The sequence below is a fragment of the Trachurus japonicus genome, chromosome 1 (genome assembly GCF_045865225.1).
Source record: "Trachurus japonicus isolate A0001 chromosome 1, Traja_1.0".
Lineage (NCBI taxonomy): Eukaryota > Metazoa > Chordata > Actinopteri > Carangiformes > Carangidae > Trachurus > Trachurus japonicus.
Genome location: NC_140907.1, coordinates 13,824,885 through 13,963,727, shown reverse-complemented (window position 1 = coordinate 13,963,727; position 138,843 = coordinate 13,824,885). Strand labels below are relative to the sequence as shown.

Here is a 138,843-nt window from a genome sequence, read left to right as displayed (position 1 = left end):
GATTCGCTAGGTGACACCAGGTTTCCTCTGCAGTTATGTAATTTGTGTGCCGAAGCTGGTATCTGGTGTGTTGATCTTTCTCCTTTTTCACTTCCTCTCCAGGGCAGCGCAGTGTTGTCTCATGTGAGTTCATCGCTCTGACTCCATAAGCATGCTGCCTTGACTGTTTGTTTGTGCACATGCACTACTTCTACTAACAGGAAACATAGTCTTGTCTGTGTCTGGGTATTGAAGGAAATGCATCAAATCACTTGAACATAAGTGATGGCTTTAAAGGAGCAGTTCAACATTTTCATGAAATGAGCATATTAGCATTTAGAGATTTAGATTAGAAGACTGAAAGCAGTCTCATGTTTGTGCAGTAAACATGACTCTATAGCCAGCAGCCAGTTATCTTGGTATACAGACCGGAAACAGAAGGATACGGCGAGCCTGAGTCCACCTACCAGCACCTGATGTTCACTCATTAACTTTTTTTTAATCCATACAAATGAGGAAACTCCCTGTAAAACCAGTCTTACTTTTACCTTGCACAAGACCAAACTAACTCTACTACTGACCTGAGCCTCATATTTCATGTGAATGCATGAGTTGTATATCTCTGCTCTCTGCAAGTGAATGGGTGCTTTTTTCTACTAAGAAAGTGCTACAATAGGAAAAGTGTTTTTGTTTGTTTTAATTCTTTGTCAGTTTTCTATTTATTGTAAAGAATCTGACATGAGATCAGAGATTATTTTCGTTGTGTGAGTGAACTGCTCAGAAAAACAGTCGATTTTTCTGAGGTTTGACTCGGATGTTGAACAACACCTTGGTGTTGGTGCTTAATGTAAAACAGTATCAGGTGAAAGTGTCCCACCCCACCCAGCAGCTATCCTTTTTCCCACTCTAGTCAGGCTCAGCTCATGGCATTGTTATGTAGCAGTGTGTATAGGTCTGGGGTGTTGCAGCGCACTCCTGCATTTGCTTTGGGTGATCTTGCCTAACCTGCCTGTGTGCTTCTTGTTTGTGTCTGCATGGACAGGGATGGTCTTACAGGGGTTTTGTTGCCCTGTGGGTTTGCCGTGCTGTGGGAGTGTGTGTTGGGATGTGCAGGCTGCAGTTTGTGTGTGTGGAGGGGGAGGGACAGGGGGGTGTTTGTATCTGCTGATAAGACATGCAGCGCTGCAAGAAAATGCATGATTTTCAAAAGTTGTGCTTGCTTGCTGCCAACGCCCAGCACAGAGTTATGATAAAGCACTGTTGGTCTCCACACCTTGCTCTGATACCATCTCCTCTCCATCAGGGGGAACTGGAGAAACAGCTGCTACAAGCAAACCCCATCCTGGAGGCCTTTGGTAACGCCAAGACCGTCAAGAATGATAACTCCTCAAGATTTGTAAGAATAAACTAAAATCTATTTTTTCAGTTCTTTTTTTTTTCCTAAATAATTATACATGAAAGTTCATCTCGCATAAACAGCAATTAAAATTAGAGTGTATCAAACATTATGTATTTACCTGCACTGCTTATGAAAAAACACTGAGAAGGGCAGAGAGAAACAAATAACCAAGGTTGTTCAAGTTTAGCAGATGTAGGAAACACACTCGCTGTAAAAGGCTGAAGAATTACTACTTAATGAAACATAATTCTTAGTTTCAGTGCTGTAAATCAAAATGTTTTTATCTTTTTTTTTTTTTTCTTTAGGGAAAATTTATCAGGATCAACTTTGACGTAAATGGATACATCGTTGGAGCCAACATTGAAACTTGCATCCTTTTTAAACAAAAGAATATTCCTGTTACACTCTCAGGTCTTCTGTATGCGGGCTGCAAATCGGCCCTGGCACAAAAATGTAGCTTTTCCCAACGTTTTGTGCTTAGAAAGACTGAGAATAGTTGGTAGCCTACTGTTGAGCTGTAATAGTCCCCAACCCCACACCACCATTTATCCAACCTAGCACAAGGCCGTTCTGTGACAGACGGGTGTTCACATAAGTTGAAGATTTGGGGTCCTTACAATTTTAGATGTGTTGTGAAAATTTCACATTATAACAGTGAACAGTCTGGCAACTTTGTCCCAATCGGTCTTGGCTTTCTGCATTGCATGGTGATCGTTGCTGCTGAGTTTGCATTTGTATGTCCTTGACGGAAATGCTGTCAGATCTGCTGGAAAAGTCTCGAGCCGTCAGACAAGCTAAAGAGGAAAGAAGCTTCCACATCTTCTATTACATGCTGACAGGAGCAGGGGACAAGCTGCGCTGTGAGCACTGAAAACATTTTATTCCAACATGGATGCACTGAACTGGGCCTCAGGAAAGGCCTGACTTTGAATGTTGCAAATGTGGTTGTATTGATGACTGAACGTGATTTATAGTTCAAGAGTTAAGACACTTATGAAATGGAAAACTTCTATAAACTTATTGAAGTGCATGTGAAATGCCTGCTGTAGGCCTCTAAAGACTGAGGTTCCTTTTTCTCAGTTCAGTTATTATAGCATCTGAGTAGAGCTGGAGTGTTTGTGCAGAGTCATGAGAATACAAAGCCCAAATCTCCTCCACTTACAGAAATACTGTTCATGATAAATTCTCAAAGAGCTCTCTCCTCTTTCTAGCCGAGTTATGTCTGGAGGATTACAGCAAGTACCAATTCCTGTCAAATGGAAACGTGACGATTCCCGGCCAGCAGGACACGGACATGTTCACTGAGACAATGGACGCCTTTGAGATCATGGGCATCCCAGAAGAGGAAAGAATTGGTATTTATCCTCTTTTATTTGCTTTTTTATTAGGCTGTGAATAACAATTTATTTTTTTAGTGTTTTCATGTTATTCAGTCATGTAACACTGAATGTAAAGCTAGCAGAAGTGGAGCAGAAGACTCTTGCATAGTAACCACAGATTTAACAATGCAGAATTTAAATGATTAAATAAATCCGCTTTGCAGATGTTTTATGACGAAGAAATGCATTCAACATGTTTATTAGAGCACAAAGATGAGCTCAATGTATTTTGCTTGTTAAACCATTCAAAAACCCGATATTTAGCCAGACAAAATAATAGGTAAAAGAAAATGTACAATAATTACTGTTTCCTGTGATGACTACAATCTGACAAAACCTCACATGTGAGAAGCTGGAACCAGCAAAAGTCTGTTCACTACTGATTAACCTGCTAATAGTTGAAGAGCTGTTTACAATAAATTTGGATGTTTAAAATTTGAATAAGTTTATTTTCTTTAAAGGAGTGTGTTTATTACACACAATTCCTAATCTGACTTCCTCTTGAGCAGACACTGACCTCCTCTGTTTGTTGCTCAGGTCTGTTGAAGGTGGTGTCGGCTGTGCTGCAGTTGGGGAACATGAGCTTCAAGAAGGAGCGTCACTCTGACCAGGCCTCCATGCCTGACGACACTGGTACGCAGTTAAATACACACACTCCCTCATCATCATTTCCTCTGCATGTGGTCTGTCTCATTCCATTTGCTTAAGCCCTCCTAATTCATCATAATCCATCATCTTCCATTGTGACCACCATGTTTCACCTCCAGCTGCCCAGAAAGTGTGCCACCTGCTGAGCATCAATGTCACTGACTTCACACGAGCCATCCTGTCTCCCAGAATCAAGGTCTGCATAGCTATTGATACATGAAGGTTCACATCGGTCATCGCGTTTAATCCATTTCTTCCACTTTTGATTCCACCTGGTGTTTAGGTTTCCATTTCTTAATCCAATTTAAATGAAGATTTACTAAGTGAGATGATTTCCATGTGATAATGACCTGAGTCTCACAGTATGTCGTTGGATTATTTTCTGTGTCCAGGTTGGCAGGGACTATGTGCAGAAGGCCCAGACTCAGGAGCAGGCTGAGTTTGCAGTCCAAGCTCTGGCCAAAGCCTCTTACGAGAGGATGTTCCGCTGGCTGGTGCTGAGAATCAATAAAGCTCTGGACAAGACCAAGAGACAGGGAGCCTCCTTCATTGGCATCCTGGACATTGCTGGATTTGAGATCTTTGAAGTAAGCTGTTCAGGAGCTTGACAGATTGATGGTGTTGATTGTAATTGTGGTGCTGTGATTACAGACGGAGTCCCCTGGTGTTTGTGTCAACAGTTTAACTCTACTTTCACCATCACCCAACATTTATTTAAGCTTTTCCAGGTCTTCTGACCCTTATGTACTGTGCATTGCCTTTTTTGAATGGTGTCTGTCAACATTAGTATACTAATTAGTCGCCACTCTCCTGTGTAAGGACACGACAGCTTAGAATAAGTGTGTGATGTGGAGTTATGTTGCACTGTGAGTACCCCCAGCACATGCAGCTGGTAAAACCTGATGAACAGGTACGTAGGTGTCGTGACGCAAGAGTCTGCAGCCCCACTGTTGTTGCATCATTGGTCATAACAAGCTTCTATAATAATGATCTGACAACGGTGTGTCGTCATCTCAGCGGCAGGTTAAAAAGTGGATGAGGAGCGATATGAGATAAACCCAAAAATTTCAATTTTTTTAATATGCAATCGATAGCGCAGAGACACTGAGGGAGGATTGACAATCACAAAGTAGGCCTATTGTGTGTTGTGATATTTTTTTAGTAACTATGTTTAATTGCAAATATAATTCATTAACAGTTTATCATCTCAAATAGTGGTTTTGCCTATAAGCTGTTAGAAATGGTTTAAAGTTGTCAAATCATGCCAACTTGGTGTATTATTGATGTATTGTTATTTTGATATAACGGTGCAAAACTTTTTGTGTTTCTCTCCTCTAGTTGAACTCCTTTGAGCAGCTGTGTATCAACTACACCAATGAGAAGCTGCAGCAGCTCTTCAACCACACCATGTTCATCCTGGAGCAGGAGGAGTACCAGAGGGAGGGCATCGAGTGGAGCTTCATCGACTTTGGCCTGGACCTGCAGCCCTGCATTGAGCTCATTGAAAAACCTGTAGGTTATTATGTATTCTTAAACAAATAACGCCAAAGGCATCTATCTTGACTTCTCATCACGCTTCAGATAAAGCTGACATTGAGTTACAAGCTCTCTGCAGAATTTACCGCTTGTGTTCAGATTTCTGCTTTACAAGCTGAGACATGTTACTGCACAGGGATTATTAAAACTGCAAATGTCATGTGTTCACCTGTTTGTCTTTCCACTGTCCACCCAAGGCCGGTCCACCAGGAATCCTGGCTCTGCTGGATGAAGAGTGCTGGTTCCCCAAAGCCACAGACAAGAGCTTCGTGGAGAAGGTGGTCCAGGAGCAGGGGACACACCCCAAGTTCCAAAAACCAAAGAAACTCAAGGATGATGTTGATTTCTGCATCATGCACTACGCTGGAAAGGTCAATGGCAATAACTGTGTTTTCATTTGAATATCAAGACATCTGAACATTTTGCACTTAGACACAGGCATCCTCCGAGTCCTACCTAAATGTTGACAAAAAAATTCAACATCAGGGCTAAAAATGGAAAAAAGGGGAACAGATTTACCTGCATCCTTTACTTTTAGGTAGTTTGCAGCCATCTAGTGGTGGCTCTTATTCAGCTCGTAAAATTATTCATACAGCCCAAGTACCAATATTCACCTCTGAAAAAACACAAAAAGCAACATCTTCACCGATTGCTGATCCATACAGTGACACACACATAACAATGGTTCGATGCTAACATTACATTAACTCAACATTACAGTTTGTCATCATTAACTTAGCTGTGCTCTGGTGCAGGTGGACTACAAAGCAGACGAGTGGCTGTTGAAAAACATGGATCCTCTGAACGAGTGTGTCGCCACTTTGCTCAACCAGTCTACAGACAAATTTACTGCTGACCTGTGGAGAGACAGTAAGTGGTTCAGCTGAACTCATACAAAATGTCATATAGCTGTAAACGGTGTACACATGGCCATATACCACAGTTACCATATACCATGTCACATACATGTGACATAATGGTATAGTGTTATTTTGAGAAATTGTCTGACAACCTTTTTTTGTAGGAACCCCTGCACACTGTCTTCACTTGCAATTTATTTACGTTTCAGTACTAGGCCTTCATCGCCACCACGTAAAAAAAAAAAAAAAGTTGTCGGACAATTTGTCCTCCTACGCACCTGTCTGTGTATTTTTCATTTTGAGAAATTAAAAATGACCTTTGTCTATAAAACAATTAATTTCCCCCCTTTTCTACGTCCTCTCAGTGGACCGTATTGTCGGCCTGGATAAGGTGGCAGGAATGTCAGACTCCATGCATGGTGCGTTCAAAACCCGTAAAGGCATGTTTCGCACTGTGGGCCAGCTATACAAGGAGCAGCTGAGTAACCTCATGACCACACTCAGGAACACCAACCCAAACTTTGTCCGCTGCATCATCCCCAACCACGAGAAGAAGGTACAGCACAGAGAGACAACACTTCACTGCAGCTTCTTAAGAGATTAAATATCTTTTTGTTTTTTCGGAGAAGAACAGATGAACAAGTCTCTAAATGTAGTCTCTGTATTGGTTCCTTCCTTCAGGCTGGTAAATTAGAGTCTCACCTGGTCCTGGACCAGCTGAGGTGTAACGGAGTCCTGGAGGGAATTCGCATTTGTAGACAGGGTTTCCCCAACCGCATCGTCTTCCAGGAGTTCAGACAGAGGTAACATGTGGCAGCAGAAGTGTCAGGATGTTGTTTTTCTTCTCTTTATAACCCTAACACTCCTAGAACATTTTCAGAACAAACCTACTTGACATCTAACCCATCCAAACATCATTATAACACAAGATAATAAACACACATTAAACACATAATGGATGAGATCCATCAGTTATAGAGACTGCAGATTTATAACCACAATAAAGAATGTGCCCATAACTACAAAATCCAATCGGATATGAGCAGCTGCTGTTCATGATGTCATTTGTTAGAAGTTGTTTTTCTGTCTCTCAGGTATGAAATTCTCACTCCAAATGCTATTCCAAAGGGCTTCATGGATGGAAAACAAGCCTGTGTGCTCATGGTAATAACAATAAATCAGTTCATTAGAGGAGGAAGAAAATGGCTCCATGTTTATTCAAGTGTCAGGACTTGTGACTGACTCCCTTTTCCCCTCAGATCAAAGCTCTCGAGCTGGACCCCAATCTGTACCGCATCGGTCAGAGTAAAGTGTTCTTCAGAGCTGGAGTCCTGGCTCACCTGGAGGAGGAGAGGGACATAAAGATCACTGATGTCATCATCAGCTTCCAGGCCTGGTGCAGAGGATATGTGGCGCGCAAGTACGAAGAATAAAGTCATTTAACATATTAGTTTAATTTTTTTTTTTCACTTTCACTCAACATCTATAGATATGGGAAACATCTTTGCATCTTGTGTCTTTTTTCACACAGCTTCTTTCAAGTTTTGACAAAAAGACTTTGTACTCAATATTATTTGTTTGTACTGTTTCTTACTTTTTTTTCTTAGAGCTTTTGCCAAGAGACAGCAGCAGCTGACAGCCATGAAAGTTATCCAGAGAAACTGTGCAGCTTACCTCAAACTCAGGAACTGGCAGTGGTGGAGGCTTTTCACCAAGGTAAGAGATTAATGAAGGTAAAGCTGACTTTCACTAAAGGTTTACTCAACACACTAACAGGACAGCAGCGCATTTCACCTTCTAGTGTCATGGTCACTCTTGTAACTATCAAAATATAGTAATGCATAATTTTCAACGAAGCCTAAAAGAAGCTTAACAATGTAACATGCTACATAAATTAGAACTTAAACCTAAGACTTATTCTTAAAGCTGTAGGCAAAATGTTGATGTTAAAAGATATTTGATGTAATATGAAGAATATTTAATTTATCTGTGCATCTGTAGAGCACTCTCTACAGATGCTTTAGGATATTGCACTCTTCAACAGCTGGAGCAATGAAGCAAAAGAAAATAGGTTTTCCTTTTGAAAACTAAAAAACAAATGTTTGGTTGGCTTTTTTAACCTATTTATTTTTTCCTATAGGTGAAGCCACTGCTGCAAGTGACTCGGCAGGAAGAGGAGATGCTGGCCAAAGACGAGGAACTGGTCAAAGTGAAGGAAAGACAAGTGCAGGCTGAAGTGCAGCTCAAAGAATATGAATCCAAGCAACAGCAGGTAGGAACCTCTGCAATAATGGAGTCAGTTTAACGGTGTCATCTATTATAATAATATCTGTGAACTAGCAGGGGTCCAGCCAACACAAGAAAGCTTGGTAGAAGTACTTTGTGGGCCACCTATTATTTTTTCCAGTGTTATTGTGAGAAAGTATTACCGTTAAGTAATGGCACAGAAAACTCACCACTTGGCAGACAATCCCCATCACAACCAACAGAATAAGGACCGACCAGACGAGACCAGAGTCAGAATGGTGCTGATGGATATTTAACAGAAATAAAATAGATGTCTGAGATGGCCTCATATTAATCTGTCACTAAGTCATCATCACTCTTATGTGATGCACCTGTCATCATCCAGCCTCTCTCTGACTTTGCCTCCCTTCCCTCTTCTAGTTGAATGCTGAGAAGTTGGCCCTTCAAGAGCAGCTCCAGGCCGAGACGGAGCTGTGCGCTGAGGCTGAGGAGATGAGAGCTCGTCTGTCCACCAGGAAGCAGGAGTTGGAGGAGATCCTGCACGACCTGGAGTCTCGCCTGGAGGAGGAGGAGGAGCGAGTCACTCAGATGCAGACTGAGAGAAAAAAGATGCAGCAGAACATCACAGTCAGTAAAGTCCAGAATCCAAACTGTGATTAAATGTTTTAATACATGAATGTGGCATAATTTTGTTGTTGTTTATCCAGAACCTGGAGCAGCAGCTTGACGAGGAGGAAGCTGCCAGACAGAAGCTTCAGATGGAGAAGGTCACCACGGACGCCAAACTGAAGAAAATGGAGGAGGACGTCATGGTGCTGGACGACCAGAACTGCAAACTCAACAAGGTCTCAAAGAGATACTCTTTGGATACTGAATTGATCTTTCTAACCATTACTGAAATAATCAGGAACAAGAACATTATAAACAAAATGTTTGCACCTGTGAAAATTTGTACAACTGTTCCTTGGTTTGTATTGAACCTCAGGAGAAGAAATTATTGGAGGAGAGAATCTCTGAATGCACCACCAACTTGACCGAGGAGGAGGAGAAGTCTAAAAGTTTGCAGAAACTCAAGAATAAACACGAAGCCATGATCACAGATTTGGAAGGCGAGTATCTGTTTACCTTACCTTATTTTTTTTTATTTTTCAAGCTTTTTGATGTTCTGTATTTCTAAATTACAACTTAAGTTTGACCTTTCACCTACAGATCGTCTAAGAAAGGAGGAGAAAGTGCGTCAGGAGTTGGAAAAGAACCGTCGTAAACTCGAGGGAGACTCCACTGAGCTCAACGACCAGATTGCAGACCTGCAGGCACAGATAGCTGAACTCCGAGCTCAGCTGGCCAAGAAGGAGGAGGAACTCCTCAGTGCACTGGCCAGGTCTGGGTCATACTTTGCAACTTTTGCATTTTGCTCCAAAATGTTATTAAAAGCAATGATCGGCCATTTTTCCCAACATGATAAAAGTTAACTTGGTCATTTGCAAGTTTGCGAGTTAATATGGAGTAACCTGTCTGTCAGACTCATGTCTCTGTTCCCTCTCCTCACCTACAGGATTGAGGAGGAGGCTGCAGCTAAAAACACAGCCCAGAAGAAGATCAGGGAGCTGGAGGCCCAGATCTCTGAGCTGCAGGAGGATCTGGAGCTGGAGAGGCAGGCGCGCTCCAAGGCTGAGAAACAACGCAGGGACCTGGGAGAAGAACTGGAGGCCCTCAAGACGGAGCTGGAGGACACACTGGACTCCACTGCAGCACAGCAGGAGCTCAGGTAACTGTCTGCAGCAAGATGTCTGAATTTCTGCCACAGTTTCTGAAAAACATGATAATGATGGCCTGAATGGTCAGTTGACAAAATCCTCAGAATATTTCAATCTCAAATCATCACGCAACATTTCACCAACTGACATTGTATGAATCTGGTTCTACTGGAAACTGGGGGACATCCACATGATAAGGGAAGACCCCACATTGTACCCAATATCAGTTTCTCCTCTGTCCTCTTCTCACACCTCTTTGTTTCCAGGACGAAGCGTGAGACTGAGGTTGCCCATCTGAAAAAGACACTTGAGGATGAGGCCAAGACCCATGAGCAGCAGATGGCTGATATGAGACATAAGCACGGTCAGGCATTCGATGAGCTTAACGAACAGCTGGAACTGGCCAAAAGGGTAACTGTCACATTTTTTTTCTTCTGACCACAATGGTAGTTTAACTCCACCACCGTGTGATCGGTAACATGTCTTGTGTGCTGCTCCTGCAGAACAAGGCATCCGTGGAGAAAGGCAAGCAGGCCTTGGAGAGTGAGTGGAACGAGCTGCAGATCGAGTTGAAGACTCTGGTACAAGGCAAATCAGATTCTGAACATCGTCGCAAAAAAGCAGAATCCCAGGTTCAAGAACTGCAGGTCAAACATGGAGAGAGTGAGCGTCAGAGGCAGGAGATGTCCGACAAGATCACCAAGATGCAGGTATGGATGGAGAGAGTCTCTCAGATGGTTTACAGGGTGGAGCAGCGCTAAAAGAAGATGAACTCTTGGAGTGGCTGATGAAAAAATGTTTATGACCACTGCTTCTTTCTCTCTGGTGTCTAGTCGGAGCTGGACAACGTAAACAGCCTCTTGAGTGAAGCAGAGGGCAAGAACATCAAATCTAGCAAAGACTTTTCTTCTGTAGAGTCTCAGCTGCAGGATGCACAGGTACGAACACTCTGACATTAAGCAGCTTGAAATAAATGCAACTATGTTTTTAAAAAATACCTGTTCTGTTCATTAGCCTGTAGCTAATCTGGTCTGATTTTTCATGGTTCAAAATTGTTTTGTTTTTTCCTTATCTGAACTCAGGAGCTGCTGCAGGAGGAAACTCGTCAGAAGCTCTCGCTCTCCACGCGGCTGAGGCAGATGGAGGACGAGCAGAACAGCCTGCGAGAGATGCTGGAGGAAGAGGAAGAGGGCAAGAAGAACGTGGAGAGGCAGGTTTCCACTCTGCAGGCTCAGGTTGGTCCACTGTGTTGTTCTGTAACAAAGTAAATGTCATTGAATGTCTATAGGACTTGTGATTCATTCATCAAAAAGAAGACATTAATGCTGCTCAGCTTTCTCTGATTCGCTCTGTGTTCCTCTATGTCTTCAGCTGGCAGATATGAAGAAGAAGCTGGAGCAGGAGGCCTCGTCCTTGGAGGGAGCAGAGGAGGGCCGCAAGAAAATCCAGCGAGAAGTGGACAGTTTAACGCAGCAGCTGGAGGAGAAGACGGCAGCTTACGACAAACTGGACAAGACAAAAACCCGTTTACAGCAGGAGCTGGACGACCTCTTGGTGGACCAGGATCACTTGAGGCAGATTGTCTCCAACTTGGAGAGGAAGCAGAAGAAGTTTGACCAGGTATCATCTTGTTGCTGCTATATTTAATTTAACCATGTAAGACCCATTGAGCCCCAGAAACCATTTGAAAAGATTGATCTTCAAGTGTTTGCAGTAAATGTCACAGGTTAAAGGGGAGGAGCTGGCAACAGTAGATGTGTTCTTGTTGCACAAATGAAATGATGCATGCACATCAGTAGAAAAACATTTTCAGTTATGAATAGTGTAAAGACATAATCCCATCTGCCTACCTTGGTATGAGATGGGAACAAATGAAGAGACAAAACCAGGTAATGTCTCATGGATTTCCTGAGATCTGATGGTGTGGCTACTGTAATCTTTGTCACAGGCCCATGCATTTAGAAAAGAATAAACCTTCAGTGGTAAACTTTCTAGTGTTAAGCCCAGATTTAGTTTGTTGCTCTGAGGCCACAAATATGGGGATCTTATTTTTGTTGTGCCTTTTTTTTTCTGGATTAAGAAAATGTTTTTATATGGATTATTGAAAAAAAGCAAAAAGCTGAAAATATGGCTGTTTTTCCTACATCAAAAAGTTACATTTTGGACATTATTTTCAAAAGGTCAGTGGTGTGTAAATCTTTTACTGCCCTGTCTGATCTGAACCTCTCCTTTCCTTAGATGCTGGCAGAGGAGAAGACTATTTCTACTCAGTATGCTGATGAGCGCGACAAGGCCGAGGCTGAGGCCAGGGAGAAGGAAACACGAGCACTGACACTGGCCCGCGAGCTGGAAACCATGACGGACCTGAAGGACGAGTTGGACCGGGCCAATAAGATGCTCAAAGCTGAGATGGAAGATTTGGTCTCCTCCAAGGATGATGTTGGCAAGAGTGTAAGAGAAATCAGCGGCTTTTGTTGTTGCTTGCAGAACTATAGTAAGATTAACTGTTTCTAATTGGGTCGAGAGAGTAGGTTGCTGCTTTGTCATTGGCAGCATTTGTCCTCTTCATTGCAGGGAAAAACACTTATTAATATGTAAAATGCAACCTCCTTGTCCACAGGTTCATGAGCTGGAGAGGTCAAAGCGTGCCATGGAGCAGCAGCTGGAGGAAATGAAGACTCAGCTGGAGGAGCTGGAGGACGAGCTGCAGGCCACAGAAGATGCCAAACTGCGTCTGGAGGTCAACATGCAGGCCATGAAGGCCCAGTTTGACCGAGACCTGCAGGCCAGAGATGAACAGGGAGAGGAGAGGAGGAAACAGCTGGTTAAACAGGTACGAGGGAGGAACCTAAAATGTCTGGCTCACACACTTGGTTTCATTTTAGTTTCTTCACCATCTGCTCCAGGGTTGTAAAATGCTGAGTTTATGGTTTGTCTCTTTTAGGTGCGTGAGATGGAGATTGAGCTGGAAGATGAACGCAAGCAGAGAAGTCAGGCTCTTTCATCAAAGAAGAAGCTGGAGATGGACCTGGCAGAACTTGAAGTCCAGATCGATGCTGCCAACAAGGGCCGTGATGACGCCCTCAAACAGCTGAAGAAACTGCAGGTAAAACAAAACACATGCACCAAAACATCAAACTCTTCAACTGTAATACTGATACTGGACAAGTATCTTCAGCTTGTTTCTGTCTGTGACCAGTCCAAGTAAGCAGACTTGCTGACTATGCTTTTGTGGTCACTTAAACTGACTGAATGCTCCTCATGGTGTCTAACCTCCGCCCTGCTGTGTGTGTCCACTCTCCAGGCCCTCATGAAAGAGCAGATGAGGGAGCTGGAGGAGCTGCGTATGTCCAGAGATGAAGCCGTCAACGGGGCCAAGGAGACTGAGAAGAAGCTCAAGGGCATGGAGGCAGACGTCCTGCACTTCCAGGAGGTAAAACTTGAGTGGATGACAGGGTGTGGATAAAGTAGCTGGTGTGGGCATTTTCTTTTGTCATAAATGTATAAATGTTAAGCAGAATATTTTAGGATGGCATGATTATGTAAACATGACAATGTCTTGTGAACCATCAGTACAAATAACATGTAGGTCATGACTTAGAAGGAAATGCCTTTAGAGCTCTCCCACTTCATTTTCAACATGAAACTGATAACTTGGCCATGATGCTCTCAGTGACCTCTAGTCATACTGAGTGTTAGCAGTGGAGTAGGTAAAAGTATAGAAATGTTCAGAAAAAACATTTTCTCTCCTCTTTGGGCACTTTCAAGTCAGAAACTTGGCAGTGGTTTTTACCATTTACTGTTTGATTCATGTCAATAAATGCACATCATTTTCTTTGGATGTGATCAGTATATCATTTATTACTCTCTACTATGGTTATCCACTGCCATCAAGGGTCAAACTTCAAAGTGAGAACAATATATAACACAACAGACAAAAGATACTGAATGACTGAAATAGACATATTATAGAAAGGGACTAGAACAAGGCTCAATTCAAAAACAACCATCTGTGTGTTTTTTGGTTAATTGCATACAGTGAATATTATCTAAATTTGTAAGAAACTGCCACATTTTTACAGGTAACTGCCAACGGCCTCCAAAAACTTAATATACTTGTACCCTCCACTTCCTCCAGGATCTGGCCAATGCAGAGAGACTGAAGAGACAGGCCCAGACCGAGAGAGATGAGCTCCAGGACGAGATTAACAGCAGCAACTCCAAAAAGTATGAAACAATGAATTATATCTGGAGAGTGTGGTTGTAGTTCATGTATTAATTGACAACTGGGTATTTATTTATTTAAATTTTCAACTATTAGTTGAAAGTTACATAAACGTGGTTTCAGTGTACATACAGTACATGGATGTTCATTTTGTTGAGTTAAAGTAAATATTAACCATCAGTCCTGCTTGTCGTCTCTTGCTGTTGCTAGTTCTCTGCTTGCCGACGAGAAGAGGAGGCTCGAAGCTCGTATCACACAGCTGGAGGAGGAGCTGGATGAGGAGCAGCTCAACACCGAGATGGTCAATGACCGTCTGAGGAGAACCACACTGCAGGTACGGATGCACGTTACCCCAGATATGTTGAATCACTAAACGGATAAGAGAATACCTGTAGAGATGTAACAAGAGAATACAGAACAGGAGGAAAAAATCTTTAGGAAAGAGCCACAATGAGGACCACAGGAGAGGAAAATGTGCAGCACTTTACTTTAACATGGGCTCTCTCCTGCGTGTCCCTCGTCAGACTGAGCAGTTGAGCACAGAGCTGGCTGGAGAGCGCAGCAACTCCCAGCGGCTGGAGGGGGCTCGCTCTCAGCTGGATCGCCAGAACAAGGAGCTGAAGTTGAAACTGCAGGAGCTTGAAGGAACCATCAAGTCCAAGTACAAGTCCTCCATCGCCACCCTGGAGGCCAAGATCGCTCAGCTGGAGGAACAGCTCGACACCGAGTCCAAGTGAGTGATGGTGTTTTCTGTCTGTAAACCAAGCAAACTCATTTCAAATGAACACTTTTGTGTTTGCCTTGTCCGCTCCATTTTTGAATGATCCTCTTTGATAGTGGCTGTAAATGTTGTTGCTTATTTTTTAGATAATCCCTAGAACTTGATGTGTTTCACAGCTGCACATTTGCTTTTTCTACTTGTTTCAGGGAGCGCCAACAGGCCTCCCGGTTAGCCAGACGGACAGAGAAGAAGCTGAAAGAAGCTTTACTACAGGTGGATGACGAGAGGCGCAACACGGATCAATACAAGGACCAGGTAAGCTTCATGACTGCTGAAAAGGAAAGAGGTGTTAGTTGTGTAGTTTGATTTGGATGTGAATCCCTGCTGATTGTGGTTACCTCTGTCTCTCTCTGCAGGTGGAGAAGACGAACAGCCGAATGCGTCAGCTGAAGCGCCAGCTGGAGGAGGCCGAGGAGGAGGTGACTCGAGCCAACGCCTACCGTAGGAAGCTTCAGAGGGAGCTTGACGATGCCACGGAGTCAGCAGACTCTATGAACCGTGAAGTCAGCTCTCTGAAGAGCAAGCTCAGGTAAGGTCTCTGCAGAAGCTCAGGATCCTGAATGCTGACAGCATGTGGTCTCTCATCTCGTCCCCTGCTGCTTTGACTTTGACCACTTTGACCAATCATCATGTGCACTTGAAAAATGTTTTGTTCTTGGATTGTGATTTTACACTCAATTTTAGTCTTTAATTAAAATATCTAATATCCAATCTCTTTTCTACTTGTGTGCAGTGTTTGTGCAATGCTTGATTTGTGCTTAAATTATTTGTTTTTTAAAGACGGGGAGATTTCAATCTGCGCCGTATCACCAATCGCTCCGGCATTGAAAGCGATGAGGATGTGGACATCCAGACTGAGACAACTCAGGAGGAGGAGCCAGCTGAGTGAGCAGAGGAGCGCCATGAGGAAGAATATTATAATGACCAGTCAACATGGAGAAACAGTAAAATATTAGTCATGCAAGCTATGGTGTGAGACTGAGGATTTAGCCTTTTATTCAACTTGACAATCGACAACTAGCCTTATTGTTGCTTCCCATATGATACATTTACATTTGGCCAAATCTTATTCATCTCGGCAAATGTGAGCAATGTTTTTCTACAACACTTGGTCTATTTTTCTACTTAATGGGTATAATATGAAAATTGCTCCTCTAACAAGCCATTGCAGTTTCATTTTATCTGTACTTAAGGGTTATTTGCTGTCACTGCTTATGGAGACACACTGGTTATTTTATGCTTGTTTTGCACACAAATATGGGTCTTTTTTAAGTTCAGGTGCAGTTACTAGTCAGTTAAAAATCTGTATCTGTACTGTATGCTTTTCCTCTTCACTGTGTTATCCTCTTAATGTTATTACCTCAACCAAAACACACACTGCCAACACGGATGAAAAGAACACGAGTTTGGAAAATGTTGACATGGTTGAATTATACTAAGTTGGTGAACAATGTTGGTACAAATCACTTGGTTGATGTATCATTTCTCACTGGATTTACACCAAGTGATTATTGGTGGTGGGTTATCATGTAGCAGCTATGTGCTATGCTTTGAGCAGCAGAGTGGTTTCTATTGGCTCCGTAGCCCCTGAATGTTGAATCCTGCATATTTTAGGTCCATTATGATCCCTGTATTATCAAAGAAATCACATTTCATATTGATGCCAATATTTTAAGGCTATGCAATATTTTATATAATGCCTTAATGCAATAAATTGACAAAATATTAAATGTATTTCACTTCATCTTTTATGAGTAAAGTCAATTTGGGGATGTATATTTTTCCAAAAAAAAAATCAATACTCACATGTACACTGAAATAGTTGTTGGTCACTGTACTGTAATTGTCCCTCCTGTCTAGGCTGTCTGTGAAAATGTTTCCCTCCCTTCCTCAGTGACTGATAGTGGACACACTTCAGCAGCAACACAAACCATGTGTTTTTTCAGAGTGAGATTTGTTGGAGCAGAAAAATCCTTCTTTGTTTCATTTTATAACCATTTTTATGACATTTAATGACCTTGAGAGGGACTATTTTCCACAATGGTTGAACAGAAATACTACACCTACTGTCTATTTGTGTCACAGCATGTAAAGAGTCTTAAACTTCTGTCCTGCTGTCCTCTACACAGGACAATGATACAAAACAGACCCAAGAGTCCACCGTGCAAGAAACACAAGCAGTTTTTGGAACAGTTAAATGTGTAACTTTGAAACTGTACCACAGATGTTATACTGTCTTAACATTATACTATGCACAGTATAAAGCAAATGAGCTCAAAGCACCTGGAAAGACACAAATAGCCTATGTCTGCAAATAAAGAATACACCATAGAAAGACTAGGCTAAGCAGAAGTTAACACCACATGTGATAAATACTTTATGATAAACGAAAAGAAAGGCCCCTATTGGACATATGACACAGAGAGAGAGAGAGTCGGTATTTGTGTCCCCGGAAACACTTTGTTGTTATTTGTATTGTGTGCGTTTTCTGGTTGCAGTGCGTTGAAATGGTGTGTACCACCCATAGACTGTAAAAAAAAAGAAAAAAAAAAGAGCTTTTACACCTTTTACAGCCTGAATGACTGACTCGCGGGGAAACAGCGACACGGTGAGGTCAATGATAAAACTGCACGGACTCTGTTGAACACGTTTTCATTTAATATAAATAATAATAATAATACAATATAAAGTGAAGTTTAAATTCTTATTTGAGATTTAATCGCACCGAGTGATGCAGAAACACAACCCACACATGGACCCAATCCTTATTACCGATGTTTGACAACCCGTGATGTTTCTCTCTGTGTGTGTGTGTGTGTGTGTGTGTGTGTGTGTGATAGATATTTATCTACCGGTATGTGTGTGTGCGCGTGTCACCGCTGCTGGAGGTGAACCGTGCTAGCCCAGTGCTAAGTTGCTATCAGAGTCGTAACAGCCACGTTAGGGAGTGAAAGGACAGATATTAACGCGTTTTAAGACTTCCGACTGAAGAGAAAACCGGACGGCCAGGTCAGGAAATAGTCCATGCGCGGGCAGGACGTGCGTTAATATCGAGGAGAGCCAGTGTGAAGTTCAGTAACTTGACAGATGCTAACCTTGTAGCTAACTAGCTTCTCCAGAAACTTCTGCGTTGAGCCTGACAGCAGCGGGGTTTGTTTACTGGCTGTTCGTTCACACCGTCGGGGGCCATTTGCAGTAAAATTGTCCCGAGTAAATGCAAAACATGGTGTTTGCGGAGCCTACCGGGGTGGACATCACCTCCACCGACACATAACAGACCTCACAGTCCGGTAAGTGGAGCTAACATGCTAAGTCAGCAGCTAGCTGGTCAGGTAACACGTGTGTGCTCGGCTAGAGGCTGTTTTCAGAGGGAAATCTGCTCCCAAGGTTAACAAGTATGGTGTTAGTAACTATACACTGAGAGATGGACTGGTTCGTGTCCTGTCCTGAGAGACTGATGTCTGCATCTGCACATCCTCTGACAGCCAGCTAACTGGAGCCAGCCTGTTTACACCCTGCTGCTGCTGTGTTTATGTTGTAATGTGTTGAAATGTGTCTGTGGTCTGACTTCCTCTCTGTCTGTAGCAGCGTTGGCTGAAATCAACCACCGTCAAAACGGCAGTAGCAGGGGAGACACGGGATTCATCCAGCTCGACAGCACAGTCAAAGATGGAGTTAGCCGCGGTGAGTGTGCAGCTGCCGGCTGCTGCGTGCTGAGGTCACCGTGATCATCACCCAGACCACCGGAGACCGTCAGTCTGTGGATGCACCCATACTTCATTCACAACTAATTATTGATTATTGATAGAGCATCCAGTCCAAGTTGGTGGCTCAGCTGCTGAAAATAACCAATAACAAAGCTGCATGCAGACATGTTAGATGATTTCTACCACAGCTGCGACTATTTCAGAAATTGTGTTGGAAAGAAATTATGAAAAGTGTGTTTGTATAATTACAATCCTCTGATTAAACACCACGCAGATAAAAAAAAAAACACAAAGTCATCATGTCAAAAATAATTCTAAAATCCAATATTACCATCCAGCACAGTGACCTAACAGCCTGAGGGCTTCATGGGCAGGTAGTTCTTCACTGTGTTGTTTGCTCTTGAACAGCAGCTGACCTGCAGCCACAGTCTGACACGGTCTCTTCTTGTTTCATGACAGACCGATCTTGATCACAGCTGGGACAGAAATAATGTTGAAGGCATTATGGAAACATGGCATGGATATTTTTGTATGCTTCTTAATAACTTATGCAAATTGCCTCCTACTTCATATATTTTCTGTGACCCATATTTAAAGCCCCCTACTCAACATGTACACACACACACACAAATAGAAACACGCAGCCACTGTATGACTCATGTTGTTTGACAAAGATGCAATTTAGCAGTGAGCTTTGCAGGGAGGGGGCTGCACTGAAATACAGATGTGTGAGTGTGTCTCTGGAAGATAAAGATAGAAACCCACAGAAAAGCGCAGGCTGGATTAAGCTTCTGCTTTGGCTGTGAAATATCGGGGTGGGGGAGGACCAGGAGAAGGAGAAGGAGAAAGCCATTGTGGGTTGGAGGGAGAGGTTGAGAGACACAGTCAGAGAGAGAGAGAGAGAGGGAGAGAGGGGAAGGTATGAGAGAGATGGAGGTTTATTTTATAACATGCTCTTTGTAAAAGCAGCATCACAGAGTGAGGCAGGGGGAAGAGGGCAAAATGCAGGAGAAGCAGGATGCTCAGACCCGAGCCCCAGGCAGCCTGGGGAAGGTAGGAGAGCGTGTTTGTATGTTATGTGCACGCATGTGTATGGTAGCGACATATATGCTTTATGTTTATGAGAGGTGTGTAGTATATTTGTTTGCTGTACATGTGTTTCTTGTTGTCTTCAGATAAACATTTTCCTCTACATACATATTTCTCTTTAGCGTCCTCCTGTCTGTCTGAATCTGTGTCCTACCGTCTCTGCCTGTTTGTCCATAAGGCATGTAAACACAGATAATGTTGAGTCTCAGTATAATTCAACCCAGCAGCCTGTGTGTGTGTGTGTGTGTGTGTGTGCGTGTGTGTGCGTGTCACTGTGTGTGTGTGGGGACTGTCTCTACACATCTCCATCATCCACTGTGTGTGTGGGAACCTGGCCTTTGCAGCTTTGTTTTTTTTGTTATGTTGGAAATGTCACTCAAGCATTATGCAGATTCACATTAATGTGCAGTTTGTGTGTGTTTATTATTTTGGAGCTCATCCCTATTGAGTCACCATTTTGGATTCAGATACATGTTGGGGTAATGTTTCCCTGGCGTTCATCTAGAAGAGATCCATACAGAGAGTGACGTTGAATGATGCATGTTAATATAATATCTTTAACACTGTATCTAATCCTTTTTATGTCTCTGTGCCTTATCCTCCTCCTCTTCTGTCTCTCTCCTCTCTTTCCATAATTCCTCTTCCTCTCTGCATTTGCCCTCCTCTCCCTCTGTCCCTACCATTTCTTCCTCCTGTCACTTCTCTCTCCTCTTGTGTCCTCTTTTGCTATCCCCCATCCCCTCTTTCCTTCCACCCCTCTCTTGTCTATTCCTCCCTCCCTCCTCGTTCTCTCTCTGACATTGTCCTCAGGCTCACCCAGCTCTCAAAGCCTTTATGTGTGGTTCTCTCAGCGGCACCTGCTCTACGCTGCTCTTCCAGCCTTTGGATCTGGTCAAGACACGGCTGCAGACCCTCCAGAACAACGCCAAGCCGGGGTGTGTGTGTGCACATCTTAACATGTGTGTGTGAACATGCAAACACATTCTACCTAAATGTCACAAGACTCACACTCACTAGTAGGATAACAAACATGCACAAACATGCACGCATTCGCTCACAGCATGGCAGGACAAAATGTGAAGGCAGTGTCGGCCTGAATCAGCTGTTATGACCCATATAGAGCAATTAGTCACACCAGCAGCACCATGTAATCATACTGTCAGGCTGCGAGGTCGCTTTCCCCTCCACTAGGGACAAGACGAGGAAATGTTAGTGGATACAAGTGGATATTTATTTGAAATGATGATCCACAGGTGGTGGATATTCACTGGCTCCAATTTCCAGTGGATAGTTATTGTGATGAACGATCAAATGTGTTTTGCTCCCATTATAAAAATAAGAACTACGGTACTTATCATCTCTCTGTCTGTAGTTGTAACATGTTTCTATTTTTGACTGTGTTTGTAACCGTCCCTGTTAACTTCATCCTGCAGCGCACCCAAGGTGGGGATGTTTACCGTCCTCGTCAATGTCGTCAGGACAGAGAATTTCTTCAGTCTTTGGAAGGGAGTTTCACCAGTGAGTGTCTGACCTTGTTTATTACCTTCATCATTTACTCTCTGTAAGTTGTGTTGGTGCCTGTAGGCAGGAGGCACAGACCTGCTGACAGTGTCTGTCACCTTACATTCACGTCACCTCTGTCTCTGTCTCTGAGAATCAGACGGACACTCTAATCTTCATCTAAAATAAGTCACCTTTTCATTTTAGATGCCACACAACTGTGTTTTTATGTGGGTTTTGAAAACAACACACATGTAGTACCATGGTTCTGAACACTTAACTTAACCAGATCTCTTTGGCTTTAATTAGTAAGTCAGACAAAATTAAACATGACTATTTTATACAAAGGTTTTAGATGTGGTAGTACATATTACACACTAGGCTGGCATTTTCTAACTGCACCTTTTTAACTTGTTTGTTTTTCTCTCTGTCAGTCATTTGTGCGCTGCATCCCCGGGGTCGGCATCTACTTCAGCACCTTCTACTCCCTGAAGCAGCACTTCTTCCTGGACCGGGCGCCCAACGCTGGTGAGGCTGTTCTTCTTGGAGCGGGGGCAAGAGCTGTGGCTGGCGTCTGCATGCTGCCGTTCACTGTCATCAAGACACGCTTCGAGGTGAGTCGCAGGAGTTGTGGACTTAAATCATTCATTTAAAATCAATCATTTAAGATCGGTTCAAATGGAAGAATGACACTTCTTTCATTCCCACTGTGTGCCTCGAAAGCCTGTTTTTGTAATCATTTTGAGTGGGATGTTAATTGTTCAGAATTTTTCAGTCAGTCACATTAGCTGAATGCTGACTTGACATGAGTGGACAACGTGATAACTGGTTTGTACTAAGTTTGTACTGTTTATTTTTCAGTTTGGCAACATTAAAACTACTATTTTCATAATAATCATATTCAAAATTATCAGATAGGTGGTTGAATAAAGCAACATTTTTCACCCTGGCACAGGTAGTTGATGGCTCTCTTCATAATCAGAGTTACTTTCAACTGTGAGGGAAAACGGAGGAAGATAACTCGCATCCATTTCAATTTCTCTGTCATATTCATAAACTGTGGCTTTTGAACTGTAAATGTGACACTGTTCCAGCTGGCTTCCGTAAATTAATAACCACAATTTACAACCATAGAGGAAGTGTCTAGAATGACGGAAGTATCTGTACGTGACAGGGTAGTTCTCTGTAATAACACAATTAACACACTAACAGTCAAAAATGTCATAAAATTAGATTAGATAACGAAACTTGATTGATCCCAAAAGGGCAACTTGTTTACTTCCACAACAGACAAACGTAGACATACAGACATGGCACGCACACAGCCTTTGAGACAAGATTATAAAAGCCTATAGGACACGATTAAAGCCTAAAAGAGCAATAAAAAAATACAGTAAATATAGATAATAAAGTGCGAATAATCATATTCTATGGTCATATTTTGTTTCAGAGCGGCTGTTATAACTATGTGAGTGTGCCGGGGGCTCTAAGGAGTGTGTATGAGACAGAGGGAGTCCGGGCTCTGTTCTCCGGGCTGACCGCCACGCTGCTCCGAGACGCTCCCTTCTCTGGCATCTACGTCATGTTCTACAGCCAGGCCAAGAAGGCTCTGCCCCCAGGTGAGACCCACACGCAGGCCGGCTACCTAGTGTTGTTTTCTAATTTTATTTTTTAAAATATACTTGCCAAAAATATCTATATTATGCGTGTAGAAAGCAAACTGCTGTACTCAGCAGTGCAGCTTACTCGGGCCCTTTCTCCTGACACCTGGTCTCTCTGTCAGAGGTGACTTCGTCGGCCTACGTCCCACTGGTGAACTTCGGCTGTGGGGTGGTGGCCGGTGTCATGGCGTCGCTGGTAACGCAGCCTGCAGACGTGGTGAAGACTCACATTCAAGTCAGCCCGTCCCACTGGAGCACCGCAGATGCTGTTCGCTACATCTACATGGTGTGTGCTCGTTGCATCACAGCAGGCAGATATCTGTCATTTTCACTGAAAAGGATGTGGCACTGTTACCTCACCAGTATCATACTAAACTGTCCTGCTCTGCTCTCTCCCTCAGGAGCACGGCATGGCCGGGTTTTTTCGCGGGGCTGTACCCAGGTCTCTTCGCCGCACTCTGATGGCTGCTATGGCTTGGACTGTTTACGAACAGCTGATGGCTCGAATGGGCCTCAAATCCTGAAAAGCAACAGTACTGAGAAAGAGAAGATGAAATACGAGGGTATGATGATCTTTGTTCTCACTAAAAGCCGCCTGCGAGAAGAAAAAGGAGCTGAAGAGTTTCTAGAGAGTGAGCCAGCACTACCAGAGGAACCGGGTGGAGAGGGTGCGCGTGTGTGCGTGCGTGTGCGTACGAGTGTGTGTGATTCTTATTTTAATGTTTGTGAAAATGTGCCTGTGTCTGTGGGTGTGTACGTTTCAGATCGTGATGTTACACCTGACACACTTACTGTATGTCAGTCTTGGACTGGAGTGACTCTCCCTGACGTGAACTTCTTCCTCCTCTTACTATTTATGTCTGGACACCCTGAGCTATGGCTACCACTCACCACATGCCCTTGACCGAGGGCCCGTATATCTGCTGGGCAGCTCGGTTGCCTTTGACAAGCTGTTTGGAAACGCTGCCAAGACAAACAGGACAGAGTACCTCTGCTGAGGTAACCCAACAATAAAGCACTGCAGAGAAGAGGGGCAGCAGCTTCTGCCACATTTATGACACTTAAGGTTGATCAATGTTTCTAACTTGTCAACTGATTAAATAGTCTGAATTAACAAGCAGACTTAGAGGAGATTTATTTGTTTCAAGCTCAGACAATCACAGATACTTATAGAGCTACATAACTATAAGAAAGATAATAAGAAAATATCTGGGTTAACTTCAATAATCTCAATAAAGCCTTTGTTGCCATACCTCTGAAAACTATGCTAACTTAAACTTAATATACAACTGTGGGGCATTTTTGCATCATGAAACCAGATGTGCTTTTCAAAGTAATGATGAGTCACATCTATATTATAAAATGCATTCAGACCAGTGATGGCATCTCAGATCAGGATTTTGTGGATTTTTATGAGTTTTGTAGTTAATTGCTTAATTGTTTTGAGGGGTTAAAGGCATCCTGTGGAGTTTCTGCCCACTAGCAGCAGCAGCAGCAGCACTGTGGAGCAGTGTTTTTTGAGTGTGTCCCCTCTTTTGCTCCTATTGTGCACATGAGAGCAACACGATAGTCAAAGCATCTTCTGTTAAAGTTAGATGGCAAACATGGAAATAATCTGCACACAATTTAAAAATATTCAAAAGATTGCCTGAGCAAATGTTTAACAAGGAGGGGAATTAATTTAAGAGCTTTGTCAGACTTAAAGGAGACACTTTCAGAAAAACTGAATGTAGACATAACATTTGTTTGATTACAAGAAAATTCCACAGGCTGCCTTTAGTCAAAATGAGCAATGGCATTTGCATCTTTTTCTGAGTTTAATAAGCACTTTTGTAAGTAGTTTTTTTTTTTTTATTAAATTATTTTAATGACAGGATGAAGTGGGGGTGAGATCTTATAAGTGTTACAAGTAATGTTACTTCCTGTTTGCATTTCCCAAGAACTTTAAGCTTGCAAGTGAAGCATTGCTTAATCATTGTGCTACTATGTCGAAAAAGATTGCACAGAATATCAGTGCTGGAGAAACCATGGAGACTGCGGTAACACTTTATAATAAGTACACACTTTTAAGCATTAGTTAAAGCAGAAGTAAGCGGAATGTTTGTGTTAACAATTTGTGTTAATATAAGTCTTAAATAGTCATATCTTCCGACGGGAATCACTTACATAGAGTGTTTGGTCCGAAACACGGGTCTGTCAGTCACTCTGCTCTGCTGTAAGCCGAGGAGAAAACTTTCCTTGTATCCTACAACCTTTATCCAATGAGGAGAGAGAACGGCATAAAGGGGCGGTCCTCTCTGTGTGTGCAGCCAAGGGATGCACGTGAATGTGGTGACGTAGGGACGAGAGCGAGGACTGCTAACTCCATCCGCTGACAGAAAGTTAGCCAAAACGACCGGATCGCTTACTTCTGCTTTAAGCATTAAATACTAAATTCATCATTTATAACACATGAATACTCATTAGTATGTAGTTTATAAAGCAGTTAAAATGTTTTGCTCATCATTGATAAGCACTAACTGTATTTATAATGCTAATCAGTATTCATGCGTTATAAATGAAGAATTCAGTATTTATTAATGCTTAACTAATGCTTAATACTTATTATCAAGTGTTACCGACTGTCCAGCGTCTCACAGGCTCTATGACTACTTGACTCGGCAGAGAGTTATTGGTTGTAAAAGATGAAGACCATATTTTTATGTTGCGTGTACAGTGTACCCTTTCTCATAGATATTATTTATTAGTGTTGGTGTAAAAACAGATGTAATATATTGAAAATATGTGTTTATAGATATGCCAAATGGAAGGTCTAATTGGTGGAGGGCTGAAAGATTTAATTGTCTGAACAAAATGGATCATTAACAGCATGTTATCTGACTGAAAACTTTTGTTAACCTTGCTAACACGACAGAGATCTCAGTTATGGCTAGTGTGATCTGTGATACGAGTTTGTGCAGCAGAAAATGAATAAAAAATAAAAATGCTGGGGGGAAAAAAGAACAATGGAAAAGGATCAGCAAAGCACAGTGCAGGCTGAGAACAAACTAGAGATGTGTCTGTGAAGTTAAACTTGACAAACAGATATTAGTGTTTTTTACATGGTGAACGTAAGTGGCTTGTGACAGGAGTTGATGTCTAAATGCCTCCATGTTTGCTGTGTATCTGTCATACATGTGCCATAACTCACACCTGGAAGTTTGACTCCTGTAGTCTTCTGTTGTGACTGTATTGTATATGGTCATTGTTATTGTAGCTACTTGTTTCCTGAGACAGACACTGTGCCGGCCTGGTTTTTAATGTCAATAAATTCTCTTATGTTTTTTTCTTTCAAATGAATTATGACTTTTTCTTATTAGAAATCAAGAGGGTATTGATTTTACTTTGTTTAGTTGTTTTATTTATGAATAGCAGATCTAGTATTTCCAGGTACACATTTCCCAAGATGTTTACACATGAAGAACCAAAACCAACCATTATAATGACAAAGTATTGGATACAATATACAATATACCTATATAGGTGGATGGGCCATGTGCTTCTTTGGCTTCCTCTATCTTCTTCCCCCTGCTAACAACATGAATAGTTTCTTACTACTTCTCTATCTCTAAATAGCAGGCACAGCTTCAGGACCAAACACATGCTATATAAGGTGGACTGCCCCAAGCCGAGCAGTACATCTATTAGCGAAGGTTAGACAATTATGTCTGAGGATACGTCTGAGGATACGTACGCAAAGATAGACCCTACCAAGAAAGTCAGATTTCAGACAGAGAAGACAGACGCAGATGCAGAGAGGACAGAAAATGTGCTTATTTATGAAAACTGCTCTGCAGAGAGTCCGCCACCGCAATTGCAGGACACTACTGAGGACCAGCAGAAAAGTAATGAATGTGACTGTATGTGTCGATTTGCCTTGTGTAAATATTCTCAATGCATTTTGTTTTTTAAATGTGCAATTTATGTAACATCAGTCATTTATTTCTGCTTTCAGCCATTTCAGTCAATGCACCTTCTGCAAAGAGGGACCTCATCAGACCTGCTATAGTGTTGCTGGTGCTGCTGTATCTTCTCCTCATGGCTCTAGTCATTGCTGTGACTGTCCTATGTAAGTTTTTCAAATCAACTGACTCAACTCAAATTACTCAGGTATATAAAAGTGATGTTTGATCATTTACATATTTGACACTGTGGCAGGGTTTCAAGACCGAAGCCTCAATATCAACCTGACCAGAGAGAGGAACCAACTAAAGACCAGTTACAGGGACGTGAAAAGCCTCAATGAAAATCTGACCAGTGAGAGAGACCAACTACAGACAGATTACAGTGATGTGAAAAACCTCACAATCCAGCTACAGAATAACATTTCTGTAGTCACCAAAGAGAGAGACGATTTTAAAAAACAGCTTGGTGAGTGTACAGGTTTTGTTGTACAAATATATTGTGCATGCAAGTTTTTTGTTATCTTACATTTTACCAAGACATTTTTGAATGGTCAAATTGAATCAATTCAAGACGACATTACCAACCCTTAAAATTCAGACCAGAACTAACGTTCTTTCTAGATTTTTCTTAACAAATGAAACAAACTAAAACTAATCAGTGGTATTCGGTCACTTTGACTAGAACTAGCTGCACTGTGTCTAATGTTCACTACTGTGTCTAATATTGATGTTAAACTAAGCTAACCAGCTGTCGGCCTACTGGATTACGTAAACAGGGAGTGGTATCTCTCCCCTTTTTCCGTGTTTAAATAAATTAACATGTTTTCTTGAGTAGAGCAGCTGAGAGCTGCATCTCTTCTTGATGCTCTGTATAGTGTTTTGTCTTTTGCCTTGTCATGGGGTTTGCATACAGTAATGTACTAAACCATATGTTGTGTTGTTTAACAGAGACACCCTGCCCTCCCAATTGGTTAAAGGTGGAGAGCTCTTGTTATTTAATTACCTCCTTAAAAAAAAACTGGCGTGAGAGCAAACAGTACTGTGAAAGTGAAGGTGGACACCTGCCAATCATATCCAGCGAGGAGGACCAGGTGAGTCTTTGTTTCTCTTAAAGCCACTGTTGTTGACTGAATATTTTTATTTTGTTCTCTGTACACATGTATTGCAACATGTTTGAAAACTAAATCATATCCAAAACCCTTTCGAACTTAACTGATTTAATGCGGTATATGATTTAAAAAAAAATATATATATAGCCATATAGGCCTAGGTGGAAGACGAAAAAGATCAGTGAGGTAAAGCAGGTAAAGAGGTCCACAATATCTTCTGCTTAGTTGTGAAAACACAAAAAAGATAAATGATATCAAGCCATAGTTCTTTTTTTTCTTTTTTCCGAATTCATCATTTTAATCAAAAAGAGGATTGAAACGAACTATACTGACAGTGATCTAAATGTCTCTCCCAACTCTACGTAGGTGTTTCTAAACTTAATTAATCCTAGCTGGATTGGTCTCACAGATCTGGAGGAGGAAAACGTCTGGAAATGGGTTGATGGAACGATGGTCAACAAAACGTAAGACATTTTTTCCAGTTTCTTCTTTACTGATGGCCATGTATTGATTGTATTACCGGTAAACATACTGACAATGAAGACATCATGTGCATTTAAGTTCTGCAATTCATAATCATAATTTATAATCATGTTTGACCTCAAAATTAACCCACTTAGGATGTATTCATAGATGTCAATATTTTGAATTTCAAATTCTTTTTAACAATGGTTTTAAACTGTGTCTAAAATGTTGTTTTGTTTTGTTTTTCTATCTCCAGGTACTGGGCAGATAAACAGCCAGACAATCATTGGGGAAATGAAGACTGTGTTCAGATTAGATATCCTGGCCTTAATAGCTGGAATGATATGAATTGTGATGATAAATTACCTGTCGTCTGTCAGAATAATCGTGTTTACTCTCTTTAATTGACTCTCCATAATGTACAGTTATATGTATTTTATGTGTAAGTAAATGTCGTAACCCTGCAGCAATGTCTAAATTTCGATCATTTCTTTTTGAAATAACTTCTTTCTTTTTTTTTATCTTCTGATGACTTCATTATTTGTATGACTGGGTGGATGTGGTAGATATAGATATAGATTCCCGTCGGAAGATATAACTATTTAAGACTTATATTAACACAAATATTCCTCTTACTTCTGCTTTAAACTTGACAAACAGATAGTGTTTTTTACATGGTGAACGTAAGTGGCTTGTGACAGGAGTTGATGTCTAAATGCCTCCATGTTTGCTGTGTATCTGTCATACATGTGCCATAACTCACACCTGGAAGTTTGACTCCTGTAGTCTTCTGTTGTGACTGTATTGTATATGCAGTGGCGGCCTTAGACATCTGGGGGCCCGTTTCAATATTTCATATGAGGCCCGACCCTGTTAAACATAAAATTATTTGCCAGCTATGTGCCCATGTGTCGCTGATGCTTTCAACCCTGAAAGGACGCAGTAAACGCACTATCCATGCATCCCAGGTACGCACAACACATTAAGTGTTAAAATCACTATCAGGGCAAGAAACCAAAAACGAGGACTGAAGTTGGTTTTCATCAAAAAGCAAAATCATTATGTACATTTTCAGACAAACTACAGGCTTTAACTGAATTTAAATTGGCAACAAAAGTAATGAGAGCAAAGTGCTCCGCGTTATTTCAGCACCACGGACAAGGAAAGGACGAGACATGCGGACAGACAGACGTCTACAGGTGCTGCGGTGCTGGAGCAGTAGACAGACAGCTGTCTCCTTCATTATTAAAATCTGTAAATAAGCTGCCAATAATATCACATTTTAGTTGTGCTCTCGCTGTGCTCATAGTGTACTCATAGATCGCCTGTTTGGAGGCATTTTAACCCGAGGAAAAAAAAGAAAAGAGGAGGAAAGTGATTGACAGACGTCAATCATCAGGTTACGCAACTGGGCGCACGTCAGGAGAAAAGCAGGAAAAACACAAGGACATTAGAAACGCTAAGAGAAAAGGAATAATACTGGGAGAAGGAAAACGAGGGTCTATTGATAGTTTGCGGGCCGTTTTCAAAGGTAAGCCTACGTTGTTATTAATATTTCCTGCCGTATTATTAATTAGGAGCGACTAGTAGGCTACCGTCGCGGTGTGGCATTATACGCGCATCAGTGGTTGTAGAGCGGATCAGGGGTCGAGTGTGTGACCGCACGGTGGACAGAGCTGTTTGTTGTGTGGTGGATGTAGGCCTGTGTGTGTGTGTGTGTGTATGATAAGGTGAAACCTATGAATTATTGTTCTGTCTTTTACTTGGTGGCTGGCAGCTGGGGGCCCCCCTGGTGGCTGGGGCCCGTTTCAATTGAAACGGTTGAAACATAGGTAAGGCCGCCTATGTGTATATGGTCATTGTTATTGTAGCTACTTGTTTCCTGAGACAGACACTGTGCCGGCCTGGTTTTTAATGTCAATAAATTCTCTTATGTTTTTTTCTTTCTTTCTTTTTTTTGTATGAATAGCAGATCTTGTATTTCCAGGTACACATTTCCCTAGATGTTTACACACGAAGAACCAAAACCAACCATTATAATGACAAAGTATTGGATACAATATACTCAACACTCAGGTGATTTTGTTAAGCATTCATTAGCAAATAGATCAGTTTCATGCAGCAGCTATTGAGACCTAAAATATGTTGTGAAAAAAAAGAAAGATTTTTAACTCCTGGCATTCACTCTAGTCATTCAGAAAACCTTCAACGTGTGGTGAAATATTCACCTTGTATGTAACAAAGTAATGTTGGCGAATTATTAGACACTGATATTTACTGCTCCACTTATGTGTCTTCCAAGTCAATTTAGTTTCTAAACTAATATGAAAGACACACAGCTACATACAAAGGTTAAAAATCACAAGACCGTGGCAGTAATAGTAGAAAATCCCCAAACTTTTCAATAATATCAGGACAAAGTATTTTAAAGCAAACTCCAACATTTTACCTTTCCAGCACAAAAACAAAGCCATGTGATGTGCACATGGTAGATAGGAAGTTCCTTGGGTATGTAGGTAGATAGCAAGGACGGGAGGTTGGTAGGTACATACAGATGGAAAAGTAGGAGGGTACAGTTAGGTCATGTGCTTCTTTGGCTTCCTCTATCTTCTTCCCCCTGCTAACAACATGAATAGTTTCTTACTACTTCTCTATCTCTAAATAGCAGGCACAGCTTCAGGACCAAACACATGCTATATAACAGGTGGACTGGTCCAAGCCGAGCAGAGTAGCCACATCTATTAGCGAAGGTTAGACAATTATGTCTGAGGATACGTCTGAGGATACGTACGCAAAAATAGACCCTACCAAGAAAGTCAGATTTCAGACAGAGAAGACAGACGCAGATGCAGAGAGGACAGAAAATGTGCTTATTTATGAAAACTGCTCTGCAGAGAGTCCGCCACCGCAATTGCAGGACACTACTGAGGACCAACAGAAAAGTAATGAATGTGACTGTATGTGTCGATTTGCCTTGTGTAAATATTCTCAATGCATTTTGTTTTTTAAATGTGCAATTTATTATATATATAACATCAGTCATTTATTTCTGCTTTCAGCCATTTCAGTCAATGCACCTTCTGCAAAGAGGAACCTCATCAGACCTGCTATAGTGTTGCTGGTGCTGCTGTATCTTCTCCTCATGGCTCTAGTCATTGCTGTGACTGTCCTATGTAAGTTTTTCAAATCAACTGACTCAACTCAAATTACTCAGGTATATAAAAGTGATGTTTGATCATTTACATATTTGACACTTTCTGTGGCAGGGTTTCAAGACCGAAGCCTCAATATCAACCTGACCAGAGAGAGAAACCAACTACAGACAGATTACAGTGATGTGAAAAACCTCACAATCCAGCTACAGAATAACATTTCTGTAGTCACCAAAGAGAGAGAGGATTTTAAAAAACAGCTTGGTGAGTGTACAGGTTTTGTTGTACAAATATATTGTGCATGCAAGTTTTTTGTTATCTTACATTTTACCAAGACATTTTTTGAATGGTCAAATTGAATCAATTCAAGACGACATTACCAACCCTTAAAATTCAGACCAGAACTAACGTTCTTTCTAGATTAACAAATGAAACAAACTAAAACTAATCAGTGATATTCTGTCACTTTGACTAGAACTAGCTGCACTGTGTCTAATGTTCACTACTGTGTCTAATATTGATGTTAAACTAAGCTAACCAGCTGTAGGCTTATATTTACTAGATTACGTAAACAGGGAGTGGTAGGGGAGACTGGGGACTTTTGCAACAGGGGACAGTTATTTCTCCAATCAGAAACATGCTAGAGTGATGACACTCACACTGCACATTCACAGTTAGACCCTCTACCCACCAATAATAGAAAAGACATATTCAGCATCTGCTCCTGCTTGTACTGAGACAAAGTTGTTTTAAGGGTATGAAAGTGGCTTTTTTCATGAGCTGTATTTTTGTCATACTGTCCTGACCTTTTATATGAATGAATCCAAACCTACCTAGTTTGAATCACTGTTTTGTTGGCTATCAAATGACATGGTTAGCATGTGTTCTACGCAAAACAAAACTGTTCTCTGATAAATATTACTAAATAACTAAATAATATTATTGTAAGACAATGCATATTTTAGGAATACTATGCTTATTTTTTTTTTTTTTAAGTATATTTTTTTGGCTTTTTGGCCTTTTATTTGATAGCACAATGAGATAGACAGGAAAGGGGGAGGCAGAGAGAGGGGGAATGACATGCAGGAAAGGTCTGCCTGATGCGGGACTCGAACCGGGGACGTCTGCGTTGAGGACTGTAGCCTCTACATGGGGCGGCCGCTTTAACCACTGCGCCACGCACCGCCCCCAAACACTATGCTTATTGAGACAAAAATCAAAAGTTAATTAGTGAAATTTAATGTATGTTTAATATGTTGCAACCGTCCCTGATCCGTGTTGCAACTGTCCCCACGTTTGGGGTCAGTTGCAACGTCTGGATTCTTCCATTCAAATGAATATTGTGATTGATGTGTCATATGTAACCATCTTTAAATGGTATGACTAATTAGCTGACAAATTTAATCTGTAAAAGTTTGGTGAGCCTAGTCCAAATAGTCTCTGAGTAACTGAGAAAAATGTAAAAAGTGTTTCAACTGTCCCCAGTCTCCCCTATCTCTCCCCTTTTTCCGTGTTTAAATAAATTAACATGTTTTCTTGAGTAGAGCAGCTGAGAGCTGCATCTCTTCTTGATGCTCTGTATAGTGTTTTGTCTTTTGCCTTGTCATGGGGTTTGCATACAGTAATGTACTAAACCATATGTTGTGTTGTTTAACAGAGACACCCTGCCCTCCCAATTGGTTAAAGGTGGAGAGCTCTTGTTATTTAATTACCTCCTTAAATAAAAACTGGCAGGAGAGCAAACAGTACTGTGAAAGTGAAGGTGGACACCTGCCAATCATATCCAGCAAGGAGGACCAGGTGATTCTTTGTTTCTCTTAACCCATAAGGACCCACGGTGACACGGGTGTCACACTGCCTTCAAGTGTCCTGGAAAGCCCCTTACACATATTTATGTTGAACTTTTAACTCATAAAGTCCCTAAGTGACATCTACTCAACATCCTGGTGCAGTCACATGACTCTCTGTGAATCTCTCTATCCATGACAACATTTCCAAGATGGTGGCCAGCAGAGTTGGCACATTTCACAGAGGCAGCTACTTTTAAAAAGCTTGCTTTCTGTCAATAAAATAAGCCACCACCCATTTCACAATGCAAATCCTTTTATAACATGTCCCTTGTTGTATTTAACCTGTTCTGACCTCATTTTTTGAAGAAACTCATATAAAACAACTTAAGAAAATATTGCTGTGACATATACGTCACATCGGGCCTTAGCCTTAAAAAAGTCAGGAAAAATACCATGTGACGCCTATGTCACAATGAGGAAAATGGGAAAGAACTGCTCAATTAAATTAGGTGATTCAGGTATTTTGAATTAATATACTCTATATTGTTCAATTTAAAACATAATTTAAAAATGTTAACATAAAAATAATGTCAAATTCAATCAATATTTAATAAAATGATATATCAGTCCGGAAATTGAACCACAGATTTAGCAGAGACACTCTTCTCAGTAAATGAACAAGATTTTAGTATCCTATGCTGGTCCCATATTAATGTAATTATGCTTTTTTGCTGTATTTTCTGTAACAAAATAGGATACAGTGTTCAGGATGTACTGACGACCATCAGACGTGCAATAGATGTTGTATACAGAACAACAAATACAGCAAAGAAGAATGAGAGTTTACATAAGAAAATATTAGGAAACAAATAAGAAAAGTTAACTCAGTCAAACAGTCATGAACCAGGTTTGAGACAAGGGTTCTGGACTGCTGCACTGATGGGAGAGAGGGTCCCATGTGGTGCATTGTGAGAGAAGGACGTTTTACCCAGCTCAGTTCTGACGAATGGAATATGACCCAACTATCAGTTCTGTGAGTGGGTACCAATGTTTTGTGATTTCATAGTTAACAGAGATGATAAATAAAGAGACAATAACTGTGACAGGGCTTTAAAAATGGATAAAAACCAATGCTGTTGTCCCCTTACTGTCAGAAATGACCAGCCGACATTTTGATAAAGAGTGCCGTGATGAGTATTATATGAATCATTGGAAATGAAATGTAAAGCTGAGTGGTAAACAGCATCCAGGGGAATCAAAGTGGAACTAGCAGCTCTTCCATAGATGTCATCTCCATAGTCTAAAACAGAGAAAAAATAGTGTCTCCAATTTTTTTCCTGTGGTGAGTAGGGAAACGGTACTTATTTCTGTATAGAAAGCCAAGTATTGTTCTTAGTTTAGCAATGAGGGTGGTGATATGGTGCTTAAAATTAAGACAACTGTCCATCCAGATGCCAAGGTATTTGTAGTTGGAAAGAAAATTGTGGTTGCACAGCTTTTAAGGCTTCAGTAACTGGTTAAAGCCTTCAATATGAGGCAATATTCGCATTTCTATAGTGTTTGCCCTTTTTTGTTGTGAAACTTGTCTTAAAAAGGTGTTAATAGTAACCAGCAAATTTGTAATTTTGATATATGTTATGGAAATGCAAATAAAAGGTCAAATTTGTGTTACAGAGCAAAAGAAAATGTTAAGCCCATTTATTTTCAAGTGAAAATTTAAGATACCAAAAACGCCCGATGTGACATATATGCAACATTCCAGATCTCTGACAATAGGTGGCGCTATTTAAAAAAAAACTTCAAAAATGTGTTCCATGCATTCCACTTGGTCTGTGTTTCACCCCACTTAATTTTCCTTCAAGGATAAATGGGTCTGGGTTCTTATGGGTTAAAGCCACTGTTGTTGACTGAATATTTTTTTATTTTGTTCTCTGTACACATGTATTGCAACATATTTGAAAACTAATTCATATCTAAAACCCTTTCAAACATAATTGATATATATATATATATATATATATATATATAGGCCTAGGTATTTGGCCTTTAAAGGTAGAAGAGGAAAAAGATCAGCGAGGTAAAGCAGGTTCAGTCTTCCTCAACTGTCTGAAAAGGGGAACAGAGGTCCACAATGACTTCTGCTTAGTGAAAACACAAAAAACAACAGACATTCAATCCTGTTAATATCACGATAGACACAGTTGACTGTATTGTATTTATCTTCTACCTAAACAATCACTGTTTACACTTTGTACACTCACAGCAAACACTTTAACAGAATTAGATAAATGATATCAAGCCATACTTCTTTTTTTTCTTTTTTCCAAATTCATCATTTTAATCAAAAAGAGGATTGAAACGAACTATACTGACAGTGATCTAAATGTCTCTCCCAACTCTACGTAGGTGTTTCTAAACTTAATTAATCCTAGCTGGATTGGTCTCACAGATCTGGAGGAGGAAAACGTCTGGAAATGGGTTGATGGAACGATGGTCAACAAAACGTAAGACATTTTTTCCAGTTTCTTCTTTACTGATGGCCATGTATTGATTGTATTACCGGTAAACATACTGACAATGAAGACATCATGTGCATTTAAGTTCTGCAATTCATAATCATAATTTATAATCATGTTTGACCTCAAAATGAACCCACTTAGGATGTATTCATAGATGTCAATATTTTGAATTTCAAATTCTTTTTAGCAATGGTTTTAAACTGTGTCTAAAATGTTGTTTTGTTTTTGTTTTTTCTATCTCTAGGTACTGGGCAGATAAACAGCCAGACAATTATCAGAATAATGAAGACTGTGTTCAGATTAGATATCCTGGCCTTAATAGCTGGAATGATATGCGTTGTGATTATAAATTACCTGTCGTCTGTCAGAATAATAGTGTCTACTCTCTTTAATTGACTCTCCATAATGTACAGTTATATGTATTTTATGTGTACTGTAAGTAAATGTCGTAACCCTGCAGCAATGTCTAAATTTCGATCATTTCTTTTCTTTTCTTTCTTTTCTGATGACTTCATTATTTGTATGACTGGGTGGATGTGGTAGATATACAAACTGACTGAAGGGAGTTACAATGCTGATACATGACACGCTCTGGACACAAACAATAATTTAGAAAATAAAATCATTGTGATTAATTATACAAGCAAAAAACAAAACAAAAAAACACCACAAATAGTTACAGTAATTATTTCACAGAACTTTACAATAGGGTTTATTGTGAAGTAGCCTAAAATGTGTATTAATTTATATCAGACAACGTCTGAATCAATATGTTGATCATTGAGTTGGAACAGAAAGCAGTAAATATATCAGCTTTTATATATATAGGCTACAGTATAAAAGTGGTTATTTTCCCTTCACCTCTAAATGGGGCATCATTTCAAATATCTTTTGTTTTTGAATGTTTTCAGTTACAACAAGCAAATAGTAGTGAACATCTTGCAATTCTAAAGTAAAAACGCACATAAAACTCTAAATCTCAAACTTTTACTTCAGCAGTAATATACTATAAAGTTACATCGGTGAAATTGAGAATGTTATTATAAATCCTCCTTATATTAAAAGCTTTACATTGTTATATCCCAAAGGATATGATTTGTAAGTTCATAATTATTAGTCTTCTACAGTCTGAATAGGAATGTACAACAATAATGCTTCAGAGATATTTACAGACAGATATTTGAAACCTATATTGTTTATGAGTTAGGGTTAGTGACACACTCAGCCACAACAGCAGACGCCCCACTCACTCTTTCCCATCCCTGTTTTGGCTAATTTCCTGTATGTTTACCTCCCCCTGGTCACCAATAGCCTTTAAATGTCAGAGGCCGTTGTGACCAGGTGGACCCAGGAGGGAACAAACCAACAGATGCCCAAACAGAACTATAGCATTGACTTCCCGTCATTCTCCTCTTCTTCTTCTTTTTTTAATGCTGTCATCAGTTGGAGTGTCAGCCACTTTCAGAAAACAGACAGCTATCAGAGAGGAATTCAACACTATCTTCATTGAGCCTATTTGCACTGGGTGTTTGACTTATGATAGCTGTGAGACATGTCAGAGCATATTTACGACGAGGCAGGCACCAACAGGAAGGTTCAGTGTGACCAGAACAACAAGGAGAAAATAGCGGACATCTATCTCAGTGCAGAAAGCCTGAGAGTGTATGAAAATCCCTGGGTGGAGGGCGCGACACCTAATATACCAACACCTGCAGAGGCTCAGCGTCCAGGTATGAACAAAACAACAATGTACAACAAGTGTGTGTCTGTGTGTGTGCGCAGCCACATCAGGAATGACACGGATTATGATTTCAATTTGGTTGTTTTCTCAGTTTCAATTCAAATGTCTGTATTTAGTTTTCTATGTGGGTCAGTTTGATATCATAGCCTCTGATTTGATTTTGTGTTTTCAATTAAATCTTCTTTTATCCTATGGCTTGTAGTTTCCATTAATGAAGAGCTACACATAATATTTCAAGTTTTTGATGTAGGAATTTTAATAGGTTACAATATCCTAATAAGTCCCATCATGATGTTTTGTTTTGTTTTATAGTGTATGTGGTCAGAGAAAGGAGGACGAGTGTCAGAGCCTCAGTGATCCTGGGTGTAGTGTGCCTTCTCCTCCTGGCTGCAATCATTTCCCTTGGAGTTGAAAGTGAGTTTTGTGTTTAAGAGTATTAAGAAGTACGAAGGTAGGCTATATTTCTCATGTTGTTGGTTATATTAATGATAGAAGATAGAATGATATTACAACATTGTGTTTTTTGTTTTGTTTGTTTATGTTGCTACAATAGTGAAAAAAGATAACAGTAAACTCAGCCATGAAAGAGATCTCTGTATGAGGGAGTTTTGTCGTAAGTATGATTTTTTCATCTCATAATTCATCATCTTTTTCCTCATTTGTTAAAATATGTGTGTTGTGGACATTGATTATGAATTGAACATATCTTCTGTGTGTAAATGCAACATTTTGCATTTACAGTTGGAGTTTCAGGAAGTGGAACTCTTGGTAAAAGGTTAATTCCTTGCTTTTTGTCTTGCAGTAGTAAAGCCTCGCAAATGTAAGAAGCTGTTTGGGTCGATTAATCCAGATAAAGACCGGGGTTGAACTGATGAGAGTAAGAACTGAGACTGTGAATGTGGAAAAATGTTCGGAGTATGCAGTTTTGATTAAATTACCCAATGAACTAATGTAATTAATATTTTCACAATAAAGAATGCAGATTAATGACCTGATAACTTAAATGCAACTACAAATCTAGGATTGGTTTTTACTTTAGATGAAGTTACAATCACATAGGGTGAATTCGCCTAATGTGGGACGTTTTTTTGCAATTTAGACTTCTGGTGTATTCTAAACACAACATTTTTCATGAACATTATCAAAAAAGACAAGATTTAGAAACAAGAAAGAAAAAATCAGAGCCATTTACCCCTTTAACAGTATTATGACCACGTGTTTTTTTTAATTAATTATATTATTTTTGTCCAAACCCTAAGTACCTAGCATTTTGGTGGTCTTCACACAGGGTGCCTCCGGTTTGAAGGCTCTCCCTCCCAAATCTATGATTGGACATTTGAGATGTCATGTGATTTTGATCATGCAATATCACAGCTTGTGTGAGACCACATTTACATTAACTTTCTTTTGCTATAGGAAGACCTACACCCATTTAAGCTTAAGTGTCCCACATTAGGCAGTGTCCCACATTAGGCGAATCCACCCTACATTTTGCAAAAAGATTGCATATTTTGAATGTAGAAAAAAAAAGAATGTACTATTTGTTTTACGATTTTAAAATGTCTGAAGTTTGGTCTTTACTGAGTTTTTTTTCTTTTTTTTCTGTTTTGTGTCCGCAGGTAGGCTATCAGTTTCACCAAATGAAAAATCTGGTATGAAGTTCACAAGATGAAGATGGAGATCAGCTGGATATGTTAATATTCTTTGACACAATTGTCTGAATACAGTTTCTACATTCAAGTACTGTTGTAATCAAATGTTATATAAACATATTTTTCTTCAATAAATAAATGTTATATCTGGTCATCTGACTGGTTGACACTGGACCGTTTTGTTGTGTTGCTTTGCCCGCACATCTCTGAAATTAAATATGCTAGCAATGCCAGAGTAACAATAGATCCCTATGTTCAAGACCTTAATGCTGTCAAACATCACAGACTGCCTCCTGCATCACATGATTTAAATCTACTTTTGCTTATAGGCTATTATATGTTCAGCAGCAACATCTTGCTTCATTAAGGACCAAACAAATACTCCCAGTTCAAATGCTGCTAAAACAAACACTATTGAACTTTAATAAATGCTGACCCTTTTTCTCCCTAAATTATGCATAGGTCCAGTAGCCTATTTCAGGACCCCAGTGGTGGGTTTTCTATTTATGCTTGCTTGTATATTTAAATTTAAATTTCTTTCAAATTTTTAAATGTATAAAGATACCTTTGACTTTTGACTTTGACTGTTAAATTGGCAGGTGTTTCTATTATTTTGTCCACATTATCAAGGCCTATCAAGTTGAAGGGAGGATTTACTGAGACTGTTGTATTTGGCCCAACAAGACACCAAGTCCAGTTGAATATTCCCGTTAAACATTTCATTTTAATGTAAAGCACTTTGGCTTCCCCTCTGGTTTTTTAAATGTGCTATATAAATAAAGTTGATTGATTGATTAAACACCGAGGCGTTTGACTGCTCGGTACAGCTTCTTACCTTTACATTGCTTTACTTTAACAGGTGCACGGAAATAAAGTAGTACCAGAGTGGACGACGACGCGCATTGATACAATGTTATCCGCCTCGTCTGACCTCACATCCGTCTCTCCAGACAGATTTTTGTCTGCCGGCATTTTCTTTTTATTTTCCCTGTGCTGGTTTTTTTTTCTTGCTCTTACATATTACTCTTCTGTTTTGTTAGCCGGCTGAAAGGGAAGTCCGTTTCCTCCCCACGGTGTTCTGCTACACGATGCCTGGGTTTTCCGACAGAGACCGTGGCAGAGACAGAGGGTGAGTCCGCTGTCAGCTGCGGGTTTCTGAGCGCTGTGAGCCGGGATGAGCAGGTTAGCTCGCCGCTGTCACCGCGGAGCTCGCCGCCCACCGCACTTCACTCAGTCGTAGTTTGTGTTTATGTTGCCGTAGGCGGTTGTTCAGACATGTTAGCGTATTGGCAGTGAAAACAAGCACAGTTTTTATGTAGTGCTGGGTTTCTTCCCTGACTTGACGTGTTTTTAGTGTGCTCAGATCTCCTGCCGATTAGAGTTAAAATGGCAGCGAGCGGCTACTCCGTCAGTGTCGGTTGCTGAGCCGTTGGCACCGCGAGCCTCTTTCAAACTGCCGGTGTGACGCAGTGACGTCTCCTCTATTTGAGGTTTTTCGGTCTCGGTGGTTTATTTTTACCAGCCCGTTTTCAGTCGGTCCTGTCGCCCACAGTGTGAGGGACCGAAGAGCCTCACAACGCCCCCGCTCCGGGTCTGTCTGAAGCTGTCATGTCAAAGTCCGCTCGGTTTGTTGTTGCTGCTGCTGCTCTGTGTGTGCGTGTGCGTGTCACTAAATCGATGGTACAAACGCCAGACATTTAAACCACGGTGCTTTCATGACATTGTATGCAGTGTTGCATTTGTCAAGTTGTGCAGGAAACCATCAGTAGTAGCCTAATACTTGTGATAAATGCCACAGATGCGTAGTGTTTATTTTTCAGATACTCAGTTCCAAGTTTTGCCTCTAGGGTATCAAATATCTCTCTGTGTGTTGAGTTACTTGTTTACACCTTGACATCTCATCACCCTGTTGTGTAATTTGTGTGAATGTGACGCTAGAGCTGCAGTGAGACCACAGGAATGTAATCCAGGACAGTGTCTGTGTCAGGTGTGGGCAACTTTTCCACAAAGGGCCGGTGTGGCTACAGGTTTTTGTTCCAGCCAGTCAACAGCACACCGTCAGCTGTCTGTAGACTGAACTGAAGTCAGTTGATTAAATGAGTCAGTCTGTTGTGCAGCTGCTTCGTTGGACAAAAACCTGCAGCCACACCGGTTCTTCAGGGAATAGTCGCCCACGCCAGGTTTATGTAGTAAAGTTAGTGCTGGAGTGACTGACTGCACAGTTGGGTTGGGGAATCACAAAATCCTGGTGCTGAGACTGGGATGTTGTGGCTTATAACCCCCAGTAGTGTCCCTAACAATTCAAACAAACAGCCAAACACCATAGCTGCTGAAACCTGTTGCTGACTAAGGATCATCGGGGGTATTTTTTCTGTCTGACCGTCCTTTATGTCGTGTGTCACTCTATCTTTTACACAAGGTATGGTGGAGGACCCCCTCGTTTTGGTGGTGGTGGCGGAGGCAATAGGGGAGGACCCCCTCCAGGAAAGTTTGGCAACCCTGGCGAGAGGCTGCGAAAGAAGCACTGGAACCTCGACGAGCTTCCCAAGTTTCAGAAGAACTTCTACCAGGAGCATCCAGATGCCACCCGCAGACCACTTGTAAGAACGCAGACCCACTGTTCCCTTTGTCATGCTTATGTTTTGTTTTGTTTTGTTTTTTTGGGGGGGGGATTACTTATTTGATTCTAAAGTTAAAAAAGGAGAATACCTGCACATTGTCTGCACTTGCAATAAAAGTCTTGTTTGCCAGACCTATGCACCTGTTAAAAACAGGACCTTTTTGACTTATTTGATTCTCACAGAGATAAGCACTAACAGATGATGTGAAGTTAAAGCGTCTACTCTGTGGCTATTGTTGCTGTTATGTTAAGATTTGTGTGTATTGACATTGTGGTTTTCAGCAAGAGGTTGAGCAGTACAGGAGAAGCAAAGAAGTCACAGTCAAAGGCAGAGATTGCCCCAAACCAATTATAAAATTCCATGAAGCTGCATTTCCAAGTAAGTGGAAATTCATGCTCTGCCATGCATGTAATTTTGAGAAGTCCCCTGCCTGTCTTTGCCAGAAATGTTGAATTTCAATATCTTCCAAACCATATTTCTTTAGGCTATGTCATGGATGTCATAGTCAAACAGAACTGGACTGAACCGACTCCGATTCAGGCTCAGGGTTGGCCCGTTGCCCTCAGTGGCAAAGACATGGTTGGCATCGCTCAAACTGGGTCCGGGAAAACCCTTGCAGTAAGTGAAATAGTTACAAATTACTTTACATGCTGAAGGTTATCCTGGCAGTGTTCTGTGGGCTAAGCACTGTTTTTTTGTTTTGTATATTTATTCAGTATTGTATCTTATCTGTAGTCCAGTTTAGTCATTCTGCATTTTTGCAGAAGTAACCTTTCTGTACCACTCAGTTTGTGGACTTGGCAGTGCACTGTTGTCATTTTAAAGGAGCTGTATGCAAGAAATGTACAGCAAGTATGTAATCATAAAATCACTCAATATGTGGGTATGCGAGGGTATGCGTTTACGTCACGTTGCCCTCGGCAACGCCCCATTCGTTCGGACTGAGTGGCAAAACAAACCTCCCTCAACGTGCTGGCGGATAGCGGTAGACTCAAACAGCAAACTGATGTCAAAAGGAATCGACAACCAGCTCCCCAAAAGCTCCACTGACACTTCCTGTAACACAGTGTGACCGCGGTACCTGCAGAGTGACTGACAGGCTGCTGTTACTGTGCAGAGGGACGAGATTACAGCTGTTACTGTCGTCCTGACAGTGACTCCCGACGCTTAAACACGAGCTGCTATTCTGAAAAACTCAAAGTCAAACTGTAGGATGTGTTAGAGGACTAATTTATCTGTCTAACCATCATAACTATGACACCTGAAACTGTAAACACAGCTGATCGATCGAAAACAATTACCGCTCCAGGTTCTTGAATGTAACTCGGTCAAAGTACCGTAAGACGTATCATCAAGATTTTTAGCAGCTCTGTTAGGTCATGCATGCTTTACATGCTGGTAAAGCTAGACATGTCAGACTTGTGTGGGCTCAGAGAAAATTGCTTCGTTACTTGATCGTTTTTAAACTTTGGTGGCTCTGCCACTCGTCTTTTTGCCACTCAGTGGACGTTCCACAGTGACTTCCAAGTACCGTGACGTCATGTGCATACCCTCTATATGTCACCAGAAATTAGGGAATCATGTTAATTTTAAATACTGATTTAACTGACAACAATAGTACAGCCAGAACATTTGCAGCCTGCAAATCATGTTTATGTTTTGATTTTTGTGTTTTGACCTGTTGCGCCATCCAGCGCAATCACAGAGTCGGTGGCATTTCGGCCTCCAGGTTGCCAGTTAAGCTACCACTGAGCTGCAGCTACGGCTGGGAGATAAAACGAGCTCCGATTGAGATTGCAACAAACAACAAGAACAACAAGATTTCTAATAACAGCTATGGTCATATTTCCTTGATATCACACGGGAGAAATAAGCAGCTTGTCACTCTGTCGTCTGATACACTGCCTCTTGTTGTGAGCACAGAGCCTAGTTAGTTGGAGCAGCTGCAGCTAAAGCTAAAGGGAAGAATTACAAAGTGAAAGTTGGAAAAGACGGAGGAAATGTGGTTACTTTGAGACCGTGTGAGTGAGCCTCGCTCTGCTCTCAGCCACAAAGCTGGAGCAGGGCAGAGGTTAGCGTGTGGTTATCTGGCAACCTCGAGTCTGGGGGCTAGGGGAGGGGAAACAATGCGCTGCAGTGTTTTGTATTTGACTGCAGCAACAGTTTTGGCCACAGTCTTATTACGTACAGCTCCTTTAAATATCTCAGATGTGAATAGAACCACATGACCATTAAATACAAGCTTTTTCAACTGGAAACAATATTAACACCTATCAGCTGTTACAAGAAATACACTCTGCTGATGTTGTGGAAATAAATGCCTCCTCGGCAGACAAATGTTGCTTTTTAGAAACATTGATCCAATTTTGTACTGTCTGTATTTTATAGTACCTTCTGCCTGCGATTGTGCACATCCAACATCAGCCTTTCTTGGAACACGGAGATGGACCGATTGTAAGTACACTTCAACACACACTGTTGTCTCTATCAGCATAGGAAACAGTCTTTGCAGTTTTTTACTTGAATGCCCAGACAATGGTTAGCATGCTGATGAAGCCAATGTACTGCTCTGTATAGTGTACAGCTGAATTATGATATGATGTGTCAAACAAATCAGAAACCAGTGAAGCTGCTATCATTTGTGCACATTTAGCATTTCACTTGGCTGCAAGAAGAATGGCCCTCTAGGGAACAAAGTTTTTCAAGCAGTACCATAACATTATGATGTCAGTAGGCAGGGTTTGCTCCCATTTGGGAGGGAACTGCTAAATTGCAGCTGTCTAATGCTGCATGCCGTGGCAGGCAGCGTGTCATATCTTCGTGCAGCTTAAAACAGGCAGCACTCAGCCAGTTGAAATGGGTCCTGGCCTGCAGGAATCATTCTTGGCTGTTGTTGTCCATGAATTGTTGAACACAAATGCTGTTGTATATGTCCAACAACTATGTATGTTGTAAAGATTTGATTAATTTTACCTTTTGATATTCTTTTTTAGTGCTTAGTGTTGGCACCAACTCGTGAGCTGGCTCAGCAGGTGCAACAAGTGGCTGCTGAATATGGCAGGGCCTCCCGGCTCAAGAGCACCTGCATCTACGGGGGCGCGCCTAAAGGCCCTCAGATCAGGGACCTTGAGAGGGGTACGCTTACTTTGATCTTTCACGTGCATGACACTAAATTAGCTAGACATTTCTATGTTATTGTGTCTTTGCCTTGATGACATTTGAAGAGCATTGAAGACAAGTTTACTACAGTTTACTAGTACCAAAGTTGACTGGGTTTCTCTTGTTTTTGTTTAAGGTGTCGAGATCTGCATCGCTACCCCGGGTCGTCTCATTGACTTCCTGGAGTGTGGTAAGACTAATTTGCGCCGTTGCACCTACCTGGTGCTGGATGAAGCTGACCGCATGCTTGATATGGGATTTGAACCACAAATTCGCAAGATAGTTGAACAAATCCGGGTACGTTGTTTCCTTTCCCTTGACAGACATTCATATGTTTGATATCGTGTCCAAGAAAAATGTTACACCCCAATTATTACTGCACAACTGTTCAGTGTATGAGAAGAAGAGTATAAATGCACCAGAGGGAGAATGTAAAGACATATTGATAGAAATGCAAAATAAACAACTTGAGACTACTCAAATGAACTGTTACTGACACTTTTATATCCAACTGGTCCTATCTTCAGTAAGTGTTAAATTTACAAGCTGTCAGGCGGTTGAAAAGTCTTTACTCTCGTCCTTATCAGCCAGACCGTCAGACTCTGATGTGGAGCGCCACCTGGCCTAAGGAAGTTCGCCAGCTGGCTGAGGACTTCCTGAAGGACTACGTCCAGATCAACATTGGAGCGCTGCAGCTCAGTGCCAATCACAACATCCTACAGATAGTTGACGTCTGCAGTGACATGGAGAAAGAGGACAAGTCAGTAAAATGTTTCCATTGCTCTCTTTTCATTTTCATTTGACCTTGTGATGAGAAGAGTTTGTCTCAACCGACTTCTATCTCCTCTCTTAGACTGATTCGTTTGCTGGAGGAGATAATGAGCGAAAAAGAGAACAAGACCATTATCTTTGTGGAGACCAAAAGGCGTTGTGATGAGCTCACCAGGAGGATGAGACGAGATGGGTAAAGACCTGACATGAATTCATCTGTCAGTACTGTGGTTGTGTCAGATGATAACTGCTTTTTGCTCTTTGCTTGTCAGACAGACACCCACTGAATTTTGTTTAAACTCCACTGGGAATTTTTAATGCTCACTGTGTCTGTCACAGGTGGCCAGCCATGGGAATTCATGGAGACAAGAGCCAGCAGGAGAGGGACTGGGTCCTTAATGGTGAGATTTAATGAACTGCATTGCCGGCAAAGGCTTGCAAACTGATTTAATAATCACTGTGTCAGACTTCCCTGTGATATGATTAAATACTGGCTTTCTCCCATAAGAATTCCGATATGGCAAGGCACCAATCCTCATCGCTACAGATGTGGCCTCCCGTGGCTTAGGTCAGTATGGTATTGATTAGCACCACTCTCTTATCAGTGTTACACTTATTTTAAAGAAAGTGGTTTTGCTTTCTTTAACTTTCCTATGCATTTTCTGAGTTTTTCTCACCTTAAGGTGGAGTCTTTGTGGCAGGCGCTAGGCATGACAGTCCCAGGCCTCGAGAGGGAGAAGGATGACATATTGGAAGTGCTCAACTGGCTTGCCACCCAGTGGGCCTAGAGAGGTGAAAGCTCTTGTGTGCCAGTGATCTACAAAAGGCTGTGTGGCTAAGCCTTTGTCTCTGATATGTTGTTGAAATACACACACATCTGTTCTCTGTCCATGGATTTCACCTGACAAATGCCATCCAGCTGTTTCCAACTCAAACATAAAAAAAGAAAAAGATATGCTTGATGCTGATGTGACTTTTGCCTTGCATGCTGTTGTGTTAGAGAGCGCTGTATTGCAAGTCACTGGTTTGAGATTTGGAACAATTGTTACCTTTCGGAGCTTGTATCACATAGCATGGGTGCTTGTGAGCCTGTCTAAGCTTTCAGTTGTTTTCCTTTCCCGTCAAAGTGCTGGATTTCTTGAAATGGAGAGAGCAGTTTGAAATATTTTGTCTCTGAAAATTGATGAGACCTGGCACATGTGTGTAGGGGGGTAGTGGGAACACCTAGTGAGAGGAGAAAGAGAGACAGCTCAAACCAAAGTTCCTCCCTCGCCTGCGTTTTATAGTCATGTCGAGACCTGCCAACGAGAGACATTTTCTCAAGTGAACACTGGCTTCTTGGAAGATCTTGCCTTGATGAGACTGATGAAGGGTGTGGGGGCAATTGTTCTTTGTGCGCAGAGGGGTCCCACAGGGTTCAATGCTTGGGCCTTTTTCACTTTTTTTGAAGGGGCCCCTGCTCAAATTAGTACTTGGTCTATTTTGTCTTGGCAAGACGTGCAGTGCGGCCTTTAATATCAGGCTTCTTTTGAGAGTGTACTGGGAAAAACGGACCTGCAAAAATGTACCAGTCAATGGTCCCATATTGGCACATGAGGACGCCCCAGTGCATATCGTGGCCCAACTGCGTAGAAGCTCCTGGATGTCACTTGACAATTTGTGGGGGATTTCGCTGCATTGGGAAAGGACTAGTGAATGCATACTCCTTTATGGTAAGACCTAAATCCATTTTTTTTGTCTCCCTTGGTAACAAAAGGGAGCCTGAATGTCTTTTGGATCTTTTTGATTATGGTAAGCAATTGGAGTGTGCATCGTTTCTCTCTTCCCACAGTAGTATTCCCATGGAATAGTTGTGTACACGATACGATGTTGTTTTAACACCTTCCCTCCGCAGCCTAATGACCGATTCCTTTCCTCAGCCTTTAGAGTTGCTAACTTTTCCCTTTGATCTGGCTGTTGTGGTGTGCAAAATCCTGTGTGGCCTCCTTGTTTTGTTTTGCCACACTGCAACACTTTCACAGATGTGGAGGATGTGAAATTTGTCATCAATTATGACTACCCTAACTCCTCCGAGGATTATATCCACCGCATTGGACGCACAGCCCGAAGTCAAAAAACGGGCACAGCCTACACCTTCTTCACCCCCAACAACATGAAACAGGCCAGTGACCTGATCTCTGTGCTGCGTGAGGCCAACCAGGCCATTAACCCCAAGCTGATCCAGATGGCAGAGGACAGAGGAGGTAAAACCTGATACATGCTGGCATTATTACCATAGAAAATGATTTCCTTTTTATTATGTACAACAAAGGCTTTTTTTTTTTTATCGCAACAAATTTTCACTACAAAATGTGTATGTGAAGCCTGAGCAAATAAAAATGTAACGGTCCAGGAGGATTATTTATCTAATCAGTACCTCCCTGTTTTGCTGCCATGTTGTTCAGTATAATACTAGTCTGAACCCTAACCCCGCTTCTTTTGTCTCTCTCCTGTCTTCATCTCACCAGGTCGTGGAAGGGGGGGAAGAGGTGGCTACAAGGACGACCGTCGCGATAGGTATTCTGGGGGTGGGAGGAGCGGTTTCGGTGGTAGTAGCTACAGGGACAGGGAAGGTGACAGAGGGTTTGGCGGTGGGCCCAAGAGTGCCTTCGGTGGCAGCAAGGCCCAAAATGGTGGCAGCTATGGCGGCAACAGTGCTAACTCGGGTGGTAGCTATGGCAACAACAGTTATGGCAACAGCAACGGACAGGGTAATTTTGGTGCTCCAGCAAACCAGGTGGGTGCCTTTGGTAACCAAAGCTTTCAGGGCCCCCCTCAGTTCGGGGCCATGCAGAGGGCCGCTCAGAATGGCATGAACCACCCGCCGTTCCCGTTCAACTCTCAGCCGCCGCCACCACAGGCCCAACAGCCACCACCCCCTCCACCGATGGTGCCCTACCCCATGCCACCGCCCTTCCCACAGTAGATATGATATACGCACAATTCATGGGAACCAACATGATTTTTGTTTAGTCTTGCAATCTTACAGTATGATGATTATTATTGTTATTATTATTATCCTTTGTACTGTTTAACTTTGTTTTGCTTACAGCAGGGTTGGAATTATTCAGTAAACCCAGAGCATTAAATGGAGTCATAGACGTGTCTCCTATAGTGCAACTATGATTGCTGCACTTTTCCTTGACTGTTTTTTGTTACATTCCTCAGTAATTTATTTTTACTAGGTAATGCAGTGTTTTCAGTTTGTGGTATGTTTAAAGTGATGTTAATGAAGATCATATAAAAGGGTTTGTGTAGCCCTTTTAAATAAAAAGGAGAAAATGGTAAACCTTGTGTTGTCTGTTTTGTATACAAGGTTGTCTGTCTGTCTGTCTCTGTCTGTCTGTCTGTCTATCTATCTATCTATCTATCTATCTATCTGTGATTAAACCATAGGAGTTAACTCACAGGGATAGCTCAACACACTCACTTTTGTTGTTGATTATAATCCTAACTGTGAACAGCCATACCAAGGCTGGTTGATATTTTTTAATGGACATAGTATACACGTAGTATACAGATGTGAAAATGTTTTATCGAAGCTTATTTTGAAAGACCCACCTGACATGCGCACTAACCCGGAAGTAAACGTTCGATTTCCGGGACATGTATCACGTGTGTCTCCTGTGAACCATAATACATCCATGCTGTGAACCTGTGAAGTTTACCCACTGGTCATTGAACAGTAAGCCAACAACTATCCTGTCAGTGCATATCTCTGCGTTACGAACATTACACATGCTGAGGACGACACAGACACCTGTTTCCACTGAGTAGTTACTTCTGGGACAGAAACAGTGTCACTACATGAGAGTTTATGTGCTAGATGTCGATACCGTACTGATAATGTTTTATTGAAGTTAAAATGTCTATCCTGGAGGATTTAAAGTGTGTTTGGACGGCGAGGAGAGACCGGTGTTTTCGTTTTGACTTGTGGTGATGCATAAGTTTGAACAGACAATCTTTGGACAAACCTCACATCTCTGAAACTCCTCGCCATGTTAAGTCGCTTCATCAGAGCCGCCGTCACATTACAAAGCTCACAGAGGAGTGCAGCAGCCGGACTGACGCTCAGCAGACGACGCTGCAGCGCATCGGGGGCTGAGGATGTGGACCAGGTCCGGACTCTGCTGCAGCTCTGCCAGGACAGACACTACATCTCCCCCGGTCAGACCAGCGCAGAGCTGTTTCAGCGAGGGCTGAGCTGCAGCTACGGCCCCCTGGGCATGGAGCTGAGGAGGAACCTGCTGGAGCAGTGGTGGCTCTCTGTGACCCGGTCCAGAGCCCAGGTGTTTGGGATCAACACCCTGAGCAGCTGCACGGACGGAGCAGGACGACTGGCGGTGGTTGAGACTGAACACTTGAAACAAATACTGAGCAAGAAACAAGAGCTGAGCAAGGAGCAGATCATCCAGGAGGTGCAGAAGATGCTCTTTCAGAGGTCCAAATCTGTGAGAACAAACTTACTGCAAGGTAAAACTGCTGCATGAGAAAGTTTTCAATTGGTCTGATTTGACAGGTAATGATTGAACTATAATATACTGGATAAAAAAACGTGTTTTGGCAAACTATTGCTTTGAGCACAGCTGGTGCATAAACTGACAGATGTAAGAGACTTTTCTCACAGTTCACAGTTTCACAGTTCAAGCTTCTGTAAAACAGCAATATGTTCAGGTCCATGACTTGGTTGGAGTTTGTGCTCACGAAAGAAATAGTGTATCAGATGATATGATGCATGGGAGCGTAATGGTGACACATCCTTAAAACCATGTTCCAGCCTGATTCTGAAATTTGGAACAGTTGAATTGAAAACATGAATTGAATCTGCATCTCCTCTCAGGTGCCTTGGAGCAGTTCGTCCCCTCGATGGAGCTGGTGAACAGGAAGCTGCCCTTTGGTCTGGCTGAGACTGGTCTGTGTTTTCAGTCATCAGATGGTTCTGGTTGGTGAGGCTTCATCTGCTGTCTGTTTGTCTCCCTGTCTGCACATGCTTGATGCTTGTGAAAACTGATTGACAATGTAATATAGGGATGAGTGGGGGTTTAGTACTCTTTATTTAAACCTCAATATGTCCTAATAAATCGAATTACCGTAAACATAATAGGGTGACTGCTGAATGCTTGTTCTATAAATACAGGACTATTAAATATGTGCATCAGTAGATTATGATGTGACAATGATTGTTTGCATTTAGCAGACTATTCCTTATTTAACCACTAGATGGCAAACTGACTCTAATTTTCTCAGGTAATACACATTTGGCCAAGTTTCACTTACAGAATAGCCCCATTTGACAACAGTCATCATCTTAAAATATCTTATGGTAGTATCATTTAGTTTTCTGATTATACTAAAATGCACAATAATAGGCTAATGGATTGTTTCTGTGGCAGCCCTGCTGAGATCACTCAGACGTCTCTGGTGTGGTTCTGCTCTGCTCGCACCTCCTCCCAGTGGCTGGATCACTGGACACGGCAGCGGCTGAAGTGGTGGAGGAAAGTGAGTATTTAAAGCAGTGTCCCCCAGAAACAGGAGAAGTGTGTGTGTTTCTGGGTCAAGGCCTCCACAAAGACTTTGTTTTTTAGACCCATGTGGATTTGACTTTTTTGGTGCATGGTACAAGCAAGTAAAGTGAGTTCTTGACAAAGAAAAACACGGACATTTACATCTGTGTGGTGGAATTTATTGGTAAATTAGCTTTTAGATTTAAAATGAACATTACAGGAAATGCTTCATTGCCATGGATTTTTTACAGAAATTATAGCCAGATTTGTAGCTTTACTGTTCTTACTGATCACAAGATCATGAGGTTATTGACTAAAGTTTTGCCGTTTCAGCTGAAGCACAGGAAGCGTTGTTGAGTTGATTTTGGCTTCTCACACAAAATACGTGGAATTAGACTAATGATAAAATCATGTGAGCTCTCACCTTCCCTTTTGTTTCGTCTTTCCATCTGTCCTTTTCCAGTTTGCCTTGTCTCCCTCCAATTTCAGCAGCAGTGAAGTCTCAGAGGACGAACTCGTGGTGCCGACGTCTCGCAGCGTGAGGATCGTGTACAACTTCCCGTGGGGACAGGAGCCTCTGGAGACCCTGTGCAGCCGAGGAGATGCTGAGTTGCTGCAGACTCACAAAGTAGCTCGAGTCAAACTACAGGTCAGTCTGCTTGTTTTATGTACTATGTCTTAATGCGGACACCACAGCTTTCTCACATGAGCACTTTTTGTCAAGTCTGCCTTCATTTGCTTCATTTCAGATCTGCCAACGCTTGATAACGAGCACATCATCTCTGTTGATGCCTGTTGATTCATGTTTTATATTGTTAGTCCAACAACATTTGTTACAAGCTTAAAGGGATAGTTCAATATTTTGGCAAATGTGCCTATTGCCATAATCCCAATAGTCATAGGGGTAGGTTCATTTCTTTTAATTATTGGTGCATGTTGTTTTGAGATCTGTGGGGCAGAGATGCGAGCTGCTCAGCGAACACAATGGAGGTGAATGGTACAGGTCCCCTGTCCCTCATTAAACTCATCAAATACATAATCCAACAACTCCAAAACGCTCTTGTGGACAAGTTGTGACCTGTACATTCGTCACGCTATGAAATAATCATGTAACATCATGTAACATTACGACACACAAAGCAAATATTTGGAACTACTTGAGCTTTTAAAGTCACTCCGCCCAGCAGCCGTGTCTGTAATGTAATGTAATGTTACATAATATCTCATAGCGTGGTGAATGAGCAGGTCACAACTTCTCCACAAGAGCGTTTTGGAGTTGTTGGCTTGTTTGTTTGATGAATTTTGAGGGACAGGGGAGCTGTACCATTCACCTCCATTGTGTTCACTGAGCAGGTTTTTTTTTCTTTTTTTTTTTTTCGATTCTTTATTGAACATGTCATAGGCTAATAAAAACAAAAACAAATCAAATAACAAAAATAAAAAAAATCAGATAAGTGCATATTGGCAATCATCATCTCTAAAAGAGAATTGCCTGCCATGTTCAAAAGGGGTAAGAAGAAGTTAAAAACTTTTCTGGTCCTACCCCCTCTATTTATATACTGTTAATCAAAATAATAATGACAATAATAAGGTTGCGTCTCTGCCCAGCGGATCTCAAAACAACATGCACTGATAATTAAAAGTAATGAACCTACCCCGATGAATATAAGGGTAATGGAAATAGGCGAATTTGCCAAAATGTTGAGCTATCCCTTTAAATGGCTGTAGTGAAAAAGTCAAGACTTTATAATGTTTTTGAGACTCAACTTTTGACTAAACTCTGTTATTTTCGAGGTTGTGGTGGTTTAGACTGATCAGTGTTGAATGATCAGTCTGTGAGAACTGTCTGACCGACCATAACCAACACAATCAGATATTTATGCACTGTTAATTGTTGCAGAGTCAAAAAGGGCGCAAGACAGTCCCACACGTCGTCTCTGTAACGGGGAACATGGACCGTGGGTTGATGGCGTTCCTGTCCAACTCACTGCAGCTGCTGAGGAGAGAAGACGGCAAGCGGAGGCTGCAGCAGAGAAATGTAAGGATGACATTTTGTCGCCTTTTCAACATTATAATTATTCACTCTTTTGTGATGTGACTCAATTGCCAACTTAAATTTCTCGGTTAATTTTAGGTGCTGAAGTTGCACCCAGCGTTGGCTCCAGTCAAAGTGGCTCTAGACATCAGCAGGGGACCCACTATGGAGCTGAGACAGGTTCGGAAAACATTTATTAATCGAAGATTGGAATTATCATTTTTCTAGTGCTAGGTGATGATGATCTCCAAGTTAAAGGGTCAGCACAAAATTGTTTAATGGAACTTGTTCATTGTGCGTCTGTCAGTCAAAGTGAACTGATGAACTATTTTGCAGGTCTGTGAGGGCCTTCTTCAAGAGTTTCTGGAGGCCAAGATCCCTACGTGGCCTGGGTATCTGGAGACAATGCCAACATCAATGGAGCAGCTGAATGCCAAGTAAAGTGTTACTAAGTGCAGTGATGGATGCAGAATTGCTCACTAGGGGCAAATTAGTGGTGTTTCTCTTGCTGTGGACTCATGTTTGTCTCTTGTCTCATTGCATTTTAGGTACGATGAGATGGGAGTGCTTTTCACCGTGGTGATCGGTGACAACACCTTGGAGAGTGGTCTCCTTCAGGTCCGCAGCAGAGACACCACCATCAAAGAAACTATGCACATCTCTGAGATTAAGAACTTTGTCTTCAGATACATTTCTGCTGCTGACAAAATCTGAATGGACTCTGAATACTGTGCTGCCTCAGTTCTGCATCACTTCTATACTCATAAAACGATTGTACATCTGCAAGTCAGGGACATCATTGTGAGGAATATTTGTGCAGAGCAGCAGTGAAAATGAATCCTTGGCGCAGTGTGACCCAGTCGGGAAGTTATGTGTTACTGTTTAACTCTGGTTAGCAGTAACGCAAGTCATTATGTATTTGTTCCCCATCTGTGTATAAATAACTTATTTACCTGTTCCATGTCATTTAAACTTTTTACACAAAAAAAGCAACATTGGACCTTCTTTTGTTCATCACCATCATCATCATGAGGCATTATCCCCTCCGTGGTGGAGAAGCAGAGGTTCACTAGGCTGCTCAGAGACGGTGTGCTTGTGAATGAGTCCAGATGTTTCTGAGCACATCGCTCCACCAGCAGCTGGATCTCTGTTGATCACCTCAAGGTCATTTGCAAACTGGATAGTGACTCTGGGAAACCTGTGTCAACAGGCTCCTGAGACAAAAATGTTCACTCATAGGAACACAGAGAAACGCCAGTGATTCAGCATTTTATCAGACAAATTTGTTCACAATCTCACATCATCATAGTTTGTATTTGGAAATTCAGAGTATATTTCATCCTCAGAGTCATTAAGGTCATTGGAGCTGTCAATATGGGTCTTACTGGACAAAGACTCACTAACTCACTGGTAAAGCACAGATGTTACAGACTAGAACATATTCCCACATTCATGGTTTCTCAGCTATAGACTGCAGGATAAGTGTTGCTATTAAACAAACACAAGCTCGATAAAGACCTCAGAACAAAAACTTCTGAGGAGGTCTCAATCGCATCATGTTGATGACACTGGCACGATAATCACATTACCATTGAGCGCATTGGCCTGGCCAGTTGAGTGGCCCATCAGTGAAGTCTCGCGAGATTTTGATGTAGCTCCGCCCGTCCCCGACGCTACTTCTGACTGGGCATGTGTGTCGGTGTCGCTTAGCTGTTAGCATCCAGAGATGGCCGCAGACAAGCAAAACGAAGCTAAACTTTCTTCCATGGACGAAAACAAAGAAAATTCACTGGGACTGGAGAGTATCCTTGTCAGCACCAGATGTGTGGCGATGTTTTTGTTGAATCAATCTGCCGCAGCGAGTCTGAGTGAAGGCTCCGAGGCTAAGGTTAGCTTCCCAGCTAGCTCGCCCAGAGGATAACGTTGTTAGACGACGTGTCACTGGGGCTGCAGGCTGGAGAAGCCGATTTATACACCGTGTCGTGTAATGTTTTGACAGCTCCGTGGACAGCAGGTAAACTGTGAGTGCTAGTTTGCGTCAGGTGTTGTAAACATGTTGATTTTTTTCCTTTGAGCTGTTGTAACCTCTGAGTTTTAGCAGCAGCAGCAGCGCCGGTCTTACATCTGTACAGTCGGTGCTAACACCGCTGTGACACTCAGCGCTGCTGCTGCTGCTGCTGCTGCTGCTGCTAGAGGAAGTTAGGTTTTCCCTTAACCCTGAATTTCAGTCTTGCAAATCATCAAGGAGTCCCAACAGCAGCATGGCCTCAGGCACGGAGACTACCAGAGATACAGGTGAGCTGAGTCCTGTCACAATACATCTTAAAGGACACCTCTAGACCTAACACATTCAGGCTTTTCTGTAATAAGAGATTGATGTCTGTCACTGTCATTCCCATACCAGACAACAATCCATCTAGACATACACCATTTATGTTGAGACTGACCTCTTTGTTTTACAAACTGAGACAAAGCTGTATACATCAACACTTCTGCTGCCGTATGGTTCACTGGACACTTTGCCTGCCAGTTTACACACGTCTCATCAGTCCCTATGGCTAGGCCTGTTAACTAATTCATCAAATCAAGTCCCACTGTCATCATTGGTTGGTTCAATAGGCTTAAATAGTTTTTTTTTTTGAAAAACCAGCTGTCCTTATTAGAAAATAACCCCAAATTAATCTTGTCTGTAACAGTTATCTGACTGTGTCACCACAATGGTTTCTTTGTCCATATTGAGAAACTATGAAACTGTGTATGACTAGCTTACTGTGATATTAACCTCATTATTTTTACTAATTCCAGGGGCTACTGTTCTCGCAGACTACGTCGCCTTCGCAAGACTCTTGGTTTCAAGATGGGAAACCGACACAAGTTCATTGGCAAGAAAATAACAGTGGAAATGCTTTCTGACAGCAGGTGGGGAAGGAAAGAGTCTCATGCAGATACCACTTTGACACACAAAATGTGTGTCTGATGCAGGATTATATATGCATATCAGTCTGTAGACATTAATATTCAAGCATAAGGGATGGTTGTGATAAACCACAGGATAGAACAACACATGTACACATCCTTAGGGTATACATTGTAATTGCATTTCTCATCAGTAGGCATCAGTCTAAGTCAAGTCTGATTCATTCACTCTCTTCCACATGGCAAGGTGTAAAGTTTATTAATAATTCAACAGTGGTATCTGATCGTAATCAGCGATACACTAAGCCCAGGTATCGGTATTGGCATTGGAACTGGAAAAGCCAGATCGGTGCATCCTTAAAAAATAAATACAGGATGGTGCTGAAGAACCGATGTAGCCTCATCTCCTCCCTTCAGGTATCTGTTGCTGGTTTTGATGGAAGCAGAGCGAGCATGGAGCTATGCCATGCAGCTGAAACAGGAGGCGAATACAGAGCCACGCAAACGCTTCCACCTGCTGGCCCGTCTACGAAAAGCTGCCAAGCACAGCGAGAAGCTGGAGAAGCTCTGTGAAAGTCCCCGTGTCGACGCCAAGACCAAACTGGAGGCACAGGTAGGTATCACTGTGGACGTTGACATAAAGATTTATTAATTTGAAGTCGTTATCAGCAGCAAACACCAAGTAATGTTTTTAATTTCAGGCCTACACTGCATACCTCGGTGGCATGGTGGAGTTTGAACTGCAGGAGTGGAAGCGTGCCATGGAGGCTTTCAATAAGTGCAAGTACGTTTTGACATCGCTACAGCCTCTACAAATAGACTGGTGTTCAGTAGCTGTGGATTGTTTTTATTACAGTCGTAAAATCGTCATTTCTGTCTTGTCAGAACCATCTATGAGAAACTGGCCAGTGCGTTCACAGAGGAGCTGGCAGTCCTGTACCGCCAGCGTGTGGACGAGATATCGCCCAACATTCGCTACTGTGCTTACAACATTGGTGAGTAACACACACTTGAATGTATGCGTACTGACACACACACACTCACAGACACACACTATAACTCGGATGTTTTCCCTCTTTAATGCAGGTGACCAGAACGCCATCAACGACTTGATGCAGATGAGACTGACTGGTGGCGGAGGAGGCATGATGGCTGAGAAACTGGAGGTAAACATAAAGAAGATTAAATGAGTTCACAAAAAAAAACATGTGTTACTGGAATGGTTGATCATGGATTATCATGGATGAAATCCAAAAACGATAATGTACTTTTATCTCTTCAGGCTCTGATCACTCAGGCAAGAACCAAGCAGGCCGCCACCATGAGCGAGGTGGAGTGGCGAGGTCGGACGGTGCCGGTCAAGATCGACAAGGCCCGCATCTTCCTGTTGGGTCTTGCCGACAATGAGGCCGCCATCGCTCAGGCAAGTAGCTCCTCTTCTGTGGGTCCAAGTCCACCATCAAGCTGAAAATCTTGTGCATAACACTTCACAGTATTATAACACATGGCCAGGTGGACCCAAGCCTAAATCATACTTTCCACACCAGTGTGGAAACAGGGTCTGAACAAACAGACACCCACTGCAGTAGAAGAGTACCAGACCGACGGTTCTCGAGGACCCCTTTAATTCTTTTTCACAATTAGTACACGGGTCAGTTTAAGATCTTTCAGTGCTCGGTCTAAAGATGTGCCGTCTTAAATGTTGGATGTGGACATCCACTATTGAAAAAGTGTGAGGGAAGGAGCGTTCCAACACCATCCGTTCATCCGACATGCTCCACAGGAAGAGAATAAATCTCAGAAACGGAACCATACAAACGTATTCTGTGATCATGTAATGGCAACCTCTGTGGTTTGTTTCCATTGGGGGGCAGTAGTTGCATGTTGGTCCTGCTGTCTCTCTGCTTTGTCTCTAATAATCTATATTATTGTCTCAAAAATGAGTCATTCTTTGAATGGCCAGTTGATGCTGCATCAGAAAGCAAACCAGCCTACGAATCAGTGCCACCATGTTACATTTGCATTCTCACATGTATTGAGGTAATCAGAATGGCAGTTGTATTATGTTATATTACGGAAGTTTATTGTTGTACCAAATCTTAAAAATCATCCTCAGACCTAAATATCCAGTTTAAACTTGTTCTGTTGTTGTCTTCACACTCTTCAGTTTGTCATACCTACATGTGTGACATGTGTAGCCAGCGGCCACAGTGTCACAGGAGGAATTAGAAATGCGCTTAAGGCCAGTTTTCCCAGTGAAGGTCCAGTTCTTTAAACTTTCAGGAGGTGGCACTCTCCTCTTCACATTCTCACAGTCCCCCCCTCCCCTCCTACCCCCTCTCTCTCCACCCTCCACCCTATGGACACACCTGCCACACCCTCAGTCACTCAGGTCTCTGGCATGCTGCCTCTCTCATTGCACAACTGCATTCTGTGCATTTCAGCCCACACATGAATACAGGACTACACCCAGCAGGTCTCTGTGGAGAGATTAGTATTATCATCCCTAAGCACCTGTCATTCTCCAGTAGACCCTCTCAGGGCTCAACTGTAGCAGTACATGTCATTGTTACAGTGATATTTATAGCTCAGAGCATGGGAAAACACATTGAAACTGGAATAAACAATTGTTATCATAGTTGTTATCAAAGCCTGGTGCTACTTCTCTAAGTGACTTGGTGGAAACCAGGAAAGTCAAATCAACACTTTTAGGTTCCCTGTGTGTTGCACCTGATCCTGCGTTGCCCTCTTAGTATCTCTGTCGACACCATCCTCCTCTAATCAGTTTATCCAGTCGTACCTCCCTCTGAACAACGGAAGACGCTCAACAGGTCGAGCTTGTCCAGCGAGGCTTTGCCAGGGTGTTGGCACGAGCGTGTGGCACCACAATAACAGCAGCTTTCTGGGTGGTTGAGGGCAGCTTCATAACAGATTTATTATCGGCTCTCGCTACAATGTATTTTCTTCTAACAGTCGCTTCCCGAGGGATTCCTGCCACTTTCAGGTCAAGCTGTGCCAATAACGCCGCCCAGAGAAGTGTGAACATACTTTTACCCAGAGGTTGAAACTACAATAGTACTGTATCAGCACTTCCTCCGTCGTCAATCACTGACATTTTACTCTAATCCCACATAACCTCATCTCAACACAGACATAATATGTCCTGCAGACTCCTGAACATATCGTAGAATAACACAGGCCTATTGTGTGAGTGTGTTGATGAAAGAAAGGCGAGGTGAAGAACAATCCTGTCATTCACAAAGATCTGAACCCTGAAACTCCACAGTGTCTCATTACTGATGAGCTGTGTGCAGGAATGTGTCGGCAGCCTGCCCAGCCACATACCTGCAGTTTGCCACAGTGGCATTCCTGCTCAACTGTTGTTCTCCGTATCAACTACTACGACTTCTATACGCAGGAAATACTTGAGTTTGCATGATTGACCTTTTTTTTTTTGTTACTGTCAGGTGGATGGTTGTTGTGGATGTGTGCCACAGCATCCAGCCGATGCACTTCTCAATCATTTAGGTATTTTTGATGTAGGCCAGAGTTTTCTAGAGGCAGAACAGTCCAGCGTCAGTCAGTTAGTCCAGAAGGTGCATGGACTTCACAATACATGCATCTAAGGTGAAACAAGTAATAATCTACACAGTGAAAACATGATATTCATGGTTGGCAAACATCACTAAAGAATTATTTATTTATAAGTGTTTTTAATCTCGTGGTTAGTGTGATGCTGCATTACTTTGACAACACTGTAGAAGAGAAGACCCTAGAATATTTTGTTTTCAAACTTAACATCATTGATGTCTGAATCTTAAAGCAGAAGTAAGTGGTCCGGTCGTTTTCGCTAATGCTGCGTTCCAGGCAGGCTTTTGAAATTGTAAATTACAGCTTCAAGTCACAACTTACGACTTTGTAGCGTTCCAGGCAACCCACTCATGTTTTCCCCACCTGTTTTACCGGTGAAAGTCACTATAACGGCCACTCGTAACTTCCGACCGGTGAACTCGTACCAGATTGAACTGGTACCACTTCACGGTCGGAAAAATACGAGTTTCCTTGAACGCACCATAACAGTCCTCGTCCCTACGTCGCCACATTCACGGCGTCCCTTGGCTGCACACACAGCCCTGCATGCCGTTCTCTCTCCTCATTGGATAAAAACTGTAGGATACGATAAATGTTTTCTCTTCGGCTCAGAGCAGAGCAGAGTGACTGACAGACCCGTGTTTCAGTCCAAACACTCTATGTAAGTGATTGCTGTCGGAAGATATAACTATTTAAGACTTATATTAACACAAATATATCACTTACTTCTGCTTTAACATCAGTTAAGCTTTCCCCTCTCTCTTTACTTTCTGTCATCTAAGAAAGTTGACAAACACCCCAAAAATGAACACCTCCACCCACAGAAGTTCATATTTTATATCTTGCAGTTGAATACATTCTCTGAAATATATTGTAGATGTTAAATGTAGATGTGTTTGTGTTGTGCAGACAGCTAATGAGGAGACCAAAGAGCATCTGTATGAGACCCTGCTGGCCGAGTGCAGAGACACCATCCAGGCTGTGAGAGAGGAACTCAAGAGCGAGGCGGTAAGATGCACCAGGCTGAGAGTGAACATATTTAAGTGAAGTGGATGAATGTGAGGTCTTGTTTTTATTGTCAGGAGGTGTCTGCTAACAGGTCAGAGGAATGAGTCTGATTTACAGCCACACAGCTCTGATATGTGCCACTGGAGCAGGAATGTGTGAGGAGCTGTAACTTAAAGAAAATGTTGCTTGTCCTTGCAGAAGCAGCGAGAGAGGAGCACCGATGGCGACAGCGGCAAAGTGTCCAACCTGCAGTTCCTGCACAGGTAAAAGATCCAGTTGCTCTTGAAACACGGACTTCATTTAAGACTGTGCCGTTATCTGCGCTTGTCCTCTGACATTTGGTGAAAAACAAACGTGCTGCCGTCTCCTCCCTCAGCTACCTGACCTACATCAAGCTGTGTACTCTGGTCAAGAGGAACGAGAGCATGGCCCACACTCTCCAGGACAAACTGAAGGAGCCCGAGACCGACGAGAGCAAGAGGGGTCCCCGCCCACAGGACCTCATCCGCCTCTATGACATCATCCTGCAGGTAAATGACTGGATGTTGGGTATGTCATGGTTGTTTTGATCATTTAGTCTTGGCTGAATGTATGTTTTTTTAGAAGACCACTGCCTCTGTGGTCTTTAGATTATCTTTTGTAACTGTACTATAGATATTGTAGTTCGTCTTGTGTTGTATGTTTGCAACTAATCATCTGCAGGGACAAAGACGATCTGCTTCCTATTCACATTGGCTCACACAATTGCACTGATTGCACGTGTACGTATGGGTAAACAAGTGTGCATGTCTGGGCGGTGGTAGATTTTGTTTGAAAAGGTTTTAAATAAAAACGTAGCAGTGTGGATGTGTATCCGGTATCCGTCAGATGTGATGAGCTGATTTAATCCGTGTCATCAGCCTTGAACTGATGTGTATTTCATTTCTTGCACCATCTTTCTCCACACGTCTCTTAACATCTGCTCTGTCCATGCTTTTCTCCAGAGTCTGGCTGAGCTCTCCACCCTGCAGGGTCTGGAGGACGACCACACCTTCCAGAAGGAGGTGTCTCTCAAGATGCTGGTCTACAAGGCTTACAGGTCAGAAAACTCTGAGTTGAAATACTTGAGCTGCACCTTTTTACTCATAAAGATCCTGTGAGATCAATAAATCTCCCACAGTCGAGTGTTTGTGAGTTAATATTCTGTGCTGCCAGATGTTAACTACACCCACTATGTATTTCTCTATCAGTTGCTGTCATTTTCTATTTATGCCTTCAAACTTTTTTCAGAAGTGGCCAGATATTCTTTTAACATAAGCTGCAAACTTCATGTCTAATTTTGGAAAAATACATTCTTTATTGACAATTTGACACACACAACTTTTCAACAATGAATAGTCACATTACTGTTGTCGTTGCTCTTGCAGGTGTTTCTTCATAGCCCAGTCCTATGTGCTGGTGAAGAAGTGGAGCGAGGCGCTGGTCCTGTATGAGAGGGTGCTGAAATATGCCAAGGAGGTCCAGTCCAAGGCCAAGAGCCTCAACAACAGTCTCAAGGTTGTTCATACACCTGGACACACACACGCACATTGTAGCAGTGTCAACCTCACATTTAGAAAGTAAATTCAAGAATGATGACTGATGTCGATCATGAATCTGTGCAGGATCTTCCTGACGTCCAGGAGCTCATTGCCAAGGTCAACGCTGAGAAGTACTCACTTCAAGCTGCTGCCATTTTAGGTGAGGGCACTTGTCAGTTCATGTAACTTTCATGAGAACCCATTTGTGTTCTGTGTGTAACCCTGAGGAACCGATTGTGTTTCAGACACTGATGAGACCGCTGAAGTCCCCTCTCAGCAGCAGGTGAAAGACAACACGGTAAGAGAGGAAAAAATCATGCAAATATCTTTTTCCCGGTTAGAAAGAGATCAGAGTAGACGGTTGATGTTCACTCTCTCACCCCTCCTCCACGCAGCCCCTCTGCAAACGCCTGGAAACCTTCCGCCTGGACCCGGCCCTCGTTGGAAAGCAGCCCAATCTGGTGCAGTTCCCCCCCGACTTCCAGCCAATCCCCTGCAAGCCCCTGTTCTTCGACCTTGCTCTCAACCACGTGGCCTTCCCACCGCTGGATGACAAGGTGGAGCAGAAGGGCAAGGGCGGTCTGACCGGCTACATCAAGGGCATCTTCGGCTTCGGCAGCTAAATCCGACTCCCAGGCTTCGGCCTCCACACGAGAGGCACCAGGCCCAGAGTTAACCACAAGCAACCAGACTTGGGTCAGTTATTAATTAGGATCATTTCAGTTCATTTTAATGTTTAATTTGTGATGCCTAAGTGCAAGATGAGTGACGTGAGCAGTTCTGAAGAAGGCAGAGTGCGTCTAATCTTTGAAGAAAGATTATAGGAAAGTTATCAAATTAATTTCAAATAGCAATATGACCCAAGTCCACCTGCCACCTTTAGTAATAACACGAGGTTGCATGGGGTTCCTGAGTAAATCTTAATCTGAGCTATGGGGGTGTCTGTGACGTTAAGGTTTTACAGGTAACCATGCCGTGGTCTTGACACCTACAGCCAAGTCGTTAATCTCACAATCTCATCAGAGGCATCACTGGTCCTTTTTTTTTCTTTTCAGTGTTACATAAGCGCCTTCATTTAATTGTCTCAAATATATTCTTTTTGTGTGTGTGTTTCAGCATTGTCTCTTAAACCTAAAAACATACAAAGTGCAGTCTTATCTCAGCACCTGTTGTGCTCAGTCAATACCAGAAACGACCATGTGACCTGTCGGCTTCACCAACCGAAGCCGGTGCAGTTATCAAGCGTCTTGAGCTGCATCCCATTTCTTCCCTTCACTTTTACCGTGACCTCTCCTCCTTTTGGTTGCATATTGATGCAACGTTGCAGCTTCCCTGCATACATTTATTTTTAGGTAGGAAACACTACAGGCCAGTAATGCAACATTAACCTGGATATGAAGAAGCACAAAAAAGACAGACATGTAAGTTTGTCTTGTGTTCATCTTGTGTTTGACACGTACGAGTCATGTGTGCAGTTACGTTACCTCTTCATACAGAAGAAGACTGGATTATGAGAGTTGTGGGAAGAAGTGGGAAAAGCTAAAAAAAAAAGTTTGAAGTGCATCAACAGGATGATGGAAGACGAAGCCATGAATCAAAGCGTGAAATGTCTTCAAAGATAAAAAAAGAAAAGAAAAGATGAATGGTTCATTGTTTTAATTTATTACTATAACCTGATCATACTGTTTATGTTGTACTGTGTGACATTTGGTACTGAATTTACTATAATGTCAGACAAGGGTCCAACTGCTACAACTCATCCGGATGGAAAAGCAGTTTGTCACCACTCGTATTTTCAAGGTCAATTCTTTCCTGGAGAAGAAGCTGCTGGCAGACGACGGTGAGGGTCGTAGTCAGACTGTAATGGTTTCCAGCTATGCTTTTATTTTGACATTTACATTTTAGCAAACTGGCTGTGGTGGAGCAGCAGTAGACATTCAGGACATGAGGGAGTTTTTAGCAGTCGTCTCATTCATCACAGCACCACGCCTCTTCGTCCATTGTCAGTAGGACTGCATTGTTTTCATCACCACTTATACAGTATGTCGAAGCTGTAGCATTAGAACAATGTGTTGTCATCTGTCGTCAAAATATGGATTCATGACTTCTTGCTACACCAAAGCCACACATTTCCTCTGATCCGTACGGGACCTGTTTTACCTGGGATAACTGGTGAAACCATAGCTAGAGGACTGTTTCCCACTCACATGTAGTAACTGTTCTGCTGACTAATTTGTTCTTATTTTTTATCAGTCTTGTTTTTCTTGTTTTGTTTTGTTTTCTCCCCTTCAGTGTTTTATGTTAATGAGTTAAGATGGAGGTGCTGGGCGTAGTTCCAGCACTCTACCTCGAACAACCTGGGGGAAATGATTAGTCACGATCAATAAGTAAAATGATGAGGAATGTACGATTTGATTTAGTTTTCAGGCCTGTAATTAAAATGGCTTTGCACCAAACACTGTTTTTTCTCGATGCTTTTCATTCAAGGCTTGTATGGACAATTCAGTGGTATTGACTGAAAACCAGGCTCCTTGTCGTTCAGACATAGAGCTGAAAATAAAGGTTTAACTGAGGCATCATCTTTGATTTTTTTCAGAAACACCGTTTATAACCATATATAAATCTATATACTCATGCATAACGTTGTGTGGCTGCTCACTTACACCTCTGTTGTGTTGTGGGTGTGTTCCTGGGATTGTGTACTGTAGCATGCCTCAGGTGGGTGTGAATGTGTTTATATTGCGAGTATGCATTTTCATAGGTATGAAAAGATGTTCGTCAATCAAACAAAACCTGATGTACAACTTGCTTTTCTCTGCCTTTTGTAGCACCCAATTAGACATAATTGAATCCCTCCTTGAAACCCCTGCCACCCCTCGTACACACACACACACACACACACACAGACGGCATCTCCACCCGACTCCTTATCTGCCGACTGTCATCACTGTCTTCCACACACACACACACACGTCACATACCTCAGTCACTCTAGGAAGACAGAAATGTGCTCTGCCCGGATGGACGTATTTGTGCCTCGATGAGGTCGAGATAAAAGTTTTACCTGCAAAAAGAAATCAAGTCTCGTTGCTGATGAGAGAATCATCATCGATCACGGAAGTTGACAATTAGGAACAGGAAATAGCTGAATACATATTATTGACTGTCGCTGCATATTGTGTTATTGACCGTCACAAATTCTGATCGAATCTTTGTAATTCATATAAATTTGTTTACCAAACCACCACATCAGGTTAACCTGCTAAGTGAAACAGACTGGCACACCCTCACGTATTTCCTCTTGGCTCAGATGTTTGGTATTTAATGTGTGTATGAATGTCATGTTTATAGTGTCCTGAACACTGTGACATTTTGATTGAGAATGTGTGTGCCAGCCTCACAGCTACAAGTCTGGCTGTAGGTGAAGTTCAGCTTTGATTTTATGAATCAGAAAACGTGTGTGAATCAACAGTCTTGTCTGTCGGGGGGGGGGGGGGGGCAGTCCAGGCTTTTGGCCCTGATGTCAGACATTTGAACCCAGGATTAATCCAGACTTTTAGCTACAGCAGAAAAAAACCCACTGAAGAAGATACATCACTGTGTGTCACCATTTAACCCTTCACCTTTAAGTGCAAGCTGATGAAACACAATATAGGTTCATTTAGTAGCTTTTTGTGGGGCTTTTGAACATCTATGAGTTTGCCAAGTTGTGGGCTAATTGTAAATTGTGAGATTTCATATTTTTCTGAACTCACTTGAATTGTATGTTGCATCTGCGTTATTAAAAGTTTTGTTTGAGCAGAAGATCATGGATCTAATGTGGTCCATTTAGTTAACTGGAACGTTCAACACATCCAGATTTGTCTAAGCCAACATGGGAAGACCTTAAAGTGCATCTACGGGTGTATGACAAGTGGGCACATTACATTTATGAAGGAAGGGTTGTGTGATGTGCTTGAAAGCTTCAGCGCTGCTAATGAAATGATCTTGTGATTGTTTCTGGAGTTATAAAATTGTATTCTATTACCTCTCTGCAAAATAAAGAGTTTCTGTTTTCCAGACAGGTGGACCCACCCAGAGAGAGAAACTGTATGACTGGACACATCAAACATGTGATCTCTCTATGCTGTTCCCCACTCCACTGCAAATAAAGTCGTCCAGCTGCATTCCTGGCCATGTTTCCCTATTGTTGATGTGCCACAGAGAGCCGCCCTGGTCCTCGATCACTGGCAGGTGTGTGGAGGCTACACATACTGTAGCACTTAGTGTTGTGACGTTCACGAACGAACCGATTCTATTGAACGGCTCGTTAACATGAACGATGGGAACCGAGTCACAGCTGGGAACCGTTCTTTTTTTTTTTTTTTAAACATCTCTGTGTGTTCATAACAGTCAACTGAAGCTGCTCCATTGTCTACGTAAGTGGCGTGCAAACTCAGATATTAGTGGGATATCTAATTTTGTATTATTTTGTTCCAAATCTCACCCCAGTATTTCCAAGATAAAATGAGTTACCACCAGGCTGGCTTCTTAAAACTTAATAAATATTTAAAAAATCAGTCAAATGAGCCAGTTTTTTGAACGGCTCTTTGAAAGGAACGGCTCACCAAGATCCGGCTCCCCTCAAAGAGCCATAAATCCCATCTCTAGTAGCACGGTGCGGTGTATTTAATCATTAGCATGATGGCTTGTATAGGCCTGAGGTAACAGACTTCCTGTCGGCCCCACACTTTTCCACTGTTGACTGTACATACACAGATCTGTGTTAGCAACATCAAGATGATCTCATCCTTTATTGAGTGTTCAAGCAGTGTAGCGTCATGTGGTGAAGAGAGGGGGTGAGCAGGGCAGGTCAAAGACCCCGTTACCAACTACACTTTTGTCTTAAGGGCTATAAATGATAACAGGAAGAAGAAGTCAGAGGGAAGAGAGGAAACATCTTCAAGAACCTGTAAACTAAACTAGAGAGTACTGTCAAACGTGCGCTCATAACTATCACTTAAGTTCATTTAACTCTATGCTGCTGGAAAAGTGGTTTACAGAAGACTAGTTTTAGTGCTGCGACTGATCAGTGTATTTTTTTTTGGACTTAGTGAAGCCATGTGAAATAAAATAAAAAAAGAATAATGATTCAGAATGAACTCCTAAAAATGGACCAATTTGTGTATGTAGGCTACTGTATGTATATAGGCAAACAGTTGCACTGAATTATTAAGTGAACAGGGTTCTACAGATTTGCAGCTATAATGCAAATCTATAATGAATCATTGTTCAAGGGACACGGTCCATGAGCCAAAAAAATAAAAAATAAAATAAAAAGACATAGACCTCGCTTGGAGTTAGTAAGAGAAACGTTTGTCAAGTAGCCTATGACATCTTAGAGACAAGTTTATTTGTGCCAGGGGGCTAGCATCACATCAGAAACTGAAGAAGACTATCCTCTCTGACAGTTGCAAGGAAATAACAGAGATCACAAATACAAACACCTGTCAAATGTGAAATAATACAGGAAACTCAATTATGCTGCTTTTGGTTGATGGCAAAAACTTCCGCAGTGTTCACAGCATGAATCCCATGTGCCTCCCAGTCCCTACCACCCCCCCTCTGGGTTAGGGTGAGATTTTTTTTTTTTCTATAATTGCAGGACTGTGGTCAGCCTCTGTAATTATATCGGCCAAAAGCATAATTCATGATTGTGTGTATGTGACAGTCTTATGTTCAGATATGTAAATGTTTAAACCTCTTTTTGTTTGTCTGACACAAAGCGGACCACAGGAACATTTCAACAGGCAGGTAACATGTGTGCCGCTGCAGTTTTTCATTATGTGGATGTGTGAAGTATTTGTTGTTTGATGAGTTTGAACTCTGTTCACAGTGGCAAACAGCTGTAGGTCAGCCATCAGACGGCCTGCTGTGGTTTTCTGCTATCAGAGTGAACCGGCCTGTTTGTTACGGAGCACAGCAACATGTAAATGCGACCAGGAGAGAGAGCTGGTATGACATAGAGATGGTTCGGTATACTGTAGGACCTATCACGGCATTCCAGTGTTCAACCATCAGTGGTTCAGCTCAGTAGAGACAATCATGTATGAGGAAGTAGTGGCTGCTCTCGAGCAGGGATTCCCTCTGTGTAGGTATGTAGGGCCTCTGATAGGCTGCGGAAGTATGCTACTGTCAATATTAGTGAGAGTAGACACATAACAAGGAGACAGATGGGGAGCAACATCTAACAAAAGCTACAACGCTTCTCCTCTGCACTTTATCAGCCAGACGTGGCATCAATCAACTGTGCTCACTTGTAGTTCATTATGTCTACAAATTGCAATAGTTATGTTTTGTGTAAGAAGACAAGAGGTATGGAAAGAATAACCTCTTGTCTTATACATAAGAAAGCCTAGCCATGTACTCCGTCCTGAATGCCACTTCTACAGATAATAAGTATTTTTGTTCCACCTCTCCCTGCAGGAATTCAGTGCCACTCCATGGATAATGGGTCCATGGTGATCAAAGGGCCCCTGCAGCTGCCTGGATGAGATTCGAGAGTGTGTCAGGGCCCCGATGAAAAGGAAGGGCTGGACCAAAGGTGGGAGGAAGGGAGAGTGCGGGGAACAGGTCGGTCCAGTCTTCCTCTGTAAGGTGGATGTCTAGGCAGTGACACACCTGTTAACCTGTCTGGGAGGAGCTGCCAGTGCCAAACACTGCTGACGTGACGTGAGTGTTTGTGAGAGGAGCCAAAGGGAGAGGAGAGACAGAGTGGGAGCCACAGGGTGAGGAAGACGGAGACGGAGAAGGAGTAAGAGAGAGACGACGTAAGATTTCAGTGGGATCTCTGCTCGACCCACCTCAACCTCCAGGATGTTTAAGAAAAAGGAAGGCTCGGTCACGAGCTCGGGCTCGAGCAAGGTCAAAAAGTGAGTTTTTCCCCAAAGACTTTGTGAATGCATGTACGAGTGTATAGAAGTGTGTGTGGTGACACTGTATCTCGGTTATGTCCCCCCTCCTCCTGTTCTTCCTGGGCTGAGGACTGTGTCATGTTTCCTGTGCGTGCTGCTGTCCTGGTTCTCTCTGAGTTTTTATTGTTTATAATGTGGCTGGGCTGAGGAAAGTTTCTCTCCCAGTTTGATTCTTCACTGATTTCAAGTGCTGAGTTATGTCAGGGTTAATCCTCAGGATGGGTGAAGGCCTTCGAGAGAGTGTTAACAGAGCCTGAGGTCAGGTTTACTTTGTAAACATTAGGTGGGACGATGTGCTTTCAAACAACAGGTGAAACCAGTGAAAATATGTTTATGAGTTCAAGTGAAAGTCACACAAGAGGAAGTTATTATCAGATCTTTTCCACCTGATTCTCAATTGCTAAAACCTGCAAACTAAAACAAAAAAGACTCATGTGCCAATTCTCGGCTGGTATTATTCTCTCTGTGCTGTTTAAATGCACATATTGGACTGAAAAGAGATTTGTAGAGCTAGAGGTGTAGAGCTGTTTGCAATCACGTTCAAATGCTAAATGAGATGTAAAACGTCCTGGATCTGTTTTACACATAGGAGCTGATGACAGGACAGATGCCTTACAGTTCCTACTGAGGGTAAAGAGCAATGACGATGATGATGATGAACCCTCGCCTTTAAGACACACTCATGTTGAGGAGGTTTCATGGTAGTAATGAAGCTGTTAAACTGCAGCCTGTGAACCTCTGTCTCTTCAGAGGAAGTGGCTCCGCAGGTCGGTGCTGACCGGCCTGTGGTTCCACCTTGTCCCATCGTCTGCGTGCTGAGGTGTGACAGGGCATGGCGGCCCGCACCGCTCAGCTGGTTTCTTTCTGTGATGTGGGCGTTGGTTCCAAACCATCGTTCATGAAGCGACATGAGACCTGTCACTCAGCTCATTTGGCCGTTAGGAAGTTTCCATCAGCCAGTTACAGTATAACACAGGGCTGATAATTACCTACTATTCTCATGATCAGTTAATCATAGATCAATCTTCCTGAGCTAGAGGTGATAATTGAAATTTCTTGTCAAGACCTCAAATATATTCAGCTCAAACATGAAGGTTTAACACTGATTAATGACTTGAATGATTAATTGATCATCAGAATTGTTATCAAATTAGTTTTGGTTTTAATTTGAGATGGTAGATTAATTCATACTAAGTTCTGTGTTGTGATACGTGGAGTGTGTGAATTCATTTCCCAGGGTGAATGGCACAAGACAGGAAGAAAATGTAGGTGGGTGTTGGTGCGAATGCCCTGATGGCCATGAGCACTGATGTCTGAGGGTGATGTCACAAACGGCCAGGGCCGTTGCTAGGAATTCTGGGGCCCCTGAAAGAATACTAAAGTGGGCCCCTCCCCCCTGACTTTTCCACTTTTTTCTTAGACTACGTATGTATTATCATTTTTTATTTAGCCTACTTTGTTTTGATGCTAATGCAGCATTACTATGAGTATTAGTCGGGGTTGTATGCAGAATAATTCAGTCATACAAAGATTAGACTACTGGGGTTTTTTGTGGGCCCCACTGGGCGCTGGGCCCCTAGAATTATCATCACCTTTCTCCCCTATACAACGGCCCTGCAAACGGCCATCTTGTTCTGCTGATGTGATCTGTGGCTCACATCACAGTGACGATGAAGCATCAATACTGATACCGTCACAGGCGATATGATTTTCCTCACTGAGTCCAACACAATTGAATTTCATAACACCGTGAGCTGGGAGGAAACGTGAGACCACACCAGGGAGTGTTTCTGTTTCATGTTTTGTCATCTCATAAATTACTACACCAAAAAAAATGTTGACAAGCCCTTCTGAATTATGTGGGTTATCCAGTTGTCCTGCTTTCAAGCCAGTTCAGCTGTGACTACTATCTGTTTGACTGTCCTGCCCTGGTCATTCATAGATGAAAACTCACTTTTAATGCATTATATTGTTGTTATATTGTAATCCCTTTGATCAGAGCGCAGTTTTACCGAACGCAGAAACTGACATACACCTAAAAGGAATGAGCTTTCACTGTTTACAGACGTGCTCACTTTGATCAGTCTTTTAAAAACAGTCAGACTTATTAAAGACAAACAGCTGCTGTTTAATCAGGAGTTCAAACTCGCTACAGATCAAATATCCCTGATCAGTGGAAACACAATATTACAAAAAACAGATACCTGATGCAGATGCGCATGTGATCACACACCCAGGACGTCGTCACGGTGACATGTGGGTGTGACCTCTCCTCCAGCTTCTTCACCACACCCACGCTTCAAAAGTGAGAAGGTGTAAAAAAGAAGAAACTAAACTTTAACCTGATTTTTCTGATTTTGAAAGTTGAGTAATTTCAAAGCTTTTGACTTATTTGCTTTATTTAAAATACGATATAATAAGATATTTCTAAAACTGCAACATATTAGACTTATTCAAGAGAGAATGAAGAAGTCTTGGACTTATCTCTATCATTGTCCTTGGTGTTTACACAGTCCAACAATTTACAGAACCAGGAAAGTAAAATATAGGAACAAATAACTGATCTTTCTTCTTTCTTTTCCTTTGAGACTAAAGACCATAAAACGAACAAAAGATGAGACGAAAAAAGGGAATCCAACTCCTAAAAGACAAGGTCAAGATAGGTCAGGTGCTAAAAGCATGCAGATAATATTGTATTTGTTGTACTAACCCATGATTTGCAGACTCATATGATGGGTTAGGGTTAGGGTCTTCCCATGTGTCAGCAGAGTGAGCGACGACCCCTCACTTCCAGTCATTAACTCACTTGCTGTGTCAGAGCAAAAATAACAACTACCTGAATGCACTGCTCTTCTTAAGTAACCACGGAGATTCACGTAGTTTAATTGTTGAAAATGGGGGGAAATTGAAATATTGCTTGTGTGTATTACAGTATCTATCTATTATGTGTATTGTGTGTGTGTGTGTGTGTATTGTGTGTGTGTGCATGTGGCCCATACCTGTCTCTCCTGCTGAGTGAGCAGGAAGAGGGAGGCCATTGTCAGAGCAGAACCAGCTCAGCTCACACCTCAGTGAGTCAGTGCAGGAGCCCGTTCACATTCCTCAGTTGCACAGTGATTACAGAGTCGAGTACACTGAATGTCCCTTTAGGTTGTAAATCTTTCCTATACAGATTTTGCCAGCTTTCACCCTGAGGAGACGTGACTTTGTACGCGGCGGTAGTCCTGGTATGTGGACAGATGAACAAGCTGTTTGCCAGCATTCTTCAGTCCGCTGTTCTACACCAGTGTCAGATCAGGGGATGTGTGAATGAAGTCTTCTGTCAACCCTCTGGTTTAGGAGTTTTGCTGTTTTCTGTGCACAAAAACACAGATAGGAAAAAAACTCTCTCCTTTTCACACAGCTGTGACTTCATTTCACTTTCCCAGCTGATTTTCGGGGGTAAACACTGCATGATGTGAGGATGCTTCCCCAGGACTGAGTAATTTTCCATCTGTGGTGTTTAGAGCGACTCGTCAAAAACGTGATATGTGCAAAACCTGTGCAGTAATCAGATTTTCATGAAAAAACAAAAACATTAGTATATACTGTATATAGTAAGGTTCCAAGAAAAAAACTGAACCCCAGGAAACATAAAGTATAAGATTCAGGTTTCAGTGTCTCTTTATATAGGTTGTTGTAATACAGCCATTAAAGAAAAAAAAAAAGTTCATCACAATTCACCACAAAAAATTGACCTTGATCATAACTCCCCAAAGCCTTATTGTCCTCCTTGGTTTAAATGCACCCTCTTCCATGTTTGCGAATTATTTTACTGTAATTCATACCCACTATAATTGATCACCAACTCTTTATTTACTCAGACGATCTTATAAAAAATCTGTCAAACTGTATCATCCTGTTTTATTTTCAGTCAAATCATTTTATTTTTGACCTGTTAACTGCAAATGAGCTCTTCTTCAGCTTTGTGGGTGTAGTTTATCAGCCTCCAGAGTTTCCTCCGTTCTCTGTTGTCTGGGTATTGCTTAACCTCTCTGAGCGGCAGAGAGCAGCACCGACAGTGACAGGGAGGAACGGTCACAGTGGAATTTTTTTAGCATTTAAGGAGCGGTGCAGGTGTGGCTCCATCTAAAGCTTTCCTACTATATAAACCTCACACTGACGCCTGACAAGGCACACTTAAATATATAGCATATTATTATATAGCTCCATTTAGAATAAAGGATTTAAAACTTGCAATTTGCATTCACTTTGAAGCTAAGTTGATACCTATCATTTGACACCCAGTGCAGTGATTTATGAGGATGTTCTCCACTCTCTTGGTGTTAGTGAGCGGCGTAGTTGATGAGCTGGTTGAGTTTTTACAAAAATCTGTGAACACACCATTACGATACTCTTGCCTGGTGAAAATAAAAGTGTGGCCAGGTTTGGCGACCCTTTGCCATCCCAGCAGCCCTCGAGACAGTGTTTGCTTTACCACGTTGTTTGATCTTGATGCTCTTGATAATTGGCAAGATAATGCAGTCAAAAGGATACACTGTGATGTAAAAATGATCCCAAAATTTGAGTTGTCCTTAGGCGTCATTAAGTTTTCAAGTTCATGTTTCGTTTGTGTGTTGTCTTGTGTGATGTTTACAAGTTTAGGAAGTGTTTATGTCATAATCAAGATAACTATTTATCTTTGAAAGCTCCTAGAAGGAAGCAAACCTGTATTTAAAAAAAGATGCAAATAGTAAATCCCATGTCTATGGGTGGATGTTGGTACTCAGATACAGAGAATTTGGTACTGTGAGAGGAGACAGATGTGGAAGATGAGATGGGAAAACTGAATTGATTCATAATAAAACACCATCTGATCAGTGCGTGTGGTTTAATCTGCAACCTTTTCTGCCTTTTCCCCTCACCCTTGCAGGCCCCAGGCCAGCAGCTTGGCCTTGTTGATCGCGCATATGCAGAAGAATGCCGACCAGGTGGAGAAAGACATCCTCCGGGCGGAAGAGCTGCTGGTTGTGGTGAGCACACCCTTCTGGTGCTGACGATGCCATCGCCTCACATCTATTCACAGGGACCCTTAAAAAAAATCTCATGTTATCTGTTGTCTGCTTCCACCAGGATGCCGAAAATGACAAGAAAGAGCAGCCCCTTCAGCATCAGACGGAGATCTCAGACAAGCTGGGTGAGGCGGAGGGTCTGCTGAGGGACCTCTTCCTCGATGTGGACAGAGCCAAGAAACTCAAACACCCACAAGCCAAAGAGATAGAGAACGAGTGAGTTGATATCAGTATAGCTGACACTTGTAGAACCTCAGTGGCAATACCATTTAAATGATATAACAACACATATGTTGTACATAGTGCGACATATTGTTTGATTGTAGATGTGCTTGAATGTTGAGTGTTTGTGTCTCTGTCAACCCCAGTGTTATCCACCTCCATGAGCGCTGGCTGAAGGACTGTGGCATCTACAGAGACATCTTTGAGCAGATTGATGATGTGTCACTGATGCCAAGAATTGACTGGGGACCTGTTTTCAACGAGAAGCAAGTACGTACAATATCTGTCTGGACATTCAGGGCAGCCTGCTTAAAATATGTTTGAATATTCAGTATTATATAAGTAAATGATAAGGCAGGCCATATCCCATAGTTTTCTTATTGTTAGCAAATTATCTTTCTCAAAAATGTTCTCCCATCTATTGCTTTTCATTTATTTACTTATTCGTAGGACACCTTTGTTACTTATATTACAACATATTGAAGCATTGCATAAACCAAAGATGGATGTATTTTTGATATACTGTCTGCTTCACAATAAAAATATTTGTTAGCAAATTATCAACAAAACCAATTTATCCTACTAATTAAAATGCTGTATGTGTATTTATCTCATTCCTCTGTGACAGAACACCACTGCTGTCCATTAAAACATGTACTGGATGGCATGCTCCTTTATTATAATTATCTTGACTCGTACACCATTGAATAGTCCCCAAAAAAGGCACTATTACAGTAGTTGTAACGTTTGTCAAAAAAAAACTACAGTACAGCTCCCTGTTGTTTTATCAAAATAAAATAAAAAGATATAAACATATATTGCTATAGATGGATATCAGGAACAAATGTGATAGAGAAGATTAAAGTATTCAGAGGTGACAGGTTATTAGTCAGTCAGCTCAGTCGGAGCTTTGTAGGCTCTCACTCACACATTAGCCACAGTGAGTAACTTAACAGCACAACTAATTACAGAGCACCTCATCCTGTCGCACACGCCCTTTGGTGGTTATTTTCATACCATTAGTGATGTTCTCCTGGTTGCCGTGTCTACAGAAACAGGTGAATTCGGAGGAGTACGGCCCTGCCATGGAAGATCTGAAGAAGCAGATTGCTGCTCACAACATCACACACAAGGAGATCGAGGCCTACAACTCACAGCTGTGTGTCAGCTCGGCTGGCAGCAAGGTGAAGACGTCACATATCACATAGATCTCAGTGATCTGTTTGTCTTTATTACTTATTTTGCATTAGTCGCTATCAGCCTTGTAAAACATGTTGTTATCTGTCTTTTAGGAGAACTACACAGCCCTGAAGAAACAGTACAACAATCTGCTGGTGAGTTGAGTTGTTCACATGTGATAATAATGTTTTATCGTTAGAACATCTATAAGAATTTCTCGTCACTTTCTGTTTACGGATGAATATTTGCTCAGGGTCAGTGTTTGACAACTGTCATGTGTTATTGATTGTTTAACATTGCACTTATCTTCTGTTTATGTGTAAGGAAATGTTTGCACTTTGAGAACTTGACAGACGTGGAATTTTCATTGTCTTTTTTGGTCTATTTCCTCAGGACAACTCCAAGTGGCGTCGTCACTACCTGAACAGCTTGTATGAATACATGCAGGGATGTAACAAGGAACTGGCTTTCCTTGGAGAAGAACAAGATAAAATCAAGAACCAGGACTGGAGCGACCGCATGGTTGACCCACCCGACGTCCGCAGGCAATATGAGGTTAGGACCGATGGTTGTAAAGTTAGAGCAGTGAAACATGCGAATACTATTAAACAATTGCTCGTCCAGACTGGCGCGGTATGTTTGTTCTACACTGTTATCACGATAAGTAAGTCCACTTTGATTTGATGTCAATCAGCACTTCAAGAACAACAGTCTGCTGGCCCACGAGAGCGAGGTGAACAAAGTCCAAGATGAAGGAGACAGACTCGTTGAACTGAAGCACCCAGCCAGTGCCACAATACAGGTACATGTCGTCACCCAGAAGCGTCATCGCCATCAGCTTTAACCTGTATAACCAAGGCTGATTAACCTCACGTTACATTTCCAGGCTCAGAGAGATGCTGTACGAAATGAGTGGCAGAAGTTCCTCAACCTCTGCATTTGTCAAGAGACACACCTGGATAATGTGGAGGAATTCAAAAAGGTAAATTAAAATGTCGCTTTTTTTTTTTTAAAGTACCGTATGTCTGGGGACAAGAGCAAAAAAGTTTGTTAAACAATGCTTTTGTGGTGTGTTGCAGTACCAAATGGACACTGATCAACTGTCAGAGACACTGACCAAACTAAACAACAACCTGGACCCCAAGGTCGTCAGCAAGAAGAGCAACTCAGAGACACTGCTGCAGCTTGAGGTAGAGTTGACTTAGTTTAGAGATTGAACCAGTGGAGGGAGGAGGAGGAAACTAGGGGATGGAAGTTGAACATATGAGGAGAGAGAAGAAAGTATAGAAGAAAAGAGAGGAAGCAGAAATGGGGAGAGAGTGGACAGAAAGATTGAAATGTCTTTTTTTAAGCTTGTTTGTTTACTTTCTTTTTATCTGCCCAGTTGATTTGCTGTGGGTTACACTCACAGATCACACTAACATTGTGTTAATAAGGTATCTCAGAGGTGAGACACATGGGGAAACAGATAGGCCTACACATTAAAATGTAGATGTTATTATGACACATACATTTCAAGATAATGACGCCTTGTATTTGCCCATTATGATGAGTGTTTCTGAGGTCTACTCTCCTCTCTGTCTGTTTCTCACCAGGGAGAGGAGAAGACTGTGCAGAACAGCGAACAACTGCTGGCCGACCTGAGGAGACGCAGCACCAGCATCGCCCCTCTGAAGCTGCGACGCAACGCCCCCAGCAGACCCATCACAGTGGAGTCCCTGTGTGACTGGGAGACAGATAAGGTGAAGCTTCATTTCTTTTTCAGACATTCAGTCAGATATCTGCAGCTGAGAAGCTCATCGAAACTGTCTAAACTCTTGTGTATGTGTTTTATTCATCATTATTATCTAGGCCTCTCTGTCAAGGGGGGAGAAGTTCACCTTGAAATCCAACTCGGGTGAGAACTGGGATGTTATCGGCACTGATGGTGTAACCAAAAGCTTCCCAGGAGTTTGCTTCCAGATCCCACCACCTGACTCAGATGCTATTGACAACGTGGACCTGTGAGTATCCATGGCAATATAATCAAGGCAACCATGTACAATGTAAGAACATGTCACTCATATTGTTTCTGTTTCTACCTCTCTCTGTTTGGAATTCATCAGTTTGGGTGGAGAACTTGGAGACATCAAGAAAAGACGAGCTGCTCTGGCCGCATCGCTGAAGAATCACAAATCAGATATCTCCAAGTCCCAAAAATCTGGTAATTGTCTATAAATGTAAACCTTTAAATATCATAATCGTATTGAATCATTGGTTTTATAATCACTAACTATTCTCCACCAATTGCACATAGAAGCCCAAATCAGACCAGTCATTAAATTAACTTCTCTATCTCTTCATTCAGCCCCAGTGTCCTCTTCCCCGCTGGACCCCAAAGTCACAGCCTTGGAAGAGCAGCTGGACAAGCTGGACAGTGACCTGGCCAGCACTGAGGAGAACATGCTGAGCCGCCTGCGAGCTCCACTGAGCCGCACAGACACAGCTGGAGACCTGACCAAAAGGCTGAAGGAGCAGGAGGTGAGAAAAATAATACATTCGAACCAGCACTGGCTGTTCTTGGTTGTTCTCTGCAGTTGCTCTGTCTCACAGCTCCTTAGATTTAGGGGAGTGTGTATCATTGTTTTTATTGAGCAGTCTTTTTTCTGTTTGTTTTTACCTGTGTGTGTTCACTCTACATATACTACTGCATTTCTGGTTCTTCACTCCCTCGGGCTACTTGCATGAGCAGAGGTATTGTGTTGTCAGATGTGATATTGTAGAAACTGTGGAAAAGCTGCTGAGAAAACATATGGGCCATCAGGTGAATCTTTACAGGTTGATCCAAGAGGAACTCTGGATGATGTGATTAATGGAAGTATCTATGTTTGTACCTCATAGGAAGCTGCCAAGGCCCTGAAGGCTCTGGAGCAACAGACGCTGGCAGCGCAGACCGACCTGCAGCCTCTACTGTCCAAAGATCCCAGCGGCACCTCCTCTGCACTCCCACTCAAACTGACTGCTGCCAACAACAAGCACGATAGCATTGCTGAACTTGCGGACCTCTACACCAAGAAGTGAGCAGATATTTTGTCTACAAAGTTGCACTGGCTTGGTGGAAGGTTTTGTCTCCAATGAAAATATCTGTTTTTACTTTTTTTTTTTTGCTCCGCTACTGAACTAAATCCTTTTTTTTCTCCCTCAGAGCAAATGCATCTCTCAACCTGGAGAATCAGATTGAGAAGGTGGATGGTCTTGTCTCTGGGTTTGAGAAGAAGCTAAGTGAAGATGGTCCGATCCCTAATGTGCCATATGCAATTGAAGACCGTGTTAGCGACATCCAGGTGAGGAAATCTACTCAAAATCTTACCTCTACCACATAAAAACCACATTTACTTAGAAACACAGTCGGTATGTGTTTTAAATTCCATGTCTTCTTTGTTGATATCAGAACCAGCGTAAGTCTGTGGAAGTAGCTCAGGGTGACATGAAGAAGCTGAGTCAAGATCTGGAGACCACAGAGCAGCTGTGCAGCTCCCTGCAGCAGGGCTTCCAAGAGTACTGCCCTGACATCCAGCTCCAGAGAACAGAAACCAAGCAGCTGCAGACCCGCTATGCAAATGTTGCCAACCAGCTCAAGGAGAGGTGAGAATTAAACTGATGACACATTAATCAAAACACTTCAGTTAAAAAAGTCAGACTGCAGTTGGTAGTCGATACAACTTAATACTTATGCCTGGACTGGAATGCATTATGTATTATTTGAAATACTTTTCTTGTTTGAAATATAAATTTGAAATTGAACTACTGTTGTAAATGAAAACATTATCAATTATAAAAGGCCTTTTTTTATTACAAAGAGGTGCCTAAAAAAAACAGAAATGATTTCAAGTTGTAAAGTGATTTGAATTTCAAAAGTATCACGGTGCAGAGCTTTTACACGTCTCAATGTATCAATCCTTTCAGAGAAAATATCTTACAAGAAGCTGCAACCAAGAACCAGGAGCTCCAGAACACAAGCAAATCCCTCAACTCCTTCCTGGACAACCTGCCGACAAACCAGATAAACCCCAACGATGATGTCTCTCAGGTCACCGCAAAGCAGGCATCCCAAGAGGTGAGACCATCTCATGACCAAACATACCAAGTGTCATGATGAGAGTAGTAGATCGTACTTGTAAGAAATATTAAGTTACAGTAAATAGTAAGGAGTGAGGGTAAAACAAGATGAATGTTTAATCATTAACTAACCCTAATCCTAACATTTCACTACAGAGGGTGATGGAGGACCTGAAAAGGAAGGGAGATGACGTGGACAGAGTGTCTGACCTGTCTCAAGACCTGCAGAATCTATTAAGTGTAAGAATCTATTGGATCCTAATCCAGTATTATATTCATGAGAGACTGGTGTTTCGGCACTTGATGTTACCATCAGAGATGAATAATTCTATTACCTTTCTTCACATTTATGCAGGAGTACGATGCCAACGTAAACAAATACAACGGTACACTTGAGGATGCTGGTGTCACTGTTCCCAAAAAACCTCAAGTACTCACGCTCTCTGATGCTGTTCAGAATGAGGTAATACTTCGGCTCATATTGAAATGATCGACGTTTGGTCAGTATAAGTGGCTCATCTTTAATGTTTTAACTGTTTTATTACAGGAGAAGGATCTGGTGAACCGTTACGCTACAGCAACAGCTGAAAACACCCAACTCCAAAAACAGATGGGTTTGACTAAGAATCTCCTTTTGCAAGTAAGATAACAGAATGAACCTGAATTAATGAGAAAAAAAGAGTTATTGCTTTTGTCATGCACTCTTGTGCAAAAATATAATCAGTTTGAAACTAACTAAAACTATGTCACTTTCATTTATGTTTTTCCACCACAGAATGAGGAGAAGGTAGCACAGCAACAAGTGCAGGTTCAAAACCTGCAAAAGAGTTCTCTTGAGCTAGACACTCTGGCAAAAGAGCTTGAGGAAGAGAAGGAGAGAACAACTCATGCTGAGAAAGAACTGAGAACCTTTAAAGATAGGATGATGTCGCTGAAGAGTCGCAGAGGAGTGGAGCGCATTCAGGAGAAAGAAGTGCTGCAGTACTACCGCGACCCAAAGCTAGAAACTGATTTGGCTGATCTGCAGAATAAACTACATGAGGAGGCTCTAAAGCATAGCGCCGCTCAGAGTGAGGTTGAGGTAATAAACAAAAAAATTACCACCCTGGAAGACACTTTGAAAAACACCCCCCCCAAACTGGCGACCAAAGAGGTGACAGAGTTTGAAAAAGATCCCCAGCTTGACGTAGAAGTCAGTAAGCTGAAAGATGAAATAGCAAGGATGAAAGATGAAATTCGAGTGAGAGATGGGGAACAGGTTCACGTGCAGACAGAGGTCTCGATTCTCCAGCAAAAGCGACCAACAATCAAAGAGAAGGTGGTTAAGAAGGAGGTAGTGAAAGTAGAAAAGGATCCTGAGATGATGAAAGCAGTCCAACAGTTTGACGTGGAAATTTCTGATGAGAAAAACAAGAGCAAGCTCATCAATGATGAAATCTTCCAGACAAGAAGTCAGATTAATGCACTCGAGAGAATGATTCCTAATATCCAGCCTAAGGTTATCACGAAGGAAGTTAAACAGATTGAACAAGACCCTGAACTCATCGGTGAATCTAAGAAGATTAGAACGAGCCTGGAGGATGAGAGGATTGAAAACAACTCCCTGTCCAGAGACTTGACGGAGCTCAACAGCCGCTACAGAGAAGTTCAAGACTGGAGACCAAAAGTCGAGGTGAAGGAAATTGTTAATGAAATCTACCGGATTGACCCAAACACAGAGATGGAGATAGTGCGGCTCAAGAAAGACATACAAGACTCCGACAGGCACCGCTCTGATGTAGACAGGGAGCTCACCGAAGTAACATCTGAGCTGAATGTCCTTCGTTCTCAGAAGCCCCAGGTGGAGTTGAAGGAAGTTCTCCAAGAGGTGGTTAAAGAGGAGAGGAGCCCTGAAAATGAGAGAGAGATCCAGAGGCTAAATAGTCAGGTGAACCATTTGCACACCACTTATAACTCCCTCCAGGACCAGGTGAGTCTACTCAGGAAAGAGAGGGACGAATGGAAGGCTGAAAAGTCCAAGATAGAAACCCGACTTGTCAACAGAGAGGTTGTGAAATATGAACCTGATCCACTATTGGAGAAAGAAGCTGACCGCTTGAGAAGGGAGGTGCGTGAGGAGGCACAGCTGCGGCGCAGCATTGAGGAGATGGTGTTTGACCTGCAGAACAAATATATCCTGTTGGAGAGACAGAAACCTGAGGAAAAAGTGGTTGTGCAGGAGGTTTTGCGTGTTCAGAAGGACCCAAGGCAGGTAGTCGAGCATGAGCGGCTCAGCAGGAACCTGGATGACGAAGTCAAGAGTCGTCGTCAGCTGGAGTTAGAGCTCCAGCAGCTAAGAACAAAGGTGGAAGACAAAGAGAGAATCCTGAGGGAGAGTGATGAGCACCAAAAGAGGATTCAAGCAGAGTCTGAGGTCAGAGAGATCCGACAGCGCATTAAACAGCTGGAAAATGCTCCACCTCCAGTTGAAGAAAGTATTGTGGTTGAAGAGGTGCTGAAGGTAGAGAGGGACCCAAAACTTGAGAGGATGACAAATGGTCTTCGGTCAGATATGGACAAGGAAACCACCGATATACTGCGTCTCCAGAGAGACATTCGTAACATCACTCCAAGGCTTGAGCTCTTGCAAAAAGAGAAGTCTGGTGAGAAGACGGTGTACAAAGAGGTTATCCGTGTTGAGAAAGACCAGGCTATCGAAAGTGAGAGGGATCGCCTGAGGGAGCAGGTGAATGAGCAGAAATATGCCAGACAGGACCTTGAGGATGAAATCAGACGGATCAATGACAAAATCAACCTTCTACGGGACAACAAGTCAAGCGCTTCTAGAGAGGAGACTACCCTGATTGTGAACAGGGATGCCCGACAGAGGGAGAAGGACGACCTCCTTCGGGAGCTCAAGACACTCGAAGCCCAGAAACACGACACAAGTCTGTCTTTCCAGCAGCAGACTCGAATGATAAGTGAAAGAACACAGAAGAGTAGGCAGAGGAGCATTAAGATGGAGTCTGACATACAGCGTGCGGAGAGGGAGATTCTGGATGAAAAAGACAAGATCCATCTTCGAGACAGCACCATCCGAGAGCTCCTGGCGAATCTGCAAAAAGAAGAGCAGTCAGAGACAAGGACCAGAGAAACCAACGTCTCCACCAAAATCACAATTTTGGATCCAGATACAGGCAAAGACATGTCTCCTTATGAAGCCTTACTACAGGGCCTGATTGATCGTGATCAGTACATTCATCTGCAGGAGCTGGAGTGTGACTGGGAGGAGATTACCTCCCTGGGACCTGATGGAGAGACATCTGTACTACAGGATCGCAAGAGTGGCAAGCAGTACTCCATCAAAGAGGCCCTGAAGGAAGGCAGGCTAACAGAGTATGATCTTAAACGCTACAAAGAAGGCAAGCTGCCCATCTCAGAGTTTGCCTTGCTGGTCGCAGGTGACAACAAAAAGCATCACAACTACGAGCCAGTCATCCCAAAGTCCACCACACCAGTGAAATCAGAGCCCTTGCCCATCTCTGCTTCCAAAGAAATCCCCCCAATTGCTGGAGTGATAGATACAAACACTGACACCTGCTTTACAATACGCAGCGCCACCCAGCGCAAACTGATTGACCCCATCACTGCCCAAAAGCTTCTAGAGGCTCAAGCAGCAACCGGCGGCATTATCGACATCACCAACCAGGGAAAATACACAGTTCACAAGGCTGCAACCAGAGGCCTCATTGAGGATAGTCAACAACAGAGGCTACTCAATGCCCAGAAGGCTTTCACTGGTGTTGAAGACCCCATGACCAGAGAGCGTTTGTCTGTGGGAGAGGCTGTTCAAAAAGGCTGGATGCCAAAGGACAGTGCCATTCGCTACATGGAGGCACAGCATCTGACTGGGGGGCTTGTTGATCCTACAACTGGTGGCAGAGTAAGCATCATGGACGCCATTGGATGCAAAATGATTGACAGCACAATGTTGAGGGAGCTGCAGGCTGAGTCAACCTATATCAAGGATATTGTTGACCCAATCACAAAGGAGAAGATCAACTACAAACAAGCTCTGGAACGCTGTAAGCGAGACCCAATGTCAGGCTTACCAATGTTGCCTGCCTCCTCCAAAGATTCTGGTTATACTCCAGCGTACAAGCCTCATAGATATGCAAGATTCTAGATGTGTTTACAACATACTTGTAGTTACCTAGTCTCTGATGTTAGGTGATAAAAATGTGCTATTAGATATGGGAAATCCATATGAAATCCATTATTGTTAATTGCAATGTACATTTGGACTCAGGAAAAGTCTTCTACTGCAAAGCTTTCTATCTAGCCAAAATAAGTGCTGCTGATGCTTTTGTTTACCAAACATGTCTGACATGGGCAGATGTTTTTATCTTGTTTGTTTCTGTTGTTTTTTTAATTTAATTTAAAAAAAACGGAAGATATAAATGCAATCTTTGATGTCATTGTGTTATAGGGATATTGGGACCAGGTGCAATGCTATTTACCATGATTGATTTGATTCTGTATTATTCATGGGCTATCCTTGACACTGTTCACTTCAAACTCAATCTTGTTTGATATTTTATGAAGAAACAAACATCAATAAATTTAAATTATAATGGTTAAAGAGCATGGATTCTCTCACTTTCAATGCTGTGTAGTCTTTTAAATAAAACACATTCAACCTTCAACCTTTACATATTTTACCAGATAAAATCTGGCTGACCTTTACTAACCTTTAATAAGTCCTACAGGAAAAGAGCGTGTGTTCCCCAGTTGCTATCACATGACAAATAATTGTCAGTGGAATCACTCCACCCAGTGTACATAAACATGCTGGTTGCAAATATCCAGACTGGTCAGTCTGGGTCAGCAGATGATTGCATTGATGAGAAAATAAAACAATACTGTGCAATCTTGTTATTTAGCATTGTTGTGTGTTACTCAGGAATTTACCCTCTTCAGACTCTCTAAAAAAACAACACTCCATTTGAACTTTGTCGTACTGTACTCAATGTTTTTTTTATTTTTACCACATGTCCAAAGGTTTTTATTTTATCATCTGCCAGCTATTTGTTTTTTTTCAAATGCTCAATTACAAAAAATAAATAAATCACCATTTAATTTCTTGTCTGCATAAAGCCATAACCTGTTATAAAGGGTTACAAACCAAAAAGGCTGGGTCCCCTGTTTTAGCATACAGTCTGAAACCTGAATGGTTCATTAGTCAGACTATGCAGTAACCTACATAATGTTCATGATTACAAATTCAAACATTGCATTTAGTTTGTAATAACAAAATAACATAAAGAAGACAATACACACAAACATACATACTGTATATACTGTACATAAAATGCTTTATTTTTTCAGTTTCTTTTTAAATCAATGTCAGGTGCAAGTCCTAGTCCATATAATGGACCAGAGCATTTTAAACTGCCAGTGCAAATTGGAGTGTTTCAGATTTAGCTGCATAAAGTTTTAAATTGCTGCCATTTCCCCTCAGTGAATATACGTTGTATGGATTCCATCTTGACCATGCATGGCATATTGGCATATCCACTGTAATAAGTTATTTAAGTATTTGTGAATGAAATCAGACAGAGAGCTACACAAGGGATGTCATGACTGGTGACTCTCACCAAACAAAAAAGGCTGCATTGAAAAACCACTAGGCTATTGTAGTTAGATGCATGAACACTGAGAGACATGAATACTACATTTGCTGTATTCATGAGTGAAAGACCCAAAACATCTGCTCAGCTCTTCATTGACCAAAAATATACTAGTTCACTGCTGTGGGTGAGCCCTGTTAAAGCACACATCCCTGTTAATGACAAGATCTCAGCATTTACTGTTCAAAGTGAACATGGAATTTATAGGAAGGTTCATTGGAGCTCACATAGCAGCACTCCAGCTTGTGAGCCAGTACTGTGGCCCAGTCCATGAACAAGCACCCAGGGAACCTCCATGAATGAAGACCATGCCATGATCAGGTTGCATCTGTAGGCTGTGCAGCTCCATCTTGCTTACACTCCCTCTCCCTGAAGAAGCTTCTTTGGTCATTAATGGCTTTCTGAAGAAGGGCGTTGTTTACACCATCAACACAGTTCAGCACACGGGCATGCACCATCATACCAACCCCTGTGAAACAAGAAGATACAGTACAGTTAAAGGCAGGTGACTGAGGCAGTACGCTCTAGATGTCTTTTTTGCTTTAGGTGCCTTGAAATAACTTCTGTTGTGTAGAATAAATAAAACTGATTTGTTGAGCAGGCTATATGAAATCAGAAAGTTTTCCCTTACCCTCAACATCTTCTGTTTCACCCAGAACTACATACTGGGCCCCAACTATTGGATTAAAAGGTTCCACAAACAATGTATCGACAACCACGTGATGCTCTTTTGAAGCATGATGGGCTGATAGTGTAGCCCTGGACTCCACTGGCTGATAACAGACAAGTCTGAAAAATACAACACATTTTGAAAAGGAAAAATGTTAAACTGGCAATATAATTTACACTTTTATTTTCAAGGTGCATTTTGTGTTATAGTCCTGGACAGGACAAACAAAAAGGCACTGAAGACTGTTTAAAACCCAGTTTTAGCTTTGTGAAACATAATTTGAAACCAGGAATAAGGGAAATTGCATTCAAATACACAAATAAAAATGTGCACATAGTGCATTCTCTCCATTCAGATTGTGTGTTTTGACTCGTCAAACTTGGACCTTTTGAATTGTCTGTGTTTATGTTGACAATGATCAACGACTCCCTCACAAAATAGGCCCCTATGTTGTTTATTATCAAACCTACCTGCCAAATGTTCTCACTGATTCTCCTTCTCTCACTGATCCAGAGTTTACTTCCCAGGGGAAATGATAAACTGCAGTTGCAGGAAGCATTGTGGTAAACTAAAAAAAACAAAAACACACTGCCCAATGAGACAGTGTTTGAAACACTTGTTTGCCGAGGAGGGCTACAGCAGTGTTTCATACCCCTGTGTGCCAGTGTTTCTGCCCCGGTAGGAGAACTACCGGGTATTGGGCTGCAGGTCATGTGACTCTCGGTCTCCGCCCCTCCGCCTCTCTGCGGCTGCGCCACAGGACGGTCCTTGAAGCCTGTCAACTCGTCAGGTTGTGCTATAGGGACGTTATACAACAATATTCACAATCCCCCCCCCCCCCAGCTATAAGTATTGTTCTTAACCTGATACACAGCCATGAATCCTGATATCATGAAAGAGCGGCAAAATGCCTCTTTTGACGTGGATAAACTGACCAACATTTTGGACGGAGGCCCAGAAAAGACCAAAAGAAGACGAGAAATAGGTGAGTCTGAATCGTCGACCATGACAATAGAGTTGTTGTTGTTTCTACTACCGACACTCAAAACTTAACTTGATGGCAGTGATGATGGCTTGTTATGAAAACAGTTTTGTTGGTGGAGGGTGAGCCAACCCAACAACACTTTAAAGGCTGCTAGCTGCACAGGTGCTAACACCGTAGCTTTTCACCGGCCGCTACGCAACTTTCTAGTTGTCCTGAAACACACCAAACTCTTTGGTTATCTGAAACCATCACCTCAAGCACACGTTAATGCGCTATTTCTATAGTTAGTTATGGGTGACTTTATTTCTATTGGTAAATTCACCCAAACGTCCTTAGAGTTGCATGTTTTGCATCGACTCTGCATGACGTGGTTAATGTTGCGTTTAATTACCCCACGTACAAACAAATTCACGTTTCATAGATTGAATCACGTGTGACACTGTGGCCTATTTATTTATTTATTTATTTATTTTACCTGCGCCATCAGGTACTGTAAGGTAACTTGGCAAAGGCACAGTCAGTGTACATGCAGTGTGGTCGGTATTGGAGCAAAGACCACGGGCCTTGCTATATAAAAACTATGACCTATACACACACATTGTCTGGATTTGTGGCCCCTTGTTGCATCACTGCATTTCTGCAGATTTGTCAGCTGCACTTTTCTCCTGCTGGTCTCCAGTTGTACCACATTTAAAAGGTGTAGTATTGATTGTGGAGGCTAATAAAGTAATTAATTGCCATACTGAAACCAGTTTAATATTACTTTTGCAGTTTGTGGCATAAAAAAGGCTTTTGTAAGGAGGGGGAGCCCTTTGCTCACAACATTTTTATTTACGGAGACCGGGGATGGTTGTATCAGCATCACTTTTACCAATAAGGGATAACATTAGAGTTATGTGATAAATATTATGTGTACCCACTCACTCCCTGACATTGCGTGTGAATTTGCATGGCTGTGTCAATAAGTGTGTAGGTTTTACAGCCAAAACACATTTTTTTAGGTCAAAAACTAATATTTTGGACCAAGTCTAAATTGATTAGTATCAATACCGTTGAAGTTTGAATTGGGTAACTTGTATAAGATGAAAGAGCAGGTTCTTAGGTAAAATATGAGTGATTTCATAAGTGTTTATTTTAAACCACCATGCTGGTACAGCTAGTCAGTGACTGACAGGGGTGGGGATGGTTCTAACACCTTTCATCTTTGTTGTTTTATTAAAGGGATAGTTCACCCAAAATTCAAATTTCACTCATTATCTACTCACCCTCATGTCGACTAAGGGCTGGGAGAAGTTTCAGAGTCCTCCGTGCCTTCTCTGAGTTACAGCGGGGCTCCGAGATGCTGACAGTAGCAGTAAAAATGTGGATTGGAGTTTCATTGATTCAGGTTTTATCTCAATAAACAAGCGGAACGGATACAAAAGCTCTGAAAGCAGTGCTGAGTGAACAGACTGATGTACTGACATGGTAAAAGTGGGGGGTGGGGGGTCCAAATTAATGATTTTCATATGATGAAGTAGTATTTGGTAGCTACACCCACGATTATTATGTATAACACTGAAGCAGAGGGAGCTCAGCTCCTGCTGGCTGTACTGCCGAGGTGAGGAGGCGGAGCTGAGCTCCGGCCCAATTTAATCACTGAAAAAAAGCATTATCATGACATTATTGTTATCATTGGTAAGTTGTGGCTCTGAGGGCTCACCGGCTGTAGCATTCAAAAGATGATGACTGATTAGTCTTTGGTCCTCAAAGTGTGTCAAGAAAACATTCCCCATTACACCATCACGTACAGACTGACACAGGACAGGTTGGGTCCATGGATTCATGCAGCTCGACAAAAGGCGCCGCCTCAGTTGACTCCAGATTTGTCACAAGAAAGTTTCATGCAAGTGGGCAAAAAAATAGATCTGTGGTCATAGTTTAACAAGACATACTCATTTGTGAAGTTCAAGTTATTCATTTACTAGTAACTCATGAAACTCTCACTGCAAATATATGAAGTCTGTGACATTTACCTCAACAAATAACCGATGTACTTTGGATTACAGGAGGTTTATTTTCAAACATGTGAACAAGAATTGAAAACAAAAGCATAATCATTTGTTACTTATACACATTACAAAAGGAGTGAGAAGACAAAATGCTTATTTGTTAACTCAGGCCTAAATAATATGCAGAATAAAAACGTATTGCAAGTATTTTGACAGCCACTGCAATTTCATTACTGGTTACAATTGAGTAGGAAAGGTTTATAGAAAGCATTATAGAAAATGATGATATGATTTTTGCTGTGGTCAAAATCAGACAAGCAATGATTGAGGCATGGCGTCTCCAGCAGCGTGATCTGCTGTGACACATTAACCTGTGTAAAAAATGCATCTTCAATCATTCTGGATATTCCATTTGAATTAGGTAGTGGTTCTTTTGATTATACATCGATGTATTGCATACATGCCAGTACTGTGTACATGCCAGTAATACTGTGCTGAGACACTTGTACTCGATCAACCTCACAGACATCTGGGGAAATAAGTACCAAATTTACAGATTACGGCATAAGGAGACCCAGATGATTTTAGAGAAAATGAAGAAACCAGGTAGAACTTTTTTGCACTCGACCAAGAAACAATATTTTCAAAGTTTTATTTTCTTCTCCTGTTCATTACTCTTCACAGTCTAGGTGCTTGTGCAACTGAAACATGTCAGTCTAGTAATGGTAATACTCACAAACAAATCATATAGATATTTACATTCAGGCCACAATTTCACACATTTGAAACAATGTTTTGTTACGCCTGGCTCAGAGGCTGCAACAAAAACATGGCGGAGGCAGCGCAATGTGGAAAAATACAGGCTTCTTTATTGTCGAGATGACACATCAAAAATCCACTGAAGTGTGTGAGTGAATGTCAGGAGTGCGTGAGGGTGTTTGAATGTAATGTCTTCTTGTATGAGGTGCATGTTGTCAGGTGAAAATATCTGGTTGAAACCTCTAAGAAACATTAGTGTTTACCTAAGTTGCACAGAATAAAAGATGCATATCTGATTTACTTTCCACCATTCACTGCAGAGTCCCTGGTTCTCAGCGACCCAGACTTCAAGGAGGAGGACCCAAACTTCCTGTCCCGCAGTGAGCGCTATGACCAGGCTGTTCGAAAAAGTGCCCAAATGATTCTGAAGCTCAGAGAGTATGGCATTGCAGACCCAGAGGAGATCTACTGCTATAAGAGGTATGTTGACTGGACAGATGACACACAGTCAAAAAAAAAAAGTAAAAAAAAAAAAGAATTGGCTTGTTGATTTGAACACTTGAAATGTGAATCATCATGTGTGAATATGAAAAATTTGTCACAAGGAGATACCTTTGACATATTACTAGCCAAAAGCTGTTGACAAAGATAACATGTTAAATACACTGTGGATGTTATACTCTACCAACAATCTATGTAGCTGTACGTGGCCTCAAAACACAAACATATTCAGCCAGAGCAAAGTTCATCATAAGATTAAAACTGTGTCAGAGGTAATGCAACTTTCACCAGTTGTAAAATGTGGTGCAATTTAACAGATAATCATTTCAGGCATGTTTTTTGTAGCAAAGCCCTTTGATATAGTACACATTACTTTTATTACATGTGTCCCAAAAGTGCTTCACCTGACACTAACACTTTAAATTCACCCAAAAGCAACAGTGTGTTTATATTATAGGACTGTTTGAGACTTTGGTCAAACTTTCAGTGTGCTTTCTTCTCTCTCTCTCTCAGTCTGTGTGATGTTTACATAGTGTTTTTTTTCGCAGTTAGCATTTTAATTGCGGCTACAACCAAATCACATTGTCTTTCAGGACCTTCGTAATGTAACGAGTCAGAAAAAACATCACTTGCACAGTGTTTGAGTAACCTCAAGTCTGATCCTCAGTTGTGTATCCTACACTTTCCCTTCACCCAGTATGGTTAGAGGCAACAACCAGGAGGCCATGGGGCTACACTTTGTCATGTTCACCCCGACCCTGTACAGCCAGTGTGACCCTCAACAGTCCAGGAAATGGTTACCTCTGGCAGACTCCTACCAAGTGGTGGGCACTTATGCCCAAACTGAGCTGGGTCACGGTCAGTCCTGGACTAAGCCCTTGACTTTATTTACTAGATTGTTGTTCAAGGCCCTCAGATTATCTGGTATTGCACAAATTTGTGTATGCAATTTTAGTGTTTTGACAAAAATATACAGTAAATGAATAAAAAAAAAGGCTCCTTTCAATAGGTTTTGAAAACCTCAGTACCAAGCGTAGCTCTGGTGATTTGCTGTATGTGTTTGACAGATCCAAATCATGTAGAACTTTTACAGTAGTTGCATGTGTTCAGTTTGTGTTCTGACAATGGTGTGCCTAATATTTTGTCCTAACAAGAGATGGTGATTTCATAGAGGTGTAGATTTGTGTTTTATTAACATTGCCCCACTAGTGGCCTTCTCATCTGCTCCAAAATATATTCCCATCAGCATTAGTTAGTTACTTCTGCTTTCCTACTCACAACTCTCTCATTCTCCCTGTACTACATACTGATAACGTACTGATGAGAAGCTTGTGCATTTTGAATGTGGTCTCTTGATTGCTCATCTGTTTTGCAAATGATGCGCTCAGTTTCCGACGAATTCCAATCATTAATTTAGTCTTAATTGTCTAGCCTGTCTTTGTTTTTGATGATGACATGAGTGACCTAAAATAACACTGGTGTGTGAATCAGAAGGTGATTTAGCCTGGAAACTGGAACTAGACAGAACTGATGGTTTTTGTCCTTTTTGTGCAGCCATGAATCAAAATAAGAGAAGCTACATCATGTGCTGCTGCCGAAGTATGTGGTCTGAGAGCCCGTAATGAGGCCGAGCTCTGAATGTGTCTTTGTAATCTGAGAGGCCGACAAATCTGTGGTGTCAAAGAATGTAGGCCAAGCCAGCTATTGTTCGGCGCCTTTCTGCAGCCACTCCAAGTGGTTATCATGAATTTCTGTTAATTTCTGCAAAACTACTTTGGAAGTGACGAGTCCTAATTTAATGAACATATTGTTCACTTGTGTGTTTTGGCAAGTTAGAGTTCCATCGTATAGTTTATGTCATGATTCAATGCACCTTGATCACGTTCGGAGACTTTCGAACAATTATTTTTTGGCAATAAATCTGATGTCTAATTTTTCTAATGAATAGCTTGTAAAAACCTACAGTGAAACATGCTCATTACAATATACTAGAGAACAAGGTGATGTCATTAATGTCTGATTTGTCTGATGGACAGTCTAAATCACACAAATGTAAGACCCAGTGTTGAAGTCTCACATTTGACAACCTGAAACTTTTTTTTTACTTTGAAATGTTAACTTTTTACTTGAAAAGTAACTCAGTTACTCAGTTATCAATAGAGTTGCATAGTAATTTTCTTTGGTTCAGCTGCTCCGCATAGTGATTAAATTACTTTTCAGAGATCATATTGACACTGTTTCACCACAGAGCCTGAACAGGCTGGACATAACTGACTTAATGCAGCTTCTAAAGAAAGATGTAAATAAATGAATTACTGGTGTTTTGAGATCAATTATGGCCATGTGATCAAATCAACCAACCAATATGCATGACATGCTCACAAGCTGTTAATTTGTCTTTGTCGCTTCCATCCTTTCTGGCACATCTTTGTCCTTGTCCTTTTTTCTTTCATACATCAATCAATTCTTACCCATAACCTCTCCTGTGGATTTTAAAATCACTTCTCTCAACATTTTCTCATTTTTTCATCTGCTTTCACATTGGTCTAAACTCACCATAATCTGGCCTCCATCAAAAATTCTCTATGCATCTCCCCCCCTGCCTTTTCCACTTTTCCACCACCTGCTCTCCTTCTCCGTGCGCCCCTGTCCTGCGTGGCCTAGCTGTGTGCACCCGGACAGGCCAGAGCCCTTGGATCTTCATCTGGGGATGTTCCTGCCCACCCTGCTCAACCAGGCCACCCCGGAGCAAATGGACCGTTACTTCATGCCCGCCTGGAACCTAGAGATCATCGGCACCTATGCTCAGACTGAGATGGGCCACGGTAAAATGAACAGAGCAGCCCAAAATATCTGGCTGGTTTGCATAACTAGCTTTACATTTCCCATGAAGCCAAGCCGTTGGCTTTATCTTTGTCATTGCCACTAGACCTCAACATTATGCAGACATGATAAAGTTTTAATAGGTCATACTTAAATGTAGACTGATGCTACATTTTTAAGGCTTTGATAATTATCACAACAAATGTTGAAGTAATTAACACAAGTTTATTTTCCTACAGTAGAATGGATTAGTACTAAACTCCCATAACACTTCTCTGTTAAAGTTTATTGTTTGTCAAACCTCTGAATATCTTAACATCCTTCCCATCATTCATGTTGGACATGAGTGAAGTCAAGTAGGAAAAGACCTACTTGACTTGCTTTCCTTCACCGTGCTGACAGCAGCCATGGCCGAAATCATTGTGTTTTCAGGACATCTGTCTGTTTGTCTGTCCCACTCTTGTGAACTGGATTTATCAGGAATGAGTGTATATCTTCAAATTTGGACCAAGTATTCACTTGAACTTGAAGGGGAACTGATTCCATATTGGTGGTCAAAGATCATAGGTCAACGTCATTGTGACCAAAATTCACACACTAATTAACTGGGCCGGTCGATTGAGACATAAAACTGTGGGGTGCTAATTCCTGTTGTATTTCTGTTGCATGGGTTGGGGTCTCTCACTGGCTGCAGATCAATATAGAAACCTGCATTCCAGCTTCAATAGCACTGAAAACTGATTAGGAAACACAACCTCCTGCTGACCTGTTTTGTCTTACATATTCTTTAGATCTGTCAAACACCTACACAAAACACTGTTGTGAAGTGACTTCATCCATTTTATGTTTGTGTTCAAATACCAATTAATGCAAATTTCAAACTCCTGAGGGCTTTTATTTTAATCCATTTTCCTGTTGATGTATTTTGCTTGTATGCTGGATGTCATTATATCCTGTGTGATTAACTGATTCATCTTCATTTTGTTCATGTCACTTTAAGGTTAGTGGTTAGTTGTAATCCATGTCATTTGTAAATATTCCTGTAAGAATAATGTTTTTGTATATCACCCCAGTGCCATATAATCAGTAATTTCTTGCTTTTAAACTGTGCTCACTGTGCTTGGGGGGCTTTGTTATGCTGTCTATCTAGGAACACACCTCCGAGGACTGGAGACCACCGCCACATATGATCCAGCCACACAGGAGTTTGTCCTTAACAGTCCCACAGTCAGCTCCATCAAGTGGTGGCCTGGAGGACGTAAGTACACTGTTAGACGACCAATTTACTCTACAGCCTGGAATTTGGATAGTATCTCAGTTGTAATATTATATAAATTTAATAAAATAATGAATAAGATTATCTGATGTAAGATCTTCTGCAACACAATTTTCTCCTTTCTGTGTCCTTCATGTGAGGAAACTCTTTTCAACCCTGTTTTTTTTAGTTGGAAAGACCTCAAACCATGCCATTGTCCTGGCCCAGCTTTATACTCAGGGAAAGTGCCATGGTCTGCACGCTTTCATCGTACCCATCCGTGACATGAGCACACATGAACCTTTGCCAGGTAACCCCTGCCTCTTCTCTGGATGTGGTCTCTGTGGTATAAAGTCTGTCCTCATTAACTTCTTTTCTCTGCGTCACTTTTCCTGCGTTGATCTTATTTTTGTACATTCTTGTTTACTTTTCTGTGTTTCATAGGTATTGTGGTTGGAGATATTGGCCCCAAGTTCGGCTTTAATGAAGTTGACAACGGCTTTTTGAAACTAGAGAATGTACGAATCCCACGGGATAACATGCTGATGAAATACGCTAAGGTGACGTGACATTATTTGAGTCGATTCTGTAAATTGCATCAGTTTCACAAGGGTTATTTGGGTTCAAGAAACACTTTCATGTTCATTAGATAGTTTTTATTTCCTGAGGTTTTGTCTCCTTTTGTGAAATGAATATTGCTATGTTATTGTTATAACATGTTGTTATGTTATGTTATTACAGTATACCCATGATTATACTAAAGGCCTGTTGGTGATTGTGTTTACAAATTGTCAGCGATTGTTACAATGTATTCACCATCAATTTTTGTAAATGAAACACAGTAGCACCTATATTATTATGTATTTGATGCAGTGTGTGACTTTTGCCCCCTAAGCATCTCTTCTGTTGGCCACTAGGTGGAGCCAGATGGAACCTATGTGAAGCCACCAAGTGCTAAGCTGACCTACGGCACCATGGTGTTCATCCGCTCCATGATTGTAGGCGAGTCAGCCCGGGCCCTCTCCAAGGCCTGCACCATCGCCATCCGCTACAGTGCAGTTCGACACCAGTCTGAACTCCGGCCTGGGTCAGTCTGTACAAACTGAGTGTATATGTAATCACCCCTCAGCAAACAGTTTCACAAACATGGCATGACTCATAGAAGTTGCAAGTAAAAACACGACTGTATTTGCATCCCGCGTAGTGTCAGCCTGTTCCTACACTTTATGTATTTGCATGGCTCGTACACTCTGTGCTTATATATAGCAATTAATTCCAGCAGAAGTCTCATTTACATGTTTTTCTGTTCATGTTGTCGGACAACTAAACAAGTTTGAAATAGTGACAGAAATGCATCCAGTTAAGTCTACATAATAACCAGTATTCACATTCAGCCAATGTCAGTGAGCTGCAGGTTTGAACAGCTAAAATCCTCATTGTATAACTGCAACATTTCTTTATTTCCAGAGCAGTCTGGAAACTAGGGTGGCTAGATGATTGAACATTACCACAGGTGTAGCCCCGAGACTGCAGTTGGCATCCATACTAGGATTACACCGAGCACTGTTAGAAAAAAAAGTCTCTATACTTAGCAATAAATGAGCTAATTCCCAACACTAGAGGCTCTATTTATAGGGTTGGTAGTGTACCACTCTTGCACCCATGCCAGCAAAAACACAAGGTCATGCAAGCTTTAGTGAATGTGTGTGAAATTATATTTCTCTACAACTATACAAGTTTAGCAGCACCACAAAAATGTTGCCATAAAGAAAAAATAACATAATTGCTAAGAAAAAGTCTCATAATTGGTATTTAACCATAATATTGTGTTAAACCACATTTTCTGACTTGGTTCTTGGGTTACACTTAGCAACATAGAACCTGCAAATAGAAATAGCATTGGTTTTGTAATTATTTGACCTCTAACCACATGCTCATGGATCAAAGGAAGTTCAACCTTTTATGAAACAATTAAAAATCAAATGTGTGTTTCTGTTCCACAGTGAGCCAGAGCCCCAGATCCTCGACTACCAAACACAGCAGTACAAGCTCTTCCCTCTGCTGGCGATGTCCTATGCCTTCAGTTTTGTTGGCCAGTATATGAGGGAGACGTACCACCGCATCACTGGAGACATCAACCAGGGGGACTTCAGTGAGCTGCCTGAGGTACTGACCCCAAAGCAGATAAACATGTACGGTGTGACGGAAGGTTAATGATGCTTTTTGACTGACTAGGGGACAGATTACTCTCAATCTAACAATCTTTTTTAAAGAGATAGTTCAACATTTTGGCAAATCCCTATAGTCATAGCAGTGGGTTAGTTACCTTTAATTTTCGGTGCAAGCTGTTTTTAGAACGGCGGAGCAGAACTGCAAGCTACTCAGAGCTACGCTATGGAGGCTCATGGAATTTCTTGGTTTCCCTCATCAACCTCATCAAATACACAATCTAACAACTCCAAAACGCTCTGGTGGACAAGTTGTGACCTGCACATTCACTACGCTATGAGATAATAATGGAACGTTATGAGATGGAGCTGTTTTCAAGGCAAATGCAGAGACTGCTTGGCAAAAAACTGCCCCCGACGGGAACGCACGTCAGCGGTTTTGCATGAATTTACCTCGAAAAGAACTCAGTCTCGTAAAGTACCGTTATAAAAGTAGCTCGCACATGTGATATACTGTATGTAAACACATATTTAATCAAGTCAAGTGACATCGGTACTCATCTTGTCATCATTCTGCTCATAAAAGGGAAAGTCTCATGTTCTAGCTCCCAGTTACTGGCCAACTGTAGTGCACACAAATATAAATGTGTGTGTGCTATCATTCTATATTTTAATAACTGAAGATCATATTTATTTGCATATGTTCACTTTGAATTATAATTAGGCCTGCAGGAAGTTCACCTTCTTTGCTCTTTTATGTACAGCTCCATGCTCTTTCTGCGGGCCTGAAGGCCTTCACCACATGGTCGACCAACGCTGGAATCGAGGTGTGCCGCATGTCGTGTGGTGGCCATGGCTACTCTCGCAGCAGTGCCTTGCCTGACATTTATGTTGAGTTCACCCCTACGTGCACATACGAGGGTGAGAACACAGTCATGATGCTACAGACTGCAAGGTACGTTATCACAAAGAAATATATGACCACAAATATGACACCTTACAAAGACCAGAAGTCACAGCCCATTAAGATCACCACCTATTGCTGACACCAACACACATTACAAATGACTCTGTGTTATTGTTTCTATTAGGTCAGTGACTGGTAGTGCTTATACTTTTGGAGGTTTAGTAATGACTTGACTTTTATTTTAATGTGAAACACTCCACCATATGAAAATGTCTGCTTTCAAAATCTTGTACATTTGTTTGCGTTTTCTCCCATAATTTTTGTTATACACTCGAGTAGACTGAGACCAAAATGGACACATACAGACATAAACCTGCGTCCACAAAGCAGTCTTAACCATACCACAAATGCAGGTGGTACACACTAGGGTTGGGCGGTATGACGGTATTATACCGTGTGACGGTATAAAATGTCTACCGGTAGAGATTTTGCAATACCGTTTATACCGGAGAAAGAGCAGATGTCTGCGGCATCTCTCTGAGTCACTGTAGTTAGACCGCCTCGACACACGGGGGAGCCGGCAGCAAAAAATTTTTTCCTGCTATGGCCAGGCAAAGACCCGCCTTACTAGGCCTCTGATTGGCTTATCACGATGCCCTCGACTCTGACGGTTAGGTTTAGGCAAAGACGGTTGGTTTAGGCGTGTGAAGGGAGTGGTTAAGGTTAGGGTAAGATGCAGGGATAGGCTTAGCCTTGCAGAGGCAGCCAATCAGAGGTGGAGTAAGGCGGGTCTTAGCGTGGCCATAGGTGGCCATAGTAGGAAAAAAAATATCGCTTACCGGAGTGCAGAGTGATAACAACCATGGCGGAGGCGGAGAGTGAAAGCAGGAGTGGGAGCATCCATGAGTGGGAGTCACGAGGAAACGGAGGCAGCCCGACCCGCCCAACAAGACGAAAAAGTGAGAAGTGAAAGTAATTCACTCCAGCCGTAATTTTTTTCGATCGATCAGCTGTGTTTGCCGTTTCATGTGTCATAGTTCTGATGGTTAGACAGATGAATTAGACCTCTAACACATCCTAAAGTTTGACTTGTCAGAGTTTTTCAGAAGAGGAGTAAGTCAGGTTATAAGCGATGCTAATTTCTGTTAGCCCGTCTATGGTGTTTTACATTATACGTTAGCATTAAGCTAGCGGGCTTTTTATGCTTAGTTGTGACACTGGCTGTGTGTGTTTTAAACGTTGTTTCAAACTATGTGGGTTTGATTGAACATCTTTGATGCTTAAATATATATTGCTGCTTAACATAGGCTATTGCTTTACTCCTCTTTCTATGTGCCATTTTTACTGTAGGACAGGCTAGGACACTCTTTGTTTATTATGGTCACTTCCGTCCCTCCCACACACCGTTTTTCCGTCAGTTGTTGAAATTTGAGCCCTTTGTGTACTACCATAGACTGTAAAGGTTACTTAGGAACTCAAAGTAACTTCTTTGATTTTCCCGGTTTGACCTGTTTGAACAGCCATAGACAGCACAGACCGTAGCCATTTTTGTAAAATGGCAAATTTGTGATTCTGTGATTTCTTTTTTTTATATATAATTGCACTAACTGGAGCCAGACTGCTCTGGCATTTTTCCTGTCTTTTTTTATATATAGAAATCCAAGTTAAAAAATAAAAGAGGAAAATGATCAAATGCGACAGTATGGTTATTTTAAGCCATTAATTGAATTTACAGGGGGAAAAAAACATACCGTGATATATACCGTTACCGTGATGTGAAATTACTCATACCGTGATATAAGATTTTGCTCATACCGCCCAACCCTAGTACACACCCACAATCCTCCCACAGCAAAAACAAACACAGGACACATTTTAGAACACTGAAAAAAGAGAAGTCATAGTTTTATAACATCAGCGCTGTAAAGGTCAACAGACCAGGGTCTAAAACTCTGTTTTGTTCTATTTTGAGAGACGACAAAAGATGTGAATAGCTCTTAAAGTGATCTATTGCACAGTGAGTTTGTTCCCGAACACAAAGTACACGCAGTAAGGCCAAAGGTGTTGTGACTGAGAATTAATGAATAGCTTGATATATGAAACCAAGCCTGGATTAGGTGTTTGTAAAATTGCACACAGCTAGAATGGCATGGGAATATGTGGTTGTCATGTGTAATTTAATGCTTTCTCTACAATCCTTATAAGCAACAATACTTCTGAAACTGGTTTCGCTGTTGAACATCAGCTTTAGTGGTGTAGCACAAAAGCTTACTTTATAAACTCATCACCGGACACTGATAATCAAACAAAAGCCACACAAGAGTTTGTCCTTAACAAAAAACAAAACAAAAAAAACCCCAACATATTTTGGTATGGATGATCTGTAAACACAAATTGCTAGCTAACTCGTGTGCGCATGTGTAATTGTGTTGCCCTCATCTGCCTGCATCTTCAACCTTTGTCCGTGCAGATACCTGGTGAAGAGCTACCGGCAGGCTAAGAGCGGCCAGCAGCTGAGCGGCATCGTCTCATACCTGAATGAAGCAGAGCATCGGAGAGTGCAGCCTCAGCCGGTCGCTGCCAGGCCAACCGTGGTGGACATCAATGATCTGGCTAGCTTGGGGGAAGTCTACAAACTACGAGCTGCCATGTAAGAGACAAGAACAATAGAGAAGAAAATGACTTGAAGTGAAATATTTTATTCTGTCTTAATAATTTCATTTTTTTTAATCTTGTTTTTGATTTCAGCCAAGAAGTAAAATTAAAACAACTATTTGGATATGGGCATCTGCTAAAATGTAATTTCAAGTGTTTGTGCCAGGAGTATTAGTGAACCTGATAGTCTTGTCAGTGTCTGCTTCAATCAGCTGTCGCCCATCTCTCTGCCTTTATCCCTTTCCTTTGTCTGGTATGATATGCTGCCCTGGCTATATCCATGGATACTGTCAGCATTAGTAAGATCTAAATTCATTTGGCAGTCAGTGTCATCTGTGTTTGGAGCACAAACAGCGGCTGAACCAGTCTGTTAGAGGGTGACAAATTGTAGCCTGACAGTTGAGGCATCAGAGGAACAAAAGGCTAAAGATAACTGAGTGTTAGCAGTCATTTCTATTGTTTCTGACAAGGCTTCCCTGATGCATTTGGATTTGTGTTTTTATTTCCTTTGAAAAACAGAGATTTGATGTTAATGCCGATGATGTATATGTTTGTAGCCTCGTAGAGATGGCAGCTAAGAGCATCCAGCAGGAGTTGCAGCGCAGGAAGAGCCAGGAGGACGCCTGGAATAACAGCGCTATCGACCTGGTCAGGGCCTCAGATGTAAGTTCAGGTTTTTGTTTGTGTGTGTGTGTGTGTGTACAGTTGAATTATACCATACCATGTCCATCTTCTCTAACAAGCATGGCAAAATCATCTCAGCCAACCTTTTTATATTGTTCTAGGGCCAGAAGTAATGCAAGATGATATGTTTACTGCATAAGTACTGTATATCATTATATCTTATTATTAAATCAGGAAATGTCCTTGTACTTCTTGTGCTATGACAATCTGATCACATTATCTTAATTTTTCTTTTCATTTCGTGTTTTTCTTCTGCATTACTGTTTTTTCTCCAGGCTCACTGTCACTATGTTGTGGTGAAGCTCTTCACTGACAAGCTGGGGGAGATCAGTGACACAGCGATACACTCAGTGCTGTCAACTTTGGCTCTACTCTACGCCCTGAATGGCATCGCACAAAACTCTGGAGACTTCTTACTGGTCAGAAAAATCATAATATGTCTTGTTACTCATGTACTTTACTCATGAAACTGATTGTGTGTCACTGTCAGTTTCACTTTGAAAAACCAGCCTCAATTGTCCCTTTGTCTTGGAGTTAACAAAATGGGGTCTTTGTGTGTTGAATCTGTGTGCCTGGTTGGCTGGCGTCTGTTCTGCTGTGTAAATAAAACAAATGAAATGTTATTTAATGAGCTGAATGAAAAATAGAATGCGTAAGTAACAAGGATCAGACCTCAACATGTGTGTGATCCCATTTGAACCACACCCATCTTTGAACTAGGCCTTCATTCTGAGCTGAACTTAGATTTTGTGACGGCATCTTACAGAGTTGTGACACTACCACAGTGACAACAATCTGTCGGGCACAGACTAATCACCTGCTATAGTACTCAAATGATGACACACAAAGACTCACAAGGTCAAAACAACTCCACACACTGACTGGCTCTATGCCTTCATGCCTCCTCTGCATGAGACAAGCCACTGAGTCACTGTCCTCGCTGCTTGGACAGCTGGGTGAGGTCCAGCAGCGTGTGTTCATCTACATCTCTCACCTCTGTCTTTTTCAGGCTGGACTACTGAGCGTGCCTCAGGTGCTGCTGATTTCTGTTCGTATCAAGGAGCTGCTGTCTCAGCTCAGGCCCAATGCTGTCGCACTGGTAGATGCCTTTGATGTCAATGACAAGAAACTCAACTCAGTCCTGGGACGATATGACGGAAACGTCTATGAGAACTTGTTTGAGTGGGCTCGCCGCTCACCCCTGAACTCCACAGAGGTTAGTGAAAGTCACAGAAGTGAAGAAGTAGTTGTGACAAATTACTCGTGTGTCAGTGTCAGTAAATGTGAGATTTTTGGATCGTGATTTTGGATTGGATCAATTGACAAGAGTTAGTTTGATATGTCAGGGGCAGTAGTGGTATGCAGTGATAATTTAATTGTATGGAGTTTTGATTGACATCATTAATGTTTTGATAGCGATTATAAGATATTTATAAAGGCTGTACATAGTGAGTGTTTGGATTTTTCTGTATGTTAGTATATGTCAAAACTACTACATTGTCAGTCTGGATAGGTTCATGTTACCTTTGTCAGTTATATGAACAAAAAAATGAATAGCTTTCTTAGACTGTCTAAGATTGCCCTATTGCATTTGTACATTATATGATGACCTGTAATTATTTGGCATCTCATAACAGACCAAAATCCTCTCCTGTATTCCCCTCAGCTCATTTTTAAGCCTTTTTAATGCTCAGTACCGTTTTTCTTTCACAGGTACATGAATCCTTCCACAAGTACCTGAAGCCCCTGCGGTCCAAACTGTGAGCTGACCCTTGACCCTTCATTCCTGGCTCAGATTCTTTTACATTGCGTGTATAGGCACAACCCTAGCAGTACTAACCCATTGTATCAACTCTGTGATGGTCTTCACTCACCATCCACAGCTGGTGTTAACCAGTGTGAAAGAATCTAGACTTCTCTACTCTACCCACCATCCCTCTGTGGTGAATCAGTCTCTGTAAAGCCCATTGTATACTGAATGTGCTTTGCAGCAATGTAGACAGCAGGCTTGTTCTCGTGGGGGATTGATAATAAATGGTGTAAAACCAAGGGTGTATAATCTTAAGAAATCTGAAGTTAAATCACTGATGAAGTCAATATTTTGAGGCCAGACAACTAGCTTAAAGAGCATAGTAAAAATAATCAAATATTCAAGTTACAGTTTCATGTTGCTATGTTTCTATAGAGAAATCCCAATATTGAAGTTTCTTGATTTCATGATTCCCCATCTTTTTTCACCCCCTGCTGTGTCTGATGGCTCCTCTGTCTGAGCCAGTCAGGGTGGATTTGCCATCCAATTTTTTTCCAACAAGACAAGAATGTTATTATGAATGTTATGTAATGTTCAAGCAAACAACAACAGCAAAGTCAGTTTTGCTTGTTTCCCGTGACTACAAGGACCAACGTGCTATTTAAAAAGACACTGAGCTGTTTCATAATTGTTGTCAAGGGATTTAATTTGCCCATGACTGGAGGCATCAACAAGATGTTTCAGCACAAGAAGAACTTTTCTTCTTCACAATGATCTCCAGGGTTTAAAACATTACAGTTCCTGTATTTCAACAATCTCTATTGTCGGTCCCGCCACCTTTCATATGTATTGCTGTAAATTGAAAAACCACGTTCTACTTGACTGATCCATGTCACAGATGCTAGTGTGTAGGTTATACGGTAAACTGTAGTTCATTATTAGAAGCTGAACTCAGTGGAGAGCTGAGAAACTGATCAAGAGACCATGAAACAGTGGAATGATTTGGGGGCATCCAAATACTTACAGGGGACTAAATTGAGCACTTTTGAGTGATACGTTTCAAATTCCTCAATGTCTGTGCATTCACATGGATTGTGAATGCGTTTGTTGCAAAATGCGTTTGGCACATACTGTAGTGGTGCAAGGATGTCAAGTGTGTGAGAAGCACCTGTGAGAACAGGTGATATAAATATTAAGGTTATTGGGTATCTGATGAAGCCACATATGCACTCACTGTATGTGCATTAGTTTCCCCCCTCCCTGCTGTGTGGGGTCTAAATACAGGAAAGTCACACCCTATCCACAACTGCATGGAACTTTTTTTAATTCTTTTCAATCAAGTTCATTTTAGACCACAAACTTTCAATAGATCTGTTGTTAATATGCTGTGATGTTAAATCCTACTGGCTGAAATACAAATGTTCAAACACAGTTGAAATAACTGAATGATCTTTCCAATATCACTGCTTCCTTATTGGTATATTACAGTTTCAGAATTGGTAGATTTATTTTCTTGTCAACCTATAGTAGTTTATTTTTCGTTGCCGCTAATCAAGTAGATACTGAGGCTGGTGAATAAAAGTTGCAACAGATATACACTGAAACTTTTATGAGATTCTGTGACTGTAAAGACACTCTGAAGCCGCACTGTTAACTGTAACGATGATTTTTGTGATAATCCGGTGCCTGGGGAAGCTTTCTTTCCTTCATCTAACTAATTGAGAATGTTCTCAAATGGTTGATAGCATTTCATTTCTGTATTTACACAGACTTTTAATCAGTTGGCACAATTTTCCATATGTCATGACTGAGTTGTTTATGAAGCATTTTTGTCTGATACTTTTGCCAACGTGTTTTCTTGAATAACAATGATCTTAAACTGTCATTTTCATGGTTGGTGAATGATTTGACTGGTAATTTATATTAATAAAAAAAACTAAATGATTCATATGTTGTTTATTTGTCTTAATCCTGTGGTTAATCAGCGTGAACTGATTTTCAAGCCCACTAAAGAAGCACCTGAACTTAAACATTTGAGTATAAGTTGTTAAATTGTACAATAAGTATTCGGTTTCCAGTACAAATAGACTGAACAAAGCTATTTATACTGTACAATCGTTTAAATATGATCATAATGAAAACTGTCTGATTACTGTTTTTTTTTTGGTAAATCAGCAATGTATCAATTACCTGAGATTAACATAACAGGATGTGCATAGCCTATTTATCGGAATATTTGTTGAAATTTGTAGGCCTACATTTTTTCATATGATTTCACAGTAGCTGCCAAACTATGAGCTCTATGGGAGCCAACACTGACTTTTTTTTTTTTTTGCTTTATTTTTCTTAAGAAAGTGGTGTGGGATGATACATACATTTCACTAAATACACTCGCAAACACAGTATGTAAAAATAAATAACTACATAATTTCAGCTCATCTACATTTCCAATAAAGCACGGCTCAATAATATTTGAGCTATTTTTACCAGGCAGCCTTGCAGTTGCTGTCGGAGGGGCTGGCCGGGCCTGGCTCTTCCCTCCGCGGATACGACAGCCCGTAGCTCCGCCCCTGCTCCTCCGCCGAGCCGCAGCCAGTCAAGGATGTTGGAAGAGAGAAAGAGGGAAGTAGTAGACGCCGCTGGTGGACGACAAGTAGCCCGCAGTACCGCAGGGTTTCGGACATACACCCGCTGCGAATGAATAATAAACCACTTGTTTCTTCTCGGAGGTGAGTGAAACGAGACTTTTATTTAATTTTAAAGACCCCACGGTTGTTCTTTGTGCACCGCTAGAAGTTGACTTGTGTTTGGAGCCATGCTAATTATCTAGTTTGAAGATATAAAAGACGACCGTGTGTAAGTTGTGTGACAGAGGGAGTGTGTTATTATCTGTGGACCGTGTTAGCTTTTGTAAAGGCGGACACATTAACACTGTTGGTGGCAAAAAGCTCATAACCGACGGTTTCTCCTGACGTCAGCCGAGCCGCGGAGCGCGAGCGTGTCCCGGCAAGCCCCTTTGTTACCGGGACCGTGCCAAGACCATAATGCATATCATATTCCTCCTTTCTGTTGTCCCTTTTAAGGGAATTATGGGTACCATGTGCCGTCCTTCTGGTCTGCTGCTTCACCCTACCCATGTGTTTTTCAGAGTATGGAGGAGGGTGTGTTCAAACGCCGCGCTAAACCCCAGTTTAATGAGGATTTAATGGACATTACTGAAAGTGACGTTTACAGCAGAGCTATGCACGGCACTATAGGAAGAAGTTTAGGTTTCACTGTCGCTTATCTTTAAAACACATCGTTTTTCGGTGGTTGCCAAAAATAGACATACAGTCCACTGAGCCACTGAACTAGCCTACTGCTGCTTAATGTAAACAATGCAATTATATAGGAGTAACGTTTGCGTCTTTGCTCTCTCTTTCCACCTCCCTGTGAAAGTTCACAATCTTGTATCTGGTTTTGTTTAGCAGCAGTTCTCATACGGGTCTGTTGAGGATAAAACCATATCAGATGTTTCACTTTGGGCTGAAGCAGAGGCATGTGCAGCAGTGGGACTGAAAATGGAAAAACACGTGTTTTCACATACCTGTCAGAAGAATTTTATTGTCAGATGATTTCTAAACAGTGAAAACAGGATCAAATTCTGGGCCAGTGTGTGGCATAGTTTATCTCCTGTCACCAGTTATTACAGATGTACTGAATGATGGGCTGTAGTTGATAAACAGTAGCTACTCTGCAGGGAGTTCAGGTCAGTTGTTCACTTAGCTTACTGTACTTACACTTATTCCATCACATAGCCTATCACAACATCATAGCAGTCTTTATTCTACCATATTTGTTGATACTCAAGGTAAGATTGTAAAAACATGAAGTCATGCTTATCCCCCTGATTTCTTCTTGTTTGTTTATTTTTAGAATAAGTGGAGAGGGAGTTTCTGTTGATGTTGACTCACTTGTTCATGGGAAGGTGCTTGTCACACGCAGCCATTGAATACAACCACTAGGCCTACTTGAGATAACTCAAACACAGATCAGTTTCAATTTGAAAAGTAATTTAAAGGAAGTTGCCATACCAGAAAACTTGTCTTAACAAGCAAGAGTCATGTTTAATAATCATAATAAGTCTATGAACTCTTGTTCATAGTGATCTTTTTATAGTGTATTTTCGTTTCTATTTATCTCTAAGTATTTCAGAAATGCAGTTTGCCGTTCACTTTGCACAATACAGTAAGAAATACTCACATTGTTAACATTTTTTTAATGTTATCTTTTCAAAATATCAAAACAAAACAAATCAAATCAATCAGACTACCCATTTACTTGAACCAGTCCTAAATATAACCTGTAACAAACAAGAGGAAGCACCGAAGCAGCGAGTAATGGGGTGTTTTTTAGTGGTGTTTTCCATTGCAGTCGCATCATACTGATGTTCAGCAACTGTGAAGAAACACCAGAAAAAAGAGGAACATCACTGAAAGTTGTACAGTACGTTAAACAAAATGCAGTCATGTCACCCAGTCGCTACATTTTCATGGTTGAACTCGCATGTTGTTCACCAGCTGTACACCTGTCAGACTAAGATCCTGCAAAAATCAGAAAGTTTACAGTCTGTAACTATAAGAAAACACGATTTCAGCCATAAGCATAACACTTGATCAAAATCAGAGAGGAGGCTCTGTCTTTATTGACAAGGCACATATTTGTGCATCCTGTTCTTGATGTTCATGTTTCCAAAAATAAGGTTTTGTTTGCTGTTAAATCTGGTTTTGAACAAATTTAGCAGATTTCTCTAGAGGTTGCCAGATGGGGTCTGTTGATTTTCAGGGCCCTTAATTGATTTCCTGGCAGTCCCCCTGAAACTGTGAAATGGTTTTAATAGATTGATTGTTGCCTCTTCTGTAGACGTTAGGATGCAATAACAGGGTGTGTATCTGCACGGAGGTTTTAGTGTTATTTCATGGAGCTGCATGACGTACAACTACTTTTGCTGTTCTCTGGGCATGTTTTGCCTTTATGAGGCAGGACACTGTGAGGGACTGGGGAGCAGGGAGAGAGACTGGGGGAACGGTCGTCTCGTTAGGGATTCGAACTGGCAATCACTGCTTTGTACAGCTCTAGCTACTCGACCACCATGCAACCCATCCCCCCTTTCCTTTTAATTAGAAATTTGGAAACCCCACGCTTATTATTCCCTTGCATTCTGTGTCTTCCAGTCCGTCACATTGTCACCATCAAATCGCTCATCACTTCCCTTCAGAGCTTTCCTTCCATGATCTTATCTGTTTTGAGCCGTGAACACGCCCAGAAAGTACAGTGCCCTTTTTCTTTTATATGAACAGCCCACTTCAACAGGAGTATCAAGCCGCTGGCTGGGCTGCTGGAATTTTTTTCTCTGCGCTCCCATGCCAGCCTTCGTTCCACAGTGCATGACACATTATCTAAAAAATATTGGGTCACTCCGGAAATGTTTTGAAACCCACAGAGTCATAATCCTTTAAAGGCTTTTTGGCTGTAGAACTTCCAAGATACAAAGATAGACTAGTTAACATTGTGGTATTGAAAACGCTTTTTCTTGTGTTTCCTGCCAGATCCCGGAGGGGACAAATTGTCTCTACTTGAGTCTGGCACTGCAGTTTTTTTTTTTTTTTGTGACAGTACAGTATGCTACTTTGTCTATCTCAGTTTTAATAGTTACGCTGGGCTTCTTGACAAGAAGAACCTCTCTGACAAAACCCTCAGGAGTTAGCCGTTTTGGGTGACACATTTCCACGCATGTCTGCATGCACTTGTTGCACCAATGACGGAGAGAAAAACACAACGTGTGCACTCACTGTATGAACATTAGTAGATTGTGAGGAACTCTTGGACCAGGACCAAGCGCAATACTCTTGCTGAGGTATTTGCAGTAGAGGCTCACTGTCTTGCGGGTTTGGGCATGCTGGCTCTTGGAAAATGGTGCAAGAACGTTTTAAACTGTTTCAGGAATGATTGGTTTGAAGCCAAGGTCCTCTTCAAACAAATCTGAATCATTGTCTTCGAAGGACTTTGAGAAGGAACTATTGATTTGTGTGAGGCACCAAACTGCTATTATGAAAAGGCTAAAGAAAGGCAGTGTGATATGTAAAGAACCATAATTTGGGCCAGAGAGTCATCAACATGAGAAATTGTGGCTGGAAGTGAGGAATGAGTGGGCAGTTTCGTTTGTTTCTCTGACTATTCAGAAGCGTACGAACACACAGACACACACCACTGAAACTCACACTCTCCTACACGTTTACTAACATTCAGCTGATTAAGGTCCTGCTGTCATAATTATGATCAGTTCGCACACTAAACGCATAGCAACTGTGCAGGCGGATCAAACCAGTCCGCCTTTTTTAAAACATGTGTGAAGGTTATCTCTGGGATGTTATTTCAATTCTACCATAAAGGCGGACTGCCATAAAAAGGCCTTGTTAAAGCAACACACTCCTTCATTCTCAAGGCGGTCTGCCTTGAGTTGGCTGCCGGCCTGTGTATTGTAAGGCTTTGTCACGCTCCTTTCTGGTCTTCCAGTTACAGCACAGGACAGGAACAAAAGCACTGTTAGTCGAGATGGATAGATCCCTTCAGGAAAACGGTGTTTATCAAACGTAGAGATGGGAAAGACATTTAGCTTTTCGTAAGCACTTAACTCCTGTATAATTTCTGCAACCACATTGGCTTGCTGTTTTGTAGTGTGAGCCTGAGTCTCAGTCTCTCAGTTTTCCAAATAGAGGGACTGGGGGGAATTTTTAACAGTAGTGTGTAGGCGATGTGGCCAGGAGGAGGGTACAAGAATAAAGACAATGAATATCCACTCTCATGGTGTCCTGGCCAGTGGTCAAACGTAAGATTCATAGTTGAGTAGTTTTACTGCAGTGCTGTCACAGAGAAATTCCACTTTACATTGCTAATCAAAAAAACACAACTTAACTTTGTGTTACAGCAATTGTCCTATCCTGGTTCCCTGCATTACTCTTGTTCCAGAGCCACTCTCAGTCAGAGGAGGCATTACAAACAGACATCAACAGAGCGCGATGCTAAAGTTACTGCAGCGTGCTGCTGTCATAAACCATGGAAACCATAAACTGAAGATGAAAGTGAGAATGGGGCGAAAATAGGTGTCAATGAGTCATCAGTGATCATTCAGCCTCAGCCTTGACATGACAGTAGTCTAATAAGTCTGGGCATGCTGGGGGTGTTACCACAATATTCTTAAATCATCCCTTGCAGACAAAGAATGCCATTCAGTCAAATGCCATTTTGGTCAAAAGACAGATATTTTGTAAGCGTCAAGCAGTCAAGGAAGTTAGGTGGCTGTACATTTTTTGTAACCTTTGGATTTTGTATATGTTTTTTTTTATTTGACTGAATTAAAGTTGCTGGAGTGAAACAATACTAGATGTCTAACCAAAGTGCTAAAGTGTTAGGCCTTAGGTTTTGACTGCCACTGTAGACTGACAGTCTCTCTTTGTACTGTTCCAGTAAACGCTGCTACAGTGGGCAAGTCCCACGTACAAACTGACACTTCGGTAGTGGTCCACACACTTACTGACTGTGTGAAACATAAAGTCTGTGTAAGCATCATCATTACATCAACGCTGTCATTACTCATACAGTACTAAAGAAACAATGATAATTTCCGCCATTGTTCATCCTTCACTACTTGAGTCTCTGATGTCTTTATAGATTTAGTCTCACTTCCTCTCAGTAACTGCATGTATGAAGTCAAATGTAACGGATTTTCCAATTGATGTGTCCATGTGAAAATGTGCTATGGTGTTGCCAATTGCAATTGTTCTGTATTGCAAAAGTTAAGAAACATGTGTTGGTTAACCTGAAGAGCACTCATCTCATTTAAAAGGCTGTTAAATGGTATTTTTGTTGAAATGAACGCTCTGGTAAACTAACAGTTACGTGTTTTTGTGTATGTCCCGTCAGAATCTACGAGGGAAGATCTACGTAGACATTGGTGGATGTTAAGAAGAAGAAGTGATGAGGCATTTATCAGAAGGTCAGTTCCTCATTTAACCTCCCAAGAGTTTCAGAATAAAGCCAAAAACAGCTGTCTGTAACAACTGCTATTTCTGCTGTACAGTTGACACACTTCAATACTGTCATCATAGAATGACTCAGTGTTTTAGTGTTGGACTGTACCGGTGTACAGGACCCTGTCATCTTGAGGTCAATTATGCTTATTATGAATACTGTAGTTGAATAAAATGTGAATAGGCCTCCAAGTGTCTTGACAAAGAAAGGATGTTGTGTAATCTTGTCTAGTGCTCAGGATTGCTTTACACACACTTTGTGACACTGGCGTGAGGCCAGTGTCAGGAACACCACCATGTGACACTTTATGATCACAGCCTAACCCAAGGGTGTTAGTGTCTCGTTGTATTGTAGCCTAATCTCTTGTTGTAATGTTTGATCTTAAAAGCTAAAGTAATCAAAGCAAAAGAGTTGGACAAAATTAGAAGAAAACTCCTGATCTGCAAACTGAAGGAACGGTTGTTGGAGTGATTTTCAAATGTGCAGACAGTACATGTTTCACACACAGTTGCATGTCTGTATAAAAATGTATGCAATATCATAACTGAATCAAATGCTTGAACTACTCTGTAAGATATAATGAGAAATTCCCACATAATTCACAAGTTCACAACCCCACCTCACAACACAAACAAACACTTTTTCATCCTCTTCACAACCCTTCTCATTTGTATAAGTATTCTCTGGTCAGTGACAAGGGCTACACTTGCAGTTGTTAATATCTGTTACTTCCTCCTCTACCTCTACCTCTCAAGTAGATTCGAAGCTTATTGAGCTAGTACAAGTTCCTCTGGCAAGTCTCTTAAATGCTTAAAATGGAAAAGTAGAAAGACTGAGCTTCAGCCTGGCACTCAAACAGATCACACTTCTCACCACACAGTAAGCAGCAACAGCATCCTTTTTACTGATGTGGAGGCGCATAATGCAGTTTCTCAACTGTTCCTCTGCCTCAGATGTGAGAAGAACGCCAAAAATACATAGGAGTCGGGCTGATTTTGAAGTAGGTGATGTCTCAGTTTTTTGAGACATGTGATATACCAACGGGTATGAAACAGTATCTCCTAAAGGCCTCATGATATTAACAGTGTAATCCAAGAAAACCTATTGTATAATTATTGTTTATGCTATTTTTACATTCAACACGTGTTCACAATCATAAGTGATTATGAATATGATTTATAAAAATACAAATTTCTGAGTTAATGAGCAAAGTCCAGCCTGTCGGGCTTAACAAAGACAACACTGTCTTGAACATCACAGAAATGGGAATACACACAAACAAACTGGCACATTCTCAGGGCAGGTTTCCCCTGTGGGAAGAGACTACCATGGTGACACACTCTCAGAGGAGTATGTGGTATCCCTAAACACGAGGGGGTGGAGGACACACACACACACACACACACACACACACACACACACACACACACACACACACACACACACACACACACACACACACACACACACACACACACACACACACACAAAGAGGACAGTCAAGTAAGGACCTGTTTAGATGAACCAGTGAATTAATAGACCACAGTGAGGCATAGATATGCGGGGGCACTTGTTCCATGTCATGTGATGACATTAGCTATGGATGATGACATGCCTCTTCGTTGCTCTGACATGTGACTCTGGTATCTGAGACCACAGTGAGTAAGTCCACATGTTGCCCCCACCCTCCCCCCGATATCTGAGTTTTAAGATTATTTAATCGTCTTTTTTTCTTCATATGCCAAAGAGTTTATTTTGGCTTTTCATTGTCTTTTCATTTCTTGTCATTCCACCCACGGTTATAGAAACACAACTGAAGCTCTACATATTCTGCTGTGTGTAATTTATCCAAAATTTGTTAAATTTGAATGTAAAATTTCACATGAGCTACACACTATACGTATATATACGTCTGAGTGCACAAATGGTTAATGGTTAGCTTCAATGTTTATGCAGCAAACATGCCCCTGTGGTACTCCTGCTCTCTGACATACTGTAGCAGAGGAAAAACATGGACGTGGATTCAACAACTGAGCTTTTTGTTGGTGCGATCAGTAGGCTGTCGTGGGCTTGCTGCTTAAAATGGACCATTGTAACCTGTCATTGATCACATATTAATGAACTACCGTATACTAAATATGAACCCAACAGAAAAATTGTCTTACCTACAGTACAGTGGTGCCACAAAACAATGAATTTCAACTACAAAGACTTTGATGCTGAACCATCAGTCATCGTCACTCTGATACCTAGCATACTATTTCTTACTGTTACTCAATAAATACATAATTGAATGAGTAAAGCATGTTGAGGATCTGGACCCTGGAATCTGTAGTTTGACACCCAAGCTCTATATCATGACCCTTTCAATTGTACTTGGTGTAGGTGTATAAAGTATGATGTATTTATAATATATTTCTATGTACTGCTAAAATGTTAAAAAGCTTCAGTTTCCCTGGTTAAGGTCTCACATAGGCTTGTAGTTCAGTATATGCCCCTGTTATCTTCCCTCCGATGAACACGATCTGCAGTCTGCAGTCCATCCCCATCAGTTTTCCCATGTAGATGCTAACAACTGCCTGTCTGCACCGATAGATGCGGTCAGCAGCAGTCTCTTTGCCACTTGAGCGCTCTGTCCATTAGCCAAATTCCTTGCTATTTCATTATCTAAGTGGATGAGTTCCAGCCCCTACCCACTGCACCACTAAACCACAGGTTAGATTGCCAGTAGCCTCCTCTCTGTCCCACGAGGACCGAATCAGGCTTTATGCCCAAACATTAAATATTTAACATACCTAATTGAAAACACAGTGAGTCCAAAGTGAAAGTTGCGCCTCTACTAGCACAAAGGTAGTATAGAAACGCTGTTTTGGGGCGTGAGGGAAAGTAAGTGACGCAGCCTAATTGTAAAGCCCTGTGTTACTGTGTGTTGGCTCTGTAGTGGAAACTAGGCTATTGACTGAGGCGGTGTCAGATTTCTCTGCTGCTGCCATTCCTGCTGCAGACACTCAGGGTCTCGCATTGATTTTGTTTAAAACCACAACTCTGGGACAACTTCAAGGCTTTCAAGACCGTAATGACATAATGGATGTGTTGGCCAAGGAGTGTGACACTATAGGTTTATGACTGCAATGCCTTTTGGGTCTTCTGGAAATACTGCAATGCTGCGAGACGCTCTGAGTTCCAGGAATAGACTCGGTTGTTGCGCCGCTGTTGACTATGATTTGGTAAAGAGCGGCAGACAGAGATAATTAAGTTTGGCAATATTATTCTGTCCCTAAGCAGACAAAGAGACAGGTAATGAGTTTTTGCATCGACTGGACTAGGATATAACTTGTGTGTTGTCTGTGTGGGTCAAAGTATGTGCACAGATTCAGATCGTATGTGATGTGTTGTTTGGAGATGAAGATTGTTTCATGATCATCATTCCAGTGGAACTGAGTATTGTTTAGGTGTATTTGTATTGTAGACATGATGATTATGTGATGATCTCACTCGGGAACAACTTTTATTAAATACAGATGTAAGAACAATCCTCAACCACCACATCACCATGTGTTCAGATCAGGTTTTTAACAAAAGGACGTGCACGGTTGTTTTAAATTCATACAGCAGAGGAAAGGGATTAGCACCTCGAGGATACATGATTATTGGAGAGCCCAATTGACCCCTGTCATGTGATGTCATCGGTGTCACTCCCAACAGCTTAACAGCTGGTGTATCAGTTGCTTTTTCATTAGTGTTTCAAGTGTTTACATTAGGTTCTGCTGTATCGATGTCTGAGTTTTAGTTGGCAAACCAGTTCCCTGAATTATTGAATTATTGTAGTGTCGGCTGTTTTCAATAATGTATGCTGAAAGTATTGCTTTTAAAGTTTTTTTGTTTTTGTTTTTTTTGGGGGGGGGGGGGCTTTGCCTTTAATCAATAGTAGCCTATAGTAGTAGACAGAGACAGGAAATGGGGAGGCAGAGAGAGTGGGAATGACATGCAGCAAAGGGCCGCCCAAGTCGGGATTCGATACGGGGCTGAAGGCGGCGAGGACTGGCCTCTGCACATGGGGCGCCTGCTCTACCAACGGAGCTAAACGACGCGCCAAAAGTATTGCTTTTAATGCCAAGATTTCCCCTTTAATATATCTCTCTGGGCAGTTCAGTAATGAGTCAAGACTGCATTTATCATCATATTTTTTTCATCAATGTGATTAAGTATTTTGATGAATTATGTGTTAAAGTCACTGGATAAGCTGAAGGTATATATCCATCTGTTTATTTAGTCAATGAATGGTTTACTGAGTAAAAAAGAAGTGCTACACCCTGATGAAATGTCACAATATAAAATCACACATGCAGTAGTACACACATGCATGTGTGTACACTCGAGGTCTCTGGGTTGAAACCTGTATATTTTCACAGGCAATATGAATCCTAATTATCAGAGATATTATTATATACTATAAATATTATTCTGTGTTTGTCTGTTTGGGTGTTTATATCTTAGGCACGTACTCACTGTGCAAAATGAAGCAACATCGACTTCTCCTCCCCCCTTTTCCTTTTATGTAGTAATTACATTAGTTTGAGTCAATTACCTAAGCGCTGTGTGGAAAGACAAGTTTGCTCCCCTTTATATAACACCGTTTCTCATCTGCTAGAAATGAATGCAGATCGTTTTAAGGATCACTTAAGATATTGCCAATCAAGGCAATCAAAAAGCAAGGGGAGTTGGCAACGATGTTTGTTTCAGCAGATTGAACTGGAAGAGAGCCAGCTCTCAAACTGTTTGTTTGCATAGACTGTAATAGTTTCCTTTTCGAGAAATTGAGGCTATAAAGTAAATGGGTTGGTCCACAAATGCCCCACAAGAGACTTGCCATAACATGTTTATTGTAAGTTCCCAGAGCGTTTTTCTTTGAAAAGAATGGCTGTTATATTTTTACTTATCCTACATAACAAGAGATAGGCTGTAACTATTGAATTAAATATTGAGTTTGTTCATTTTTATAATAAGAGTCTGCATTCTGATTTTATATTCTGTCTTATAACTTAATTATTTTTCATTATTTTGAATTTAGATTATTGGGACTATCTTCATTTCAGACATGAATCTCCCAAACTAAAGATTGATATTGAATTAGTTGTGATCATAAGAGGGCTCTTTCTCTTTACATAAGTATGATAGCTATATAAAATCAGTGACATAAACGTTCCTGTGATGTTAATGCTTTTCTTGTCTCCAGCACTTTGACAGGATGTCATCGCAGGAGGGGAATGAGCCTTCTCCAAACAGAGGTCCATCGGATAGCCGTCTAAAGAGTAAGAAGCCGCCCAGCCTTGTAATAGCCATCCCTCCACCTGAAGAGATGTCTCACGACCCTGCAAAAAAGGTAAGCTGACCAAGCTGACTAGGTGAGTTTAATGCTCTATCAACATGTGTAAATAACGACGTAAAATAGAGGAATATATAACTGTTATTTGTTAATTTGTTAAACTTACAGGTTCGTTAATGAACATGTAATAACTATCATGACAACATAACAAAGCGCTAACAGATGAGCCTGATGTAAACACTACGGTAATATAAAACTGAGTAACAAATCACATGAGCTAGCTACATGTTCTCCCCTGTGTAATCGTCTGGGACGTAGACGGTCTGAGGACAGAGAGCCTTGACGTCGATGTGAAAGAAATGCACCGTGAGACTGTGACAGGTCTCTGCTGCACGGCTTGATGTCGGCTGTAGCAGAGAAAAACTCTGCTGTTTTCAGCTCCGACAGGCTCCTTATCTTGATTTAATGTGCAGCTTACGAATGGGAGTGTCCCAGACTAACTCTCCTCATTTATTTATTATACAAGACCAACAAAGTTACGTGTCTGGCTCTTTTTTTTCCACAAAGCTCTGGTGTAGCGCCTGGGCTAAAGTATATGCGGGAGGGCACGCTGTACCTCTGATCCAGTGTATTTATCCATGATTGGTCGTAGTCACTGTAGGCACTCAGGTTGTAGTTAGTATTAGGTTAGTTTTAAAAGAAGTGGTACCACACAGCCGACGTACTGCTCCTCTCTGACATTAAAGTTTCCATAGTGCTACGTTCTGCCCAGCTTGAGGCCAATACAACAGGTAGTGTGGTGTTGCTGCCTCCTCTTTTCACAGACAGCTCCAATATCACTTGCATGCCATCTAACCAGGGCATTAAGCTCAGCCTGAGCAGTTACAAATGCAATTGAATGAATTTCCCTATGGGGATTAATAAAGTACTTCATATCATACACCGTATCGTAGGTGTAAACATGACTGGATGATTGGAACTCATAAACTTCACTTCACTTTTGCAACCGCCCTAGAAAACACAGCTAGTTAGGTGTTTTTCAGAACTGCCATTTTGATCAATTAAGAGCTCAATTAGCTTGAGATAGACTCGATACGTATGTTAAGGAAACTGAGGGTTGCTTTTACAGGAACTTAAGTTTTATTTGAAACTGCTTGAAAAACGGCTTTTGATATTGCCTAACATTCTTGTAGCAGTTCACTTAAGTTCATTTTGATTGATGGGCTGATTCTGTGGAAGGAGCTGTCATGCCTCCTAATCATTTGACTAAGCATATTCAGAGGAAGGGAAAGAAAATAAAGCAGCGCTTTATTTTAAGTTCAAACAGCTTCACTCATGTAATGTGGTAGCGTGGCATTCCTCTGTGACTCTGAATGTGCCATTTGCCCAGGCAGGGAGGCATTTTGGACAGCTGTCTTGCAGTTAATGGGCACAAGGCCATACATTTTCCCCCTGTGGGCCCCATACTCAGAACACAAACGATGGTTTCAGCTTCACAAAGTAGCAGGTAGACAGAGTTTAATTGAGGAGGTTGCAGTTAAACTGTAGCTAAACTGCCACTAGTGTAATAAACATGCAAATGTAGTGTGAACTCAAGCATGAACTGTAGCTACAAAACAGAAAAGAAGAGAAGCAGAGAGAGGCCCCACATTCACCCTGCACCAGTATTTCCATGGCTAGACAAACTACAACTATTAATCAAGTAATCTCTGTATTTCCTATTTTTTGCGGCTAGCAGTAACAGGCAAGATTATCTGTTGACACACACACTGCAGGGTGTTTTGCTCAGGAAGTGCTGTGTCACTTGATGATGCTCTCCAGATTAATGCAGGTCAAGCAGTCGGCCCTGACAGACACATTTTGAGCAGGGACTGCAGTAACCATGAAATCTGGCCAAGGTTTGCCTCATCATGCACTGTAGCTATTCTGAAACAACTACATGCACAATTCAAAACCTGAGCCCTCACCGTTATACATTAACTTTACTTCATTATGTTTAAAACATTATGCACCAAAAAGTAGGTGCTATTATTGTCAGTTGCCACATTTACTGTAGAGGAGGAACTTCTGTGTGTCACAGCTGCATGTGCCACTGCATGTCATGCATAGATCATACCCCACAGCATCCAACAGTTTTATGCACTGACCATTAAACCAGTATTGTGCACAGTTATAAGTTGTCCAGACCATTAGGCTCAGCAACTGTTGGTTAAAGTAATGGTCTCATAGGAATCACTTCATCTCACATTACCGAAAAACACTGAACAACATCCAGAAGGAGGAGCTCAGTGTCAAACGTTTTTAGTGTTGTTATTCTGGCCCTTTATAGTAAACCCAGCCACACAATAGACAGTCTTATAGATTAATAGTGGTTCAATTGGAAATATAACATTGATTCAATTAAACTCAGTTTTACACAGTGTGTAGGCACTATTCATGTTTTTTTGTTTTTTGTTTTACTGTAACAGCAATTAGACTTCTACACTGAAATATTATTTCTCCTTCTCTCTTTCAGCCCCTGCGACCATCTCTGAAAAAAAGTGAGAGTGTTCAAGCAGCTGGTTCTGTGTCGGAGAGCGTGAGTGGAGCCGGTGATGGAGGCGGCTTGTCCAGAGACAGAAGGACAAGGTTGGGGAGACAAACATCACTCTCTCAAAGCATTCGCAGGTAAAATGGAAAGTTTGGTTATTGGTATAATCAATGATTAATTGTGCTCATGTTGCCCATAATTTGAGGTTTGGTAGTTGGACGCAAGTCTGACAGTTTTTAAATTGAAGACCAACATTGGATAAACAAATGGTCAGTGCGGTCATGACCCAAGAAAAAAAAACAGCAACCAGCAAAGCACCAAAGTTATTTTAAAAGAAGCACATTTACTCTTCGCTGCAGGTCATTCACCCAGAGATCGTCAACCTGCGGCTCTTCCATCCCTCTGCTGTGGCTCCCGTGGTTTAGAGAGGGCGAGCTCATTTTGGGGGAAAAAAAAAAGAATAAATAATGGCCATTTAGTGTTTTTTTGATGTAATAGTTATTTCCTTGGAGATTGAGCTGCTCTTGTGACAGTAAAATAAAACTTGTTTTAATATTTTTGTCGATCAAAATATGCGTCATGCTCATGTCGGGTTTTTTTCACCATGAACTTCATAAAACGTAAACATTGCTCGTGCCTCATAGATGAGAGCTCGCAATCGTGAAAATCAAAGCGACGTCTTACAACCCTGATGTGGATAAGATGTGCAATGAAGTTCAGGGGCAGAAATCACATTACATAACAGATGAAAGAAATAATTTAATGAGACCTCAACTGATGTATTTGGTGTTTCACATTCAGGTTGATGGTTGGCTGCTCTACGCCACGGAAATTAAGGAATGACGGCATACTGAAATAGACATTATATAAACTGTCCTTATTAATGAAAGATAATATGCTGCAGCTGACCCTACAATGCAGGGGGAAAGGGCCCAAACAGCTCTTTTAATGCTAAAGGTTGCTGACCCCTGCCCTGAGGGATCAGTTCAGATGATATTCCCAACTTTTTTCACAACTAAAAGTGTTTTCCTCTCCAGGGTCCTTCTAATCAATAGAGGATCCATTATTGTCAGCTTTAGCAACATATCCCATGAGTCTCTCAGTTGAGCATCAAGATTAAAATTGCAGTAGGTGTACTGCTTGATGCACAGTATTAACATTCATGCAATATTTAGTAATATTTACTATTGACTGTATATTGCAGAGTTGCTTCAGCTGAACTCTGAAATGGTTTTTATACCGTTTTTACACCCTGTTTTTTATAACCCACCCCCCACCCCGACTATTACTGTAAATATGAAAGGAGGCTTAAAAAATCACAAGACACGTCTCTTCAGTCCTGAAATGTGTGTTTCTCTTCTATAATACACATTCTACAGACAGGCTTCCTTCACCTTTCAAACGGGGCAAAGCTCCGTGTGAAACAGTAGGAGAAACACAACCCGATACGTCCACATTGATAGTAATGCGTGCAAAAGACGCTACTTCTGAGCGGCCCCCTGAATGTACACACGCTTTAATCAAGGCGGCGACCAAAGTCACTCAGGCGGCCCGCCTTGGCCTTGTTACGTGATACTGAGGTCACTATCTTCTCTCCGTACTTCCAGGAATACAGCCCAATGGTTTGGCGTGGGGGAAGACTGTGAGACCAAGCAGCAGGTATGGCAGAGGAAGAGCCTGCGTCACTGCAGCCAGAGATACGGCAAGCTGAAGGCCCAGTACAGGGAGCCTGACACAGCAGCCAGCTTCGACCAGGGCCCGGACTCACCTGCCGCTCACAAGCTGCCCAAGGTACTGTCAACAGAGGCACATGGTTCCAAGCAGACATCCTAATCCGCCCATTTATTCACATCTGGATTGAGATTTTTTCCTATTGCGTTAATAGACTAAAATGTTGTACCATGGAAGCAAAGAGACAGATGAGCACAGGAGACTCTGTGTTATGAGGTCTGTCCACCAAGAATTCCCATTTCTACTCAATTTCACCACCAGCCAACTAGTAATAACTCTTTTTTGTTTTATGTTATGACACTAAGAGATGTCTCTGGAAGGATGGGAGCAAAAAGAAGTGGTGAGAGGAGGAAAACAGAAAAATGTGTCTGGCTTTAATAAAACAGAGAGTCTCACATGAATCATGGCACTCCTCTCTGTCTACTCTCATCCAGTATTTAGTTTTTTCATCTTCTACATAACTTCCCTCCATCTGTACTTGTGATCTACAGGACCAGCGATAAAAATGTCCAGATGGTTGTTTTTCCTCTTACTGTACATACATACTGTACTGTAGACTGCACACTGACACAGACGACAAATTTCTCAGTATTGTTAACTAAGCAAGGCCTAAAGATGATCACAGCTGAGTGAAATACTTTTTCTCTCCTGTTCATTGTAGTTCGTGTTAATGCCAGGGTGCAACACAAACATTTATGTCATGTTGAGTCTATTTTCCTCTTTTTGGTAGATTGTGGATCCCCTGGCGCGAGGAAGAGCCTTTCGTTGCCCAGATGAGATGGACAGTCGCTCCCCCAGGACGCCACATGCCACCCAAGTTCCCATCACCCCAGGGATTACCTCACTCAGCTCCTTCACCAGCCAGCGCTCCGGGTACAGCCGCTTCCCCAGACGCAAGAGGGAGTCCGTCGCCCGCATGAGCATTAGAGCTGCATCCAACCTGATCAGGGTGTGTGGGGGTACCAGAAAGTCTATGTGTGTGTGTGTGTGTGTGTATTGGGATGCATGCCAGATCAGGAAGGCCAGAGAATTGTAAAGGCTCTGAGTCATGTTATTTTTCTCTGTACGGTGGGTGTGTCAGTATTTCTTTCTGCACTGCAGCCAGCAGCTACTAATTCCCATCATATCCCTTAAAAACTGATAACAGATTTTTGTGGAATTTCACAGGATTTCATGGTGTGGGATGGGAATCCAATTTAGAAAACTTGAGCATAGTGAATGTGATTAACTTCACATTCCAGGGTCTAAAATATACAGCATTTAGACGCCACACAGATCCGTCATATTTTTGGTACCATAACAGGCGCAATTAGACACTCATTTCCAGTGTATAACTTGTTCACAACTTCACTCAATTTAGAAAATTGTATGTGTGTGTGTCTGTGTGTGTTGTCCAGGGTCGTAGTGGCTTGGCAGGCTCCCAGACAGGTCGCAGTTTCCCCAGGAGGAGCTTTGCCAGGCCCAGCTGGCTGGATGAGGACACGGTGGACTCTGCGGACACGTCTGAGTCGCTCTTCTTCAGCAAGGTCAGCATCCACTTTGCTCATTTTCTTTTTCGTTTCTCTCTGCCTCAACTTTGGTTGGAATTTCTTTTTCTTAACTTCCTTCCTCTTTAAGGTCAGCAGGAACACTCCACACTTCGTTTCGCTACCAGTGCTTATTATCTACGTCTTTTATCAGCCTCATTTCTTTCTCAGCTACTTTCTTTTCTTGTTATCTCTCCTACCTTCCTTCCTTGTCTTTGATCATCTACAACATGCTGAACAACAGCTGCACTATCTGTACTTGGCATACACCTTCACCTCTTACTTTCACCCCAATTAGCAACCACCATGATCAGTTCTCATGCCATAAAATTCTCAGTTTCATGCGTCTGAACGCGTTCTCTAGGCTTCGTCTTAGTTCTTTGTTTCATCCTGACCTTTGGTGTGACCACTTAATCAGTGGCTGTGTGAAAGCCTGTAAAATCTGAATATTAAAAACTGGAAATGAGAGGTCATGCATGTTTATTTAGAAAATAATTGAAAAATAACAATGTTTTGACATGTACTCCTTGGAAGCTGCTCTGTGTTTTTCTCTCACTGATGTCTGCCGCAACCAAAACAGGAACTCAACATATAAACACGGCCTGGTAATTAACTAACGCTCTCCCCTTTTTTCTTGTCGCACTCCCTCTTCCTCTGTGACCTCTGCTGTTTAGGTCGACGCCCATGATGAACTGTACTCGATGGCTGATGATGTGTTTGAATCTCCTCCCATGTCAGCAGCTTTCGCTCCCTGCGAACAGCCTGACCAGAAGTTCCCAAGCCTGTGAGTAAATGCACAACCATGGACAATGCTTTAAAGATGGAGAGCATTTTCTCCAGAAAGATACTGAGCTTTGTGGTAATGTACTACCAGGTGAACCACCGAGGCACCCCAGTTCTCAGAAATTGAATCAAGCTTTGTGTCCCTCTAAAAGCTATGTTCTATATACAGTACATAGCAGGGGTTTTTTTTTCAGCAACACTCTTAATTGCAACAGCATCAGAGATTTTACATCTGGCAGGTGTTAGTGAAAGTCACTGAAATCTGTGGAATAAACCACACCTTCTTCTTTTTCTTTTCTCTTTCCACCAACCTGTTATCCTCCTAACTCCAGTAAGGACATGTCTCGGACGCCCAAGACGCCAACAGCATTGCCTGAAAAAATCCATCCTCGTCGGGGCCGTCGTATCGCCTCCCAAGTTAAGCACTTTGCATTTGACAAACATAAGCGCCAGTACGGAATGGGCGTTGTGGGGAAGTGGCTGAACCGGCACTACAGACGCAGCCTCAGCAGCAACGTGCAGAAGCAGCTGGACGACTTTCACAGCCACAGGTGGGGAATGAACAGATACTAACTGACAAAAAATGAAACTTGTCAGTGAGAAACAAACCACTGAAATCACCGATTTTCCCCTGTAAGGTGACGTTTGACTGATTTACAGTGAATTTTGTTTTTTGTTTTTTTTCAGGCCCTACTTCACTTACTGGATCACCTTTGTACATATAGTAATCACATTGCTGGCCTGTTGCACTTATGGTTTTGCCCCTGTGGGGTTCGCGCAACATTCAACGTCTGAACTGGTGAGTGATGCTCCGAGTCTATCCTCACAAAATCACTTTTTCTTGATAAATATCTTCATCTTCAGTTTTTGTGTTTTACAGTATTTACTCTATAGTGTCAGAATTGTTGGTAAAGGCTTTTGAAAATGAAACTACAAGTACAAACTACAGAGAAATATTATTTCAGTGTACTTGTATCTGCTCAGTCGATACAAGGTTGAAAGTAAAATATTAGAAATGTGATGAAACATTTCTTTTCATTCTAAATAAACACTTTGCATAAAACAAAAAGATGAATTTAAAAGAGAAAAAGTATTTATTTTATGGATTATTCTTTACTTAGAAAACACTCAAATGATTAAATATTCAGATTATGTCCACTCAGCAGTTACATTGCCAACTCGCTCCCCCTGTCGCCCTCTACAGGTGCTAAAGAACAAAGGCATTTATGAGAGTGTCAAGTATATCCAACAGGAGAACTTCTGGATTGGCCCCAGCTCAGTGAGTCCCTTGTTTCAGTTCAGATGTTTTATCATGCTGTATGCTTTTTACTCCCCACCTGGCTGGACACACATTGGATGTTTGTCTTAAAGTGAACGGCTCACTGTCACATATAAATAACAGTTACCATTTCTCTACTTTTTCACAATATGATGGATGTATCATTAACTTTGTTATTTACTTTACTTCCTGCCATGTTCAGTACACCAAAAAGAATAGATTTTTCCCCCCATGTTTAGGTTGCAAATGTGTGTATTTTCACACTGATTTCCGACCTCTCCATAGGAGGACCTAATCCACCTGGGTGCCAAGTTTTCACCTTGCATCCGCCAGGACTCACAGATAGTGAGTCTGATCCAAAGGGCCAAAGACCTGGAGAGAGAGTCTGGATGCTGCGTTCAGAATGACAACTCTGGATGTGTGCAGACCCTCAGCACCGGCTGCTCTGTATGTTGTCTATCATGCACTTTCATGCTTATTACATTAGCTCATCAGTGTAAAAGACAGTGCGTCTGTTTTTTTAATTGTTTGTTGAAATTGCAATCATATCTTGTCAAGTAACATTTCTTTGAGGGATAGTTCAACATTTTGGCAAATTGGCCCAATGCCATAATCCCTATAGTCTTAGGAGTAGGTTCGTTACCTTTAATTGTCGGTGCAAGCTATTTTTAGAACGGCGGAGCAGAGACAGAGTTGTTTTCAAGGCAAATGCAGAGACTGCTTGCTGAAAAACTGCCCCCGACAGGAACATGCATCAATTTACGTTTTGCATGAATTTACCTTGAAAACGACTCCGTCCCATAACGTTCCATTATTATCTCATACCGTGGTGAATGTGAAAGTCACAACTTGTCCACAAGAGCGTTTTGGAGTTGCTGGATTGTGTATTTGAGGAGTTTGATGAGTGAAACTAAGAAATGCCATGAGCCTCCGTAGCGTAGTTCTGAGCAGCTCGTGGCTCTGCTCAGCCGTTCTAAAAACAGCTTGCACCGACAATTAATGGTAACAAACCTACTGCTATGACTATAGTGATTATAGCAATGGGCCAATTTGCCAAAATGTTGAACTATCCCTTTAAAACTTCTTTTAATTCCATGTGGTCCTATAAAATAATTACTGAAACTGATTATAATGTAATTGTGCAAACAGGAGACGCTGGCCACGTTTATTAAATGGAACAATGAGAACGCGGACATCCCCAGATCCTCTGGTTCTGTTTGTCACCAGGATCCCAGGTGAGGATATGTACAGTGTGAAGTTACAGTGCCGCATGACATGCAGAACACTTCTAAGAAACAATAAAAACAAGTAAATCTTTTCAAACCTTCCCGTTTCCTCCCTTGTTGCATGTTGCGACCAGAGTGTGTGAAGAGCCTGCCTCTGCCGAGCCCCATACATGGCCAGATGACATTACCCAGTGGCCGGTGAGGAGACACTGCTGCTACTTAAGTTGCTACACCAGCATCCGCTTCTTTATCAGATCCTCTCAAAATGTGAAGTATCATCACGTATCATCCTGCGTCTGTGCTGTTGCTCATTACGTGCCTTTCTCCAGGTGTGTACATATCCCAGGAAGTGGAACCAAACGGGGTACAGACACATGGACTGTAATATCAAGGGACGGCCATGCTGCATAGGAACCAAGGGCAGGTGAGACACAGTTTTGCTGTTTGTTTACTGGATTCAAGGCCTGCAGGTGTCATCTTTATCTTTTCATTTACTACAATTGGAAAATCATCCGGAGGAAATTATAGTTACGCTTTTTGTTTGTCCTCCTGTAGATGTGAGATCGCCACCAGAGAGTACTGCACTTTCATGCACGGTTACTTCCATGAAGATGCCACACTCTGCTCACAGGTAGCATGTGTGCATATGTTTTGTATATTATACTGTATGTCTGTGTGTTTGTATGTTAGAAAATGTCTGATCCCATGTGCCGCACTTTTGCAGGTCCACTGTCTGGATGACGTGTGTGGGTTGTTGCCCTTCCTCAACCCTGATGTTCCAGATCAGTTTTATCGTCTCTGGCTCTCTCTCTTCCTCCATGCTGGGTACGCACCGCACCACTCACAAACATCCTTACACAAAGACTGAACTTCTCTTTCAAATTTAGATGAGGCTATTAATGTTATTGATTGATTTTCTTGTATATGTTTGCTTTGTTTGCATCACATTGAAACTCATATTGCCATTATATTAGCCATAACAGAGCCATTTCTGCTGACTCAGCCATTCAAATATAGATGTAGCCACTGCTGTAGTAATACTTAATAACTTCTAAATAGCACTTGGAGAATGCTTTATAAGCCATGGAAAAGTATTGAAATGATTATGTTGAGTCAATTAGCTGTCTAAATTGTTTGAAGGATTATAAAATGTGCTGACGGCATCCTTCAGGATTCAAACATAATGAAATATTTCTAACTGAGGCACCCATGCTTGTGAACTGTTCACTCACATGAGAACTGTAATACTTAGCGCTAATACAAGGCACATGGAAAATCCCTCAGGACTGCCTTTAAAATGAGCAAACAAATGGACAAAGAGTGCTTATTGGAAAACTGCAAACATGCAAAAATGTGTTTGCAAATATGTATTTATATTTGACATGATGCCTGGCAGAAATACCAGCAGACTGCACAGAAATGTCATTTTAGTGTGTGTGTATGTGTGTGTGCAGGCTGTTACATTGTGCGGTGTCAGTGGTGTTCCAGATGACCATACTGAGAGACCTGGAGAAGCTGGCAGGGTGGGTCCGCATCTCCATCATTTACCTCCTAAGTGGAATCACCGGAAACCTTGCCTCTGCCCTGTTCCTGCCCTACAGAGCTGAGGTAAGCCCTTCACGTCAACACATGACATGTGCATGTGGACAAGTTCTTCTTTCTTTTTGCACAGAAAGGTGAGCCAGATGATCCGTATGTATAAACCCAATAGACCATATATATTGAGGGCAACATAGCTTTTCTTACAGATGTGTGTAGAGCTTTTGTGTTAGTCTCCAGCATGATTGTGTTACAGTGACCTTTGTCAGAATTGCCAGGGAAGCTGGTTTATTTCTATTACTGAAACACTCACACTTGACACATGCACATAAGCACACACTCACACCCTCACGCAGTCATACATGCTGATTTATGAGCTGGTCCAGCGTCTGGGGTATTCAGCTGTGGAAAAAGAAAATTGATGTTATATTTCTTGTGTAAATTAAGGACCCAGAGCTGCCACCCTCACCAAATTCCCAGGCTGTTGTTGTTGTTGCCTTTTCCACTTTACTTCTGACCGACCACCTCTGTATTAATTTTGTATCTATTAGCAGGTACATCTCTTGTAAATACCACCAACACAGCATTTATCACTCAAGTCATACTGTTCTGATAGAGTGAAAACATCTTAATTGCATTTCTCATTTTTATATTTTCACTGCAGCTACAGCTCATTTATCTGTTGTTCTCATTCAGTGGCTTAGCTCAGCTTAGCTTACAGTAGCTCACTTACTGGAGGGGAGTTTCTCCTGCTGGGGATTATTGGTGCAGACCTGACGACCACATCTAGAGAGGTTTAGAGGAGCACAGGAAAACACCTCATGGTATTTACTGTGCAACTGACTGGAGTAACTGAGCTCAAGCTGACAGCACATTATGAGACCACTGCAGTGTGGCTGAATCACCCCTGTGAAAAGAGCAGTGTCATCCAACTAGGCGCCGTTGAGTGCACTGCTCATCAGGCAGTGTTGATTTTTGGCCACAATCAACCAATAAACACAGTCAGAAATTTGCACCTGTCTCCATGGTAAAATATTTTGTCAGTTTAAAGCCTTTTGCTAATTTATGCTGAGACACCCCATTGTTCACACAGCATATGTTTTATTTGGACATTGCTATCATAGTTATTCCACACTGTAATGTCCTGTCCTGTGCTGATGGAAAGTTGTTAAAGTGTATGTGTGTGTGTGTGTGTGGTTGCTGCTGAGTTACAATTACTATTAATACTAGCACCAACTACTACTTTAGTAGTGTCTGCACGTGTTTTTAACACCCAATACAATACACAATAGGCTCCATCCATCATTCATAATGTAATGTCTACAGAGAACGACCTGTTGATCAGTGCAAATTACCCAGTGAGTGAAAAGAACACAGTCTGGATTACCTACTTTTTTATTGGCATGGCACTTTTTTTCATTGTGTCGGTAAAGCCCAATTTTGCCTTTAAGAGATTAGCCTAATGCCCTTGTGCAGGTTAGCAAAGGCCTCTGCTGCAGTACTTACTGAATTGGATTACATTTTCTCTTTTAAACAAAGACAATTGTTACAAAGATTAAACTTGTCTGATGGGGCTTTTGGTCTAAACAGCTTAGGAACACAAAGGTTTCATCCAGGCACACCTGAATGTGCCTTTTTAATTTTGAAAACAAAGATGTTTGATTTTACTTCATATTAAGCCTCTTAAACAAGTTGTATATAAAATGTATTCAGTTTTCTTGTCTTGATGTCATCGAGACATCTGTCATCTTCCTCATAAGCTGACCTTAATTGCTCTCATCTGATATTTGTGTGGTGTGACATGAGGCAGCCCTCAGTGTGACGTACCTTGACGTGCGATCCAGAAATCCCACTGCCCAGCTCTCCTTAGCACTGACCGGCTCACAGGTCTTCACACACCAGGAATAAACCAGAGGAAGCACCTGCAAGGCACAACACAGGGCAGTCAAGCCACTTTAACAGGCAGTTTAAGTAGATTATCCTTTAACTGTTGAGTTAAGGAGACCCTGAGGCTTGAGCATTAATGACTCAAAGAGCTTTGACTGGAATAATAATAATAAAGTTGTGTCTCCACAACATTGTTGCTAGTCTACAAACTAATTTAAGTTAGTTTAGTTTTTCTATTCAAATAATGTCCTAAATTTAGTATAGCGGTAGTTAAAGCAGAAGTAAGTGATATATTTGTGTTAATATAAGTCTTAAATAGTTATATCTTCCTAATAATTATATTTTATAATTTACCTAGCTGTGAGCAGAGTGTTGGATCTTCAGTAAAGATCCAAATGAGATGTACTGCATTGATAGGATATACTGTAAGTATAACACCATCTAGCTACATCACACTTTCAGAGAAGAGTTTTCACTTTTCCCTAGTAAAAGTTTTTTGAACAGGACTCAGGAGACATCTCTGATTACTCTTAGTGGTACCAACTTCTTAGTGATACAAGCCTAGATCCTTAAAGGTCCCGTGAATATATTTGTATAAGTGTATAATCGCTATGAATAAAATTTGTTTGGTTTTTGTAACCTTATAATTCTTCTTTTATATATACTGTACATTTAGCAAGGGTCTTGCTTTAGAAAGTGTTGCCATCTTGCGCCGCCATGTTTGTACGGCAGACCGAATGGAAAATCCAGCCAGCCAGAGAGCACGTTTCAAGAGTTTTGCATTCATTAATAAACCAATCAAGGAGAAGTCAAAAAGAAAGAAGGAGAAGGAGGAAACAGCAGACATATTGTAAAATGGTTTAGACCACCACCTCATGGCTCCATCCTCCCGAAATACTCCTAGCCGTCCCAGTCATGGTAAACATGTTTTTTTGTCCTCGGGAGGCCACTGTCACTTTGCCGACGGGAGGGGTGAGTGCAAGTGAACGCTGCGATCTAGAATCTGAATGCCACATGTCACGTTTTTCCTCCCATTTTACACACTGGACCTTTAACGTTACTCTTTAACAATGGCGGTCACGTGTCACTTCCTAGTGAGGACAGTCGGTGTGTCACAAGGTGTCAGCTGCAGCATACCTGGCTGGTTTGATGTAATTTTGGTTCTCCCTAGTGTCGCGGATAAACATTCACTGGATAAACATTCACTGAAGTAAAAGTAGCAGTGGTAAAATGGAAAGCTAAACACCCTGAACTAACACTTGAGTTAATTTCATCAACTTCTTTAACCAATTACAATTTCATTTCATTATTGTGCTAGGTTAGCATAGGCGTCCTCTCAATCACTGCCCCTTGCTTCAGTTTTATTTTTCCACTCACAGACACGGTGAGTGACGATAAGCGTGTTAGCAACGTGTCGGCCTGCGTGTCTGGGGCATGTGGGTGGAGTGCTGTGCTGTGCCATGCTCTCTTCTGTTTGTAGGAGTTTAATGTCTCCAGAGATTAGCCATCTGCCTGCGACCAGGCCAAGCCTCCAAACTCAGCCCTGACGTCACTCTAATCTGCTCACCTTTACTGCCTGACCCGGGGCACAAACTAAATCTAATCTAAAATTGAAAGAGTGTGTGTACAATAAGGTCTTTGTCTGTAAGCATGAGCAACATCCTTGTTAAGATTAACATGGGCGCTAAGACAGACTGTCCAAAATGTTCCCAAACCTGTCATCAATGCGATACTTCTGCTTTTACTATTATCCCACATCACATTCATTAAGAGTTAATGCAGGATGAAGTCTCTTAGCGATGCTTCCCATGAGTCAACCTAAAGAATTGTTACCTAGAATGATAGTATGACCCTGCTGCCAAGATTTGGTAATCGGGTTAAATCTCTCTGTGTCTTAATTACAACACATGAGTCCATCTTGTTTGCCTCATAATCTGACTGAATTTGTCACTTTCACTTAACTAAACAAATTGGAAATGTGTGGAAACAGGCTAACACCCAGTTAAACTTTTGGCAAGACACAAATCATGCAAATGTTTCATCTACAACATCACTTATATTATTCTGTTTTTCTCTGTACCACTGGAGAATAAATTAAATATAACGTAATATAAAAATGTAATACAATATTGATGTCTGGAGGAATACAATCACATGTGACACATTAAAGCTCAAATCTATATGAGCAACCTACATGGACAGTCCTTTATTATCTGTCAAGGAGCAGGTGTTCAGGTATCAGACGCGAATATACATGAACAACAAAGCTGACAACGATCATAAAGGTCATATAAAAGCTCTGTGTCACCGGTAAGCAGGATGTATGCATTTTATCACCAGTACACCTCAGAGATGATGCGCGTCATGCATGTGTCCATTGCTTAGTCATACATGATGTAATACAGTTTAAAGTGTGTTTCTTCATAAATGGGCATATAGAACTTCTTCCACTTCTTATCGAGACTAAAACCATTTGTCCTTTCTTTGTTGAATGAAATCCTTTTTAGATTGAATCATGCGGTAATATGTGATTTGCCTTGTTTTGTTTGCTTTTTCTCTTCAGGTGGGTCCAGCAGGGTCTCAGTTTGGTCTCCTCGCTTGCCTGTTTGTTGAGCTGTTTCAAGGTTGGCAGATGCTGGAGAAGCCGAGGAAGGCTTTTTTCAAATTGCTGGGCATCGTCCTCTTCCTCTTCCTTTGTGGCCTGCTGCCGTGGATCGACAACATCGCCCACATCTTTGGTTTCCTCAGTGGCCTGTTGCTGTCCTTCGCCTTCCTGCCGTACGTCACCTTTGGGACCTTTGACATGTACCGAAAACGTATCCTCATCTTTGTCTCCATGCTGGCCTACACTGGGCTGTTCTCTTCCCTGATCGTCTGGTTTTATATTTACCCCATCAACTGGCACTGGCTGGAGCATCTCACCTGCCTGCCCTTCACAAGCAAGTTCTGCGAAAAGTACGACATAGACCACGATATTAACCACGTGGTGCACTAGTCACAAGGCTCCCGATGATGTCTAGGACGACCACCGGTGTCTGTGCTGCTGATGCACTAGTTTCTAGCCAGGTCAATGTTTCCAGGTCAGCCGTCCTTTCTAAGAACGAGGCAATCATGTCTTTTATTCGCTCTTCAAAGGACATGGTTAAAGTCCATGTGAAGGGAGCTGGACAAGTCTCCTCTCATCAGTCTGCAGATTTGCTTTCTTCTGTAAAACTTAACCTTTTTAATCCTCTGTCAAGTCCGGCGCTACCTGGCATGTTAATTTGATAATGGGTTAGAGGATCAGTATCAGTGGACAAGAAGATACTCAGGATGTCAAAACACAGAGCTGGATGCACCCAAGGAAAAGCTCTACAGAACAGACTGTTCATCAGTCTCAAGAAGCCAAATGAAAGAAGACATGGGCCTCTCTGGCCTACAATCACTTTCCCTTTAACACCGTTCAGATCAAGCAGCTGAAATGAAGGAAGACTGAGGCCATAGTGGATCATCGAGCATCCTGTCTCCCAGTGAATACAGCTACATCAGATGCCTCTTACTAGTTATTCTTGTTTTCAGTAACACAGGGTTTAACACTACAAAAGCTGCCACTCAGTGCTGCTGCCTCTCCGTTTTAACAGTCATGAAGTCCTTTCAATGTAAAAACAGTTTTTTACCTTTGTTTTTTGTACGTATGCACTTGGCATGTCAATATTCTGAGTATTAACCGTGCAGCTGGGGTATTTAGAGTAAAACATCAATGGTCAACTAAGGTAAGATTTCTATCAAAAAACCACTAGTTGCCTTAAACAGACTATGCCGTTTTATAAAGATGCCCTGTTAAGCTTTTGTGCTCAACTTACTGAATGACCACATATCTGACCCTAACCTACCAAAGCATACAGTATATTATGCATGTTGTTCTTTATAATCACTCCGTTTTCTCTATGTCACTGCCACAAGAAGTCTCCACTCAAGCTCTACTCACATTGGCTCAGTTTGACCACGTTCGTCCAGTAACACAGTGGGGCCTGAACCTTTTTCTTGGTTTAGTCAGAAAAAACAAACAACAATGCAGAGAAGTTATATTTATTATCGGAGGAATAACCTAAACAGGCCTTTTTGTTAGATCAAAGAATGTTTTTGTACTTTTTTTTTCTTTTCTTTTCTTTTCGAGTCAAAATAATGTCACAAGATGTTGTTTATGTTTGTCTGAGCCTTAATATGTTTTATATTGACAAAAACAATGCAAGAAAGATGGTTTTAAACAGTTTTAACTGTTGATGTTGCCACAGACATAGGATTTTCAAACCTAAATGGAAAGGGACGTGTGGAATGTGGAAAATGTTTCTTGTCCCCTGTGTTCTTTTTTGTGTTTTGTTTTGTTTTTTTGGGGAGGGGGGTGCGGTCTGTGACCCACAGTGGGGGTGATGCTGTTCTCATGGGTCCCTGACAATGTGACAAGTTTAACATTATGATTTCTGATGTCTTTGACGCCTGGAGTGAAACATTTCTCACGCCCGTGGCTTTAAACGTTATCTTGTTGTAGAGGATTCTGACCCCAGCTGTTAGGAAAGCCACGGCCATGACTGTTGTGTGGAGGATTACGGGAGTTACTAAATAAGATTATGTGAGTTCGTCTTAAGGTCTGACTCACTGATCACCTGGTGTTGTTGAAAACACAATGCGGAGTAGGTTCTTGTCGGACAATTTAAATATTTTGAACAACTTTTAAAACCACTGTGTTTCAGTGGCGATGGTCATCTGTTTGAAGCCATACGGCACTGCCTTCATGCAGCATAAATGGGCAAAGTGTGACAATTACATCTACTTCTTAGGAAAACCTCTTTTCTGTGCCTTTTGACATGTGAGTAGTTGTTTGTTTGATCTGAACCACAACAGTCCACATTTTCAGTTGTGACAATACGCAGCAGTTATGCTTCCGTGTCTGCAACGGGACCAAAATAATTTCAACCTTTTTCTACTTTTAATGGAATCAAAAGGGAAACTTAAAAAAAATAATTTCAGACCATGGTGAAGGTACTATTCTGCTTCCGATTTATATGTGAAAACCTATGTGTGCTAAAGCAGTCAAGTCAAAATAAATGTCACTCTATTAATAATGAGGTATGTGTGTGTATGTCTGTTCTTGTACACTTAACATATTGTCGGTCATCGAGTCGTGAGTGAGAGTTTTGACCATAAAATAAATTGAGTAAGTGCAAAATGTATTTTCTGTAAATCTTATTATGTATGAATGAAACAAGAATGTGTGACTTTCCTTCCTGTCAATATAATTCAGTGTCAATATGATTGAAAATCATTTCTAAATAGTTCTTGTGGGATTGCTTTTTCCAACGTCAAGAACAGTTTTCAGCTCAACATGGGAGACAGGAGTCCCTAAAAAATGGTTTGGCAACAGCAATTCTTGGGTAACAACTGCAAAATCCACCTGTTTATGAAGATCATGTGAGATTGAAAACTTTAACCTGCATTCTCTGGTGAGATGTGTTTTCTTAATGACTGCGATAGCTACTGTATTGCTAACATGTGGTAAATGAAAGGACTTAAAAACAGATGTGCTATAAAATAAATTCTTTATTTTAAGACAGAACAATATAAAAAACAATATATTGTCTTGATTCAAGACTTCTGGGAGGCAAAGGTGGTGACTGTCTTCAAGGTTTTCACAAGGAGGCTTATTCTATACAACACCCAGTTATATCCTGTGAAGTACATTACAATACCTGACAGCCTTCACAGACTGCTGGGACATGTTGACGGAGGTGGACAGGGTCACAGGACCGTTCATAGTGTCTTATACTGTTCAAGTCCTTCACTTATCTGACTGATCTGCTGATATCCCCCTGTTGTCGAGTTTATATTGGCATGTTATTGTGTAGTTGTATCTTCACTAAAGCTGTGCATATTCTGTTCATACAAAACTAAGGACATATGATCAAGGAGTACATTCTAGTTTTACCTGTCAGACTGGTCAAACAAGTATAAAAAGAGGGAAAAGGAGGAAACAAGGCAGCTGCGTTCTATTTAATATGATAATAAATGTCCAGCATTTATCATAAGAAAGAAAAGTGTCATACAAAAACAAACAGAATTCTGAAATAAGGGGCTTTTCTATTCTCTCTAATGATTTGGTTTTCATATCCTGTACACACTAAAAAAAAATATTTTCTTGGTATCAGATGACTTTTACAAATCGCTGTTTTTGGCAGCTCTTTGTTTTCAGTTCTCTGCAGACTCGCAGTCCGAAACACACACTGCGCCGCCTGCTGAACACATCTCACTCACAGTGATGATCACAAACACAACCACTGCTCTGGATGCTCGTGAACAACAAAGCTGCTCGGACGTCCCCTCGTCCTGTTTCCAGGAGGGTCGGAGTCCCACCACCACCACCACCACCAGTGGTAACCAGGGAGAATCCACACCAAGTCCCTCTGCACTCAACAACCGCTGTTACGACGCATGAAGGCGTGGCCCCTCACGTGGTAGAACATCTCGATGAAAGTGAGGGGCCCCACCGTGATGTCACTGGGTCCTGCGACCTTGAACCCCGACTTCTGGTAGAAGGGGACGAGGAAGTCTTCGCACATGAGCACCGTGCGTCGGACGTAGGGCAGGCACCGGAGGTACTGCAGGTAGCGCCACATCAGGATGGAGCCTTTGCCCTGCTGGCGGAAGGTCCGGTGGACGGCCAGGACGTGGATGTGGACGGTGGATCCATGAGGCTTATGGAGAGTCAGGGCGTCCTGGAGAACAGAGGAAGAGCAGAGCTGTAAGATCTGGTGAGTACTTTATCGTCAATCGGCCTATTGACTGTGAACAGAGATGGTGCAAGTGTCACCAGGAAAATAATGATACATGTTAAACCAGAAACTAGAAACAGATTTGGTCCAGCACAACTACACAGGTGTTATTAACACACTATCGGCTACTTGTATAGTATAGTATAAAAGTATAGTATAAAAGGTACCTATAAAAGTACTAATTCTGCAGTGTCATATATTATTACTACTGTGCTGCATCAATGTATCAGCACATAAAGAAACCCTTTAATGCTGAAGCTAATACAATACGAATCTGAATTTCATAATGTTTAAGAGTGAAGTCTGTGTTGATGCAAGATCACTTGTTAACTGATACAGAGTTTTTCTTTTCTGCAAAATAAAAGCAAATATCACTCCAGTATTGTGGAGACGTAAATGTTCTCAGCGTCTGCTGTTTGGGAGTCTGTACTTCACTGTCTGTACTCCACTGTTAAAGGGAGGCTGTGTAACCCAAAAGCAGAAATATAACACATTCTTTCTCTTACATGATAGAAGTAGACTTCATAAAAAAAACAAAAAACAAAACAAAACAAAACATACTTTTACTTAGTCCAGTACACACACTGGTATTTCTGCTACAGGCTGGTCTGGTACTTGGTCTGGTCTGAGCTCCAGCTACTAGAGGCTAATCTTCTAAAACCTTTTAGAGTTTGTTGTGCAGCAAATCACAGACACAGAGTAGGTGTGCTGACTGTGTGATTTGTGTCTCTGTTGATGCCATTGTTACACTACATTTGAACAGTTTCTTGTATCCAGTGGGCAGTGTTCAGCAAAGGTTAGACAGGAGTCTTAAGAGATGACACAAAGATCTTTGATTCATCAGTGATGCATCAAAATAACATTAGTGTCAACTACAAAAAAACAGTGAATTTTCATTTGCAAATTAGATCTTAATACAAAATGTAATTGAAAATCTGGCTCTAATAATTATTCAAATGGAACTTCATTGTTTTTCTCACTTCTTCTAGATGCTGTACTTTATTGGTTGTCTCAAGAGCACCATGTATACTGCACATGGATCATTAGAGGAATAAAAACCTTTGAATCTTGAACTTGAATCTTTCAGTTTTGTTGCAGCACCAGGATGCTCCAAAATGTATAGCTATACATTGAGACCATACTCTTAAACTGGAATTTGAAGTTTACTCTTATTGATCTGCATTTCCAATAAGTAGAGATATGAACAATATTTACTCTCACTCGATGAATTAACATTGTACCATAAATATGCACTAGAAAGCTCCTCGCTTAATCTCTTTTGAACCTTGTTTTGCATCGTCCCTGCCAGTCAGCCTGAGGTAAATCACTGTCCAGGTGTCCTCTGCTCAGTCTTACCATGGTAAGCCTCTCCTGGTCCCACAGTGAGCCGATGATGAAGGCAACCAGACGTCCCTCCTCGAACCAGCCAAGAGACAACTCTGGACACAGGGTGAGGAAGTGACGCACCTCGTCCAGGTGAAGAGGACACTCACCGGACACTGAGATGAAGGCTGTGAGGAGGAGGAGAAGGAAGGAGGAGGGTCAGACAGACTTACACGTCAAGGAGCCTGGAAGTGAGCAGGATGGTTCTCACTGTATATTAACTGACATATACTCTGTGTGGACATGTGATATGAAATGGATATACTAATTCATAGATAAGGATGCTATTAAGTTTAGAGACAATTGGAGGCATCACTTATGTGAAAAACATTGAAATAAACACATTAAAACTCACAATAAGCAAATAGTTACTAGAAAACCATGGACTTTATTTTGCCCACAGACTCTTTATCAATGAGTCTAGGTGATCTATGTGAACCACTGAATGTGCTGTGAGTAAAACTGGATGAATTATAATTTCCCTCAAAACAAAGAAAACGTCTAATCTACCACTGTATGGATAGGCCTACACCTTAAAAAGCCATAGGAAATGATATATAATTCATCAATGTCTAATAAAAGAGTCATCTTACCTTCTCTCTCAATCTCAAACACACTTATTGCGTCTTCCGGGCTGAGGGAGCGGAACTCGCTGGCCGGCAGCGTGTGGCGGCGGCCCCGCGGCACCGGGGAGCGCATGTGGACGGGTCTCATGAACGGCAGCGCACTCACCACGGACATGGCGTCGTTGTTTTCTCCTCGAACGGCCTAAAGTGGAATAAAAGGTTGAACTCGGCGCTGAGATGTGACTCTCTTCTTACTTTCTGTTGGTTTAAAGTCGAGCGTCTGATCCGTGCGTAACAGGTCTGCGCGTGGGGACTGAGCGGAGCGCGGCGCAGCGTCAGTATTTATACCCTCGGCGCACAGCGGAGGTTGGTTGTAATCCTGAAGCGAGCTGGATGACCAAACCCTCCGCTCCCCGTGAGCAGGTTGAACAACAATAAACATATTTAGTTGGGGTCAGGAGGGCTAATGGTGTGTTGAGAATTATCCTCGTCATGCCACCCTCACACCCGCAGCAGATTTAGACTTGACTGATCATGTGCTGGAGTTCCCATAACAACTTATTATTACCAAGTCGTTACTACCAGTAATTCCAGGTATGACGATCAACAAACTCACCTGGTGGAGAGTGGTGTGGATGGGCTGTTCTGATTGGCTGACCATTATAGTGCCTGCAGTGTCACTGAGGAGACAGGTGCTGCTGTCTGTTGGTGTTTATCTGGGCCATCTGAAGGATCCCACTCTTCATGTGATTTCTCTGAGGGAGACTTTCCATTGTTACTTAAGTCCAGACCACGATTTTTCCACGCTTTATTTTCCTGATCAGTAAGAGGATTACAGGATGTGTAGGAGTTTGTTTGTCACCTCTTCAGTCTTTAAATCAGCTATGTCAAGAATTTCAGAATAATATTTTGTTTAATGGACAGCAAGTTGTTGACATTTAAAATCAACCTGTGTTTCCCCTTCACTATGAAACCCTTGTTTAATAATCTAGCACTAGCAGATTTTAACGATTCACTGCGTTTCTCACAGGTAAGAGGCATAAGCTTGTGGTCCATTAACACAAACTGACACCAGGGGCAGGTGAACTCTTGTCACTCTTGGTCACAAGACTGGAAATAATCTCCACCTCCAGATAAAACTTAAGAGCTTAAATTGTACAAAGCTCTTCCCACACTTTTTTTTATTTCTGGGGGAAAAACCCCAACAACTATAACCGTAAATTCTGTTTATGTCATGTATGTTATCAAATTAAAATCCGGAGTGGACATACAACACAAAATCTCAACAGAAACGGAATAATTAAACAACAATGACAAATTTAATTTCCTTAAACAAGATATTAAGTAGGCCTAAATACTTATTAGAAACCATGAGAGACAAACGCATCTTCATCTTTTCACTTTCTTTTCTGTTTTCTAACATGTGCTGGCCCTCCCCACGCTTTTTACATCAGAATATTTCTTCTATTGCTATCATTGCCTTAATTTAGTAACACCGAGATGTGCATCTATGCAGAGACTGAAGACC

General features: G+C 41.7%; 12 protein-coding genes across 15 annotated transcripts in view; 10 read left to right on the top strand and 2 right to left on the bottom strand.

Moving 5' to 3' along the window:
* LOC146991527 (myosin-9-like) overlaps positions 1 to 16,545 on the top strand; it is a 23,718-nt gene extending 7,173 nt beyond the window's left edge. Inside the window, exons 7-43 of one of the 2 annotated variants that reach the window (XM_085773914.1) lie at positions 103 to 123; positions 1,283 to 1,375; positions 1,684 to 1,747; positions 2,140 to 2,238; positions 2,590 to 2,733; positions 3,295 to 3,390; positions 3,525 to 3,601; positions 3,798 to 3,992; positions 4,744 to 4,917; positions 5,139 to 5,312; positions 5,697 to 5,811; positions 6,167 to 6,357; positions 6,483 to 6,604; positions 6,896 to 6,965; positions 7,061 to 7,221; positions 7,409 to 7,517; positions 7,942 to 8,073; positions 8,469 to 8,675; positions 8,756 to 8,893; positions 9,034 to 9,157; positions 9,258 to 9,429; positions 9,604 to 9,816; positions 10,072 to 10,216; positions 10,309 to 10,515; positions 10,639 to 10,743; positions 10,888 to 11,040; positions 11,177 to 11,425; positions 12,044 to 12,256; positions 12,426 to 12,638; positions 12,750 to 12,911; positions 13,110 to 13,238; positions 13,944 to 14,032; positions 14,241 to 14,364; positions 14,555 to 14,763; positions 14,958 to 15,066; positions 15,168 to 15,340; positions 15,592 to 16,545. In XM_085773914.1, coding sequence (XP_085630040.1) covers positions 103 to 123; positions 1,283 to 1,375; positions 1,684 to 1,747; positions 2,140 to 2,238; positions 2,590 to 2,733; positions 3,295 to 3,390; positions 3,525 to 3,601; positions 3,798 to 3,992; positions 4,744 to 4,917; positions 5,139 to 5,312; positions 5,697 to 5,811; positions 6,167 to 6,357; positions 6,483 to 6,604; positions 6,896 to 6,965; positions 7,061 to 7,221; positions 7,409 to 7,517; positions 7,942 to 8,073; positions 8,469 to 8,675; positions 8,756 to 8,893; positions 9,034 to 9,157; positions 9,258 to 9,429; positions 9,604 to 9,816; positions 10,072 to 10,216; positions 10,309 to 10,515; positions 10,639 to 10,743; positions 10,888 to 11,040; positions 11,177 to 11,425; positions 12,044 to 12,256; positions 12,426 to 12,638; positions 12,750 to 12,911; positions 13,110 to 13,238; positions 13,944 to 14,032; positions 14,241 to 14,364; positions 14,555 to 14,763; positions 14,958 to 15,066; positions 15,168 to 15,340; positions 15,592 to 15,700 — 5,280 coding nt within the window. In that variant the 3' untranslated portion in view covers positions 15,701 to 16,545. The remainder of the gene's footprint in view (positions 1 to 102; positions 124 to 1,282; positions 1,376 to 1,683; positions 1,748 to 2,139; positions 2,239 to 2,589; positions 2,734 to 3,294; positions 3,391 to 3,524; positions 3,602 to 3,797; positions 3,993 to 4,743; positions 4,918 to 5,138; positions 5,313 to 5,696; positions 5,812 to 6,166; positions 6,358 to 6,482; positions 6,605 to 6,895; positions 6,966 to 7,060; positions 7,222 to 7,408; positions 7,518 to 7,941; positions 8,074 to 8,468; positions 8,676 to 8,755; positions 8,894 to 9,033; positions 9,158 to 9,257; positions 9,430 to 9,603; positions 9,817 to 10,071; positions 10,217 to 10,308; positions 10,516 to 10,638; positions 10,744 to 10,887; positions 11,041 to 11,176; positions 11,426 to 12,043; positions 12,257 to 12,425; positions 12,639 to 12,749; positions 12,912 to 13,109; positions 13,239 to 13,943; positions 14,033 to 14,240; positions 14,365 to 14,554; positions 14,764 to 14,957; positions 15,067 to 15,167; positions 15,341 to 15,591) is intronic. The other variant, XM_085773922.1, reaches the window with a different exon arrangement.
* Positions 16,546 to 17,825: 1,280 nt separating this feature from the next.
* On the top strand, positions 17,826 to 23,297 carry LOC146991526 (mitochondrial glycine transporter B-like). The gene is made up of 8 exons (XM_085773903.1): positions 17,826 to 18,101; positions 18,397 to 18,495; positions 20,418 to 20,542; positions 21,041 to 21,125; positions 21,542 to 21,721; positions 22,558 to 22,726; positions 22,891 to 23,054; positions 23,170 to 23,297. Exons 2-8 carry the CDS (start codon positions 18,481 to 18,483, stop codon positions 23,290 to 23,292), a joined length of 861 nt encoding a protein of 286 aa, XP_085630029.1. The 5' UTR covers positions 17,826 to 18,101; positions 18,397 to 18,480; the 3' UTR covers positions 23,293 to 23,297.
* Positions 23,298 to 26,471: 3,174 nt separating this feature from the next.
* Positions 26,472 to 28,333, top strand: LOC146991525 (uncharacterized). Its single transcript, XM_085788992.1, has 5 exons — positions 26,472 to 26,652; positions 26,772 to 26,876; positions 26,966 to 27,190; positions 27,661 to 27,803; positions 28,188 to 28,333. The coding sequence occupies exons 1-5, from the start codon at positions 26,472 to 26,474 to the stop codon at positions 28,287 to 28,289; spliced, it is 756 nt and encodes a 251-aa protein (XP_085645118.1). The 3' UTR covers positions 28,290 to 28,333.
* Positions 28,334 to 30,932: 2,599 nt separating this feature from the next.
* Positions 30,933 to 35,736, top strand: LOC146991524 (uncharacterized). Its single transcript, XM_085788981.1, has 4 exons — positions 30,933 to 31,459; positions 31,553 to 31,702; positions 33,096 to 33,238; positions 35,635 to 35,736. The coding sequence occupies exons 1-4, from the start codon at positions 31,048 to 31,050 to the stop codon at positions 35,734 to 35,736; spliced, it is 807 nt and encodes a 268-aa protein (XP_085645107.1). The 5' UTR covers positions 30,933 to 31,047.
* A 4,344-nt stretch (positions 35,737 to 40,080) lies between these two features.
* On the top strand, positions 40,081 to 49,019 carry LOC146991523 (putative ATP-dependent RNA helicase DDX5). The gene is made up of 13 exons (XM_085773963.1): positions 40,081 to 40,269; positions 41,560 to 41,740; positions 42,043 to 42,139; positions 42,246 to 42,379; positions 44,150 to 44,215; positions 44,755 to 44,896; positions 45,057 to 45,217; positions 45,508 to 45,680; positions 45,774 to 45,884; positions 46,031 to 46,092; positions 46,200 to 46,259; positions 47,713 to 47,934; positions 48,199 to 49,019. Exons 1-13 carry the CDS (start codon positions 40,229 to 40,231, stop codon positions 48,654 to 48,656), a joined length of 1,908 nt encoding a protein of 635 aa, XP_085630089.1. The 5' UTR covers positions 40,081 to 40,228; the 3' UTR covers positions 48,657 to 49,019.
* Positions 49,020 to 49,345: 326 nt separating this feature from the next.
* Positions 49,346 to 54,152, top strand: polg2 (polymerase (DNA directed), gamma 2, accessory subunit). Its single transcript, XM_085774003.1, has 8 exons — positions 49,346 to 50,203; positions 50,571 to 50,676; positions 51,124 to 51,229; positions 51,698 to 51,883; positions 53,135 to 53,272; positions 53,369 to 53,449; positions 53,606 to 53,706; positions 53,818 to 54,152. Exons 1-8 carry the CDS (start codon positions 49,729 to 49,731, stop codon positions 53,981 to 53,983), a joined length of 1,359 nt encoding a protein of 452 aa, XP_085630129.1. The 5' UTR covers positions 49,346 to 49,728; the 3' UTR covers positions 53,984 to 54,152.
* An 802-nt stretch (positions 54,153 to 54,954) lies between these two features.
* On the top strand, positions 54,955 to 64,799 carry srp68 (signal recognition particle 68). 2 transcript variants are annotated; one of them, XM_085773987.1, is made up of 16 exons: positions 54,955 to 55,071; positions 55,498 to 55,564; positions 56,075 to 56,188; positions 56,603 to 56,798; positions 56,887 to 56,969; positions 57,071 to 57,180; positions 57,272 to 57,351; positions 57,468 to 57,612; positions 60,690 to 60,784; positions 60,986 to 61,047; positions 61,161 to 61,314; positions 61,768 to 61,862; positions 62,191 to 62,320; positions 62,428 to 62,503; positions 62,589 to 62,641; positions 62,739 to 64,799. In XM_085773987.1, exons 1-16 carry the CDS (start codon positions 54,996 to 54,998, stop codon positions 62,964 to 62,966), a joined length of 1,764 nt encoding a protein of 587 aa, XP_085630113.1. In that variant the 5' UTR covers positions 54,955 to 54,995; the 3' UTR covers positions 62,967 to 64,799. The 2 variants fall into 2 exon arrangements, with proteins under 2 accessions (XP_085630113.1, XP_085630102.1); XM_085773976.1 differs by having other exon boundaries at positions 60,983 to 61,047.
* A 4,009-nt stretch (positions 64,800 to 68,808) lies between these two features.
* evpla (envoplakin a) lies at positions 68,809 to 84,467 on the top strand. Its single transcript, XM_085773890.1, has 22 exons — positions 68,809 to 69,254; positions 74,209 to 74,308; positions 74,409 to 74,563; positions 74,716 to 74,839; positions 75,622 to 75,753; positions 75,862 to 75,903; positions 76,142 to 76,303; positions 76,443 to 76,550; positions 76,635 to 76,730; positions 76,828 to 76,938; positions 77,344 to 77,490; positions 77,600 to 77,751; positions 77,854 to 77,951; positions 78,096 to 78,268; positions 78,629 to 78,804; positions 78,933 to 79,071; positions 79,179 to 79,372; positions 79,694 to 79,844; positions 80,003 to 80,086; positions 80,202 to 80,309; positions 80,394 to 80,486; positions 80,622 to 84,467. Exons 1-22 carry the CDS (start codon positions 69,199 to 69,201, stop codon positions 84,009 to 84,011), a joined length of 5,991 nt encoding a protein of 1,996 aa, XP_085630016.1. The 5' UTR covers positions 68,809 to 69,198; the 3' UTR covers positions 84,012 to 84,467.
* Positions 84,468 to 85,290: 823 nt separating this feature from the next.
* Positions 85,291 to 86,842, bottom strand: ten1 (TEN1 subunit of CST complex). Its single transcript, XM_085791537.1, has 3 exons — positions 86,656 to 86,842; positions 86,147 to 86,304; positions 85,291 to 85,984 (listed from the first exon to the last, which is right to left on the bottom strand). Exons 1-3 carry the CDS (start codon positions 86,742 to 86,744, stop codon positions 85,833 to 85,835), a joined length of 399 nt encoding a protein of 132 aa, XP_085647663.1. The 5' UTR covers positions 86,745 to 86,842; the 3' UTR covers positions 85,291 to 85,832.
* A 77-nt stretch (positions 86,843 to 86,919) lies between these two features.
* acox1 (acyl-CoA oxidase 1, palmitoyl) lies at positions 86,920 to 104,609 on the top strand. 2 transcript variants are annotated; one of them, XM_085773877.1, is made up of 14 exons: positions 86,920 to 87,170; positions 90,241 to 90,400; positions 91,119 to 91,279; positions 94,395 to 94,502; positions 94,690 to 94,809; positions 94,944 to 95,059; positions 95,417 to 95,586; positions 96,503 to 96,665; positions 97,432 to 97,622; positions 100,045 to 100,224; positions 100,787 to 100,892; positions 101,189 to 101,332; positions 101,923 to 102,129; positions 102,627 to 104,609. In XM_085773877.1, exons 1-14 carry the CDS (start codon positions 87,062 to 87,064, stop codon positions 102,675 to 102,677), a joined length of 1,986 nt encoding a protein of 661 aa, XP_085630003.1. In that variant the 5' UTR covers positions 86,920 to 87,061; the 3' UTR covers positions 102,678 to 104,609. The 2 variants fall into 2 exon arrangements, with proteins under 2 accessions (XP_085630003.1, XP_085629995.1); XM_085773869.1 differs by lacking the exon at positions 91,119 to 91,279 and adding an exon at positions 93,086 to 93,246 and having other exon boundaries at positions 86,921 to 87,170.
* A 626-nt stretch (positions 104,610 to 105,235) lies between these two features.
* Positions 105,236 to 132,606, top strand: LOC146991517 (inactive rhomboid protein 2-like). Its single transcript, XM_085773856.1, has 19 exons — positions 105,236 to 105,392; positions 110,626 to 110,698; positions 115,970 to 116,116; positions 118,575 to 118,726; positions 120,197 to 120,380; positions 121,051 to 121,269; positions 121,718 to 121,846; positions 122,521 to 122,630; positions 122,962 to 123,180; positions 123,317 to 123,428; positions 123,834 to 123,908; positions 124,194 to 124,355; positions 125,058 to 125,143; positions 125,269 to 125,332; positions 125,464 to 125,558; positions 125,690 to 125,765; positions 125,859 to 125,959; positions 126,589 to 126,742; positions 131,124 to 132,606. The coding sequence occupies exons 3-19, from the start codon at positions 115,982 to 115,984 to the stop codon at positions 131,553 to 131,555; spliced, it is 2,505 nt and encodes an 834-aa protein (XP_085629982.1). The 5' UTR covers positions 105,236 to 105,392; positions 110,626 to 110,698; positions 115,970 to 115,981; the 3' UTR covers positions 131,556 to 132,606.
* A 1,816-nt stretch (positions 132,607 to 134,422) lies between these two features.
* aanat1 (arylalkylamine N-acetyltransferase 1) lies at positions 134,423 to 137,640 on the bottom strand. Its single transcript, XM_085773842.1, has 3 exons — positions 137,343 to 137,640; positions 136,723 to 136,877; positions 134,423 to 135,309 (listed from the first exon to the last, which is right to left on the bottom strand). The coding sequence occupies exons 1-3, from the start codon at positions 137,488 to 137,490 to the stop codon at positions 135,004 to 135,006; spliced, it is 609 nt and encodes a 202-aa protein (XP_085629968.1). The 5' UTR covers positions 137,491 to 137,640; the 3' UTR covers positions 134,423 to 135,003.
* Positions 137,641 to 138,843: the final 1,203 nt, after the last annotated feature.

Coding starts and splice junctions, on each gene's coding strand:
- LOC146991526 (XM_085773903.1), top strand. Junction 21,722..22,557: donor TCATCAAGACACGCTTCGAG/GTGAGTCGCAGG, acceptor ATTTTGTTTCAG/AGCGGCTGTTATAACTATGT. Junction 23,055..23,169: donor CTGTTCGCTACATCTACATG/GTGTGTGCTCGT, acceptor TCTCTCCCTCAG/GAGCACGGCATGGCCGGGTT.
- LOC146991525 (XM_085788992.1), top strand. CDS start 26,472: ATGTCTGAGGATACGTCTGAGGATACGTACGCAAAGATAGACCCTACC. Junction 26,653..26,771: donor TACTGAGGACCAGCAGAAAA/GTAATGAATGTG, acceptor CAGCCATTTCAG/TCAATGCACCTTCTGCAAAG. Junction 26,877..26,965: donor CATTGCTGTGACTGTCCTAT/GTAAGTTTTTCA, acceptor ACACTGTGGCAG/GGTTTCAAGACCGAAGCCTC.
- LOC146991524 (XM_085788981.1), top strand. CDS start 31,048: ATGTCTGAGGATACGTCTGAGGATACGTACGCAAAAATAGACCCTACC. Junction 31,703..33,095: donor GGATTTTAAAAAACAGCTTG/GTGAGTGTACAG, acceptor GTTGTTTAACAG/AGACACCCTGCCCTCCCAAT. Junction 33,239..35,634: donor TATCCAGCAAGGAGGACCAG/GTGATTCTTTGT, acceptor AACTCTACGTAG/GTGTTTCTAAACTTAATTAA.
- LOC146991523 (XM_085773963.1), top strand. CDS start 40,229: ATGCCTGGGTTTTCCGACAGAGACCGTGGCAGAGACAGAGG. Junction 44,216..44,754: donor AACACGGAGATGGACCGATT/GTAAGTACACTT, acceptor ATTCTTTTTTAG/TGCTTAGTGTTGGCACCAAC. Junction 46,093..46,199: donor GAGGGACTGGGTCCTTAATG/GTGAGATTTAAT, acceptor TTCTCCCATAAG/AATTCCGATATGGCAAGGCA.
- polg2 (XM_085774003.1), top strand. CDS start 49,729: ATGTTAAGTCGCTTCATCAGAGCCGCCGTCACATTACAAAGCTCACAG. Junction 50,204..50,570: donor GAGAACAAACTTACTGCAAG/GTAAAACTGCTG, acceptor ATCTCCTCTCAG/GTGCCTTGGAGCAGTTCGTC. Junction 53,707..53,817: donor ATGGAGCAGCTGAATGCCAA/GTAAAGTGTTAC, acceptor ATTGCATTTTAG/GTACGATGAGATGGGAGTGC.
- srp68 (XM_085773976.1), top strand. CDS start 54,996: ATGGCCGCAGACAAGCAAAACGAAGCTAAACTTTCTTCCATGGACGAA. Junction 56,970..57,070: donor GAGGCTTTCAATAAGTGCAA/GTACGTTTTGAC, acceptor CTGTCTTGTCAG/AACCATCTATGAGAAACTGG. Junction 61,863..62,190: donor CTGGTCTACAAGGCTTACAG/GTCAGAAAACTC, acceptor TTGCTCTTGCAG/GTGTTTCTTCATAGCCCAGT.
- evpla (XM_085773890.1), top strand. CDS start 69,199: ATGTTTAAGAAAAAGGAAGGCTCGGTCACGAGCTCGGGCTCGAGCAAG. Junction 76,731..76,827: donor ATGTGGAGGAATTCAAAAAG/GTAAATTAAAAT, acceptor GGTGTGTTGCAG/TACCAAATGGACACTGATCA. Junction 80,087..80,201: donor ACCTGCAGAATCTATTAAGT/GTAAGAATCTAT, acceptor ACATTTATGCAG/GAGTACGATGCCAACGTAAA.
- ten1 (XM_085791537.1), bottom strand. CDS start 86,744: ATGCTTCCTGCAACTGCAGTTTATCATTTCCCCTGGGAAGTAAACTCT. Junction 86,305..86,655: donor TCAGTGAGAACATTTGGCAG/GTAGGTTTGATA, acceptor TGTATTTTTCAG/ACTTGTCTGTTATCAGCCAG. Junction 85,985..86,146: donor TGAAACAGAAGATGTTGAGG/GTAAGGGAAAAC, acceptor CTTGTTTCACAG/GGGTTGGTATGATGGTGCAT.
- acox1 (XM_085773877.1), top strand. CDS start 87,062: ATGAATCCTGATATCATGAAAGAGCGGCAAAATGCCTCTTTTGACGTG. Junction 96,666..97,431: donor ACTTCAGTGAGCTGCCTGAG/GTACTGACCCCA, acceptor TTTTATGTACAG/CTCCATGCTCTTTCTGCGGG. Junction 101,333..101,922: donor ACTCTGGAGACTTCTTACTG/GTCAGAAAAATC, acceptor TGTCTTTTTCAG/GCTGGACTACTGAGCGTGCC.
- LOC146991517 (XM_085773856.1), top strand. CDS start 115,982: ATGTCATCGCAGGAGGGGAATGAGCCTTCTCCAAACAGAGGTCCATCG. Junction 116,117..118,574: donor CTCACGACCCTGCAAAAAAG/GTAAGCTGACCA, acceptor TCTCTCTTTCAG/CCCCTGCGACCATCTCTGAA. Junction 125,960..126,588: donor TCTCTCTTCCTCCATGCTGG/GTACGCACCGCA, acceptor GTGTGTGTGCAG/GCTGTTACATTGTGCGGTGT.
- aanat1 (XM_085773842.1), bottom strand. CDS start 137,490: ATGTCCGTGGTGAGTGCGCTGCCGTTCATGAGACCCGTCCACATGCGC. Junction 136,878..137,342: donor GTTTGAGATTGAGAGAGAAG/GTAAGATGACTC, acceptor TCCTCCTCACAG/CCTTCATCTCAGTGTCCGGT. Junction 135,310..136,722: donor ACCAGGAGAGGCTTACCATG/GTAAGACTGAGC, acceptor TCTGTTCTCCAG/GACGCCCTGACTCTCCATAA.